We start from the raw sequence: 115,671 nt of genomic DNA, 5'->3' as shown, positions 1-115,671 counted from the left end.
GATTGAGCCGATTTTGGTGTCGTTGAGTTCGTATTTCCGATACGCTCAGTTTGACTATAAGTTCGCTGAAATTAGAGTTCATGTGATCCTGAATTTAATTTTTAAAATTTTCTGCTTGATTTTGCCTCGAGATTCGTGCCTGATCAAGATAATTTTTTGATGATATATCAATATCAATCTTATACACATCAGTTAAGCGAGCAAATTACTAATGCTCAAATGAAAAAAAAAAAAATTAAAATTAAAATTGAGTGCATCATCTTTTTATATAAAAATCTTCATAATTTGATATTTTTAATAGTAATAATATATTTTCAAAATTTTATAAATAAAAAGTAATAAAACATTTTTTCAAAACAAAAGTCAACAAGAAAAAAAATTCATAAATATATATTTGTGTATTAAACATTGAACTGATAATAAATTTTATTGAATGAATAAATTATTATTGTTTATTTAAATATGAATTATTTGCAGGGCACTATGTTTGGTCGCTTGTCTCAGCGTGATTCACATGACCCATCTTCTAATGAACAATAACATGCCACATGTTTCATTCCACGCTGAATGCTTCTCATAAAACCGTACTAAGGAACAGAAAAACTTCCTCTCAATTATATTAAAATTAAAAAAAATATATATTTTGGTTGAGAACATCCCATTTTCATTGAAGATGTTATTACAGTATTACAGTGGAATATATTTGAATAATGGGAGATATCTCCCATGGAGATAATAGGAAGCCTTCAAGTTTTGAAGTTGTCATAAACTATTTTGCCTCATTTTCTATATGCTATTTCATGGTCATTAGGCGTGTCTCCGATATGAATATGATTGACTCGAATCTGATCAAATTTTACAAATGGGCCGAAAACTTAGATCTAAACTCGATCTGACTCGACTCAACTTGTTGACCCGTTAATATTTAGAATAACTAAAATAATCAAATGAAAGCTTAGATTACCTGAAATAACCATCCATGACTTTTAGCCTTTGAGGTTTTAAGTTTTATTGTCATCGCTTGTTGGTTGAGCATGTAATGAGAAAGTAGACTAGGTTTAAGAGAGAAAGAGTTGTTAACAAACTTGCAGGCCAAAGTTGTGGAGCTAGAGCGACTATGAGGGCTGAGGAGTTATGAGTTGTTGGCTAGAGCGCTGAAGGGAGTGCTAGGAGTCGAGGACGAGGGGATTTACGACCCGCAACTTGAAAGCCTTCTGTTTTAGAGATTTATGCTTAACCCTAAACCTCTCTATGTTTTGACAAAATGGACTACCGAAGATGGGTTGCTATCGGGTGGATTTCGGGTTAATGAGTTGACTCGAAATCGACCACGATTCAAACCCGACCCGATAAACCCTACCCATTTTCTAAATGGGTTTATCCGAACCCATAATTCTCGAGTCAAGTTTTCGCATCGTGTCATATTTGGACACCCCTAATGATCATTCATGTGTTGCATCTTAGACCAATTCTGAGTGACCAAAAGAGACTAGAAAGAGTTAGCATCATATACAAATAGGTTTGAACTCATCAAACGACTAAGCATTGCCAAATCCAACCATAAGTAGTCATCATCAATATTGAGAACTCGCCTAATTGACCCAAGGTTTAAATAAGGCACGTACTTGTGTATTTACTAAGTATGGAGACTGACCAAGCAGATTAACCTAGACATCTTAACATTTCCCTTTTGCCAACATTCAACTAACGAAGTCGAAATCAAGTGGCAGCTTCATACGAGCTAACATCATGCATATTCGAAAAACCCTAAATGCATATTTAAGATTCTCAAAAGTCACAGTTGACACCACTTTATTTAATGACAAGACTCATCAAACTAAATTCTACAAATTACATTTTTCCTTTAATATAAACTTCTTATAGAGCCATACCTATAATTAGGGGGTTATAGGGCAAGCTTAGTACACAATTTATTTTCTCAAGTTCTTTGATTCTAGCAAGAAAACTTCTTTATACTCTCTCTCTCTCTCTCTCTCTCTCTCTCTCTCTCTCTCTCTCTCTCTCTCATTTTCAAAGTTACTCTTGCTAGTATGATGGTCATCTCTTAGGAACAAATTGAATTCAATAGTATCAATTTTGTTTGATGGGTTACGAGTCTCAATGTTGATTGATAGTCGATGTCGAATGATGATAGATAGGATTTTAGAATTCTCTATGAATTTTAGATTTGTTGATGTTAAAAACCGTCCTCTAAATTAGGACAAGTATTGCATATTTATAAATTTTAGGAGCAATATGTTTGTCATTTCTACTAGAGTTTGAAGCGCTATATCGAACCGTCTAAGTAAGTTTTCTTCAATCATTTGAAGTACGATAACAAAATCAAAATTATTAGATCTTAAACACTCATATTTTCATCATAAGCACATAAAATTCAAAGGACATTTGATCTGTCTAATGATCTCAACAAATTTTTATTTACACTTTTGACTTCTGAGCAGTTGATTCAAATATAACTCACTCGAATGATAGTATTATTAGTCTCATTTAGCGCGAAACACACTGTCGTTATTAAAAATTGTTAAAAATAAATTCCTAATAATCTTCAAATCATTTTCTAAATTTTAAAATCAAAATTTATTGACTTCTTTTGGTATTAAAAATTACCTCAAAATCGTTAAAATTTTATTTCATGATTTGGGCATTCAATTAAAATGAACTTTAATAAGAACTTTGTCATGGAGTATAGCTTCTCTTGTGGAGTAGTAAAAAAGCCTTACGGCTCTTTGACTTAAATACCTTCTGTAGTTCAAAAGCAAACCAGTAGACGTTTGGTGGAGGACGAAGAACAGACAAAGAACATGTGATCCAAACTCTGACCTTTTAAAAATGATGAGGAAAAAAAAATTATTTTATTCATTTAAAATTAACTTTAAAAAAAAAACTTCTTATATTCACAAAAAAAAATTAAAATAATAAAAAAATTCTCATATTCACACCATTGACCATTTGACTTATGTCGTTCGCTTAGATTTTGTCTGGAATAACTTTCTTATTATTTTTTAAAATAGTTTTTCAGTACAAAAATATCTTGAGTTAAAATTTTTTGTATTAAAAAGTGATTTAAAAAAAAAAAAAAAAAGCTTTCCCAAACTAAGCTCTAACCTTCATTTGGGATGGCTTTCTTACTATTTTATGAAATTATTATAGCGAAAGTATTTTTTTCAAATTGTTGCAAAATGCAACTTTTAGGTGCAAATTTTTTTTGCAAGTAACGAAGAAATAATGAACAAATAAAAATTATAGTTATTGTGTGAAGAGCAAAATGGTAAGAAAGTTATCCCAAATGAAATCTTATTGTTCATTTTTAAATTAATTTTATTTTTTGTATGAGAAGGTATAAAATTTGTTGTAATTTTAAAATGATGAGGGCAAATATGATAATACCAAATGCCTATAATAAAACAGAGAGACAATCTTTCTAACTATTTGAATGTGTTTTAAACTTTAAATATATCCTTTTCTAATATTAAATTATACAACAACAAAAGGCTTTCATCTCACTATATAAATTCCACTACATAAATCTTTTTTTTTAATTATTTTTAAATATTAAATATGAAAACATATTTATATTTACATATCCATTTGTCTTATGTTATAATTTTGTTTAAGAAATAAGGAAGATTTAGGTTTCGTTTGGGATAACTTTCTTATTGTTTCTTAAGCAATTTTTTAGATAAAAAATTAAAAATTTTTAACTGAAAATATGTTTTAAGAAGTAGTAAGAAAGTCGTCCCAAACGAAGCCTTAGGCTTCGTTTGAATTGAAGGAAAGTAAAATGGAAATTTAATAATTTATTATTTCATTTTTAATTTTCTTTTACACAAATTCCAAGCAGTAAAATAAAATCTTACTGGGATCTTAATTACTCAAATATATTGAGAAATCTCAGATAAAATTGATAATTATAAAAACATGATTATTTAGTTGGAATTAGTTGTTTTGTTGGAATGATGATGCCAATTGATTTAATTCATAAAAAAATAATATATATAGTGATTCAATGACACTAACCAATGAATCCAACCTTCAGGTTATCATGCATGGCTTAGGTATTACACAAAAAAAAAAAAGTCAGCCTAGATCTCTCATAGCCTCTATATCTTAGTTTCTTTGTATCATATATCAAATCATAGTCCAAAGGAAAGCATACGATAAACTTTCTAGAGAAGTGCTATGAAGAGTTCTAGAAAATAAAGGGATTAATAATGCTTGTATTCAAGTCATTAAGGATATGCATGCAGGAGCTGCATGTTACATTTGTCCATACACAATGTGGTTTGACGAAGTATTTTCCTATTTTAGTTGGATTACGTCAAGAACCAGCCTTAAGCCAATATCTTTTTGCTTTAGTCATGGATGTTCTCACTAGACATTTGCAAGAGGTTGTACCATGATGTATGCTTTTTGCTGATTATATTATTCTAGTTGATAAGACTAGAGGGGGAGTTAAAGGTAAAGTTGAATTATGGAGGCCAACCTTAAAGTCTAAAAGCTTTCATTTGAGTACATCTAAAACTGAATATATGGAATGTAATTTTAATAATAATAATTCTAGTGGGAGGATTGTGACTTTAGATGATCAAGTCATTAATAAGAGTATACGTTTTAAATATCTTGAGTCTATTATTCAAAGTGATGGTGAAATAGATGGAGATATTATTAGTAGAATTCAAATTGGATGGTTGAAGTGGAGGAATGCATCAGACTTCTTGTGTGATAGAAAAGCCCCCCTCAAAATTAAGAGAAAACTATAATATGGTGGTTAGACCTGCAATATTTTATGGTGCAGAATGTTGGCCATTAAAAGAGAAGCATAATATTATGTGAAGTGTTGAATAGATGAGGATGCTCAAGTGGATGAGTGACTTTACTCTTAAAGATAGGATACAAAATGAGGATAACCGTGAAAAGATTGAAGTAGTTCAGTCTCCATAGATGGGTTGGTCACATAAAACGAAGACCCTTCAATGACCCAATTAAAAAAATAGATGTATTAGATTTGACTTATGTTAACAAAAGTAGAGTTAGACCTAAAAAGATTTGGTTAGAAAATATTAGAAATGACATTTCTTTATTAGACTTAAACAATAATTTAACTTTTAACATAGCATAATGGAGAAAAATAATTCATATAGTGAACCCCACATAGTGTAATAAAGGGATGATGTTAGTAATATAGTATTGAGATCCATATTTGTTTTATGTTTTTTTTTTTTATATAAAATGTATCATTAATAACATTAGTAAAATGGTGACATCATCTTCCATAAATGCTACAGGTTTGGCATGGCAAAAGTGGGCACCATTTGATGGGGTGTAACATCAAGTCCTTGGCAGCATCTATACTTAGAGTAATGCTATAAAGATGATGTGTTAGATATGTATATATATTTTCTATCTCTCTTAGAGATTTTAGCTGAGAAAGTTTTATTACATCTTTGTTTTTCATACCATAATTATTATTTTTTAGGAGCTTTTTTTTTTTGCTATACTCAAGAATTTTTTGTGTCAGTAATGTCACAATCTAATCCGATAATACTCAGACATATTCTATCATATTAGCTTGCAACAAACAAATCCCAAGATCTAAGTTTTAGTAACTATTCAAACTTTTCGTCCAATTTTAACTTTAAAACAAATAAAAAACCACATAGCTACTAATAACGATCAATATACATAAAATAAACTCATCCACAAAATTATATTTTCATTTATAATCAAAATGAATATACAATAATTATACTACAATATTTGACTGGAGACCATAATACAGAATTGAGGAGAAAGATAAATTGCTATGACTTTATCAAAAGTCAAAAAAAAAAAACTATACATAAATAGATCAAATCTTGATAATGATACTCAATTGGCCCTTTCCCTCTAAGAGACCCTAAAAATAGAAGTAGAAATAATTGCAACATTTTTTTTTTTGAGAGTTAGCATTATTTTTAAATAAACTAAAAAAACAAAATCCTTGATATAAAATTTCCAGAAAAATACATGAATGTTTAGTATCTTGATCGCGATAAAATACCAAAAGTTACACTGTCAAAATTTTGCACATAACAATAATCCTTATTTTTGCTAAGAGAATTATAAATTAAATTAGAAATTTTCATAATTTTGAAAACTAAGATAGACAAAATGTCACCTATCTGAATCCAAGCAACTTTCAGAATTGAGCCGTCAACTGAAAATGACATGAAGCAGCCCAAACTAGGCCTTATCTCTTTAGAAAGATTTCTCTCTCTCTCTCTCTCTCTAAAGCCAGCAAACCAAGATTAAAATGAATTGGCATTTTAGTATAAATTGATTTTTTTTTTAAAATTAGGTCGAGCGCTGTGACACGTAGTAGCGCGCCACGACACTCCCTTTGGGAGCCTACAGCGCCACCCCCAGCGCCTTCCTTTTGAAATTTTGTTCTAAAATTCCAAAGAGCTTAGCATCGAAACCCCTCAAACACCAGTGTTGTGGCGCCCTGGGAAAAAACTTAGACTTTTTCAAACATCTAAACAAACCCCCAAAATCCATTTCAAAACATATGACCACATAATATTCTCAAACATATGCAGAAGGATTAAATACATAAATTTAACGGATTACCTTGAATTTGGTCATCTCGAAACAAGTTGAATGGTACACTGACTTTCTAGGTGTTATATATAAGCTTCATTCTACAATAACTTTCAAAAAAATTACTATCCTCACAACAATTTTATAACCGACTTTACAAAAGCTACAAACTATTCCAAGTAGACACTTACTCTCAATTTTTTAGATTTTTTTTTTATTGTGAGGAGGGCTATAATTTTCCTATCTTTTTCATTAGCTTTATAATAATGATTACTAATTAAAATACATTAAAATATTAATTTAATTTCACATTGTATACTGAATACTAAATTGATTTAAAATTATTAATAATTATTTTTCATCTATTGATTCATGCGGCTTACATATCTCCTAGATTTTAATTATTTTCTGATTCAATCCATATTCCCATTAGGTTTTGAAGCTCTCTCTTTCCCTCATGATAAAATTTACTATAAGCTCTCTCTACAATAACTTTCAAAATAACATGTTGCAACCCAAATTAGGCATTATCTCCATAGAAAGATTTCTCTCTATCTCATTAGCCAACAAACCAAGATTAAAATGAATTGACATTTTAGCATAAATTGATTTAAAAAAAAAAAAAAAAGCTAACTGTTTAACATATTTTAAATTAGTATTTTTTCAACTATCCAATGTGAGATTAAGGTTTCGTTTGGATTGGCTTTCTAAAATAACTTTTTAGTTTAAAATTTTGTTGAACTAAAAGTTTTGTATTAAAAAAGCTGCTTCAAAAAACAGTATGAAAACTTGTGTCTAAAACTATAATATTTATTGTATACATAACACCTAAAACTAATATATTTACATACATAATACTTAAACTATAATATTTATTTATCTACCACCGAATTATCACTCTCTTCATCTAAAATACAACTTTATTACCTCCCATTAAAACTCATGTCTCCCTTCGCTCGTGTCACGACCCAACCCGACCGGGACGGATCCCGCTCACATTGGGCCGCGACACAACCATTGTAAATCCAGGATCTAGCTTTGAAATTTGTTTCAGACATTCTTCCAAATATCAAACAGACAAAAACACAGAACTACTATCAACATCCAAATATAGAACAATTCACCTATCTTTTCTTTCATCAAAATAATCATATACAACACAGTCCATGGCTTCAGACAGAAATAAAAGAACAGAACATAAAAGTCATGACTGTACAAAAATCAAAAGTACAAAATACCTCAGATCAGACACAGATAGAACTTCTTGTCCAAGACCTTCTTCCCCTTCCCAGAACCTGAAAACCACGCAGATAACAAGGATGAGCTAACAGCGCGCTCAGCAAAACATCACTCACCAATCAAAATAGTTAGAAATTCACATCAGAAAATACATCAGAAACAGCTGTACAGAAATCAGATAATCGTACAAAGCGAACATAATCTTACAGAACAAACAGAATCGTACATAACAGATTTCAAATCAGATAAAATCACATTTCAACATCAGATCACATATCAGATTTCAGATTCCCGGACCCTGACAGAATCTCAATGAATTCTGGCCCCTTATGCCTCCCTTCCCTGACACATACAGAATCTCAGATTCTGGCCTCTTATGTCTCCCTTTGTGCTTGTAGCACCAGAACATAACAGATATACCGAATTTTCAGAACAAAACTTATTTTCAAATTTCTCAGATTTCCTGGACCCAGACAACGGAATCACAAAGGATTCCGACCCCTTATAACTCCCTTTTGATATCACAGCACATCAAAACATTCAATTTAGAAAATCAAATTTCATCAGAAAATCGTTAGCGGCATAACGACAGTATACGGAATTTACACAAAATTCACAGTTTCAGAAATTTACCAAATTACCACAGAATATACACAACAACATTATAAGACTTTCATTGTACTAATGAAATATTTTTCAACATCCTGATAATTCACAATTCAATTAAAACGCCGCAGAATTCAAAATATATACCAGATAAAAATCTTCCATACAATACTCAAAACGTGCACAATTATCATCTGGAAAACATACCAAAAGTTACGCTGTAAAATCTTTATCAATGCGAAATAAAATCAATTATTCGCTAACAAAAATAAAATTCGGAACAGAAAAATCGTCAAAAACATCTTTTCTGAAAATAGAGAAAGGCGGAATGTGCCTTACCTCGTGCCGGTCAACTTTCTCAACTACAGCAACGGACGAAAACGGACCGGAGTCGCTCAAAAATCCTCTTTTTCGTTCGGTTTTCTTTCTCCTCGGCTTTTCTCTCTCGTCAAAACAATCTCATTTCAATATATATCCATCTAGATCGTCCCAGACGATCGCAAATCGCCCCGGCACGATTTGCCCTCTGGAAAATTTTCGTTCAGACGAAATTAAATAGCGTCCCCAGACGATTTGCTCTCTAGAAAATTTTCGTCCAGACGAACCCAGTTCGTCCTGGGACAAACCTTCCCGCCAGAACTTTTCTTCACAACCTGTACCGATCGTCCCGGGACGATCCACTTCGTCCTGGACGATCCTGGGAGGAAAAACAGTCTTTACAGCTCGAGCAGAGTAGGTCTTCTCGTGCTTTCCACTCCAGTGTTCTTTAGGTTTTATTTTCATTTTCTCCATTTCTTCACTGTTGAGGACTTAAATGCTTCGGATAGAATCACTTGCTCCGAGCTTCTCTGCCTCAGACGATGATGTTGTTGTTGTCGAATAGGAAGTGATCTCACTGATGGTAGATACATAAATAATGTATTTTAGTTGTTAACTATGTAAATAGAATAGTTTAAAGTGTTATGTATATAAAATTTTCTCTAAATTAAATATAGGCATATAGCCAACTTATAATTAAGGCTTCATTTCTTATAATTTTTTTATTGTTTTCTAAAGCAGCTTTTTAGTACAAAAATTTATAATTTAAAAAAAATTTGTGCTAAAACTTTATTTTAGAAAACATTCAAATTAAAGAATGTCCCAAATAAAACTTAAAACTACTTGAACTCAAAATTAGATAATTAACAACCTACCAAAACATCAAAATAGATCTAAAGCTCTCAAACAACCTCCATAGAAAGATTTCTCTCTATCTCATTAGCCAACAAACCAAGATTAAAATGAATTGACATTTTAGCATAAATTGATTTAAAAAAAAAAAAAAAAGAATTCAGGTCGAGCACCGTGACTCGCAACAGCGCCCGCCACGATATTCCCTTTGGGAGCCTATAGCTACACAGCGATACCCCCAGCGTCTTCATGTTGAATTTTTTTCTAAAATTTCTAGATCTTAGCACCAAAACGCCTCCAACACCAGTGTCGTGGCGCCCTTGGGAAAAAATTCAAACTTTTTCAAACTGTAAACAAACCCCCAAAATCCATTTCAGAATATATGCGCACTGAATATTCCCAAACATATGCAGAAGGATTAAATACATAAATTTAACAGATTACCTTGAATCTGGTCATGTCGAAACGGGTTGAATGGTACACTGACTTTCTAGGTGTTATATATAAGCTTCCCTCTACAACAACTTTAAAAAAAGTTACTATCCTCACAACAATTTTATAACCGTTTTTACAAAAAGCTACAACTTACTATTCCGAAGCAGACCCTCTCTCAAAATTTTAGATTTTTTTTTATTTTATTGTGAGGAGTGCCATAGTTTTCCTATCTTCGTCATTAGCTTTATAATAATTATTACTTATTAAAATACATTAAAATATTAATTTAATTTCACATTGTATACTGAAGACTAAATTGATTTAAATTATTAATAATTATTTTTCATCTCTTGATTCATGCGGCTTACACATCTCCTAGATTTTAATTATTTTCTGACTCAATCCATATTCGCATTAGGTTTTGCAGCTCTCTTTCCCTCATGATAAAATTTACTATAAGATTGTGGCCTATTGGTGGGGCAATCTAACATGAAATGCCAATTGAGAGAGAACTAATTAAAATTAGGCCAAATATATCATCGAACAAATTTATTTTAAACCCCAAAACTTAATATTATAACTGAGGGCTAAATGTTTAATATATTTTAAATTAGTTTTTTTTTTTCAACTATCCAATGTAAGATTAAGGCTTCGTTTGGATCGGCTTTCTAAAAAAATTTTTTAGTTTAAAATTTTGTTGAACTAAAAGTTTTGTATTAAAAAAGCTGCTTCAAAAAACAGTATGAAAACTCGTGTCTAAAACTATAATATTTATTGTATACGTAACACCTAAAACTATTATATTTACATACATAATACTTAAACTATAATATTTATTTATCTACCACCTAAATATCATTCTCTTCATCTAAAATACCACTTCATTACCTCCCATTAAAACTCGTGTCTCCCTTCGCTCGAGCAGAGTAGGTCTTTCCACTCCATGTTCTTTAGGTTTTCTTTTCATTTTCTCCATTTCTTCGTTGTTGAGGACTTAAGTGCTTCGGATAGAATCGCTCGCTCCGAGCTTCTCCGCCTCAGACGACGGTGTTGTTGTTGTCGAATAGGAAGTGATCTCACTGGTGGTAGATACATAAATAATGTATATAAAAATTCCTTAAAATTAAATATAGACACCTTATAATTAAGGCTTCATTTCTGATAGTTTTTTTATTGCAATTTGCTTCCCAATGTAAGCATATTACCTACCTAAACCACTTTCTACACAACATTTAATGCTAAAAGCATTAGTTTATAAATGAGAAAGGCAGAACTAAACTAAACAACCAAAGCCATTAAAAGATCTTTAAGGTTCTGATGTTGATTGAAAAGAATCATTGAAGTAAAGAACAGTTTTTTTTTTCAAGAAAATGTCAAATATTGTTGACAATCAAATCATTTATTAAGCTATAAAATATGTTAGCAATGAGCACTAAGTGGGTTTTGATATGTCTTCTTAACAAATTAGGTTGAAATTGAAATTAAAAATAAAATCAAATCGGATGTATATTAGTTGTTTGGCATCTTCAAAATATTCAATCAAAATGATTGAGGCTTCATTTGGGACGATTTTATGACTCCTTAAAGTAGCCTTTTAATATAAAAATTTATTTTTTATAAGAAAGTTGCTTTAATAAGCAATAATGAAGCTGTCCCAAACGAAACCTAAAACTCAGGTTAAATCATTAAAATTGTAACTAAAACACATCAAAATATATTACTTTAATATTTTGGGATTTTTAAAATATATTTTGAAATTAAAAATAAGTTTATTGGATTTAATCACGAAAAGTCGAAAATTGACAAAATAAAGAAAATAGGACCTAATTGGGACAACTTTTTCAACATTTTATTTTTTAGATCACAACTATAGTTCTGTTGGCTATTATTTTCTTACTTTTTTCTGCTATTTTTTAAAAAATTTATTGTGATTAGCTATTTTTTATAATTAAAATTGCTAAAATTAAATAGTTTTTTTTTTCATTAAAATTTTCAAAAAAAAAATATTTTTCTCACAACTTAGTAACTGTCAAATTATTAGGTCCGGACACCTGACATAGCTCTACATCCGGACTCTAATAACATGTCGCCACGTGCTCTTATTTTATACCACGCGGCCCGATGACTCGGACCCAATATTGCTATGTATTGGCTGATTTGTGCAGTCCGGGGTATTGCTAGGTATTGCTCGGTATTGCTCGGCAATAACGAGAAATATCAATTTGTCAAGACCAATACCTAGCAATACCGAGCAATACCTAGAAATACCCCGGTTTTACTAGGTATTGCTCGGTATTGCTATGTATTACTCGGTATTACTAGGTATTGGTCTTGACATAGCGGTATTTCTTGTTTCTGACAAGCAATACCTAACAATACCTAGCAATATCGAGCAATACCTAGCAATATCGAGCAATACCTAGCAATACCCGAACATAGCAATACCGGATTCCGGCCTGGGTCGGTTCGTCGGGCCGCACGATAAAGAGTAAGAGCACGTGGAGACATGTTATTGGCGTTTGGATGTAGAGCTACGTCCGGTGTCCGAACCTAATAATTTTTCTCATGACGCTATAGTTATCTCAAGTGTAGTTTGAGAATATTATTTTAAACAGAAATTATTAAGTAATAGTTATTGTTTAGTTTTATTTCTAGTATTTTTATGGCAATTATTTTTGGATCTTCAGGTAAAGCATTAGAAACCTAGCTTGGGCCTTGAGAAGGGCCGAACGGGCCTATTTAAGATAGTCCACCGCTTTAAGGATAATTAAATTATGTTAGTTGTAAAAGTATTTTTAAAAATAGAATTTGTAAGAGATGGTGTGATTATTATTAAAATTTCAATAAAAGTCTAAGGTAACATATTTATAATAATCATATTCTAATAAATTTAATTATTAAAAATTTCTTGGGTTTTTCTCACAAAAAAAGTATTTCCAAATAAAAAAATGACACTAATTTATAAGATTAAGAAATAAAGTCAACCTAAGTGTGCTACTTACAATAAAGACTGTAAAGTATCTATTAGAGTCAGGAAGATTAAAATGATTAATTACATTTTTAAGATTAAAAAAAGGACGTTGGTGATTTTTTAAAATTAAAAAAAATAAATTATTTTATACTGATGTTGCGTAAAGGATAAATTATTATGTGTAATGATGTAAATGAGTAGAGTCAAGTTCGACTCACTTCCAATTTGAGCTTGAGCTTAACTGATTAATAGAACTTAATTGTGGCTCACGAAGAGATCCATTTATTGTGAAAGAGAGAAGATGATTTTAATTCAAATAAATATTGTAATAGTATTATAAGAAGAATTATAAAATGAGAAGAAAAATAAATAAATTTCCCTTGAGATAAGGAGAGATAAGATTTCTAAATATTTTTATAACTTTATATTTTAACATTTTAAGTGTATTTTATATCAGCATTTTTTAAAATTAGCGTGTTCATGAGTTGACAAATTAAGTTAGAGCCAATTTAAATTTGGATTGCTAGCACGTCAAGCTCGACCCACAAGCCACTTATCCATAAGTGCTAAGGTCTCTTATGAGTCGGCTTTACTTAGTTACACCACTACATGCGTAAGTTGATATATTCGATAGAGAAAATAATGATCAAGATTAGGGTTTAAACTTAAATTATTGTATTGACGATGGAAATTAGCCCTATTTTATGATATTATAACAAAGTTAGCATCAATCATTAGGCTATTTTCTCCAAATCAAATTTCAAATATGTTCCATTGTAATTTGTTATGATACACAATTCCAATTTATGCAAGCACCAAGAAAATCATAATCACTAATAATTTCTATTTATGTTGCATGATTCTACAAGAAAAATCTAAAAAATGAGTGTTTTAAGAATTTTAAAAAACTTACATAGCTAAAATTTAAGACTTCTTATGATAAGTTGTCAAGTTCTCACCAATGCTAATTTGATAAAACTTAAATACCAAAGTTGATGCCCACCAATACTAATAAGATCATTATCTGCCATCGTCAAGAAAGTAGAAGTTAACAGACATATTATCAAACCAGATCAAGTAATCCATAAAATATCAATACCACATATTAATAAAGATTAACAAAAGTATAAATGCAAGATAAATACCTTAGAAACCTAAAAGAGAGAGAGAGAGAGAGAGAGAGAGAGAGAGAGAGAGAGAGAGAGAGCTAATTATCCTCTTAATACATGCTGTCTTTCTTCTGAGGCTGATAAGGAATGCTATCATAAACCCTAGCTTTCCTCTTCTGCAAAAATCTTTGCAAAGATCTCTTCATCGAGAGCCCCGGATTTGCTATCAATGGCTCTGAAAATGATGGAGGTGGCAGCGCAGCTGACCATGATGAACCAGCAAGAGAAGATGAGTCGCTGCTACTCCCCATCATCTCCTTCATCTCTCTTCTAACCATGCATATGATAGCCCTTGCCTGCATTTCTTTCACCAAATCAATATACTTTTACGATCATCTTTAACAAAAGTAAGGTTCATAGCTTCAAGTGAGCTATTTATTGAGAAGCATTAGCTTATATTACATATGAATATTACTATGAAGTAGAATATGAATGATAAAACGGTGTACTAAGATTTTGTTTAGGACAATTTTCTTATAAAACAGCTTTAGTACAATAAAAATTATTGTACTAGAAAAATTATTTTAGAAAATAATTAAGAAATGTCTCAAACGAAATATAAGTTTTGCTTTGAACACCACAGAAAATTCACTCAATACCGACAGAGTTTCCGATGATCAAATCACCGCCGGAAATTGCCGTCGGTAATAATGAGTTTCTTGTAGTTGAATAACTAAGACTTTGATTTGTTATTGTTGTCGTGCGCAATGGTGAGTGTTTGTAATGAATAAAAATGGATGGTATAAAATAAAAAATGGATGAGGACATTCTAATTTATTTAAGAAAAAAAGAATAATGTTGAGAGTTTTTTTAAAGTGATTCTTACTTACCAATACTTGAAAAGGATAAATGCTACTCAGATAAAAAAATATTTCTATTACATGCCAAAATAAAATAACTTTTTAAAATTTTATATTTCGATATAAATATTTATATTACATGCTATAATAAAATAAAAAAAGGATTTAATATTTGTTGAAGAGCAAAAAATTTACTAAATCTTCATTTTTTATATTTTTATACTTTGCTTATTTTAATCCTTCTTTTTTCCTGTTTCAAATTATTATTTTTTTCTTAAAAGAAATAATAAATTATAAATATACGACACAATTTAGTAATTATAATTTTTTAGGAAATATAATTTCAATAATTCTGCTTCACAGTTATTGTTCAGTTTAGTATTTTACTTGTATAAAATGTGCTTCACATTTGTTTTCTTCTAGATAAAAGTGAGTGAATGTTACAGCGGTGATTCCCACGTGCACCCACCCAATAAAGCGCGTAATTGGGTGGGTGGGACTTTGGGTGTTCAGACATTGATTCTATAAGTGGATTATATATTATTTTTTTTAATAATAGAGTATTTTTATTAGCAAAATCTTTTTTATTTGATTTTACAGCTCTTATTTCGTGCTTTTTTAATTAATTTTTTAAGATAACTAAAATAATAAAGCTGTATTTCAATATTTATTTTTTTCACATAAAAATATTCAAAAGTTCTCGATGAACCTTATTTCACAATGATTATATTATTAAGATATCATTTAAAATCCGATCGATCTTATTTTTTTATTAGGATTTTTTAAGTTTTTGTATAATTTTTATTTTTTTATTATTTTTTAAATAACTTTATCATTTTTTCTGATTATTTTTTCCGAGTAATGGTATAAAAAGGGTTGCCTTCAAATATACTCAACTTAATTATTTTATTTTTTTTTTCTTTTTCATTGGAGGGAATGATTGTATTACTTGTTTATTTGATAACTTTTAATAATAAATTTTATAATTCTTATTTTATTTCATTGAAATTAGTATTATTGACCTCACATTTCATATAGAATCTGATTGTGGGCGGCTGATTTGTGAGCTGGTCTAATTCTGGCCATCAGTTCAACAGTTATAAGTCTGTTGTAGCTTGAGTTGGCTTCTTCTAGATCAATCCGCTCGCTCATCTTATTTTGATCATACTCAAATTTTATGAGTCAGCTCAATTATTATTTTTTTTATTGTTCAATATTTAATATATGTTCTATTGATATTTAATATATTCAAGCCCGGCTTGAAATGAGCTCAAAATCAGAACCCAAAAATGTTTGCTTATAGCTTAATCCATTTGGTTTGATTTGAGCTCGACTTAACTAAAAATGGATTCAATCTTTGAACGATCTTTGATGATCTAAAGATTTTGTTTGGGATAACTTTTTTACTACTTCTTAAATCAACTTTTCAATATAAAAATTTTAATTTTATATTGAAAAATTACTTTAAAAAACAACAAATAAGCCGTCCCAAACAAAGCCTTATCTCAGGCCTAGATTCTTGATCTGCAAATTAAAATTTAACTTTCTTGGTTTTTGTCCACAACCTAGTAAATTTGCATCTAATAATTTCTATAGATAGATAGAATCGAGAGAGAGAGAGAAACCTGTATTTCAGTAACATCGCCGACGCAGGCCTGACCTCCATACAACATCGTAATCTCCTGCTGCTGTTCGCCGCCGGCGATGTCTCCGGCGTTGGACCTTCCATCATCAAATTTATTAATTAACGAGGAGATCATATTTCCAATCATTTAGAACTTCATGAAAATTTTTAAAATGAAAACAACAATAAGAACCAGAAAGGGGAGTGAGAGAAATTATACCTTCTTATCAAACCAGTGTTGCTGCTCTGGCGGCCGCCGGGAGTGAGGCAGAGCTCGGTGTCGCAGTCGAAGTTTCCGTGTGCCATTCTTCGATCGTATTCAAATTTCCGAAGCCTGATATAGAATCGTATTCAAATATCCATCTCTTTCATCAGCTCCACGCCGCTTTGGCGCTTTATATCATGGATGACGATTGCTTGATGGTTTTAGAGAGAGAGGGAGGACGGGGGAGGGTACGGAGAGGATGTTTTAGAGAGAGAATGGGATTTGTGATGAGGGCGGTTGGAGAAGAAATACAGAATTCGGGAGCCCACGTTTTATAAACTCCATCACTTACCATCTGTATGGGACAACTTTCTTACTCATTGTTTTTACTTTTTAGTAAGAAAGAACTTTTTAATTTTAATTTTTTTATGAATTACTTATTAAATTTAATTATCATCACTAACTTTTTATTATAAATATATAAGTTGAATCAAAGTTAATTATCAATTAATCTAAATAATTAATTATTAGTTATTTTATATTATATTTGATACGTCATCATGAAATTATCTTGATCGGACACGAATCTCGAGGCAAATCTCAAATCGGAAACTTCAAAAATTAAATTTGGGAGCACGTGAACTCCGATTTAAGCGAGCTTACAGTCGAACTGAGCGTCTCGGAAATGCGAATCCAACGACACCAAATTAGATCCAATCCGAGCCCAAATAGGTCTGAATCATGGACCCGAAGCGCTGTTGGAAGGTTCAAAACGTAATTTGAGTTACCAAACGGTCTCCGATTTTAACGAGCTTACACTCGAATCGAACGGCTTGACGAGACAAATCCAACGAGCCCAAGATCACCGAAATCTCTAAGGCCTTCAAATGTCAAAAGAATGATGCACGATCATATGATTCAACATTGGTCGTCCATTTGACCACTCCCTATTCGTCCATGATCTCACGTCTATTTACGGGCCATGCCACTCCAGAAAATCTATAAATATAGCCCTCTTTCTTCACAGGGGGGGGTCCAATCAAGAAGAGAAGGAGGAAGAGTAGGAAGAAGCTCCTCCTTGACCACCGACTGGACTTCGTCGGACCACCGCCGAAGCCTCGCCGGACCACCACTGAAACTTCGTCGGACTACCGCCTGAGCCTCACCGGACCACCGCCGGAGCTTCACCGGACCACCGCCCGAGGCCATCACCTTCACCCGAGGCCCTCACCTTCTTCAGAGGCCCTCAACTCCTACTATGTAATGCAATCTGTATATGATGTACATTTGCTACATCAATCCAAGGCCTTCTCCCAAGGAAGAGCCTCATTTGTAACGACTACAAATACTAGTGGATTCATTCAAACTGGGCCAGGCCCCGTGGTTTTTCCCCCTTTTCAGGGGTTTTCCACGTAAAAAACTCTGGTGTCTCTTATGAATGTTTCACCCCCTCTCTTATCTGCTTGTGTGCTGGATCTTCGTACAATGCTAAGACGTTAAACCATATATTTCTCTACCGCCGCGAATATTCTAGGACGCAACAATATTCTTAATTAATTTTAATTAAACATAATTATTTTTTTTCCTGTGTTCTACTTTCCTGGTAATGCCTGTTTTGCTCTTGTTTTAACCTTAGGTTTGGTTGGGTTTCTTTTCCTTTTCTCCTATTATATATTCATTGCTCTTCAGCTTCGCCTGCTTCACGTCAGAGGTAGAGTTTCGAAGGAGTCGCTAAATAACCTTTTAGCCTCCTTTGACGACGTTCCTTCAATCTTGGGGTGTTAATATTTGACACGATCTAAAAACTCGATTGTAACTCGATCAAAAAATTATGGATTTGGGTCAATCTGTTTGGAAATCAAGTTAGGTTGGGGTTTCAAATCCTAACTCGAATGAACATTTGTGTTAGGTTCAGGTCAGAACAAAATTTGAAATTAACACAAAAAGTGACTCGTTCATCTTAATGTTTAAGAGTTTAACTTCTTTTACTTTTCAGGGGTTTTATAATCTCCACCTCTTAAGTACTTGTATCCTTGTTATCCCCATCCCAAAATCTTCCACTAGGCAAATAGGAATCTAGAGGTGACCCCTACAAGTTCAAGTGACGACTCCCGCAACGTAGCATTTTGTCCCATACATGATTCAAGAGGTGGCTCCCATAGAGTTGCACTTTATTTTGTATGACACTTAGTTCCCATCTTCCGGCTGATGTATTTCTCTGATACAAATTGTAACAGCATAAAATTTTAACTATCAAGATATTGTCTGTTTTGGCTTAAGGGCCTCATAGTTTTGTCATATTAGTGTAACTTCACATGAGATAACACATCTCAGGATTTCTCCATGATGAGCACACTTAACTACAGAGTTTCTTAAATAAAATTCTAACAATTACAGTAAAAGATGCCTTGATATTTAAGAGTTTAGCTCATTTAACTTAAGGGGTTTCACAACCTCTCTATCGTTGTCTACCCTTCATCTCTCATCCTCAATCTGCTTGTTAGTCCATCGCGGACTCGTGGTCGACCTTGCGCTCACCTCACGCCTGCATGCAGCGCGCAAGCTTGCTTGCTCTTCACGCCCATATGCACTTGCCCACATGCCACCTCACTCGCTCGCGGCTTGTCCGCATGTGGCACGACCCCTCGCCTGCTTCCCTGCACTGACCAGCACTCTCTCGAGCAATTGCCTGTGCTAGCGGGTCGGGTTGAGTCGACTTGGATTAGTGACGGGTTGGGTATGGGTCTTAATTTCTGACCCGTCTATCTAATCAGGTATGGTTCGAGCCGTATCAGTTGAAGGCTGGTCAAGTTTTGGGTTGGATCTGAACTCTAACCCAAAAACCCATTTTGACATCCCTAGTCGGATCCAAAGGCACACCTCCTCGCTATTCTTCTGTTGGATTGGAAGTAATGATAATGACATGAACTTGCTCGTTGAGAAGGTAGCCTTCTTTCTTAAATGACATAAATATACGGTTTTCTATTTAAAATATTAAAAATAAAAATACTTAAATTTACAAAAAAAATAAAATAAATATTATTAAAAAGTGTCAAATATTATATTTTTTAGATTATCATAATAAAATTATATGAACTCCAAAGTTACCTCCGCTCGTTTTAATTTTTAATTATTATTTAAACTATGTTGAAATTTGTTTAACACTTAAAAAAATAAAATCTTCTGACCTGATTTTATTTTTTAATTAATTGGAGAGCGGTGCTCAACGGAGACTCGTCTTTCACGTGAAGAAATAAGTGGAGGGCCCACCTACATTTGACGTCACGTGACGTGGTACAAAAAGGATTAAATGCTATCTATTCATTAGAGCTTAATATACGATAAAATCCGTGATGAGTGCTACCCGTTTAATCTCCACGTGGCTTGCACTTCAACTTCGTTAATTAATTCAGTCCGAGTTTGAGTTGGCTTTTTTTTTTTTTTGGGAAATTTTGGGGCAGAAAGCCCTTCTATTACTTGAAAAGTAAAAAACAAATACAAGTAATCAAAAAATTAACTGAGAAAACAGCCCAACATAAGAAAAAATTAAAAAAAACTTATGCGGGCAAAAAACCACAACTATACCACCATAATTATCAAAATTGAAGTAACAAAATGTGGTAGTAGATGCAACGCATCTAGGACTCAGGCTGCTGCCCATATGGATCATTGCAAATGAAGCAATCGTGCAAGACTTAAATTCATAAATATTAACATTTTTTTTTTCTTAAATTGATTTTATGTTCTCATAAAAAATTTAAAATTCAAAGCTTCTATATTTTTATATTTTACATTTTTTAATACATAAAATCAAATAACCTATAAATACCAAATAGTTGAAAGAAAAGCAATCATCCATGCATGTAAAGCATTCCACACATGCTTAATTAATTTCCTGCTAAAATTAACCGAAAATGATGGAAGAAAGAGACTTTAAATCACTCGCAGACAAAAGGAAAGAATTCAATTTGACAATCGCGTTCCCAGATGGAGTAGAAGAACAAAGATTTTTCGGTTTTATTTGAGACATTTTTTTTATTAATTTTTAAAATAATTTTTAATATAATTTTTTTAAAAATTTATACTAAAATTTTATTTTAAAAAATAACAAAAAAGTGATCCCAAACGAAATCTTAACGTGCAGTTGAGTTCAGTTTGCTTATTATATGTAAATATTTTATTATTTTAAATTTATTTTAAAATAAAATAACACATTTTCATACTTTTTAAAAATTATAAAAAATTCTATAATGTAAAATTTAAATTCATTTTAATTAAAACTAAGTGATGATTTTCTATATTAATTTTTTTTAAAGAACATCTACTTGTCTAATTGTTCTTTGGATGTTTTAATTTTAAATTTTTTTAATAATGAGTTATAAATCATAAAATATGTCTCTTCTCCAATTATGCACAACATATCATTTGTAGCATTATAATTAATCCACCTGTGTAATTATTGAGCACAACCCAATTTCATTAACAAAAAATAATAATTATATCAAAGCGAAAACAAAAATACAACTAAACACTATTTTATACTTTGAAGCCATAAAGCTCCTTAGATGCTCACCCTAAATTAGAAGAAGAGAGAAGTGAACACTTCAAAATAAAAACTCGCAACGCTCAAAAGGTCATATAAAAGTAAGAAATATTTTCAGTATAGGCTGGTCGGTCATCTCCTAGAACTTTTATTTGGTCTGATGAACGGACATAGAGTTACGTTTGGCCGGCACTGAGATCGCGCCACGTAGCAGGCACAAAAATGTGGACCCGACCCGACGAATAGTGGGTATGTTGCAAGTGCGTTTTTTAAATCCATGACAACCCAGTATTGCTAGGTATTGCTCGGTATTGCTAGATATTTGTCGATTTTGCTCGGCAATAACGAGAAATATCATTATGTGAAGACAAATACCTAGCAATACAAGCAATACCGAGTTTTTTTAAGAAAAACTCGGTATTACTCAGTATTGCTCGGTATTGGTCTTCACAGAGAGGTATTTCTCGTTATTGCCAAGCAATACCTAGTAATACAGAGCAATACCGAGTAAATACTGAGTAATATCTAACAATACGCGAACATAGCATTTCCGGGTTCCGGTCCGGGTCAAGTCGTCGAGCCGCGCGGTAAAGAGTAAGAGCACGTGGCGCGATCTCAGTGGTGACTGAACGTAGAGCTACGTCCGGTCACCGGACCTAATAATTATTCTATCTAATTGCCGTGAGGCTACCCAACGGGATAAAAAAGATAATGGCCAGGGTTTGAGTTAACCTATTACCCGCGAACCAGATTTTGAGTAAAAAATGTTCCATTTATTTTTTTCCTATATTCTTTTACTTGTTGATATAATATCTCTATTTTTTATCAATTAATCTAAATTTTATATTTGAATAGTTATAATTCCTTTAATCAAAACAGGTCATCAGGTCATATTCGGATAATTTGATTCATTCCCGAAACCAAACCCTTAACCTATCTATATAATTAATTTAATTATTAGAAATTTGAAAGATTTATTTGTTAATCCTCCTTCAAAAAACAAGCAAATTAATTGGTTCATGAACAATAACATTCAATGAATCATGAATGTCCCTGCAGAGTGCAGACCATCATATCACAACGCCCACATCTAAAGGAACTTTTATTTTATCCAGTGAACGTACGCAGAGGAAGGTTCGGTTTTAGGCAAAAAAGCGCCTGTACTGAGTTTTTTCACTAAATACAGGCGCAAAAAACTCGGTACAGGCGCGAAAAACTCGGTACAGACACTTTTTTGTCTAAAACTGAATATTCCTCTGCATACTAGATAGAATAAAAGTTCCATCTAAAGCAGCATATATATGTCACAATACAAAAAATAAAATGTTGAAAAGGGCGACCACATGCAAGAGAGAAGTTAGGAAATACTAACAGCAACATAATTCCTGTTTTAAAAAACGTGCTCTATTATTTATTTTATCTTTTACAATGTTTTTTTCTTAGATCTTTTTTTAAAGTTATTACGTGTTGAAGAAGGCTACATATATTCATGAAGTTGACGAACTTTGGTAATAAATACTTCGTTGGTTAAAAAAATTGAATCACATTTTAATTATTGTTGGAAAGAAAAACGCACACCAAGAAAAATAAGATTCCGGTTATGGTTGGCTTTTTTACTGATTTTTAAAAAAGATTTTTTTCAATAAATTTTAATTTTTTATTAAAAGTGTTGAAGAAGGCTACATATATTCATGAAGTTGACGAACTTTGGTAATAAATACTTCGTTGGTTAAAAAAATTGAATCACATTTTAATTATTGTTGGAAAGAAAAACGCACACCAAGAAAAATAAGATTCCGGTTATGGTTGGCTTTTTTACTGCTTTTTAAAAAAGATTTTTTTTTTAATAAACTTTAATTTTTTATTAAAAAATTGTTTTAAAAAGCAGTAAAAAAATCGTCCCAAACTAAGCATGAGAAAAAAATAAAACAGCGAAAATAAACCTCATGACATAACATCAAAAAAATTCGAAGCGAGGAAAAAACTAAAGATAGATTTTCTCATGCCTCTTTATTGTCTCTTTTCACTTCTCTCTTCATTCTACATAAATAATATAATAGGAAGAAAGACTCTTTTTAATATATCAAAGTTGCAATCCTTCAAGTGAAATAAAAAAAAAAGTAAGAAATAAAAGCTCAGAAATAAAGCTCAACCTGAATAATATTGTTGTGGCACAGAGGTTTGGAGCGCCGCATCGCTCCACTCTGCCTCCAGTCCAACTTTCAACGTTGTGACGCTTGTTCTGAAGCTATGTAGCACTCCGTTCTTTATTTCCAAGTCAAGATAGGTTCCTAAGATGGTGCAATGCACAAATGTACAACGTTATAGTGTCCTAATTTACAGCACTGCAACACTATATGAAAAAAAAAAAAATTATGAGAACAAGGCCTCTGATCCCCAAACAAGGGAGCAATTATTAGGTCCTTTCACTGGATGTAGAGGAAGGTTCGGTTTTAGGCAAAAATAGGTCAAAAAGTGCAAATACCGAGTTTTTCAAAAAACTCGGTATTTGCACTTTTTTAGGCAAAACCGAACCTTCCTCTAGGTCCTTGCACCGGACCAAATAAAAATCCCAAACAAGGGGAGCACTGCCTGCCCCACCCCATCCCAAAAGTCGTTCGTTGATATTTAGATATGAGACAACAATACAATTTGATTAATCGACAAAATTAGATTCCACATAAAACTAACAATTATCATAAAGCTACCTAGATTTTGTAATAGAAGAAATCACTCAATTTAATAATATAAACATTTTTTAATTTTGTATATTTGATTAAATTTGAAAAAAATTTAAAATGTATCATAAAAAAGAAAAAAAAAAGTGAACATAAATATTATTTAATATATGCATATTAAGAGCTTAGAAAAATATTTATCTAATAATATTTAGTTGTTCATTTGATGATTTATTCTATATTTTTTAATTAAATTTTTACATATTATATATACACTTTGAAAATTATAGTTATTATTAGAGATATAGGCCGAGACATGAAGAAAATGTTAAATCAATAGTTAGATATGTAGATTTAAATCAGATATTAGTAATATTTAAATTTCATCAAATAATTTAAATAATATTGAATAAATTATATTAATTTTGATTAAAATTAAACCTACAAATTTCGGCATGCCTAGCTTTAAGGCCACATTTTTAAAGCAAAATTAAGATCAAATTTAAAATTAGTTAAGTTAAAATAAAATTAAATAATGGTCTGAACTCAGTAAAAATATTAATAAATAATTTTGGACAAAATTTTAAAATTTAGATCATAATCAAAATATTCAAACTGGGCTCGAAATTAATAAAATTAATAAATAAATAAACTTAAACAAAATTATGCAAGGTTGAACTTTGATTGAATAATAGCCATATAGCAAACACAACTAGAGGGGTAAATGAGTCGAGTCAAGTCGAGTATTTGTCTAATCTAGCTAAGTTTGTTTAGCTTTTATTGAGTTCGAGCTCAACTCAAGCTCATTTAGGAAGCTTGAACATGACTCGATTGTTAAGCTCGATTTCTTTTTTTTAAATTAATACGCAAAACCTGTTGGGAAAAAAATTTGAGTGATATAGGATAGAAAGAGACAAGTTCATGGGCAGAAAGCCCAATTTTGATTGAGTTTAGCAACTAATACGAAGTATAAGCGAAGGACTCCAACTAAAAAAGAGCTCCATATCCAGAGCTAATAAAGCTATGTTGAGTTTACTACTATTCTTTGTTATATAGATTAGGAGTGTCAAAAATTTGGTTATGGGTCGAAGTCGGGCCGAACCAGACATCAACCCGCTACCATTTGACCCGACCTAGACCTAACCGAATTTTCAAACGGACTGAATCCTGAAACCCAAACATGACCTTTGCCAAACAGGTTGACCATAACCCGAACTTTTTGGGTCCGGTTAGGGTCGAATTTTTGGGTAGTGTCAAATAGTGATAACCCTAATATAGATGATGAATGAGATAAGAGAGGTGAATGTAAAAAAAAAAAAAAAAGGTGGATGTAAAGAGAGCACAAAAGAACACTTTCAAAACAATAACCAGGAAAGAAACTGAGTAACCAGATGAAAATCAAGAGGAAAAACATGAAAATTTGATCCATGAATAAAGGAAATCTTCCATCTCATCCACCCAATGCTTATACGTTCTCCACTTGACAGCCTTCAGTTTAACTAGGAAAATGATATGTGTAACCATTTACGTGAACTCAACATCAGAGTGGCAATAATCAATAGAGGCACTCACCTCTCAGAAGAGCCCGATCAAGGAGAGATTATTATGTGCGGATACTAGACGGGAGAACCGTCCGGTTTATGTTTAGGTACCGAGGGGTACCGAGCTGCGGTACCGCTCGGTACCAGACGTGGCATATTTTTATTGGGGTATGAACTCTGTACAGAATAATTTTTCCCGAACAAGTCATCTGAATCTAAGGAGCCATATTGAGGGAGGCATTCGCCTTAATGAAGCTTGACTAGGGAAGACACTCTCCCAAGTCAAGAGATACTCGATTAAAGCACAATCACCCCAATGAGAGGAAGATGGACTCAACTAAGAAGAGCTGGCCAAGTTGAGGCACTCGCCTAAAGAGTTCATGACTTTTTTACCATTTATAGAGAATAATAGAATTCAAGAGTCCTCTTCTTATTACTTGACCATCTCTCCTTTCCATTGCTCTAATGTCCTAACTACTCTCACGAGTAGTACTAGGATGTTACGTACACATGAATAAATTTGGATTCAACAATAAGAGAGAACAAATTCTTTGATCAAATATGATTGTTTTGTCAGGGGCGGACCCAACCTTAATGTCGGGGGGTTACCAATTCTAGGGGTGGAACTAACTTTAATTTCCAGGGGGGGGGAACTTATAAGTAATTGTTGGTGTTGCCTCAAATTTGGCTCGACAACCCTTCGTGTCAACATTGACAAAACAATAGAGTCAAAAAGAAAATGATCACTAAAGATAATTAATCATTCAATTTCTATAAAATGCATGTTGAAATGGCCTTGAATTTGATTCGATTCTTATTTGTTCATACCTTGATCGTCGTACGCTTCGCAGATATGTCGGGAAATCAAGGGGGCAGTGCCCTCTGGCGGGATTCGACCTGACAATTACACCTCTATACAATATGTTTAATTATGTTGGGGACAAATTCCTAAAAACCATATATAGTATTTTAAAACTTTTTTTGGGAGGGAGGATGCAATTGCCTAAAAACAGTTGTAATAAAGACTAATAAATAAATTGAGATGAACAAATTACGTAAAAATTCCTATAATAAAAAATTTAAATTTTTTTAGGAGGGGCAATTGCCCCCAGTGAGCATAAGGGGGTCCACCCATCGTTCTTGTGAAGCCTATTATTTCTTTCTCATCAAATATTTAAAATATTGACACTCACAATGAACATGTACAAATTTTGATTCTTATATTTTGTGCGACAAAAGGTACTAGTTGGAGAACTTGCATCAAAGAATTCTCGAAAAGAAAAAAAAAAAATTCATTAGACAAGAGATGCCTGATATTCCATATATATAGAGTTGGGCATTCAGAGAATAAATGATAACTATTTTTAACATCCGCATCACGGCGGAATGCAATTGGTATGACAATCATCAGCACTTTAAAAACCATTGAGACATGTTCTCCCGGTAAAGAAAAAAATCTCAAGGGAATAAATTTTTTTTGGTGTTTCTAGCCCTGGATTTAGTATTGTTGCGTCCTGGAGTATTTACAGCGGTAGAGAAATATGAAGTTTAATGTCTTAGCGTTGTATGAAGATCTAACACACACAAAAATAAGAAAAATAGTGTATCATTCATAAGAGACACCAGAGTTTTTACGTGGAAACCCCTGAAAAAAGGGAGAAAAACCACGGGGTCTGGCCTAGTTTGAATGAATCCACTAATATTTGCAGTCAATTACAAGTGAGGCCCTTCCTTAGGAGAAGGCCTTGGCTTAATATCACAAATATACATCATATAGAGCACATTACATGGTGGGAGTTACATATACATGTTTGTTTGGTCGGCAAGACCATAGTCGATATGATAGAGGTCGGAAAGACCGTAGTAGGTAGGAGACCGGGGTCAGAAAGGCCATTGTATGACAATGTAGGTCGGAAGGACCGTAGTAGGCGACGGAGGTCAGAAAGACCATCGTTGGTAGTAGACAGGGGTTCAAAAGACGGTTGTAGTTGGGAGATACTCTGGTAGAACTCTGGGAGTCAAGTGTTGGCCTGACAGAAACTCAAACCTTAGGTGGAGGTCCGGGCCTCAGATGGTGGTCCGGCGGAAGTCCAGGCCTCAGTGGTGGTTAGGCAGAATTCCGGGCCTCAGGTGTTGACCTGGTGGAGCTCAGGGCCTTAAGTGGTGGTCCGGCGGAAGTCTGGGCCTCAGGTGGTGGCTTGGTGGAGCACAGGGCCTCAAGTGGTGGTCCAACAGAGCAACAACGTCAGGCAGTGGTCCGGCGGAAGTTCGGGCCTCAGGTGGTGGTCCAGCAGAAGTCTGGGTCTCAAGTGGTGGTCCGGAGGAGGTCCGAGCCTCAGATGGCGGCCTGGTGGAGCACAGGGCCTCAAGTTGTGGTCCAGTGGAAGTCCGAATGTCAGGTGGTGGTTCAGCAGAATCCGGGAGTCGGGCGGTGGCCTGGTGGAGCACAAGGCCTCAAGTGATGGTCCGACGGAGGTGCGGGTCTCAAGTGGTGGTCCGACGGAAGTGAGGGCCTCAAGTGGTGGTCCGGCAGAGGTAAGGGCCTCAGGTGGTGGTCCGGCGGAGCAACGACGTCAGGCGGTGGCCCGACGGAACTCAGGCGGTGGTCGAGTATGAGCTTCTTCCTTCTCTTCCTCCTCTTCTCTTCTTGCTTCCATCCCCTCTCAAGAGAAATGATGGATCTATTTATATATTTCTGGAGTGACATGACACGTAAATAGGTGTGAGATCAAGGGCAAATGGGGAGTGGTTGGATAGACGACCGATATTGAATTCCTTGATTGTAGACTGTTAGTCAGACATTTGAAGGTCTTAATGATGTCGGAATTCGACGATCTTGGGCTCGTTGGATTCATCTCATCGAGACGCTTGATTCGACTATAAGCACGTAATGTTTGGAAACCGTTTGGTAATCCAAATTATGGTTCGAACCCTCCAACAATGCTTCGGGTCCTTGATTTTGACTCATTTGGGCTCATATTGAGTCGAATTTGGTGTCGTTAGTTTGTATTTCTGAGACATTCAGTTTGACTGTAAGTTCATTGAAATCGGAGTTCGGATGGTCCCAATTTGATTTTGCATTGAGATTCGTGCCCGATCAAGATAAATTTTTGATGACATATTCAGTTTATAAAAAGACAACTTTGCATTATGATTTAAAATAAATGGCTTCAAGCAAAGAGTTGAGAGCGAGATCACAAACAATAATAACAGTCTCACCGAATCGCTTAAAAACATCCATCCACCAAAGGGTCTCTGATCGATAGTTGCTCGCCATTTTCAACAATGTTTTAAAGTTTGGCTGGTGAAGAAAAGCAGCTATGGCGTTGAGTTTCTTCCTGAAGGGGCTAACAAGAATTCCATCAACATGTCAATAAACTTTTCATTTGCATGCAACATTAAGATCAGTGGAACAATTCAACAAGCCCAATCCACTATAAGCTTCATGTCTAGTAACTAAATTCCAAGAGAGAATTTGTAGTCTGTTATGAGGGTATCGATCTTCTTAATATCAGCTTTTGGAATAAATATAGAATGCTTCATTTGAGACGACTTTCTTCCAACTTCTTAAAGCAACTTTATAATACAAAACTGTTTTAAGAAGCAGAAAGAAAGCCGCCTCAAACAAAGCCTTAAACTGGTAAGAGAGTTACCTAACATAAGAAAGCTCAGATGAGCCGTAGGCGATCGATAAAGATTGAGAGTTTAACTTTCCATACTATAACTTTCGATTATTCAATTTCTAAGATAGTACTTAGTTTTTCATCTTCATTTTCGATTTTAAAAAAGTCATGCAACCTTGTCTTAGATCAGAGATATCAACTAGTAGCTGAGGCTGAAATATTAGCATGGGGAAGTAATTAATAACTTGTACTAGACGCTAAGGTTCAAGGAGAAGTAAATTACATGAACAAAGCAACATCTTCGTCTACCAACCTAACTAAGCAATTCCCAACCTAGCTTTCATTAATTATCATCATCGATTTTTTTTTTTTTTTTTTAAGTTCTATCATCGAATTCCTTGACACATCAGGTTTGGTATACCAACAAATCCGTCATCTAAAAATCTAAATAAGAAATTGCCAACCTAGCTTTCATTATCACCATCATTGAAAGCTGCATAAGGCTTGTTAGGGCTCAGCAAACACGATGCACAGAACTATACCACCCAGTTTAATTAGATGAAGGTGTGAGCTGAGGAATACAACAACAACATCAAGCCTTTACATGAATCATTTTTCTCCATTGTGTCATGTTAAAAGTCAAATTCTCGTTTAAATCTAATAAGGAAAGATCATTTCTAATATTCTCTAACCAAGCCTTTTTAGGTCTGCCTCTACCTTTCTTAACATATGTCAAATCTAATATCTCCACTTTCCTAATTGGGTCATCGACAGACAGCCATTTTATGTGATCAAACCATCTAAGGCGACTCTCTCTAATCTTATCTTCCAACCTTTTCATGAAAATAAGTTTTCAGTCTATTCTAATCCGACTTGATTGCCACATATGAGTCGAAGTTAGGCGGTGCAAGTGAAGATATCAAATAATTGCTTATTGCATTTATGATATGTTCAGTCCAATTGAATAAGCACAATTTAAATGAAGCCTCCCTCAACTTATATATGGTTAAGAACCTTTCATAAGCTCCTATATCCGTCTAATTGGCATAGCCGAGCAACAACTTATTCCCTGCAATGAGCTCCTAGAAGGATGCCCGTTTCAGGAATTAGATCAAACGGTTGGCAGGTGAATGCAACAACGGCCATTTTGAACCAAGGATGTGGATCTTTGGTTCACAGTTATGCTTCCTGCACGTCGAATCCGAATCCTGAGCCGGTTGTTCTCCCCCCTCCAAAAACCAAAAACAGAGGTAGAAGTCTTAGCCGGAACCCTAGACCCCAAATTCGTGCTCCGGTGAAGCCAACTCCTCCGGAAAAGGTAATTTCGGCTCCGGCGAAGCCCACTAATCCGGAAAAGGTAATTTTGGAAAGCAATAACATGAACGTTCGTTAATAACTTTCCAAAATTAACTCCGGCGTCCGAAAAAGAAATTTCTCCCCTAATCCCTAATAATTGCATTGGCAAAGATGCAATTATTCCTAATCTGAATGCTCCTGTTAAAAAAAAAAAAAGATAAATTCTGTTTGATTTAAATGACTCTAGGCTTTTGGTTTAAAAAAGGAAAGCACAACAAAACAAGTATGAAAACTACATAACTTTCATAAATGTTAAATCCTTGCAGTCTAAAATTGGTTTTGGATACATGCTCTTCAATCAAGAGCTCATTAAAATATCTTCTGCTATTAATTACACATAAAGTATAATTAATTACATTAGGTATTGCGGGGAAAAAAATATCTCCATCTTTAGCATCTTTATATTTTTTGAATTTGCATCGTAAAATCGCATTATCTTACTTTGAAGATCATGGAGACAGTTGTGAGCGTCGATGCTCCCGACGCTGTGATTCAAGACACCTTAGAAGCCCAAGCGATTCTATGGGATAATACCTTTTGTTTCATAAAATCCATGTCCCTAAAAAGCGCCGCAGAACTCCGCATCCCCGACGCCATCCTGCGCCACGGCATGCCGACCACCATCTCCGACCTCATTTCCTCTCTCTCCATCCCCGAAGCTAAATCCCGCCACCTCCGCACACTCATGCCCATCTTGTCCCAAGAAGGCATATTTAAATTCCACATCACCCTCTCCGGCGAAGAAACCTTCGACCTCACTCATGTTTCCCGCCTCCTCACCACCACCTCCATCGCCCAACGCCGTCTCAATTACACCCCCTTCATCCTCTTTCAGGTCGAACAACACATCATATATCCGTACCATCAGCTCTCCCACTGGTTCCATAGGCCAGACGTAATCATAACGCCGTTAGAGATGACACACGGTAAAACGTTTTGGGAGCTCGCAGGGACGCTGCCAGAGTTCAACGATTCTTTTAATAAGGGGATGGCTTGCGACTCCGCGTTTGTCGCAGATGTACAGAATATCGGCGGGGATGTGTTTCGAGGGATTGGGACGTTGGTGGACGTCGGAGGTAGGACCGGCGTGATGGTAGCTGCGTTTGTGGAGGCTTTTCCGGGGTTGTAGTGCACTGTTTTTGATATTACACTTGTCATCGACACGGCAGAGAAGACAGAGGGGATTCAGTTCGCCGCCGGTGACATGTTCGTGGAGATTCCGGCTGCTCATGCTGCTCTGCTTAAGGTTAGGAATTAATATGGATTATTTTTTTATATATACATATTTAACAAAGGGTGCAACACTAGGACTTCCCAAGCACGCTTAACTGCGGAGTTCTGATGGGATCCGGTGCACTAGTGCTGGTGTGGTCGAACCCATTAATATGGGAACAATTATTACGTCCTCCGACCGGATGCAGAGAAACATTCGGTCGCAGGCAAAATCCCGCTATACTGAGGAAAAACTCGGTACACCTCGGTACAACGAGATTTTGCCTGCGACCGAATGTTTCTCTCATTTGGTCGACCGGACCAAATAAAACTTCTTAATATGGATTATATATAGCCTACTTATTAGAAATAAAAGAGGTCATTTTAATATTATTCTTATTATTATTGGTTGAAGTTACAAATCATATGTAAATATTTCTAATATAGAAAATTTTTAATATTTAAAAAATATTTAGTTGATCTGCACATGATGACTTTAGTACTAGGAAAGGAAAGAGATGAAGCTGAATGGAGCAAGCTATTTATTGCTGCAGGTTTCAGTGGCTATAAGATAACTCCCTCCATTGGTTTAAGATCTATTATTGAAGTTTATCCTTAATTAATTAACATTTCATCCCAAACATTATTATTATTGTGACTCTTGCTATGATCGTTTGGATTTTTCATTTCTCTTGATTTTAGTTTGGAGCTAATAATGTTGGTAATGTCAACATAGGGTTATGGTTAAAATTATATATTTTTTTTCTTTTGTGTGTGCGCGTGTGATGTAAGCAAGCAAGTCTTGTACTTTCTTGCACACGTGGCACCTATCTTGCCACATCAGCTTAGTTATCCTTTTGTATCTTCTCCTATATATATAGATGTTATTACAATGGAATAAGATATACAAGACTACTATTATGTCTTTTACCTTTCTATGTTCTACTGCTTGCTACGTCTACATTTGAGAGAGAGAGAGAGAATGTACTGTATGAGGGTTATAATGACCTGAATGTCCTCACAAATTTATTATAATTTCAAATATTTTGAGCCACAATGATTTATGTAATATATATATATATATATATATATATAAGATATACAATATTACTATTCTATCGTTTACCTTTCTCTATTCTATTGCTTGCTACGTCATCTACATGGTATCAGAGAAGTGGTGATCCTTCTTCCCGCCCTTCCCTCCCATCTTCTTCTTCATTGTTTCGTTCTTTCCTTATGGACAACTCCTCGGCAACATCATCTTTGAATCAATCGGACAACGTCGCCTCCGCTCTGTTCAACCCACTGTCTTCGATCCCTTCCTCACTAAAATTTGAAATTTCTCGTACCTTGAGTTTCAGCGTCCTCTTCAGTCCCCTCTTGTTGAGTTTTATTCTCTTTCTTAATTGTTGTTACTGAAATATCTTTCTTGTTCATTCGCACGACCTCGTCATCGTCCGTCCACGATCTCTTCCATGGTAGCTTTTATTATCGCTTTTGAAGCTTTCTTCTTTATTGGCTGATTTGAAATCTAGCTTCAAGAGTTGTTCGGTAATCCCTTCATTCATCTTCTTTCTTTCTTCATAAACTTGCAATGAACCCAAGAGTTCCTCTATTGTCATCTCCTGTAGATCTTTTGTCTCATCGATGATAGTAGTGAAACCATCAAATCTTAATTCTTGTTGCGTCCAGGAATATTCGCGACGATAGATAAAAATAAAGTTTAGCGTCTTAGCATTGTACGAAGATCCAGCACGCAAGCAGAAAGAGAGATTAAGACACCCGATTTTTTTACGTGGAAAACCCGAAGAGGGAAAAATCACGGGGCCTCGCTCAGGTGAAAAGATTCCACTAAAATTGAGTGAATTACAAGGGTTGACCCATCCCTCGATTTAGAGGTGGTCAGATTACAGTAATTTGAAGAGATAGTCAAAGGATCGATGACGGTCGGATGAAAATCCGACGGGTTTTGTGCAGAAGTTTGGCTGACAATGAACGATTCGATAAAGGTCTGATGGTGAATGGCGGCCGGGAAGTGGCCCGGCGATGGCCGGGGTGAAGTCCAACGGCGGTCGACGGCCGCACGGTGGTTCGGCGATGGACGGCGGTCGGGCGGGTCGTACGGATGTCCGGCAGGTGGCGGCCGGGCGGTAGTCCGACGAAGGTTGGGCTGAAGTCTGGTAGGCGGCGACCGGGCGATGGTCTAGCGACGGGCGGCAGCCGAGCGGTAGTCGGTGGTCCGGCAGCGGTCGGCAGCTGGGCGGTGGTCCAACGAAGGTCAGGTTGAAGTCCGGCGGCAGTAGGCGGCCAGGCTGAAGTCCGGCGACAGCCTGCGACAAGAGGTACTAGTTGGAGAACTTGCATCAAAGAATTCTAGAAAAAAAAAACATTTCATCAGATGAGAGGGATTCCTGACATTCCATGTAGAGTTACGTTGGGGCAGTCAGAGAATAAATGATAAATATTTTTAACATCCGCATCACGGAGGAAGGCAATTGCCAATAGGTATGACAATTATAATCACTTTAAAAACCATTGAGACATGTTCTCCAAGTAAAGATAAAAATCTCAAGGGAATAAAAATTTGTTGGTGCTTCTAGCGCTGGATCTAGCATATAAAAAGACAACTTTGCATTATGATTTAAAATAATGGCTTCAAGCAAAGAGTTGACAGGGAGATCACAAACAATAATAACAGTCTCACCAAATCTCGCTAATTAAAAACATCCATCCACCAAAGGGTCACAGAGAAGTGATCGATAGTTGCTCTCCATTTTCAACAATGTTTTCAAGTTTGGCTGGAGAAGAAAGCAGCTATGGTGTTGAGTTTCTTCTAGTATGGGTAACAAGAATTCCATCAACATGTCAATAAACTTTTTATTTGAATGCAACATTAAGATCAGTGGCACAATTCTAGGGGTGTCAATATTGGACACGAGAAAACCCGACGCGAAAATTTCGGGCTGGGGTCAACCCGAACCCAAAACGGGTCGGTTTCGGGTCTTGATTTTTGACCCATTTCAAATTTCGGGTCTGGTTCAGGTTGACCTGGAAACCAGAGAATGACCCGGTTTTGACCCGGGTCGGCGTATTTACAGGATTTGGGCGAAAAAGAAGCGCACGAAATGGAGAAAATTCTTCATAGCGAGCGAACTCCCATCGTTGCTTCCGATCAAAATGTTGTAACTTCCAATTCGATTGGAAGGGAACGTTGTCCAAGTAGAGAAGTCGAACAACAACCAGCCATCGACCTTTGGTTCTTCACAGCGAGCGAACTATTGTCGTTGCTTCCGATCAAAATGTTGTAACTTCCGATTCGATTGGAAGGGAAGGTCGTCCAATCCAAGGAGAGAAGTCCAACATCAACCGAGCAATGAGCCAACGACCTTCGGTCCTTCACGGCGAGCGAACTACCATCGTTGTTTCCTATAAAAATGTTGCAACTTCCGATCCGATTGCAAGGGAACTTCGTTGTCGTTCAAGGAGAGAAGTTCCGATCGGACCGATCTTCGGTCGTTCCTTTGGTCCTTCACAGCGAGCCCGTCGTTGCTTCCGATCAAAATGTTGTAGCTTTCGAACGTCGTCCAAGGAGCGAAGTCGAATGGCTACAAAGACGGAAGAACGCACGAAACGGAGAAAGTTACCTTCCAGATACTATGTGGGTAGGGTTCGGATTAACCCGAACCAAAAGCGGGTTGAGTTTGGGTCTGAAAATTTGACCCGTTTGAAAAAATGGGTCGGATTGACCCGAATACAGCCGGATCAGTGTCGGCTTCGACCTGAACCCGACTCATGATCCAAAATTGACACCTCTACACAATTCAAGCCCAATCCACTATAAGCTTCATGTCTAGTAACTAAATTCCAAGAGAGGATTTGTAGTCTGTTATGTGACTATCGATCTTCTTAATATCAACTGGTAAGATAGTTGCTTAACATAAGAAAGCTCATATGAGTTGTAGGCGATCGATAAAGGATGAGAGTTTAACTTTCCATACTATAACTTCTGATCATTTAGGCTTCGTTTGGGATAGCTTTTTATTGCATCTTAAAGCAGTTTTTTAGAACAAAAATAAAAAATTATGTACTTAAAGCTGCTTTAAGAAGCTGTAAAAAAGCCGTCCCAAACGAAACCTTAATTTATAAAATAGTACTTCACAGCCTTTCATCTTCATTTTCGATTTAAAAAAAAGTCTTGCAACATTGTCTTAGATCAGAGATATCCACTAGAGGCTGACGTTGAAATATTAGCATGGGGAAGAAATTAATAACTTGTACTGGACGCTAAGGCTCATGGAGAAGTAGATTTCATAAACAAAGCAACATCTTCTACCAACCTAACTAAGCAATTGCCAACCTAGCTTTCATTAATCATCAACATCACCAAATCAGTTCTATCATCGAATTCCTTAACGCATCAGGCTTGGTATGCCAACAAATCCGTCATCTAACAATCTGAATAAGAAATTGCCAACCTAGCTTTCATTATCACCATCATTGAAAGCTGCATAAGGCTTGTTAGGGCTCAGCAAGACAGAGGCACAGAACTATACCACCCAGTTTGATTAGATGAAGTTGTGAGTTGAGGAATACTACAACAACAACAACATCCAGCCTTAGTCCCACTACGTGAGGTCGGGTACCTGAATCATTTTTCTCCATCTAAATCTAATAAGGAAAGATCATTTCTAATATGATTTTAACCAAGTCTTTTTAGGTCTACCGCTATCTTAACATATGTCAAATCTAATAAATCTACTTTCTAACTGGGTCATCGGCAGATCGCTGTTTTATGTGACCAAACTATCTAAGGCTACTTTCTCTAATCTTATCTTCCTCTAGAGCTACTCCAACCGTTTCACGAAAATAAGTTATCAGCCTAATCGAATCCGACTTGATTGTCACATATGAGTCGAAGTTAGGCGCAAGTGAATATATCAAATAATTGCTTATTGCATTTACGATATGTTCAGTCCAATTGAATAAGCACAGCTTAAATGAAGCCTCCCTCAACTTATATATGGTTAAGAACCTTTCACAAGCTCCTATATCTGTCTAATTGAGATAGCCGAGCAACATATTATTCCTTGCAATGAGCTCCTAGAACTATGCCTGTTTCAGGAATTTGATCAAACGGCTGGCAGGTGAATGCAACAACGGCCATTTTGGAGCCCATAGATGATAACTTTTGTTTGATATCTATGACTCTAGGCTGTTAGTTTAAAGAAGGAAAGCCCAACAAAACCAGTAATGAAAACTACTTAACTTTCATAAATGTTAAATCCTTGCAGTCTAAAATTGGTTTTAGATACCTGCTCTCCAATCATGAGCTCATTCAAATATCTTCTGCTATTTGTTACACATAAAATATAATTAATTACATTAGGTAATGCGAGAAAAATATCTCAATCTTTAGCATCTTTATATTTGAATTTGAATTTGCATCGTAAAATCGCATTATCTTACTCTGACGATCATGGAGACAGTTGTGAGCATCGATGCTCCCGACGCTGTGATTCCAGACACCTTAGAAGCCCAAGCGATTCTATGGAATAAAACCTTTAGTTTCGTAAAATCCATGTCCCTAAAATGCGCCGCCGAACTCCGCATCCCCGACGCCATCCTGTGCCATGGCACGCCGACAACCATCTCAGACCTCATTTCCTCTCTCTCCATCCCCGAAGCAAAATCCCGCCACCTCCGCACATTGATGCGCATCCTGTCCCAAGACGGCATATTCAAATCCCAAATCACCCTATCCGGCGAAGAAACCTTCGACCTCACTCCTGTTTCACGCCTCCTCACCACCACCTCCGTCTCCCAACGACGTCTCAATTACACCCCCTTCATCCTCACGCAGGTCGAAAACCACATCATAAATTCGTACCATCAACTCTCCCACTGGTTCCATAGGCCGGACGTAACCATAACGCCGTTCGAGATGGCACACGGTAAAACGTTATGGGAGCTCGCGGGGAAGCTGCCAGAGTTCAACGATTCTTTTAATAAGGGGATGGCTTGCGACTCCGCGTTTGTTGCAGATGTTATAAAGAATATCGGCGGGGAAGTTTTTCGTGGGATTGGGACGTTGGTGGACGTCGGAGGTGGAACCGGCTTGATGGCAGCTGCGTTGGTGGAGGCTTTTCCGGGGTTGCAGTGCACTGTTTTTGATCTTCCACATGTCATCGACACGGCAGAGAAGACAGAGGGGATTCAGTTCGCCGCCGGTGACATGTTCGTGGAGATCCCAGCTGCTCATGCTGCTCTGCTTAAGGTTAGGAGGAATTAATATGGATTATATATAGCCTACTTATTAGAAATCAAAGAGGTCATTATTAATATTATTCTTATTATTATTGGTTGAAGTTACAAATCATATCTAAATATTTCTAATATAGAAAATTTTCAATATTTAAAAAATATTTAGTTTTTAAATAACACTACAGAAAAATCCGTCATTACCAGCGGCTTTTTCTAGGAAAATCGGGCAAATTTCCTGCTGTGTGATTCGAAGTGAGTATGCTTCAAAGCCCCAAACAGTTTGCTCTAAGGGCAAAAGTATTATAAGTGTCATATTTTTTATTTTAAAAAAAAGCAGCCGAAAAGGCAAGGGCGTCGGAAACGCCGCCAGAAAACCTGTAAAAAAAAAAAAGCCAGTCATATTTCCTCATAAACAGCAGAAAAGCCACAGAAAAAATCTAGTATTGTCCGATATTTCTGTAGTGTAATTTTACTTATGGATGCATATAATTTGATCAAGTGATGAGGTTTTTGATATCTATATAGTGGATATTGCATGATTGGAATGATGAAGCGTGCATCAAGATACTCGAACGTTGCAAGGAAGCGATTCCATCCAAAGAAAATGGTGGAAAAGTGATTATAATCGATATGGTAGTTGGTGTGGGCGTCAACGCTCAAATTGCACTGGAGACGCAGCTTTTACTTGATTTACACATGATGACTTTATTTGGTGGAAAGGAAAGAAATGAAACTGAATGGAGCAAGCTATTTATTGCTGCAGGTTTCAGTGGCTATAAGATAACAGCCTCCATTGTTTTAAGATCTATTATTGAAGTTTATCCTTAATTAATTAGCATTTGATCCCAAGCATTATTATTATTGTGACTCTTGCTACGATTGTTTGGATTTTTCATTTCTCTTGATTTTAGTTTGGAGCTAATAATGTTGGTAATGTCAACATGAAGTTATGGTTAAAATTATAATTTTTTTCTTTTGTGTGTGTGTGTGCGCATGATGTAAGCAAGCAAGTCTCGTACTTTATTGCACACGTGGCACCTATCTTGCCACATCAGCTTAGTTATCCTTTTGTATCTTCTCCTATATATAGATGTTATTACAATGGAATAAGATATACAAGACTACTATTATGTCTTTTACCTTTCTCTGTTCTACTACTTGCTACGTCTACATTTGAGAGAGAGAGAGAGAGAGAGAGAGAGAGAGAGAGAATGTATTGTATGAGGGTTATAATGAACTGAATGTCCTCACAAATTTATTATAATTTCAAATATTTTGAGCCACAATGATTTATGTAATCAACAGATCGAGTCCTACATGGGGTCCTGGTTGGGTACTCATTGGGTACCCACGCTCTAAGCTGGCGGGCTTTGCCCACCCACGCCCACCTATGGTGACTTTCGGGATGTCATACCCACCCACACCCACCCATTTTCCACACTTCTTGAATGCAGTTTGTCACGGATTAATGGCCTTGAGGTTTTTATCCCTTTTCTCTAACTGCAAACTTTCAAGCCACATAAAAATTTATCATGGTCAAGACGCGGTTTAGTGTTGCGCACTACATAGTAAGGATTACTGTAATATACTGCATGCATATGATGATTAGTAATGTAAATCGGTTTGTCCTCTGATGTTGAGTACCCACCCATTGGCCACAACATGCATATGTTTGATTACCATCGGTATGGGTGGGTACGTGGGTGGACGTGGATATAGATACGCAATGCAGGGCTCTGGTAATCAAACAAAAATCAGGTAAAATTAATAAATGTATGCTTTTCAAACAATCTAACATAAATGCTTCAAAATAGTAACACGTAATTTAGAAGTGTTTCCCAAATTTTTCTCGTTCGAGCATCTTTCCAGCCCACCAGTCGATTGTCGGATACCCTTATATGCACATAGGTAGCTTACTATAAGGCCCTCGCTCGGCTCGCACTTGTCTATGATTTCCAGCTAGTGATGTTCATCTCATTCGCAACATCACTCGCACATTCTTACTCATCCTCCGTTCCTTTGATTCCTAAGATCGTGTGGATGGGTTGCTCGAGCCCTCACATCAACGATAGTAAGTAATATTGTGCGCTTCACGAGCAAGTTTTCCTCATCTTTGCTGTGTGAGGTGGTACTCCTACATTATCCCAATCTCATGCCTTGTCTGGTCAGTCGACCCTCTCGAGTGGTGTGGTGATAAGCTCAAAATTATAATAATATATAGAGGTGTTAATATTTGACACGACTCGAAAATTTCGGATTCAAGTCGACTCGTTCAAAAATGGGCCGGGTTCGGATCAACTTGAAAGCAACCCAGGTCCCCATCCCGCACTGACATGAAAGCCCCAGGCGGACCGCCCCCACCCCTGCGCCCCGCACTCGCACCCTGCTCGTACCTGATGGTTAGGACAGGTCAGGTCCCGGTCTGAATTTCTAACCCGTTTATCTAATTGCGTCGAGTTCGGTTCAGAGCAATTAAAGGCCGGTCAATTTTGAATTGGACTCGAACCCGAGCTGCAAACCCAATTTGACGGCAAATTATTGGGTCAGGTGACCGGAGGCGAAATATAAGTTCGGACATCCAATAAAAATTTGCCGCGTCACCTTGCGCTTTTTGACTTGCGCTTTAGTTGCGCTTTGGTTGCGCTTTAGTTCCGATTTTTGACTTGCGCTTTAGTTGCACTTTACCTACGCTTTAGTTGCACTTTAGTTGCGCTTTACTTGCGCTAATTTTAAAATAATATTTTATTAATATCCGGACATATCTCTGCGTTCGATCACCTGACCCAATAATTTGCCCAATTTTACACCCCTAATATTATACAAGCCCATGATTTTACAAATAATCTCAAAATGATTAATTAAAAATATAAACATCTTATCAACTTATCTTCGATATCATTTGAGATAATTTACCTACAAAATAAAAAATTTGCAAAAATTATTGAAACCCCTTCAACAACTAGTTTCTAAAAAATTCTGGAGCATATGTTCTTTTTCTTTAAATTCTGCTTGGGATTTATTCCAATCTAAAATTTATCACCATTGATATACATTAATTCTCTCTCTATAATTTTTCTCTGCTTACTTTATCTTTATCTCTCTCATGTTCCTTGATAAAGTGTGGCGCATCAACATTTCCCCTTCATATCTCTCTTGCATTTACTATGTAATACAATATGATTTACTTTCCTATCATCACAATTAACTTGCTCTTTTCATTTCACTCTGATATAGCTCTTACAAACTCAAAAAATATTAATAACAACATTGATGAAAACAATTGAAAACAAGCTCAGGAATGACACATCTAATATGGCAGTTCCGACGAATGTGTTCGACCTGAGCCCAATTTTTAAAGCAAAACAATGCAGCTGATGTCCTACCATAGAGTCTGGGATCATTCAGCAAGACATGATAACAAAACAAAAAGTAAATATGTTAGACCTTACATCCCTCCTCTTCATTCAACGAAATTATTACGTGTGGTAACTAGATGCCGTTCGGAGGCCAATCAGGACACGCCACATCACCAATATATTATGTACCATCATAGTGTACCATTGTGCATCCGATGACGTGGTGCATCCTGATTGACCTCCGAACTATCCGGTAACCGCACATAATAACTTCTCCTTCATTTGAGAGAAGAGCAACGGTCTCTTCGATGGAGGCTGGTCTCCCTGTGGCCCTTAATCTAGAGAACGATGCCTGTTCAGGAATATGATCAAACAGCTGGAAAGCAAATGCTAGATTGCTAGATTTGAAGAAGGTAATGGCTCTAGGAGCAAGTTACCGATTTTGGAGCCCATGGATGATGACTTGGGATTGGATTTGGAAGAGCAAAACCAATAAGTTTACATTTGTGGAGGAGAGATAAGGGCCTCCTTTCTATCACTCTGTGCTGTTGGTTTAAGAAGGAAAGCCTGCTTATTTTATGGTCCAAATTCTAGTTGTCAGGAAAGAGATGAATCTATATGATAAGCAAAGTCATCCAACATTTACCAAGACAAACATTGAGGCTGATTATGAAGAAATCTGCCAAGCCAAGCTGAGGCTTTTATATCAAAAGAATTTAAGGTAGGACATCTGTGGCTAAGCTCCAGCTAATACAACTGCAACTAAAGAAGATGCTTCTTCCAGTGACATCATGAATCCTCCCAATCTGTGAAACCATGAACATCAACATCAGATTCTAGGCCTGAGCTAATCTGGAAGAGGGAAATTTCAAGAAAAGTAAGGATATAGTTATGAATGGATTTATAGTATACTAGATGGCATAACAACATTTGGATAGCATATAGAGTCACTCGATCAATGAGAACTAAGAAATCGAGAAACCACTGGTCTATTTATGGCACTGATAGGACTTGATGATAAAAAAAACACAATAATATAAATAAACAACTTACTCCCAATAGATCCATAAATAACAAAAAGAGACCTGTTTTTACTAATTTACAAACAAAGCAAGACAAGATACAAGTTGACTCATTATTCGAGAGGTGAATCGTCTCTCCCACAATACCTAACAGTTACTGGGAACCCAAACACCTCCAAAAACTTCTGTATAAATTCTCCAAAACATAACATAAAAAATCCTAACCCTTCATAATCTCCCTCCTTAAACAACTCAAAATCCCCTAATAAATGCCTCTTAAATCTAATAAATATCCCTTACATCTTTTCCAAAGAGTCCTCCCCTTTCCCAAAAAGTTTTCTCCCAAAACCTCTTCTCCTATAGGTGATAAAAGAGATCCTAGACCTCACCTGTGAGGCTGGACTGCTGCTACCAGCTGCATCAGGCACCCATGCATGTGCAAGCTCCTAAAAGTTAAGAATACTGGGCATATATAATACTCTTCTAGGTGATATAGGTTCGAGCTCTCCTTATAAAGAAAACTTCAATAATTCATATAAGTGAATATATGCAATTAAATACATGCATATGTCAATAAGAGCTTATGAGTTTCTTACAGCCAAGCCACAGATCCATTCAAAGGCACTTTTCATTGAGATTTTTTATTTTAAGCTGATTAGCATTTCTATTGTGTTAAGAGCCTGTTACTTCGGTTCTAGAGAACTTAGCTACATGTTGAATTAATAGGTAGCAATGACACATAACTAAGCGATCAAAAGCCTGTGATCCCAAAACAAAAGTATACAGAAGGACCAGAGTTGCAAATGCTAGAAAGATGAGGGTAGATATAAACAATTATGCAAATATATGATAAAAATATTACAAAATGAATTAGTTTAAAACACTCTACAAGACCAAAATCATATATCACTAATGGATAACATAGATGATCAATACTACAAAATCACTTACTTCAAAACAACTAATTTCTCTTTGTCCACTGAACAATCTATAGATAAATCATCTTATACTTGATAATTTACATCTGGATTTTTAGAAAATTCAGATTATTTCATTTTTAAAATCTTATAATTTAGAAGTCCGGAGTTTAGTAGAGAATGGATTTTCTCCTTCTTTTGTTTAAAAAATATTTCTTTTGTTAAACCTTCTGATTTGTAGTCTAATAAAAATTGAGTTAGATCTATTAAATGCAAAATTCTTATATAATTTTACTGTGTTTTTAGTCCAGAAGAGTTTAATCTCACTGCTAATTTGAAAACCAGTAAAGATATTTGAAATCTATCACTTCTATGTTTCGAGAAATAAGAAAGACAGGAGTGAAAATCAATAATGAAGCAATCCTAAGGAAGATGTCATTAAGTTTCATAAGATTTAATCTCAATGACACCTAAGAATGAGAATAGAAAGAAGAATAAAACAAGAAAGGAAAAACAGAACAACAATTCACGCCTAGCCTTAGCAGTCCAAGTAGAAGAAAATGAAGTACTCTGATAATGATGATGAGATAAATGATTTATTATATGTAGAGTTGTCTAACTCCATTTGATAAATATAATATGGTTTACTTTCATCGCCCTTAACTTTCTCTTTTTTTTTCCAATCTGCATCTAAAGTAATCTCAACAACTCAACCAGGCTCCAACAAAATTAATAACAATGATGAATATGAAGATGACAATGATGCCAAGGAGGGTAAAGATTAATATTTTGCTACTCTTGAAATATAAGGTAGAGTTCTTTTGCCAAACTATTAATGATTCCAAAAGCAGAGAAATAGTTGTCAAACTTATGAAGATTCCAAAATGAAAATAGTGGCCACCTTCTCGTCCTGACTTCACAAAGTTCACTTCACAAAGTTCATCGAGTTCTGATTCAACTATAACAACCCTTGAAACATCCATCAAACTCTCTAAAATCTCATAAATATCCTTTGATCTTGCATGCTTTGCATCTGAAGAACAGAACTCAACCACCTCCATGTTCACCTCAACAAGGCTACAACCCGGCAACTTTCCAACACCCATTGTTCTCAACACCTTATGCAACCTGCCAAAATCTTTCCATCTTCCAGCATTGCCATAAATATTTGATAGCACAACATAATTGGAAACATCCTCAGGCACGAGCCTCACGAGCCGGCTCATCGCAACCTCGGCCAAATAAACATGGTTCCACGCTCGACAAGCCCCAAGAAAAGCACTCCAAATAACATCATCAGGCTCCATTGGCATCTCCATCACAAATCCAATGGCCTCATAAAGCAAGCCAGCTCGACCAAGGAGGTCCATCATGCAGCCATAGTGCTCAATCCATGGATCAATAGAGTAAATCTGTTTCATGGACTTGAAACATTCAAATCCTCTCTCAACAAGACCCATGTGGACACAAGCACTCAGGACTCCAACAAATGTTATCCCATCAGGCTCCTCTGTAGCCTCCAACATATGATCAAACAACTCCAATGCCTCCAATCCCATTCCATGCATTGCCAAACCGTTGATCATTGAATTCCAAGTAATGACATCTCTCTTTTCCATTATAGTGAACACATTGATTGCACTATGTATGCAGCCACATTTAGCATACATGTCGATCAGCCCATTTCCAATGTAGACGTTCCCTCTGAATCCATTGTTCTCAGAATACAAATGGATCCATCTCCCCCAATTGAGAGCACCAAGCTTCGCGCATGATGATAACACAACCATAAGCATAGCATCATTGGGCTTAATATTTGTTGAAATGAGCATACGGCGGAAAACATTCAAGACATCGGAGAACTTACCATGTCGAGCATACCCTCTTATCAGCCCATTCCATGAGAACACATTCCTATCAGGCATGATTGCAAAGAACCTCTCACAGGCTCCAATATCTGCCCAAATGGCATAGCCAAGTAAGATAGTATTCCAAGATTTGACATCCCGTATTGGCATCCTAGAGAAGAGCCCCTTAGCAGTAGCCATATCTCCAAGTTCAATATATGCTGAAATCATGATGTCCCATAGGATCACATCATGTTCTTCTAACTGATTAAAAAGTTGAAAAGCATTTCTCATATCACCATTAGCAATATAAGCTTTTATTATTGCAGTCCACACCACAATATTTCTTTCAGGCAAATCCTCAAATATCTTATATGCTAACCCTGCATCTAACTTGCTTGCATACATATCAATTAAGGCAGTTCCAACAAATAGGTTCGACTTGAGCCCATTTTTTAAAGCAAAACTGTGCACCTGATCTACCACCATAAGGGCAGGGATCATTGAGCAAGACTTGATAACAAAAGGAAAAGTAAAAAGGTTAGGCCTTACATCCCTCTTCTTCATTTGAGAGAACAGCCGCAGCGTCTCTTTGTGGAGACCGGCCTCTGTGTAGCCCTTGAGCATGACGTTCCAGAGAACGGTACCTGGTTGAAGAATTTGATCGAACAGTTGGCGGGCAGATGCTAGATTGCCGGTTTCGAAATAGGCAATGGCGGCTTTGGGAGCAAGTTGGCGATTTTGGAGGAGGCCATGGATGATGACCTGGCATTGGATTTGGAAGAGTTGATCGATAAGCCTACATTTGTGGAGGAGACAGAAAAGCCTCTCTTCTACGACTCCATATTGATGTTTTAAAGAAGGAAGCATGCCTATTTTACTGTTGGAACTTGGTTGTAAGAGAAGAAAGGAAGAATTTTTTGAACAAAATCTGTATAATACTGTAAGTAATAACTCAGTAGATTCTAAACATGAAGAAAAACTCTGCGATGCAGAGCTTAATTGTTAAATTTATTTTTATATTTGTAAAATTTATCTTATTTGCTAAACCCATTCTTTAATTAATATAATAAATGCTTTGTATATACTATTCATTTATCATCATAAAATAGTCAAGCATTTGACATTTATTTGACTTTATTTTAAAATTTTATTCATTTTAAAGAAGAAAACAAGAGATGCAAGAATAGGACTTATGACACAACAAAATTTATGAAACTTGGGTTTCAAAGCATCTGTATAATACTGTAAGTAATAACTCAGTAGATTCTAAACATGAAGAAAAACTCTGCGATGCAGAGCTTAATTGTTAAATTTATTTTTATATTTGTAAAATTTATCTTATTTGCTAAACCCATTCTTTAATTAATATAATAAATGCTTTGTATATACTATTCATTTATCATCATAAAATAGTCAAGCATTTGACATTTATTTGACTTTATTTTAAAATTTTATTCATTTTAAAGAAGAAAACAAGAGATGCAAGATTAGGACTTATGACACAAAACAAAATTTATGAAACTTGAGTTTCAAAGCTCAAAATTTGCTTGATAATTATTTGAATTTCAATTGATTAAAAAATTAAAATTAATATGATATGACTTAAAATAGAAATTTAATTCAAAGAATTACTCTTTAAAAGTTTGCAAATCCACAAATTAATGAAATAAAGTTTAACATTTTTGTTGAGTTTAAGTTGAGCTCAAATTTAAATAATCAAATAAGTTGATTTAGACTTCATTTTATACATCTTTCTTACTGCTTTATTTTTTAGATCATAATCATAGTTTCTTTTTGCCCACTAATTTTTTCATTATTTATAAAATTTTTTTGTACTAGGTAACTTAGAATAACAGGATTCAAATCCTCAAATTCTTTTTTAAGATCTACATCATTTGTTCAATATTAGGGCTATCATCCACCCAACCCTCTCTTTAACATAAAATGTCTGAACACATCACAGAAAAATTATTTTGTGCGGAAGCATAATCCCGTCCGGATGCCTAAGCCCGCAGCTCGGTACCGCTGTACCAAGCGTCAGTGCCGCTCGGTACCATGGCTCGATATGACTAACATAGCTCATTCTAATTGGTATCCGGATACAGAGCTGAGTTCGACATCCGCACATAATAATCTATCCAGATCACAATATATGGATGAATATCAGGATGAAGGAGCCATATCACAACACATGGATGAATATCAAGATTGAACCGAATAAATTTGAGTCAAACTTGAGCCGAGGTAGGATCAGCAAGAGATCAGATCTTTCAGTCCTCAGCTAAAGCACTTCAATAAAGATAGATGTCTACAGATGAACAAACAACCAAATCAAACATAAAAAGCATACCAGATTTCCTTTCATAGTAATGGCTGAATATACAAAACAACTCCATTTATTTACTAAAACCATTCTTGCTAACAAACACCAGATCCAACATAACCCCAAAACAAAAACAAAAAAACTTTCCAAGTTCTCAGGAGAAAGTTATAAAAAAAAAGCTTCATTCTGAAACAATGGGGGTGAAGATTTAGCAGAACTCGAAAAGGTCATCATAGCTCATATCAGAGTATCCATCATAATGATAATAACTAGAGTCATCAAAATAAAAATCATACTCTGTATCAGATAGCGTAGGATCAAAATCCGTATCAAATGCCTCATGGCTGACAATAAGGTCGTTGAACTCATAATCAGCAGTAGAATCCTGAGGAAGTCTCGACTCCTTTATCTTTGCACATTTTTCCTTCAAACTTTCATCAACATTTACATTAAAACATGCACGAATGTCAAGGTACTGAAGATTGGGGCAACTGTTGAGTATGGCGATCAAACCAGTATTGGTAAGACTGTTTCCAATAAGCTGAAGACGCTGCAGCTTTTGCATGTGCGTTGCAATAGCAAAAGCCTCTGCATCAAAATTCTCATGTGAATCGCCATAATAGTCGTATCGATCCTTGTATGATTCTGCATTAAGTCTGAAGCTCTTCAATTGTGGACAAGCTAGGCCTACTAATTCAATTACTTCAGCAGAAAAGGAACAAAATGAGATCTCAAAATCCTCCAACAGAGAAAATTTTCTGACTGCTTGAGCCAATTCCATTTCAGACATACTATTGATTGATATTAAGCGCAGGCGTCGCAACTTGGTTGCTCTGCAAGAGTGTGAGAGATTCAGAATAGTCATTTAGAATTACAGAAGAAGAGCCATAGGTGCATATGATCCACTGGTTTCTCAATCATAATTGTTGATTATATTTATTTTACCAATAAAATTGTAGAGGACAATTTTGAAATTGGCATATGAGTATTTTAGAATAAATGGAGGGATAGAAGTGATATGTAAAATAGCTTTATGTTGCCATGAAACAAATGACCACAACAAAATAAAAATAATAATAATAATAATAATAATAATAATAATAATAATAACCTTGAGAATGCAAAAGATGAAAATCCTGAAGGTGGAATTGAAGTGCTAAATGAAAAAATCTACAGAGAAAGCACGCCATGCACATGAAGAATAAGGAGCTAGTTTTCACAAAGTGTAGTTTATCCTGAAGCCTTCATCTTGTACTAAATAAACCAAGAAAGAAGAAAAATGACAGACAATCCTAAGAAGCCTTTGGGATCAATTTTTTAATATATTTTTTATTTAGTTTAATTTATATTTTGGCATGAAATAAAATATATTTAATATCTTAAATATAATGCTCTTATCTTTATTAAATATCAAATAATTTGATTTATACACTAGTGGTAGCTGTCATTGGCGAGATAGCTATGGAGCCCAATAGGATGACAACAACGGTAGTGGCGGCAACTAGTTGTGATAGGTGTTTTTTAATATTAAAAACAGCTCAAACTTGAATGTTTTTTTGTTTTTAAACAACTTGATATTTTTAACAACAAAATCAAGCACTTATCCCACAACATGGGGTCAGCTGCATGAATCATTTTTTTCCATTGTATCATGTTAAGAGTCAAATTCTCATTTAAATCTAATAAAAATGATTATTTCTAATATTTTTGAACCAAATATTTTTAGGTTTGCGTCTACCTTTCTTAATATAGGTCAAATCCAATACATCTACTCTCCCAACCGGGTTATGCCGAAATTTTATGTGACAAAACCATCTAAGGCGACGTTCTCTAAAATCTTATCTGCCACTGAAGCTACTCTAACTTTTTCATGTAAATACTCATTTCGAAACTTAACTTAATTTTATGCTTCTCTTTTAATGGCCAACATTCTGCACCAAAAAGCATTGCAAGCCCGATGCATTCCTCCACTTCAACCATTGTGGGCTCCGAAAATTCGGCCCCGGCCTCCGCCCGACTGGTTGCTTTTTCTTTTCGGGGGGTTTAACGGATTAAAGTTCCGGGGTAAATTTTGGGAAGGCATATGGGTTTGTAGATAAGACACTACCTAAAGATTTCGCCCTCATTTTGCGAGGACTTTATGATCTGAGTTTTGGTTTCCTATAGGCCAAGCCCCTAAAGTTAATTACCCCTCTCGATAACGAGAGAGAACTTTCGATTAAGGCTAGTCGTCAATCAGATACATTATATCCGTAGATACGTAGTATCAGACGTATAGTAGTAGCATGGGCATAAAATTGAAAATGGAAAGATTTTATATTTAAATTTAAAAATTTCACCATCTTGCCTTAAAGTGGATGGTGGAATGGATAATGGACCCGATCAAAATCCCATGGTTTTGTCGTCCCGGGCCATCGTGGTCCGTGGTCTACTTAGTTAGAGGAGGTAGTCGACCCAACCTGACAAAAGGATCCTTGTCGGCAGCCAAGGGTTGCTTCATCCAAGGGGAACTTGTAGACCTGGGGTGAATGTTTGTCTAAGGGGATAAATTTGAATCCACCTTAGCTAATAGAGGGCTTTGTGCCCTATCGATCATATTCTATTGATTCATATCTCAATAATTTGATATAACTAAGGAGCGTATTGGCTCTAGCCATAACCGGTATTTTATGATGCCATTTGGCGGCAAAACCTAATGAGGACATCGACAGACGCTACTGACAGGTTTATCGACAGTGGAATCGCAGATCGAAAGCCACGATTCAGCACCTCTACTTTTGATTCAGATGCCATGATGCATTATTTAGTATTTACTATTTTTTTTTTCGTTTTTACCCCTTTGGGGAGTTACTTTGTTATTGTAGCTCAAAGGGCAGTGTTGTACTTTTCTTTTTCATGAGTTGAGACCTATATATAGTGGTCTCATATGTTGTATTGGAGTTAATGAATATTTGAATGAAAAATTGTGTTTTGTTTCTACTTCTTCTTGCATGAGAGCTTGAGAAGGGAGAGAGCTCAAGGGGAGCAAATCGCAAGGCCCACCAGTCGTTGGAAGAGTCCGCTGCTCGTGGTTAAGTTATTCTATCTTCTCGTTTGTGTTTTCCTCCAACCACTTCCCCCACCACCACAAGAAAAGCCATACAAAATCCTTGTTGCCGCCGCCTCCTTGGAAGCCCGCCGCCGGCCACTCCCACGGCACCGGCAGGCCACCTTGCCGGCAACTTCCCCCCACCCGTCCAACCCATTTCTCCGCAAGTTTAAAATTTGAAATTTGACTTTCAAATTTCAAATTCTTTCCTAATTTGGAATTCCAATTTAGAAAAGTTTTCATGACGAATTCCAATTTCAATTTAATTTAAATTGGAATCTTTTAAAATATTTCCACATCATCACTCCAAATTGGAAACCATCTTTCCACTAATCTCCCTCTCCCCCTCTCAACATGCCACCGGCCCCCCTTGATGGAGTCTCCCCATTGTTTGCTCATTTAATGCCGCACCCGATTTGAAATTAAAATTTGATTTCAAAGATTTTTTCCCTCCCAACTTACTTAATCCTGAAATTAATTTCAGTTTTAAGTTTTAAACCTCCTCCCTCTCTCTCTATAAGCCGCCGGCCCCTCATTGGCTCCCCCTCTTAACCCCCATTCAATGCCTTAATTTCTAGATTTGAAATTTAAAATCAAATCAAATTTCCCTCCAAACTTAATCAAATCTGAAATTAAATTCAGATTTTGATTAAATCTCTAAAGTAATCCACCCAAACCTAATTTCCCCTAACTCTAGCCTTCTCCCCCTTGAACCCGCCGGCCCCCTCCCTTTTCCCCTTGGAGATCCCGCCGCCCCTCCCTTCTCCCCCCTCCTTCTTCGCCACCTACAAGTGCTCTCCCTCACCACTACATATTTCTTCCCTTCTCATTGAAATATTCTCCCACGTCAAGCATGCATGAGGAGATTCAGACATATATGTCAAGTCAGACAACGAGTGGGGAGACAAAAATGATGTCGAGAGTCGAGCATCAATGTTGTGGAATAGAAATTGAGCATTGATGTTGAGACAATGTCGACCTCCGACGTCAATACAATGTCGAACAAAGATGTTGAGATGACGTTGGATAAAGATGAGATGTCGAGAAAGCGCAGGGGTTTTGATTGTAAGGGAACCTATATTCCAAATTTCTATCCTAATTTTAGTTTGATAGATTAGCTTATTTGTCCACATTCGTCCATGATGTGGGAACATTTGCTTATTTAATACTACACCCGATGCTGGTGCAACAACCCTTGAACACTTCTTATTGTATTAATGCCACATAGTGTGTCGCTTCTAGAGAACATCCTAGCATTAATATAATGGATTAAAGGAATCACGTCTTGATTATTTGATAAGTTTTATGCTGGATGTCGAGTACCTAACGCAACCCTGCCTTTTCTTATCTAGGGTTGGGACCAAAAAACATGTTTCATAGGGAAAAAAATGAAAAAAAAAAAAGTTATTACAAATAAGACAAGCCTTTTTTGGAAAAAAAAATATTGTTGATATAATATATCCCGTAAAAAATAAGTCATTGTTACACCCACTAAATGAACAATTTGTAATGTAAATATGTTGTCCAGGTTATTAAGCCATGAAGAAGAAAAACGTGCAGTATAATGTTTTCATCGCATGTTTACTCAAATCAGAATAGTGAAATTAAGGCTCCTATTGAGCAAAGCATCTAAAAGCATAAGTGACCTATTTGAGCAAAGCATCTAAATAGTCAGAATAACTATTTGAGCTCATAAGGAAAATAAATCCATTGAGATAGGCAGCTAGCCAAACCATATCTACTGCACACCAAGTGTTACGGTTATGATGTTTAAACAAGATGTAAAGTAGAATAGCAGACAAATCAACAAGGACTAACTGAAATGCTCTAGAGGTAATGGAAGAATAGATTGGATTAATTATAAATTTAATAGAGCATGGGATAGAAAAGAACAGGGATAATCATAAGATTATGCAAGCAAGAACGAGAAAGATTACTGCCTAAACAGATTCTATCACAGTGAAATCCATATATTACTACAAGCGCTGTTAAAAAAACTAAAGCAGATCAAAGGACCAATAAAATCAGACGTGTTTATTTATGTAAATACAAAACTGTAAACACTTTTTTATACAAAAAGGAACAATCACGGTAGCTGATAATGGTATTTGACATCTCATTAGCAATCATCTCGCTTAGCTAGCCTAAAACATAATGACATAAATCTCCCTGAAATAAGGTAAAAGCTGTACTATAAAATCAGTTAAAACTAAATCAATAGCTCATAAAGATAACACAAAGAGGACATGTCTCCTTTCCGATCATCATTGTAATTGCAACCATGCAATTATTTTATCTCAACCATCCATTTAACTTTGAAGGATTGGAATTGAATCCACCAATATTAGAGTGATTGAAAATCATGATGGTTTCATTCTCAGCAACACAAAGAAGAGTAGATGGCTGAAATAGAGTAATTGCACGGTAGAAATACCATGGGAAAGGAGAGGATCCTCATCCAACATGAAGAACAACCTTAGAAATGATGTCTTAGCGTATAGATTTAAGAGGATACATAAATGTATACCCATTCTTTCATATTACTGGAATGATTGCGGATTGCTAACTATGTGTCAAAAGCCATAATTTTTCGTATCCTAAACCCTACACGGATTTTAACTATTGAATTGGAGAAAAGCAAATAATCAACAAGGTGAATGTGAAGCATATAATTTTAATCTAAGAAAAAACATAAATTATTGTATAAAATAAATATGAACCTGTCAGAGATATAGCTCAAGAGTTCATCGCCCTCGCCCCCAAAGCACTCCACATAAAACTCCTCCATATAAAACTCCTCCATGCATCCTTTACTCCTGTCCACAGCGATCAGTACCATGGATTTCGCGACATTCATGTCCAGGTCCTCACCCGGCACTTTTATTTGGATGCACCTCCAAAGGTCTGGTTCATGCGATAGATGTCGCCACATCCTACACACAAACTGCGCCGACCTTATGATCTCCAACGCCGCAATCTTCTTGAATATTACAAAAAGAACATCACAGGGAAGCTCTGCCCAGTTCCTCTCCTCCGCCCCCCTTGGGAATTCTTTATCTTCATCGTTTATTTCATCATCATCTTCTTCTTCTTCTTCAGAGTCGCTGTTTTCCGAAAACTGGTCTGATAAAGTTCGTATGCCCTCCTTCAATAAATCGAACGGCAAAACCATTGGCAATGAGTGGGGCGAGATTGAATCCAGATTTGAGGGTTTCAAGAGGTTAGGTCTTGGGGAAGAGGGCTCTACCCGCGTAGCTGGGCAATCCCTGGCGAGATGCCCCATCACCCCACAGGTATAACAAGGCCCAAGCCTACCGCAGTCCATCGCCATATGACCTATCTCGCCACAACGGTAGCAAGCACCACCGAAATACCTCCTACCCTTGATGTAGGCACCGCCGGGGCCAGTGACGCTGACGGCCCTTTTGCGGCCATCATCACCCACGGATACGACAAATTCGACGGCATTGCCCACAACAAGCGAGCGGTAACCCATCGCCTTAATGGAGGAATTGTGAACAAACAGATTCTCACCGCCGTCCTCCGGCGTGATGAAACCGAATCCCCTCCTGACGTCGAACCACGCCACAGTCCCTTTACATGTTTCGATTGAAGAAGCCATCAGCCTAAGATCAACTCGAAAATAAGAAACCCTAACCCTAGATCCAACTGCCCTTTTGCAGTCTCCAATTACTGGCGAAATGCACCGTCGGCCATTAGCGAGGTACTTAGGCCATCTCAACGAAAAATTTCAATTTTCGCTCCGAAATTTAATACTATTAAAAATATATATAGTAATTCGTCTCCGCTTAAATTTTATTTTCTAACATTAAAAAAAAATCTATATATTTATTTCTCATATTTTATTTAACCTGATTTTTTTATTTAAAAAAATAGCGTGCGAACAATATGAGATGTTCACCCTCACGTGAATGACTTTATTTTTTCCGATCGGCTAGATTGAATGACAGACGTCAAATGAGTGTTAGACGTTCGGCTAGAAATAATCTTACATCAGCCATTACAGAGCTACATTTGGATTCACAATAAAAACACAATGCGTCATTTACTCAATCATATCATTCAATTCTTTACGACAGTCCATCAATTATAATAGTAGTATCAATATCAATACTTTGTAAAAGTAACAGAAATTAGTGTCTCAGTATTAGCATTCGTACAATTTTAATATACAATAATCAATATCTATATTCAGTAATTATTATCAATGTTCAGTAATCATTATCAATATCACTACAGGAATCGATATCTATGAATTAGATATTTAATTAAAAGTATCTTGATCTTGTTTCTGCCCTTATGACTCTCGATCAGTTGTCCCTTATGACTCTCAATCAGTATACTCCTTAGGACTTCCCTTAAATCACGTGGATCAGTCACGTCGATTCTTTCTAACTCTCGATCATTTTCTAGCTTCTTATGACTCTCATCCATGAATCAGTGAATCTTAATGTTTTCACGTCGATGTTATCATTTCATACATCTAATAAATAAATAAAATTGGGGTGATAACACTTGGGGGGAAGAAAGCCTTAGAAATATATCACATGAGTGAAGTTTTTTTTATGAATTATATGAAGAATATGTTGTGCAGTTTGATTCAGATGTTGAAGCTTCCAAGGAGATCATAGGAAATAGCTCAAAAGGCACAAGTAGTTCCACCATACCTATAAGTTGAGGCAAGGAATCGAAGAACTATAGTGGATGGCATGAGTTCACCTCTTATGTAACAACAAAAACAAATAAAAGGCCTATAAAATTATATTTAGACAAATGTTTCGAAGATGGCTTATAAATAGAAAATGACGGTCAAACATTCGATGTCATTTCTTGGTGGAAAAGCAATCAAATAAAATATCACATACTATCAAGAACGACAGTTCATATACTTTCAATTTCAATCATTACGATTGCTTCAGAGTCCACATTTAGTGCTCGCGAAAGAGTTGTTCATACATATCACTCTAAATTTGGAGTTGAAATAGTTCAAGCACTCATTTGTGGATCTAATGAGGTTCGGTGCCATTATGGATTGAAGGGAAGAATCAAGATAAATATATTATATATCATAAATAATTTCTTACCTTTGTCATTGAATTCATTTATATGAATATCAAACATCGAAATAAGATTTAAGATTGTCCTTTATTTTTGTAGGAAGAAGATGGCGATGAAGAGATGAAGATTTCTTTGCCTATTACCTGAGTCATTAAAAGGTAGAAAAAAAACACACATTTATTTAGTAATAGTCATGAAAGGGGACCCAAGCATGAAGAGAAGGAGGAGAAGGAAGAAGACAAACTTGAGTTCTCTTGTCACCACACTCCTCCTCAAGCACCACCAAACTTACACCCTATAGCCGACCGACATCAAACTTCTGCCTGACTACAGACCAACGTTGGAGTTCTTCATGGCTGCTGAATGATGTTGGACTTCTACCCGACTGCTGACTAACATCGGACTTTTGCCAGATAGTCAATTGAAGCCCAATTTCAGCCCAACCACTAAACGTCGTCGAATTTTCAATCTCCGTTTGTAAGTATATTTCATCCCGATGATTGATTATTGTAATCTGATCGTCCTCAATTTCAAAGATGAGTTAGTCACTTGTAATATAATTGAATACTAGTGGAATCATTTCGATTGAACATGGCCCTATGCTTTTCCCTTTTCCACGATTTTTCACGTAAAAATTCTAGTGTTTTGTTTTTCTTTTGTTTATGTGCTGGATATCCGTACAACGCTAAGATGAAAATTTATAACTCTATCGCTGCATGTATTCTAGCTTACAACAAACCCGAATGAATAAATACCATTATAAGGTCTGAATATAGGCATTGCTAATTTGTAAGTGCTCAAAATAAATGCATAGTTAAATAATGATGAAAAATAAATGCCTAATAATCATATTCTTATGAATATCCATAACAGGATTTGAATTCTTGCCAATGGTGTCATATCCGACTTAAAATTCAAATTTATGGAAAATCAAGCTCAATATTTGAGCCAAGTTCGAGCTTCTTAAACGAGCTCGCTAAACAAAGCTCGAGCAATCGAGCCAAGTTCAAGCTCAAATAATTTTAAACAAATTGAGCTCGAGTTCAAGCTCAATGAGGGAACGAGCTCAACTCAATCATATAGATACTCGACTCGACTCGTTTACACCTCTAGTTGACATATTATAATAGAAATTAAAATCTCTTGAATTTAAAGCTTCTATATGTAAAACTTAGGCTTCGTTTGGGACGGTTTTCTTCATGCTTCTTAAATTAACTTTTTAGTAAAAAATTAATAATTTTTTATTAAAAATTTATTTTAAGAAGTAATAAAAAACCGTCCCAAACTAAAACTTAGACTCATGCAAAAATGACAAAGGACAAAAAGATCCCTACTTTGTTAAGTAAATAGTGGGTGTACGTTTGGGTTTGCTTAAAATAGGTGAGCAGAAAACGTCTAACGCGGCGACATAACGGACGAGTTCATCGGTTTCTTTCGTTTCCCTTCCCTCTTTTTCTTCAACCCTTCGCCCTTTTATACACATTACATCTTTCCCTCTCTGTCTCTCTCTCGCTCGCTCGCTGATCTCCGGGATTTGAAGGAGCTTTATCGTCGATCATGTCAGAGGTGAGCTTCGCTCCTTTTCTTAACTACACGCTGAATCGTTCATATTTCCCCTCTACGAATCGACTAAGATTTTTTAAATTTTTCCATATGTATTTTGTAATGTGACCTGGGAATAAGAGGATTGATTCTCTCTTTGTTCATTTTTCATGTACAATGCGAACGGTTTGTAATCGAGGGTTTGATTTCTTATGCTTTAATTGATTACTGTATTCAGTGGATCCATTCCTTTACTTGAATGGTTATGTTATTTTTTCCTACCCAGATAGAAAATGCAGAGATTTTAGGAATTAATGTGTAGGTTTATGGATTTTGAGCTGAAAGATCTGTATCTTGTGATTGCTTGGATTGGATGAAGCTTGTGAGATAGAAAATTCAGTTGCTTGGTTTTGAGTTGTGCATGAATTGATACTGCCAATCTTGTAGATCTTAAAATGCCGGATTCAGATTATCTCCAATTTCCAAGGTAAGTGCACGAGCTTGGATGACTGGGATTAATTCGAGCTTATTTTATGAAAACCGCTCTTGATTTGAAAATTTTAATCCCAACCATCCAATTTGGATTGGAAGTCTTGGATTGGTAACTGCAACCTGGTAATTGGAGAGGATCCAAATTCAAGACAGAAAATTTATGTATTAAGAACTCCTGATTAATTTTTTATCCGAATGGATCTCAGAGTCGTTGGATTTACTTTGAGATGGATGCAACATATCATGGAGAATCAATCAAAATTTATATTCTGTTCATCTCAAAGCAATCTAACAGCTTTTGAGATCCATCCTTACCAAAAATTTGGTGAAGATATTCTGAGCCAATTTTGTACCCATCCAAATCATTGCTAGTCTTTCATTCATTTCGCTCTATTTTAACCCATAGGTATAATGAAACGCAAACTCATTATAGTGCCGCTAGTTCTGTTACTTATCATGTGTAAGTAGGCAATTTCATTCACTGAGGGGAGAACTCGTAATGGAAAGAAGAAAGGAAGTATTAGGAAAGGAATAGATTAAAGGTGTCTTTAATATGTGTTGAGCCTTTTTGGGTAATATCATTTGGAAATATTGTATTTATTTTCGGCAATTGACATTGACATTTTTCATAAAGTAGTTGTCGTTTAATCATTATTCATGCAACTTTATATCATTTCAAATTCATAGAATCCAAAGAATGCATTCTATTAAGTGTAGGGCAGTAAGTTTGGCACCAGATTAGTACAAAAGAGTAAAAAGACTTTTTATGTGAGATGCTCTTTGCTTTCATGGCTGAGTTCAATAATTAGAGGGCCAAATCTTCAAATAGATGCCATTTAGTATGACCTAATGCAAAATACTAGTAATTTACATTGATGGATATGCAGTCATCAACTTCAAAGATTTAGGTTTCATTTGGAATAGCTTTCATATTGTTTTTTAAAATGGTTTTTTATACAAAAATTTCAAATTCAAAAAATTTTTGTACTGAAAAAGTGCTTTAGAAAGCAAGAAGAAAGCCGTCCAAAACGAAACCTTATTAACCATGAGGCATATTTATGAATGTTCCGTAAGTCTCATGATGTTGCAAATTCAGGTTTTATTTTCAGCACTTCTTTCACTCTAGTTTTTTTTTTTTCTTTTCCTCTCTTTTGCTTGATATTTACTCTCAAAGATTATAGATTTTTACAATGAAGCTTATATATAAATATAGTGAGATAGTCACAATCTAAAGCTTGCTTTATTGCTCTTCTTTTATCCCTCAACTGTTGTTATTCTGTACATCATATAAGCTAGCAGGTTCTTTTGTCAATTGATTTTAAGATCAACATTATGACTGTTTATATTATCCAACACCATCATATGCTGATAGCTTCTCCTCTTTAACAAAGCTCCCAACTGTTACAAATCTTGAAGATTGGAGAAATTAATAGCGCAGCCCCCTGACTAACAGCTATCTTTCATCATTTCCTCTGTTGAAGTTCTTCCGACTTTCTAATATTAACTCATCCATCACTTTTTATTTTGAATTTGTGTGTCAGCCTTACGTTAGCCTAAGGCGTCTATCTCAGAAAAAAGTAACATAAAGGGCCGCATTTACTTCACAGAAACTAATAGATATGCTACCATCTCAAAGAATGAGAGAGCTTAGTATTTATAGACAATCTAATTTATATAAGGATTAATTTGATTTTCAAATAAAATAAAGAATATAACATTATAAAAAAGACATTTTAATCAAATTTGATTGTACAGGTATATTTCAATTGAATCTTTCAACAGTAAAAGCTTCTTATTAGTCATTTATTCTTCACAAATCATTTATTCACTTATTGCTATTTTACTTAACGATAGTAAATAAGTTTGATATGTGTGCCCTTCATTTATTTTTAAATACTAAACGTTGATGGCATGTCTGACACGTGGCAAACGTATGTCATATTCGATTTATAAGTACAACACTACCCACCGAGGCTTAGGGTTGTTGTTGGACAGGCACGATTGGGAACCCCCCAGATTCGAATCATCTCTACTACAACCTCGCCTCTTCAGTGGGGCAAAGCAACTATGCTAGGTTCCGCTGAGGGATTAGTTACACCGCCAAGTAATCCCTTTGGAGTGGCAATGGGTAAAAATGTACAACACTGCATATTTTGATGTTATAAAATATCTGCACATCATAAATTTCAACCTGCAAATTTTTTCAATTTTGGCGAAACTGTGATCATCAATTTAGGATGGGAACAGGACAAGGGACAGCCATTGCCCAAATTTGGTGAGTGGGATGTGAACAATCCTGCATCAGCTGAAGGATTCACTGTTATTTTTAACAAAGCTCGGGATGAGAGGAAGGGAAATGCTAATCCAGGTGCAGTGCCAGCGCCACCAAGGAACAATATAGGAGGCTACAAACTTGAAGACGACAATGATCTCCCAAGGAAGAATGTATGTTTTATTTTACTCTCTTCATTCCAAAAAAACCTTTTTTTTTTATTATTTTTTTTATTTTTATGAACGTGGTTGCAGAGTAAATGGTTTTGCTGTGCTTAAGACATGGATGTATGGCCTTGAAAGATTTGGTGATTCTGTATCCACAGGGTTTAATGGGATTATAAAAGATGTTACTGTATTAAAGCTGTCCAAGTTGTGCTTTACCCATATCCCATGATGTGTTATATAAATTATGTAGAGAAATGATGAGATGAATGGAAGTTTTCTTTCTTCTTCTTCTTGAAATTTGCCTATTTGTTGGTGGTCAGGAGACCATAATTATTTAAGCTTATTAACTTATAATGTATTGACTATTGAGAGAGAGGAGGAATTATTTTGTGCGGTTACCGAATGTCATTTAGAGCCCAATAAAAATGCGCCACATCACCTCCTACTCGGTACCACGGCTCTATATTGCTCGGTATCGAGCTCGGTATTGGATGACATGGCTGCACCTGATTCGCCTCTGGACAGTAAGTTGTGTCTGGTGTCCGCATAAAATAATCTCTCTTTTGTTTAGCACTCCAATTCAATCAAAATCTGGCCACGGCTGGCTTACCTTTTGTTAAGCAAAATGGCCCTTGATGTTTAGTTAGGCTTCCCCTTTAATTTATAAAGGTATTCTTTCAGGACATGGTACGATATAAGATCCTTATGTTTCGAATTATGATATGCATATATATTTTAAGATATTATTTCTTAAAAAATTAATTTTTTATTAGCCATTATTTATAAAAAAAAAATTAGGAATTTAGATGTTTCACATTAGAAAAATTAAAATACATCAAAATATAAACTTGATAAAATATAATTATATATGATATTCATGTAAAAAGTACTCCAATTCAATCAAAATCTAACATTTGTAAAAAGTCTTTATTACTTTATTATGGATTTACTCATTAAATTTTCATTTAAGATTATTTGTTTTACTACTTTTTAAAATAATTTTTTATTATAAAAAATTATTCAATTAAAAACTTGTGCTAAACAAAAACTACCGAATGAAATATAGCAGGTTGGGTTCACAATAATTTGATTGTATTTCACATGAAATTCCAACCAATCAAATATGTATGTAAATCCCAAAAACAAAAACTGCAAGCATAAATCACCTACCGAATGAAATGCCCATTCATCTTCCGTATAATTTCCCAAAAATAAACCAGCAATTTGTAAAATACAATTACTCACAATTATAGTGCCAATACAGTTAGTCACAATTATAATGGCAAAAAAAAAAAAAAAAGTTTTAACTCTAACTATGTCAAGGAACTCATTACATTCCATCAAAAAGCGACTGAAAAATACAAATTGAAAATTCCGGCCAATAAAGTTCAGCAGGAGCAACATCAAAAGGATGTTCTGTTAGATCTTCTTGAAGATTAAAAACCATACCAGTCCTCGCAATCTACAAGATCTGCACCATTAGCTCCATCTCACAACTGAACACAGTTCCTTGGCTCCAATAAGTATATTCAAGATCAATTATCTTCCTTTTTCTTTAAGTTTCTCCTCCTGTTCAGGAAGTTATGACTGGCTAGCTAATGGAATCACATTGCGATCAGATACAGGTGACATTATAGTAGCCAGTTTTTTCGAACCAGGTGAACTTTCTAGTTCCTGATTCTGTGTCTCGATCTCATCTGTAGTATTATCTTTCAATTCAATCTCTACTTTAAGCGCATTGGTAATTGTCACAGTTGACTCCCTCCATTCAATCCATTCAGGTGGTTTTGCACTTTCAATTGGTGGATTCGAGTTTGCAAGATCATCTTTCATCAAGGAGCCATTACTGAGGCCTGCGGCTCCAGTATCCTGGAAATCACTACTTGATGCAGACCTGTCAGCAGGATCTTCACTCTCACCACCAACTATTTTGCCGGTGCCGTCCGGATTTTGCGAAGGTGAAGCGAGGGAGACAGGCGAAAGATCATTAACAGCACGGTTACCTTCGAAAGCAAACCAGTTTGAGTTTGTGAACAGAGAGCTGCAGAGAGAGCACAAGAAAGCAAACATATTAGATAATGCAGGAAGCAGATCAGAACCATTTGGTATGGATTCCATAGAAGAAGATAATAGCAGATTAGGAAGCGCGTTTATTGTACCTATCGTGATCATCACCCAAACGCAGGGCTGAAATTACAACTTCTGCAGATTCATCATCAAAGTGAACATCCTGCATCATATACTAGTTCAACTATAAAAGATTCCTAGAAAAGAAAATTATCCGAGAGTTATCTGATAATTTTTTTATTAGAATGGATCTCATAGCTATTGGATTTGTTTTGAGATAAGTGAAATACAGATTTTAATTAATTTTTTTTAGTATTGTATAAATCTTAAAGTACATCAAATAATTTTGAGACATATCATGACCCACATTTGGCGATAATATCCTTGACTCAAAAATTTCGTATGATTCCTTGTGGAAGGCAAAAATGAATTAAAGGACATAAAAGTTTAAAATTCATCAAACCTCCAATATATATATATATATATATATATATAGGTATGTGCGTACCTCTTTATCATGCTCAAGTGATCCCTGAGCCTATATAAATTAAAAAAAAACATAATTAATCAACCGTCAATGAGGCATTTAGAAAAACATAGTTAAAAAGAATTTGATATTTAGAAACTAAGGTAGATGATTTAAAAAAAAAAAATGTAATAAGATGCTAATATAAGAGCCTCAATAACTAGTGTTTTGGCCTCAATGGAACCAGTAACACAGCATGGTACTACACTTACACTAACTTCTGAGGGGACTGCACATAGTATCAAAAGCATTATAAGTTATTCTAAGCATTAAAGAAGTAATAAATAAATAAACTGTTTAATAAATTGCGACCAAAACCTAATGAGGAAGGCAACTGGAAGCTCAAATATGCCCAGGTGAGCAAAGATTCAAAGCTTCAAGGAAAAAAGTTGGCGAAAAATTGGATATTAAATCAAGAAAATTTCCTTGCTTATAAAACTATGGCAACCACACCATGAACCGAAGTTAAGGAACTTTGCATTCCATTTTGAAAATAAAGTACTATTCACAACTATATAATCCAATCAGCAGTAGAGCGGAGCATGGCCACATCTACAGTTCATGGTAATTAACAAAATGAGTTGAGCCAAACAAAAGATCTTTTAACTGTTCGTAGGTGAATGTACTGGAGATTTAAGGTCCAAGTCCAGTTTCCAAGCTCACCTTAACAAACTCTGCAATCCAGTTCTTAGAGAATTCTGCAAGCTCTTCATATAAGAATTAAGTAAGCTTTCCCCGTGCTTATGCGTTAGTTTGAAAAAGTCATTCTCCTTATCTTTCAAAAATATAATATGAACTTCAACATTGTACTTTAATTGAATAGAAAAAAAGTTTATCTCCGTATTTTTTCTTCCATTGCAGGTAGTGTGATCCCTTAGTCTAAGCTTAGCTTGTAAAACTATCAGTCCCTTCTCAAAATCCTCACATCCTGTCCTAGTGGCGCTCCAGCTACACTTGTCACTACGCCCAATCGTGCATGCAGCTTGCGTTGGTATGCTCACTAGGCGCTTTACATACATCACCTTGGCTTGATCAACTGTCATCCTCATTCTCATAGTCATTCTCAAGGGCTATTTGCACGTGTTATATTGCCGTGCTCTAAAGTCCCACTTCCCTTTACGCTCACGACCTCACATCAATGAGTTCAACTTCAACCCATCTAAGGGCATCCCCACTTTGAGGAGAAATTATTACATGCAGACGTCAGACGTAGAGCTACGTTTGGACTCCAATAAAAATATGATGTGTGGATTAGTGTATTACTATGTATTACAATGTAATATTGTGTATTTAACAATGTATTTATGTGTATTTTTATGAACTAATACACAGCAACACAACCAATACACAACAATATTGTTGTGTATTAAATGTGTATTGCTATATATTAGCTAATACGCAAGTAAATAAACAGTGATACAAAATAATACATAGTGATACTGGAGGCGAGCACAAAGGGGGGCGGAAATAGGAAGGTATGGCAGCACATAAGTGGGGCCCAAGCATTGATGGGATTAGGGGGGAAAATTCAAATGTGGAGGGTTGTTTAGGGATTATGCATTAAATATTTGTATTGTGCTTTAAGCATTCTCCTTTTAGCTAGGGTTATATTGAATTTGAGCTGAAATTTGAGATCTCTTGTGTTTGCTTTTGGGGCTCTAAGCTTGAGCTAGAGTTTGGAGAGTGGAATCTTCCTCTTGAATTGAAGATTCATTGTACCGGAGTGTTTCTTTTCAACTATTAGTGATTCTTGTTGTTTTTCTCAGAATTTCTATAGGTTTTTCTTATTTTGGTGGTTGTTTTCTATCAAATAAGTATCAGAGCACAACGATCTAAAGGGAATCAATGGCCGGAAGGAAAGTGGAAGTTTTGGAGAGAGAACTTGGGCAACTCAAATCATATTTTGAGGAGAAAATTTCCGATTTTCAAAATCAGATCGTGTCCGTCAAGGAAAGAAAGGAAGGAAAGTTCACCGTGGTGGAAGAGATGTTGAAGAAATTGCTTGAAGCCAAAACAAATCCGACAACATTGGAAGCAAAGGAAACCATCGATGGCCATGGGAGAGGTGGAAGCCCTAATCCTTTTAGGGTTAGGGAAAGTTCAGAAGTAAAAATTCTGGAGGGAGAAGATGGGATGCCTCCGCTAAAGCCATTTTCTAGGGAGGAGAGAAGCGTGGGTACGAATGAAGAGGTGCTGATTTTGCAAGGTGAAGGGAGGGTTATGATCACCGGGCTGCTGATTTTGAAAGGAGGAGAGGGCATTTTGAAGAAGGTTTTGGGTATGAGCGTCAAAGGGAAGAGCGTGACAATTTGGGAGCACCAACTTTTCGAAGAACGGGGGGATACGAAGGATTCAAGGGAAACGGGGGTGACCCAAGGATAAGGAAGTTGAATATGCCCATCTTTGAAGGCAAAGATGCCCATGGGTAGATATACAAGGTAGAGTGATCCTTTATGATAAATGGGCTTACGGAGGAAGAGAAATTGATAGCAGTTGGATTGTGCTTGGAAGGAAAAGGGCTGGCATGGTATCATTGGAGGGATATGAGGCGACCCATCCGGAGTTAGAGAGTTCAAGGATTGATTACTAGAACATTTCTGAACCAGTAGGGGAGGAAACTTCTACGAACAGTTCTTCGCCCTAATGCAGGAGAGGACTGTGGCAAAGTAGCATGATCGGTTTGAGTACCTAGCTAGCAGGCTAAATCAGCTTTCTGAGACCGTATTAAAGGGGAACTTCATAAAGGGACTCAAACCAGAGATCAAAGCAGCTGTGAGAGTAATGAGACAGCATGAATTGGGGGAAGCCATGGAGTCGGCACAGTTGGTCGAGAACCAAAAGCCTATGGAGAGGGGGGCTAGAGGCAGTAGCTCTGGGGGATCATACAGGATGACTACCACTTTTTTAGCTCCCAAAGGAGCTACACCGAGAGGTTTGCGTGAAGTATCAAAGGAGAAGTCTGGAGGGGAATTTAGGGGAAATTTCAAGAAGTTTACTGAGTTGCAGGAGAAGCAATTAAGGGGGTTGTGCTTCAAATGTGATGAGCAGTACATGCCAGGGCATAGGTGTAAAGACTGAACTCTTCAGGTTCTCACCATCTGTGATGAAAAGGAAACTGAAGAGGGAGGAGAGAGCGGAAAATGGTAGAGGAAGAGAAGAAGTTGCATTTGGATGAGGCGAAAGTCTCTCTAAACTCAGTGGTGGGATTCACCCCGAATCACACCATAAAAGTGAAGGGAGAAATAGCTGACCATGAGATGGAAATGCTGATCGACAGTGGGGCAACCCACAATTTCATCTCTAATCAGATTGTGGATATGTTAGGAGTGAAATTAGTGGATACTGGGGGCTACGAGGTGATGATGAGAACATGAAAGGTGGAGATGGCTAGATGAGTATGTAGGGGAGTAGTGTTGACTATTCATGGGATCCAGGTGAGGGAGGACTTCCTCCCATTGGAGTTGGGAAGCGCGGATGTCATCTTGTAGATGAAGTGGCTATAGACCTTGCGGGATACCAAGGTCAATTGAGGAGCACTGTAGCTGGAGCTGGTGGTAGGGGAAAGAGGATGGTGATTCAAGGCGACGCCAAGTTGTCTAAGGCGGGGGTATCTCTCAAATCTCTAATCAGGACCATACAGGAGGTGTGAGGAGGATTTTTGGTGGAATTACAGTGCTTGGAAGTGGTTAGACTGGAGGATGTGGAAGGTATTCCTACAATAGTTCAACCGCTCATAGAGCAATTCAATGAGGTCTTTCAATCCCCCTAGGACCTACCACCACAGAGGGAGCTAGAGCATGTCATTACCTTGAAGGGATGGGTGTCACCGATTAGTATTCGACCGTACCTGATGTAGGCAAGGGAGGGGTCAAAACAAGTTGGGTTTTAAATTTTGTGAGTTTCTTTATCTCTACTAAAAAATCAGCTCATTAATGAGTTTCTTCTTCTTTTTCGGCTCATTAATATCTAGTAGAGAGCCTTTTAAGCTCATAAATTGAAGATTAATTAGATTCATCCCCTCCTTGTGGCTCTTAGGTTTCTTCCCTTGCCTTTATTTATGACTTTTGGATTTTTTCTTATGTCTCTTTGATTTCTCCACTAGTACCTCTTCTACTTCCCCTTGTCTATTCATTTCCTGCGCCGGCTGGTTGTTTTTCGTGCCTTTGTCCCTTGGATTCCCATGGCTAGCTTGAGGTTTTCTGTGCTGGAAGCTTTCCCGTGCCATGGCCCCTTGGTTCCCACGATTTGCTTTTGGTTTCCTGTGCTGGCTGGTTGTTTCCCGTGCCTTTTCCCCTTGTTTCCTGCGGCTTTGCTGCTTGGTTCCCAATGCTTTTCTTCTCTGTTTGCTGTGCCATTTGGGAACTAGTGTTATGTGGTTGTTGGCCTTCCATTTGCTGCAGTTTTTGGACTGTTTTTGGGGACTGATTTGGTGGTTGTTTGGGGGGGAATTCCAAGAGTTTTCCCTGTTTTCTATGCAGTTTTTCTACTGCAGTTTTTATGGGATTTTGTACTGTTTTAGTGGTTGTTTGTATTCCTTCTCATGCCTATATATAGAAGATGTTTGTGGGTGTTTTAGGAGGTGAAAAAATGTTATTTTTGGAGTAAGAAAACCTGAGGGTTTTTTGGAAAAGCTTGAGAGCTTTGTCCACTTCTTCTTCTCTTCTTCTAGGAAGGCTTGCGAGCTTCTCCACCCTTCGTCTTGGCTTCTAACCTCTTTCTTCTCGCCGCAAGTGACCACCCCATCTGTATCCTTCTTCTCAAAGAAATGCAACTTTAGGTGTTTGTCTTTATTGCGTCGTTTGTAAGAGTCAAAAGTTTGTAAGTTATCTTTTATTATAAAAAGTGTCTTTTGAGTATTTTTCAGTATTTTTATGTCTTTTATATTATCAAGAGAAGTGTCTATGGATTTAATAGATGACCTACCACGATCGGAGGGATTCATATTCCTTATGGTAGTGGTGAACAAGCTGAGTAAGTATGCATATTTCATCCACTTACGACACCGCTACACCGCAGTGACAGTGGCAACAACATTTATCTGGGAGGTGGTTAGACTGCATGGGATTCTTGAATCGATAGTTTCTGATTGAGACAAGGTGTTTCTCAGCCAGTTTTGAAAGGAGTTGTATAGGATACATGGAACAGTTCTCAAGATAAGCACTGCTTACCACCCGCAGATGAAAGGACAAACAGAGGTTGCCAACAAAGAGCCTAGAGACTTACTTGAGGTGCTTTTCTTCAGAAACACCACGGATGTAGACCAAATGGTTAGCCTGGGCCGAATATTAGTACAATACCTCATAATACTCAGCGTCTCAGATGACCCCTTTCAAAGTCCTGTATGGAAGAGAGACCCCACACTTAGTACAATTTGGGAAATGAAGCATATCAGTTTCCTCAGTATAGCAGTACTTGGAGGAAAGGGATAGGGTGTTGGAGGATTTAAAGAAACATCTGTTGAGGGCATAGCATATCATGAAGAAGCAGGCATATACACATAGGAGAGACATCCAGTTTGAAGTGGGGAAGAATGTGTTCTTAAAACTGCGGCCTTAAAGACAGAAGACAGTGGCCAATAGAAGAAATGAGACATTCTCCCCGAAGTAATTTGGCCCCTACGAGATATTGGATAAGATTGGAACAGTGGCATACCATTTGAAATTACCCCCATCTGCCACCATACATCCAGTCTTTCATGTGTCATAGTTGAGGAGAGCTCTTAGGGAGCATGCAGTTAGTGTAGATTTACCAGCAACTTTGACAAAGGAATTGGAAGTGATCCATGAACCACTGGAGCTAAAAGGGGTGCGGTTTGATAAAGAGGGGAACAAAGAAGTTATTATTAAATGAAGGGCATTCCTAACTTTGACGCTACTTGGGAACCATATGAGAGGGTGAAGCATCAATTTCTCTCATTTCACCTTGAGGACAAGGTGAGTCTTTGGGAGAAGAATAATGTTAGGGCTCAACCTGAACCGGTCCCTCCTGGACCAGTTTGCTATGGGAGGCGAGCCCTAGGGGAAGGGAGGGAAACGCATGGGTGGAGCCCAAGCATTAATAGGAGCTTGGGTTTATAAGGGAAAATTCAAATGTGGAGAGCTATTTAGGGATTATGGATTAAATAATTGTATTGTGCTTTAAGTATTCTCCTTTTGACTAGGGTTAGGGTTATCTTGAATTTGAGCTGAAATTTGAGATCTCTTGTGTTTGATTTTGGGGCTCTAAGCTTGAGCTAGAGTTTGGAGAGTGGAATCTTCCTCTTGAATTGAAGATTCATTGTATCGGAGTGTTTCTTTTCAATTATTAGTGAATTTCAAGTGTTGTTTGTGGAATTTCCCTACAGCTTTTCATCAAAATCTGCTCATTCTTGCTATTTTTCTATGAATTTTTGCATGTTTTCCTTATTTTGGTGGCTACTTTCTATCAGTAGGCTAATGAACATACAAGAGGGGTAAATTTTAAGCTCAGAGATATGGTTTACCTAAAATTGAAGCCCTAAAGGCAAAAAATACTAGCTAGGAGGAATGAAAAGTTATCCCCACGATACTTTAGACCTTATGAGAGCTTGGAGCGCATTGGAGCAGTAGCCTATCGCTTAATACTACCACCCTTGTCAGCTTTCCACCCAGTATTTCATGTCTCACAGTTAAGGAAAGCGATAGGAGAGCAACTACCGTCACGGTAATTCCAACTTTGACTAAGGACATGGAGGTTATTTTGGAATCTCTGGAAGTAACGGGGGTGCGCAGAGGAGAGAATGGGGCACGAGAGGTGCTAATCAAGTGGAAGGATGTGCCCCAGCATGACGCCGCATGGGAGCTATACGAGACAATTAGAAGACAGTTTTTTACCTTCCCACCTTGAGGACGAGGTAGATTTTGAGGAGGGGAATATTGTTACATGGGAAAATGCAGCAGGTTCAGCCCCCCTTGTGGGGCCCAACAAAGATTTAGTTAAATATGCTATGAAAGGAAATAAGGAGGGAAATAAGAAAGGAAAGAGTTCTAATTTTGAAATAGAGAAAGAGAGGGAAATTAATTAAGGGGACTATTTTTGGGGGGAATTAGGGAGCTTATTTAGGGTTGATTCTAGGGTTTATTTTTCATGTTTTGTTTGAAGAGTTTGTAGTAGTTTTTTTTTTTTAGTTTTCTTGAAGGCTTCCTATCGGCGTCTAGGTCAAGTGGGAGAGACGATCTACCCTTCTAATAGTAGATAATTGTATCTTATTTTGGTGTTGAAGTTTTATTACAAAAATTAGCCATCGTTTCTCAATTTATGTTGTTTTACTATCTTTTTTTTGTTGATTTTGTCTTCAAGGCGTATCATATGCTTGATATTCTTTGGATATCTTTAACCTGCTCAATATGCAGAAATTTTTATACATGCAATTATAATAGGTTAAGGAAATCGTAACATGTGCAAACTTTAGTCCTATGAACCATTCAGCTATTATATTATTAGTTTAGTATAGCAACGGTATAATAAAATCCTCCTAGAGATGGATTTCCTTATTTTTCTTTAACAGAAGCCTAGATCTTTCATAAACAACATAAAAATAAAGATTTCATTGACTTATAATGCTTTCCAATTCAATAATTTGATTTAACATAAGTTGAACTTAAATAATCTTTTATCTCAAAATGCTTTCCCTCAACAAACATTTTAATTCCCATAACACGAACCACAATTGATTCGTAAAAAAATGTCCAAAAATTCTTTACCTTGACTTTTTCTTTCTTCCTCCTTTTTCTTTCCCTAGCCCTTTCTCTATTTTTCTCCAGCTGCTTTCTCTATTTTTCTCCAGCTGCCATAATACCCGAACAGAATTTCCCAATTCTCTGTTCGGCCACCCAGCTCCAGTCCACCTCCTTCTTCCCCATATATATTTACTTAATTAAATTCCCCCTTAAGTCCACCGCCATCCAAAAGCTCCTCAGCTGCTGCCGCCTTAGAGAAAATTCAGGAGAAGTTTGATAGCTATAATATAGTAAGCTTTACTACACTATTTTTAATTAAAAACTTATAAATTTTAATTGAAATGATAGATAATTATATAATCAATTGCCGTTGTATTGTTTATATATAATTATATACATCTACATATCAAAATGATCGGATTGAAGTATATAATGTAAGAAAAATAATTTCAACAAAATTCAAAACATGCAAAAAAAATGAAATATAACTTACGGGAGAAGTTTCCTCTCATTTTATTGAAAAAGTGGGTGTCACCACGATTCTCAAATGAATGCAGCATCAACGGGGCCTTATGGTAATCTCTTGGCTAAGTTATAGAAGTAAGTGGAAGAAATGAAAAAAGAACAAATTGAAGAGAAACAGAGGACAGCTGAGAACAAAACGGAAAGAGGAAGAATGAACCTTAGCTAGGGAGAAAAAGAGCAAGAGTGGATGCGGGGAGCACAGTAGAAAAAGATATTGAGAAAGAGGAGATATAAAATGGGGGAGGGAAGACCCATCTCTGGCACAAGGGAGAAGGGGAAACCATCCATGGAAAGATTCAATTCCAATTACTTGATCAATATCAATCATCATTTGTATCACCAAGACACCGTCTTTGTAAAACAGTGTTCTAATTAGCAAATGTCTATAACACTAATGAGAATACTAATAATGCTCAGTGACACTAGAACTAACAAGACTAGTTACAACCAAGATAAGAAAGATAAAACAAATCTACTAAAATAATGATACAGCCATCGATCTAGGACAAAGTCCAGCAAATCTACTCATGGCTCGCCATAACAGGCCATCTCATGCCCATGTATTTTGCCAAAAAAAGACATGTTTTCCATGGTTAATACTTAATAGAAAGGTAATCACACTTAAGCTAGAAAATAAATCAGAAAAATTTTAAACAAAAAGAGGAAACCCCTAGTAAAATAAACTAGTTCACTGTTTCTTGCACATTAAGATTGCATATAATAACTAAAAACCCATAACAAATTAAAAGATAATAGCTATTAAAAAGAACATAGACACCAAAATGGCAAAATAATTAGCTAACTAATATTGATTATTTGAATTTAAACTGCAACAAAAAAAGATGAACCACTTCAAGCAAACTACCCTGCAGAATTTGTCTATTATGATGTTCATGTCAAACAAAAAAAAGTGTTTAGGGCAATTTAAAGAATAAAGCAAATACAAAAACTGAACCATTGCCACCGCAAAAAGATGAGTTAAATAAATAAGTGTATGAAAGTTGGCTTCAATGAATGCCGTTTGAACAACTTATGCGTACCTCTTCAATGACATCATTGTCATATATATTGTACCGAAATGCCTGGCTCAAGTTACTAGCCAATGTTGCCACATCATAGTCATCTCTATCTCTCAAGTCTTCATCATCACTATCCCTTACTCGATCATGCAAAGAACTTGGACGCCTTCAAAAACGGTTTAATAAATCAGATTTAATATCTAATGATGGGCATAAGAGAAAAAACTGAGCCGGTAAATAGATGAAAGGATGAGACCCAGGATAAAAGCGGCACTAACCACACAGAAAGCCGCAAGGACCAGGAAAAGTATAAAAAAATGCAAGTTCAAGAAACCAAAGTCATATTTACGAAAACATGAAATTTTCTAGACAAACTTATCAAAAAGGCTAAGCCGACCCTGGTATATTTTGATATAAATGGCAATCACGCAGATATTCTAGGTAGAATGTACAAGCATATGTAGTACCAAATAATATATATAGCCGTAAGAAAAAGCAGATGGTATCAACTAATCTATAAAAAGCAAGTGTGACATGTGAATATAGATAAGTTCTAAAAAAATTAATGATGCTAAAACTAGCACTTAGCATCAACGATATATCAATTATTTCAGGGAAAAGTCAATGGCCCCAATCAGATGTGCCGGCATAAATATAAATAGGTTCATATTTAGCTCCATCTATGTCCAAAATAAATGCCTCCTACCCTAATGGAAATTTTACAGCTTTAGAGTATATTGAATTTTAAAAAGAACACAAACATTTCTTAAAAAGGTAATTAACATTATGATTGTGGGCTCCGAAAATTCGGCCCCGGCCTCCGCCAGCTATTGCTTTTTTTCGGGGGGAGTTTTAACGGATTAAGTTCCGGGGTAAATTTTGGAAGGCATATGGATTTATAGATAAGACACTACCCAGAGATTTCGCCCATATTTTGCGAGGACTTTATGATCTGAGTTCTAGTTCCTTATAGGCGCAAGCCCCTATAGTTAATTACCCCTCCCGATCACGAGAGAGAACTTTCGATTAAGGCTAGTCGTCAATCAGAAACGTAGAAATACATAGTATCTGGCATATAGTAACAGCATGAGCATATGATAATGGAAAATTGGATGTTGGAGGTTCAAGGTTTGATATTTAAAATAGAAATTTTCACCATCTTGCACTTAAAACGGATGGTGTGGGAATTGATGATGGACCCGATCAAGATCCCATGGTTTTGTCGTCCCGGGCCATCGTGATCCCTGGTCTACTTAGTCAGAGGAGGTAGTCGACCCAACCTGACAGAATCGCAGCCATGGGTTGCTTCGTCCAAGGGGACCTTATAGACCTGAGGTGTGTTTGTCTAAGGGGACAAATTTAATCCACCTTAGCTAAAAAGGGGCTTTATGCCCTATCGATTACATATTGATTCATATCTCAAGGATTTGATGCCACTAAGGAGCGTATTGGCTCTGGCTATAACTGGTATTTCATGGTGCCATTTGGCGGTAAAATCACTCGGTTCAGAGGGCCCCAAGTCATAACCGTTTATCCTGCGATGTCATTTGGCGGCAAAACCGCCGGTTAGAGGACACATACCACGTCCTTACTGGCAGGTGATTGTTTGAGAATGGATCCTAGTAATATTTTCGACTAGGCATTAGCTCTTTGTGAGCTGAAGTAGTTTTTAATTTGTTCACCCCGGTAAATTATTGCGGAGTGTGGATGGATTTTGCTTTAAGTGTTCGATGGATTATTTTAATTTTAAATATTTTTGGAATTTGAGATTTGGATGATCTTTGGATTTCAGAACTTGTGGAGTTTTGGATTTTCGGGCAATTGGATGGAATTTGAAAATATTTGTGAATCCCTCCTATTGAGATTTGCATTCAACACGGCCATCATCGAGATATTTGGGGTCATTTCCATTTGTAGCTTGAACCTTATCGACCCTATCAACTTGCCGATAGTGGATCGAGATTCATAGCTTTATGTTTTTATTAGTGAATTCATATTATTATAGGCCTTGAAGGCCTAATATAAATGTATTAAGACAAATATATAGGTCGCCGCAACCGTATATTTATTTGATGATTCAAACCATGTCGACTCCTATTGATCCGCATAGAAGGATCGGGTTCGAACTTGAATTCACTTATTGACCTGTGAAGCATCTCTAGACGTCACGTGTGTGCCCATAACACGCTCATCGGGGCCCATGCGGGTGTTTTGGCGGCATTTTATAGTTATTTGTTGAACATTGTCGACTCCTATTTACATGTTTAGGAAGATCATGTTCAAATTTATTGACCCGTGGAACATCCCTAGACGTCACGTGTATGAATACATCACGCTCGTCGGGGCCCATGCGGGTGTTTGTAATTGTACTTACCCCTTATGTACCTATGTGTATACAAACTACGGTGCACGTGTGAGGGTATTTTGCAATATTTTTAAACGTCTACTGTCATCTTGTATGAATGTTGCAGATCCAGTGGCGTGTTGTAGCAGCTTATGGATTGAGTTATTTGTTGCTTTATACAGGTAAACTGTCGTGCACTTTTTGCATGATTTAGCAGGTAAATTGTAGTGCACTAATTAATCTCCTGCTTCTGGATATAGGTGAATCATAGCGTTGTCACCTGAATTTCACGAGATATTTTATTGTTCTGATACAGACTCCCTTTTCTCATTCACCGGGAGGTCTTTCTAGACTTTGAAATCAGTGACCACTGCCTTGAAAAGAACTCTTTTCAAGATCTTTAATATAGTAGACTTGTTATTTTCGGTGTTTGTAGATGCAAGAATTGTTTTCTTCCTAAGTACAAGACCAAGAAGAAATTTTGGAACACTAGGAAGTTTAGTTCGAATTTGCTCAAACATCTCTTCAATTCTTCCAGAAGGTGTCCTTTTTCGTACATCGAGTTGTCTTCATACCCGACATACTTTGCAGCATTTTAATCACCGCTGTTGATGGTGATATCTGCACTTGTGTCCACAATGGTTCGTTGTACTTATGATTACCCACTGTTGTTATCCACAAGCAGCTCGTGTGTATTTACGGGGGCCCGCTGTATTCACAGCGACTTCCTGGAGGTGTTCAGAGGAGCCATTGTTCCTGCATCATATCCACCTTTCACCAATCTCAGCCTCTCAGGTGGGCGATGATGATTGCACTTGTTTGTAGGGACAGGTCTTCCACTATCGAGTGGTAGTATTGCCATCTCAATCTACAGGCAATGTTACTTGTGTTGGAGATCTCAATAGCGTGTATAGGACACACATGCATTCTACAACCATTTGTTGTTCTTGCAGGTATGATGCACCTGATCTTATAGAGACTGTTGTAGGAGTCCACTACATTCTTTGCTTATACGCATCGAAGTCTCGTAGTGTGCCTGCTTGTACTTCGATGTTGGTTATGAGGATGTTGCAATATCCTTTGTACAATAACTCACTGGTGTTTGTACTTGACGCATCTTAACCACATTCATTTGAGTTCTTTGTATTGATTTACTTTATTCAAGTTCAATTTCACTAAAGTCTTGTATGTTGTTATGAATTCAGCTCTTTGTACTCCATTCAAATTCAAGTCCCTTGAGTCCCTTGTTATTCTTGAAAGCTAAGGATCTTTATTGTTCATATCAAGTTTGAATTTAGTTTGAGTTTAATATGCAAGTTCACTTGCAAGTCCAGTGCGTATGTGCCACGCCACATCAAAGTTCTTGTTCTTTACATCTTGTTCCAGTTTTGTGTTCAGAGTACATGTTCAAGTGCTTGTTCAAAGTATTCTAAAGTCTTTGCAGGTTCAATTTCATGTTCAAATTAATTTGAATTTGGCTTCAGTTTGAACTTATTTTATTTGGGTTTGACATTTTATTCATCATTTAAATTTTGCTCAAGTTCAGGTCCATAACTCCACTGCTCATGCTCATTTAAGTCAAAATCCTTGTTATTTGGAGTTCAAATCAGGTCCAAATGCAGTCTTACATTTACCAGAAATTTCGGCAACCTCCCGACGTCACCCCTGTTTAGGGAAAAACTACGGAAAATTGTACCTCCCGTCACGCTAGAGAAAAACATGTACGATAGGTGCCCTCATACGAGGACACCGCGGCCGTAAAATATGTCCCCAGCACGTTAAGAAAAGCGTGTATGAGTCTTCTACAGGTATCTGTTACAAGAGAAAAGCAGTTGTTTCCCCGCATGTACAGAGTCGTGTACGGGTACTTAAGAGTTGTCCTAGTCATGCTAAGAAAAGCGTACACCAGGCTTACCTGCCTCGTCGTATGAGTCGCACCGGATTCCCTCCTACCACGCTAAGAAAATCGTGTATAGGTGGTTAGCCGGCTCGTCACACACGCCGAGGGCAGGATTTTGGGGCCGAGGGGTCGCTCACCTACCTCGTCGTAGGTGTCGCACTGGGTTCCCTTCCCACCACGCTAGAAAAAAGCGTGTATGGGCGGTTTGCCGTTGCTTCCGATCAATATGTTGTGACTTCCGGTCCACAGGAAGGGACGCCGTCGGAGGGGGCATAGTCGAACAGCCAAGGGGGAGCCGGAGAAGCGTGCTCCCGTTCTTGCTTCCGATCAAAATGTCGGGATTTCCGACCCAACAAGAAAGGGAAAGTCCTTGGAGAGCGAAGCCGAACGTCTACGAAGGAGTCAGAGAAGCAATTGAAAGGGAGAAAGTTGCCATCACAGCCGCGAGCTCCCGTAGTCGCCTGCTATCAAATGTCCTGACTTCCGATCCGATCGGAAGGGGAAGTCGTCGAAGGGACGACGTCGGGCGACCGCGAAGGAGCGGAGTGGAACATCTACGAAGAACCGAAGTAGCGACCCCGGCAATCTCTACACCTCCTGTGAAGCCACAAAGCCGAACAACAACGGAGAAGCGCGCGAGAGGAAGAAACGAGTGCGAGAGAGAGGGCCGAGACCGAAGGCCTCGTTCTGTTGCCTTTTTATCGACGTGAGCTGGTCGTGCGAAGAAGCGACATCGGCATGGCCTCTTCGTGCGAACGTGTGACATGCGGGATGGCTTCGGCAGAGGGCAGATAAGCGATTTTGTTTTTTTTTTTTTTTTTATCTTGCAGGTCAACAATGATCTTGAACAAAAATAAAGCAAAGCCGTATAATGACGAGCAGGATATATAAATCTTAAGATTTGACTTCGGAAAAATTATAATTATTGGCACTATGAGTGTCAGAAAGCAATAGAAAAAAATGAATTTACAGAAAATTACAATAATTTGAAAATCTGAGAAGGCATTATCCTATTTATACTTCACCTTTTAAATGATAATTCTGCAAAATCAATCTAGAGCCTGTCATTGGAGCCAACTAAATTTTTTCCATGATGGAAATAATGATCAATAACCTAAGAAGAAAGGCGAGGAGCATGACAATAGACGAGTTTTAGAAAGTAGCCCCATCAAAAAAGGTCTCATTTCACTAGGAAAAACATACAAAATCAACATTTCAGAGTTTAATGAAAAAATAAACGGTCATTGGTATTTATCAAACATAAGCAAACCTAAAATGCACAAGGTTTCTGTCAACTGCATGTGAAGGGGTTTATGCTTACTTAATGAAAGTTTATTTCATACTGAATTATATATGGATGTCAGGTATAAAACAGCATCAATGACTGCATACTGATAATAAGCTGGGTTGGGCAAAAATATTAGATGCCATGAGGCGTCAGTTTACACTTAAGGCTTATGCATAACAAAAACCATGCTTACATGAGGTTAATCCCTAGGTTATAAAACAGCATCACATTATTTTTATTAATCTTAAGAAAAGATATAACCAAGTATCAGTCGAACTAAGTTTGTGTGTATTGAGTTAAAAAAAATGTGAGTTGAAATTATGATGAAACAATTAAAGATATGTGCAAGCGTGATGGAGCATTGAAAAGTATAAAAAATCAATGTGGGTGTAACCAAGAGTTTCCAATTATAAAAGGATTACATTAATATCAGTTTTAAGAGCATATATTGGTTTAAATTCACACAATTAGAGGCCCGAACCAACGGTTGACCCGACGCAATTTAAAAAAAAACGAGGCATAGACCTCACTTGGGGTGAGGTGCACTTTAATGAACTCTTCAATGCAATTTTGAAGAAACATCAAAAATTAAGATTTAAGTAAATTTAAATTTCTAATATATATATATATATATATAAGCCAATTTATTATAAATAAAACAAATTCAACTTAAGAAAAATCGCACGACCTCAAGCTTATCACTGCATGCAGCAAGACCCTCATGTCTGCATGAGATCCTGTCGCAACGCCATAGCTTCTCCTCCAACGCCTATCCTCTTGTTGTTTGAAAACCATTTTTTATTTTTAATATGAGATAGGAGAAAAAAAATTAACTATAATAATGATTGTAGTGAAAACCCTCCAAGTGAAGAGAGTGTGAGGGAGTTTTAAATTTATAGATTATGACCTTAAACTACTTATTTATGTTGATCTAAAAGTGGAAGAGATTATTTATTCAATATTATTTATAATCTTGAGCAATTTTTAATAATCTTACTTGGACTTCTTATGATTTTACCTTAACATCTTCCTTAAATATTAGTATGTTACTTATTATTTCATATCTTTTCTTAATTTAATAATTTAAGTATGAGGCTTAAACCTCTTTTTATGAAAGATAACACCACAAAACCCAATGGTGCAATTTTAAACCTTTATATATTTTTTATATTACTTATGGTGGTGTGACTTAATGTGATTGCTAATATTAATAAAAATACTATTAGAAAATTAAGTTATGCTTTGATTTGACAGTTAGAGAATCTTTGAACTACTAGGCAAAAGAATGCTCATAAGAAAATATATTATTTCAAGAGTTAAGATTTGGCGATGAAAATGATGAATTGCTTTTAAAAGTCATATGTTTTAATAGAAGATTATGAAGATTAAAAGTTAAATTTTATAAAACTCCAAATAAATCAACTGTGCCAAATAAATTTTAAATGTTGGTCGATAAAGAAGCAACTAATAGTCAAAAGAAGAGTTAAGATGCACATGTGGGAAACAAGCAGCTTAATAAATGATTATATAAAAGGGGCACATGGATTAGAATTTATTGGAAGTGAAAAATGGATGTTCGAGCATTTGGGCACGTACATGTACTGTTAAAGGGTTGTTACCGCTTCACTAAAATGGATAGGTGTAACACCGTGTAGCTCTCAAAATAGTAAAGATGGTTCAATTTTGCAAGAAGAAGAATTAAAAAAAATGAAGGAATAGGTTGAACACCATGTGCAGCCCTCATCAAACAAATAAAGAAGGAGAATTCATAAAGCTAAACCTACATCGTTCGGATAAGGATAATGACAATCATCAATAACAGTATTGAAATGACTCGATTAAGTGAAAAAAATGTGCACATGTTTCTAAACTAATGGATACATGAAATCCTTTCAATTTCTTCAAAATGCTTTCCTAAATGTTTTCATGCAAAATAATAATTAAGCAGGCACTTTAAGCAATTATCTCTAACAAATCTTCACGAAAAAGACTATAACAAGAAAATTAAAAATTCAAGAGCTAAAAATTGAAAATTGCAATACAAGAAAATCATGTAGCCTACCCACAAGCCCAATTGCAAACATTCTCCACTGAGTTTCGTTTAACAAGGACCTTCGCATGCCAATCAACCCATTCACTGTTTTCCTGTTAAAAACAAAACTACGTCATTTTTTCAACACAAGGACAACACAGTTCGCGTACAATCAGAATCTAGAAATGCACACTCCAATATGAAAAAGATCATAATGATAAAAGATCTATATGACAAAAAAAAAGGTTGTAATTCTTTAGGAAATGCCACAATCATAAATTATGCTTATAACTTAATATACTACTAGTTTATAATGGAAAAACGGGTATATGAGGAATGTAATAGAAAGCGGGGCAACATTATGATCTAAATCACAGAGAAATTGTGGAGAGATCTGGTTAAGATACCCAAAAACCCCCTAAATAGAAAGAGTACATAACACGACCTAGTTTGACTTTATATAGCAAAATATGCTGATCAAAACCAAACAAGGAAAGGTGTAGGATAATGTTTTGTACTGAACTCCAATAAATATAGAAAATGGCTGGCATCGATGATATATATATAGTGCAATAGTTACCGAACAAAAGCATTCTCATGTACAACAAGCAGCTCATAAATCGCCATGAAAATAAAAGATGCTGTGACAAGGATTTTACTTAATATGCTGATTAACCTGCAGATGTTTCTGTATTATTCCATAATTGTTTGCTTCCTGAACAAGTTTGTTAGCTATGCGTGTCAGATGTCCAATATTCCCAATCCTTGGAGGTGATCTTCCTTGTGCCAATACTGTTGGCTACGTGTAAAGAGTTGTGACCACACGAAATATTAATTAGTACAAGTTTTCATTCATCTTTTCTATTGGGATACTAAAAAGATGCAATTATTAAAGAAAAGCTACCTTGTTGCAATCTATTTGTAGTGCAGGCTGCTTTTCAACTTGAAGAATTTTACCAACAATGTCACACTCATGCAGAACATGCTCCACAAGTGAAGCTTTTTTACTTTCTAAACAGGAAACTATGATACTCTCCACTTTGTGATGTAAAAAGTTATTAAAAGGGTACCTACATGCCATGAAATGTTAAAAACAGAGAAAATAAGGGAAATCATACAGAAATGTGATTCTGTGGGGTGATTAGTTGTGCTGTCGCACAAGAGGAGCAACAGGTAGGATATTAAAGCCACTTACTCAAAAAATAAGTCTAGAGCATGTCTCAAAGCTCCTAGACGAATAAGTTCCTTCTCAGCATCTTTGCTTCCTAATGTGAACAAAATAGAAATGAACTCCACAATCTGAAAGACACAAGAAATTTTAAGCTGAAGTAGACTGGACAAAAAAAAAACGTTTGATGAGGTATGACTAGATACAAGAAATTTCAGATTAATTGACCACCCAATCTTACAAAGACTCAACAATCAAAACTATTCTAAAAAATAATTAACTCTTGAGCAAAAAACATTATAATTACTAAAAATCATACATTTGTAGACTTTTTTCTCATGAGATCATAATTATGGGCATCACACAATAGAGTAATTAGCAGAATACATGTTCAAGTACATACTAAAACACCAACCCAAGTGACACAGACAACAAGCTACACAGAGAGCTACATATAGCCATATTATTAACACTCAAGAGCAATTCAAGATAGATGAATACAAGAAACTAGACGTAAATAAATCTGCACCACTACAGCACAAAGCTAATTATTAAGTAGGTTTCTAGCCCAACAGTATGTGAAAATTTGAACGCAACTCAGAAAAATGCTTTTTTTTGTTGGCATGGTAAACAGAATTAAATTCTTTCTTGAATACTCCAACAGTATATCCCCAAAGTCAAGCGGTACGTGAACAAACCAAGTTGTACTGTAAAAGTTTTTATTTTTACAGGCACTACTCTGGGAATATCTAAACACATTTAAACGAGCAGTTAAAACTAATATTATAAACTAAAACGTATAGAGCATTTTAAATTGTAAACCTAAATGGGTCGAATGGAGATATTTCCAGCTCTAGACATGCAGTTAAGAAAACCATAAGGTCATGCGTGAGATAAACTCAGTAAAGATTCTCATTTTCCTTAGAATATAAATCATATACACTCAAAAGGAATAAAGTATTGAATAACATCCACTACCAGGATTTCAAACTTATATTTACAGTGAAAATAGAACAGCTACAGACATTGACTTCTATTATGGTACCTTCAAACGATGTTTCCCAAGGGGAGGCTTCAAGCAACCAAATGTGGAGGGCAAGTTGTCATCTGAAGTGGTAACATCCAACAGCTTCAACAAATATCCTTCATGAATAAGATTATTAGCAACGGCAAAGAAAGTTTTATAAGAAATTGCAAAAAAACTGAAGGAACCAAAAGCACAACATGCATCCCATGCAGCAAGCTATTAGAACACATCAGTCATGACAACATTGAACACTTGAAAAAAAAAACATTGAACACTTGAAATTTGAAACGTGAAATCTGCCCAAATAATTCTAGAAAAAAAAAGGAAGGAGAGCTTTATGGTATTTAAACTTGCCAAAAGATTTTCTAGAATCTTAAATCATAATGAGTTGATGGACACAAATGATCAAATATTCTTGGAAAAAGAAGATCTATTTTTACAATCAAGGTACAAAATAATAGAGCTAAAAAAACACCTGAATCCAAAATCCTAGTAATAAAGGGTGTTCATTTTCATCAACAATATCAACTTTTATTTAGAAGCCAACAACAAGGCAAAACATTGAATGGTCACTAAGCAAATAAGATAATAAATCGACCGTCTCCAGTTAAAGTAAGCAACCTTTTCTTCAGTTACCATCACCTCTAATCCTGATAAGAAATCCTCAATCTATCATGGCTAAACAATAGCCAGGTCCATGATCATAAGAAATTTAAGGTATCAATCATCTATATCGCGCAAAAGAAGAAGTGGCTAGGAAAGAGTGGCTTTCGTTATTATCCCAATAGGCATTATAGACAAAACTACTAAAAGAATGAAAGGAAACAACTAATTACAATAGCCAAAAAATACAAAAATAATCCCTAATAGTGCTTGTCCGCCCCATGGCTGTTGTCTAACCCCTACATGCCTACCGTTACATTCAATTATCCTTGCCAATTGATTGCAAGGGAGCAATCCAAGGCCTCGCGTTGTCTTTCTTTTGTGTATTAATTCATGGGAGGGATATTTACTGGTAAACAATGGATCAACGGACCCTTTCTTTCCTTTCCTAGCACTTGAAAAATCCTCCTCTTGTTTAGTCTGCCTTTCAACACTCCCACTCAATTTGGATGGCAGAGATTTACCATTCCAATTTTGCTTAAAATATTTTTTTAAGCCAATGTTGCAAAATCCTCTGATAAAAAAGTTAGCAAGTTGTCTTCCTGTTAAGACATATGAAGTGCAATCACGCCACTTTCTAACTTTCTTTTATGAAATATCCATCCACTTGCACATGTTTGGCACGACCATATTGTACAAAATTGTCAACAATGTTGATAGCAATTTTCTTATCATAATATATCTTCATAAGTTCTTCTCATTTAATTTTTAAATATTCTAAAATGATTTCAATCCGTAGCAATTCACAAATACCTTGCGCAATTACTCTAAATTTAGATTACACGCTAGATCTAAAAACTAAAAGTGGTTTATTGCTTCTCCATATCATTTAAGATTTTATCCTATAGGTGTATGATATCCTGAAGTGGATCTAGTATCAACTGATGACCCTCCATAGTCAGCATCAATATAACCTACAAGTTGTAAAGTGCCCTAATTTTTGTAGATAATCCATTTTTTGGGGCTTGATTTGAGGTACTTGAGAATCCTACAAGCAGCTCCAAAACAAATTCTTTTGGTTTATTTATGAATTTAACTTATGAGACTTATGGAAAAGGCCATGTAAAGACAAGTGCGTGAGATTTGCTTCCCAACTAACATTTGCTATTGTACATTGTCCACATTCATTGTTTCTTCATATATGTATAATTTATGGCTTAGTTTTGTTAGAGTTTCATATGACTCTCAATCAATCATTTTTGCTTCTTTTAATAGATCCGTAACATATTTTTGTTGAGAAAAAAAAATGATTGAAGAAACTTTACTTTTCATAAAAGATAACATCTTTTGAAGTGAATACTTTTTTAGTGGTAGAATAATAACAATTGTATCCTTTTAAACAGAGGAATACTCTTCAAAGACACATTGACAGCTCTAAGATTAAATTTATCCTGGTATTGTTTATAAATGCAGACATAAGCAATACACCCAAATATTTTTGGAGGAATTTATTAAGAGAATTGTTTAAACGAAAGAATTCCACAAGGTAGTTCAATAAACTTTTGAAACCAATTATTCTTAATAGCATTCGATTGAACAAGCATGTGGTGTTTAATTCTGCTTCTCCACAATATGTTTTTGGACATTGATTTAGAAAAAATAAATCTTAGCGATTTCCAGGAAGTAACAATTTTCTTCTCTGCCACCATTTTGTTGGGAGAATAGGAAGATTGGTGAATAATACCTTTTTTATTGAAGAAGAAGATAAAATCAAATTAAAATAATCACAAACATTATCTATGCAAAATATATTCATGTCAACACTAGAGAGATTTATCATAGGAATTAAGGTAGCAAGAATAGAGCTGTCATCATATGTTGGTTTAACAAAATATATCCATATCATCCGAGTGCAATCATAGTGATAAATCCTATGCTCCATAAATATTAAATATTTTTAAGGTCCCCAAATATCAAAATAAATTAACATAAAAGGAGTAGAGAATCTAAAATTATTTTTAGAAAACACGATGATGCTTTACGATTTCCCAAGCATCACAATGAAAGCCTTCAATGTTAACAAAAAGAGAAGGAAATATACATTATAAGATTTTGAAAGATGGATACCCTAACATATAATACTTTTCCCAAATGATTTTTGTATGTAGAGTGGATATGAAAGAATATTAAAAGTGATTTTCAAGAAGATATATAATATCCCTTACTCTAAATTGTTCAATCATCTTCCCCACAGTGAAACGCTAAAATACACAATGATTAGTACAGAAGATAACCATGTAGTTGTTCCGATTTTATGAATTGTTAGAAATTTTACTGCAATGTGAGAAAAATATAGTACATTGTTGAGAGAAATATGAATATTCCCTTGACTTGCAATAGTTGTTAGGCTACTTTTATTTACCTATTACTAAGGCAAAATTTGTGGATTGAAAAAGGTTGGCAAGATTTTTCATGTGATCAGCGGCTCTTAAATCTAGGATACATGTGTGAGGGAAACTATTTAAAGCATTAAAAACAAAATTAAAATGTGTGTCATTTCGAGTCAAAAAACATAACTAGATGCTTTTTCTAAGAACTGGGAAAGTTCTTGAGTTTATCGATTTCTTATAAGCTAACCACTTTTGATTCTATAAGTCAAGCCTGCCCTTTTGAGTGATCTTCATTGTTTCAACCTTGGGGCTTTCCATGAAGTTTTCCAATATTTTTCTTTAATGTGCCCATTTTCTTACAACAGTTGCACAATATATCGCCTTTGGAAGAAGATTTGTGTCATTATTTTAGCGAAGAATCATTGGCAGTAAGTCCTTTACCTTGAGTTTCGATGGTTGTCCTAATAGATGTTTTATAGATAAGGTCATTAAGCAATGCCATCCTTCTGATTTAGAAAACTTCATTTACAGATGATAGGTTGTCTGATTAAGATATGAACATGAACTTAGTCTAATTCATTGAATCCTTCAAGAAACTCAAAAACTCTTTCTATTTCTACAAAATATTTTAGAACCACGGCATCATCGCTACACTTCATCTTGAAATCTTAGTAATAGTCTAGTTCAAGCCAAAAAACCTTCATTATAATAAGATATTCAATGATAAGGAGGTATCCTATTTGTACGTCACAAATCTTAATTTAGATATCATAGATGAGACCTGCATTCTCTAAGTTTTGAGTATGTTTGTTTTACAGCATCCCAAATGTATTTTGTGATTGTTAAAAACATATATACCCACCAATTTCAGGCATCATGGTGTTCCAAAACCATGTCATGATCATAGAATATGCTTCATCCCAAAGAACAAACTTTGCATCTTTTGGTTCTAGAAGAGAATGAACAACATAATAGAATTTTCTCTTTCCTTTTCAGAAAATGCCTTCACAATTAGAGATCACTTCAAGTAGTTTCTTTTATTCAAACGATATGAGGCATGTAGCCCCTAGAGCTCTCCTTTAATATGATTTTCATGATTGACTCCTTGGAAGGGAAGACAAAGAAATCGAACATAATGAAAAGAAGTATAAAAAAAAGGAAAAACAAGAGTTAGAAAAGGAAAACCCTAAACTTGCTCTAATATCACGTAGAAAAGAAGTGGCTAGGAAAGGGTGGCTTGTTTATTATTCCAGTAGGTAGGGGTGCCAATTTAGGGTCACGGGTTGGGTTCGGGTCGAACCCGAAACTGACCCGGCGTTATTCGGGTCAACCCGAACACCCGTTTTGACAAACGAGTCAATTTTTCGGACACAAATCTAACCCACTTCGGGTCCGGGTCAACCCGACATGCCCGAATGACCCGGGACCTATGATGCATCGACACTTCTCCTCAAAGAGGCATGCAGTGTCCGACACCGTATCCGACACGATGCTCGCCCAACACTCCTCAGGCACATGTCGGACACGCCGAAAATGTGTCCGATTAAAAAATATTTAATACAAATTGGACACGCGTGTCCGAAACGCATATCTTAAATATTTTATGAATTTTTTTTAAATATAATTTCTTGTATTTGGCGAGATTTAAAATAAATTTATATTTCTTATCCACAACACCAAATCAACGTCCGCACTTAATATCCAATCATCAAATATTCTCATTTTTTATTTCTTTTTGGCATTAAAGGTATTTTCATCTCCTCTCTCGGTGACTGATAAACGGCATCGGCGTCTGACTCTCGACAACTTAATACTAATCATTTTAAGCACAAATTCTAGTTAAATGACTCATTATTTTAAATTATTTTTTAAAATTAAACTTATTTAATTTTTATACACTATTTTTTAAATATAAAACTATAATACCGTGTCCAATCCGTATCCGTGTCCTATATTTTCAATAAATGACGTGTCCTGTGTCCGTGTCGTGTCATATCCATGTCGCCGTGTCTGTGTATGTGCATCATAGCCCGGGACGAACCAAAAATTGCAAGTTTTCGAGTCAAAAAATGAGAATCTTTTCGGGTCAAAAATTGGTCAATTTTGGGTTACTGGGTCAACCCAAACCCGACCCGATTTTTGAAACGGGTCGATTTGCTGAACCTGAACCCAACCCGTTTCGGGTCCGGGTTGACCCGAACCCGGAATTTTCGGGTCGAGTTCAAGTCGAGTTTTCGGGTCGTGTCAAATATTGACACCCCTACCAGTAGCTATTCATGTACAAAACTACTCTAATAATAAAAGAAAATAACTAATTAACAACAAATAAAACAAATAACAAATCCTAACAGAGCTCTAATATCGAAGGTTCTTTTTTGTATGAAGAAGAATAAAATAGTTTAGTAGATGCATTAAATAAAAATATATCTCAGAAACATGGCAAATCCTTAAATAAGAGGAAAAAAATAACTTCAAAGAGTGCAAAATACATCAAGATGGTGTGGAGGTTCTCTGTGACAATGACATTAATGTCAACAAAGTGGATCGAGGATGATGCATGGCATCAGCAACTGAAGTTAAGAAGAGGGTGTGAATATTGACAATGACAAGCATGAAGAGCGATTGAAGAATAAGGAGAGAAAAAAGGGTAGAGGCAACAAACGGCTTACAAAGGATTCAGCGTTATAATTGTTATGTGTGGAATATGATTGTGTTGATCAATCTGGTCATTTTATTGTCTCAGGTCTCAAATTTTGTCGTTTATACTGAGGGGTGCGGGGGTTTACCCCTGCTTGGGTTCGGGTGCAATTGTGACGCCCCAAGATCTAACTTGGAAGAATTATTCTTTTAATCCATTAAACCATCAACTAGCAGAGCTATCTATAGTCATCAATAAGTATTAAACAGTCTAACAAAAATTCTACCCACCTCTTAATCAAATCCTACAGCTCTGATAATAATCAATTCTTCCAATAACACTGCTCTGATACCACTAAATTTGTGACGCCCCAAGATCTAACTTGGAAGAATTATTCTTTTAGACGCCACTTTTGGATTGTAAATATGAAATGTCGTAATGTGAATTATAGTATTTTGATGTATTTGTTTTCTTTAATGCAATTATCATTTCTAGATGTCTGTATTAATCTGTGCGAGAAGAAAGAATAAGAAGAAAAGTATGTCGATGAATCCTTTCACTATAGATGTCTGGGCCGTCACAGCAATGCCCCGACGCTGTGTACCTGAGCACCCCAACACTATGTTCCTGAGTGCCCTGACATTGAACGACAGAGAGCAAAACGCCATAGCAGTATAGATACAACGCTGCAACGGTGCAAGACAGAGACTTGAGCGCAGCAGCGCCCCAAACTAGCACTGCAGTGTTGCGAGACTGTTTTCGTTCTCATTTTCTAAAAAGTTGTGTCCCTTGGAGTTAGTCTTTATCTTGTATTTTCAGTTAGAGTAAGAGTAAGAACGGTGCCTGTGAGAAGAGAAGCAAGGCGAGAGTGAGAGAGAAGAGAGATCTATACTTTATTTATCCCAATTTTTAAAGTGGATTTCTAGGTGTGGTGTGGCTCCGTGATTTTTTCCCTGTTTTGAGTTTTTTCCACGTTAAATCCTGGTGTCCTCTACTTTTACGCTACTTTTACATTCTTGCTTGTTTCGTCATTGTGGTGTTTACTCCTCATCTTCTCCTTTAACCAGGATCCATCTATTGACCATTTGTTGGACTCAAAAGGCAGTTAAAACTGGCAGTATTATAATTTTTTAGCAAATTCAAATGCACATGAAAATTATAGATTGTTCAAGCAATCTAATGGTATGATGGAAATTCTTACTAAAAAGTAGCAAGTACTTGAGTTAGACTTCATGGAAATTTGTAATGACAAATTAGACCATACATTAACACAAATGGGTAGTGATTATTATTAACAAGTTGTATGTAGGAACTTGTGAAACTATGAGCTAAACCCCAAGAAAAACATAAAGAACCAAAAATGGGATGTAAAATAAAAGGACTAATAATCATTAGCACAAGAACTTGGATGAGCATCAGCTCTCGGTATTATGCCAAATAGAGCCTATATTTGGATTGATAATGCACTCCCTCAATCACATGCATCAACCTAGCGAAACGTATGCAACAGCTGATTCGAGCTTTCAACAAAAATCATAATAATAAAAATAACAAATGGTCTGTTTTTACATACTGTGCAACATTCATTCGCTTTAGGATTGGCAATTTGCGTTGATTGTAGATAACCTAAATCTTTTTTATTAAACTCCATAAAACATCTCCCAAACATCCGCAATCATATGCTAGTTTACCCGTTACCACTATTCTCCTATCAATTTGGCGCATGCTCAAACCATCTCAGAATAAGCTACATCAATTTATCTTCCATTGCCGTTGTTCACATACATAAATTTATAGTTAATAGATGCTTTCTCTATCTTGATTAGCCGTGTAACAATCTTTAAATCTACAATTTGGCAGCATATATTTATGTTTCCCTAGTTACCACAACAGTCGCATCAACACGGTAAAGCAGCTCTTAATGCTCTGTTCCATGGCTTTTATGATGAATCACTACAATTTTCTATATCTAAAAGGCAACCAAAGCCCCTCTCCATTTAGGTCATTCTGTGCTCCTTCTATTCAGTCAATATTTATTCGAGACACCGAGTAGAACATAATAAATAGAGTATACAAAAGCATCTCATGTAGTAACTGATTTCAGGAATTCAAAAAAATAAAATAAAATCTGCAAAAAAATAAGTGTCATATAACCACCACTCAATGAGATAATTAAAGTAGCTATCTCGTTAAAAAACAATTTACCTAGTCTCTCTAGCATGAGGTAAACAGTCTCTGGATCAGCAATTACAACTGTTCCATGGCTTAATTGGCTTCTAAATGATTGGTAAGAAGATTGTAGTAATCTCTTAGGATCTAAAAGACAAATGCACACTGACAATGACTGAATCAGAACAGATTTTGGCCTTGAATCTTCCAGTGCATTTTGAAATAATCTTCCCACAAAACTGTAGTTTACAGTAAAAATGAGGGTGAGCCAACGATCAAAGAAAAAAAAGAACCATCCTCTCGAAGGATTAAAACATTGAATCAGCTACCTTGGGCTGCAAACCTTCGCTGCAAGTCCGGGAGGAGAATATCTAGTTATTGCACAGAGGACTTCTGCTGCATTAGCATGAACTTCAGCTGAATCCTGTGCAGATCAACGCAAAATAAAAGTTAAGCAGTAAGGCCAGCCTAGTAATTAGAGAAGTTGTGCTTTCTTTATAAAATTTCAGTCTCCACAAAAGTGACACTATTCAACTCGCATAAGTATAGAAATGAAGAGCTCCGTACAGCCATAAGCAGCATATTTTACCAAAGCTTCAACATCATTCAAAAAAATCATTAACATGTGGGACTATGAGCAATATAAGTTACCAAAGCATCTACATCATTCAGCAATATCATTAACCTGATCAAAACTGTTTAGGTCAGCTATATCAATCATCCTCCACCATTCATTCATTCATTTTGAATATTACATGAGTTGGATCTAATTTGCACAAGCGTTTTCAAAAACTTGAAGCAAAAATATTTGTCGGCCTACCCCTTCCGCTAAAATAATCATTTATTAATGTTTTTTTTTTCTAATTTTGCCACACATTCATTTTAATATTCTCATTTCCAAAATATTCAACTTAATAGTCAACAATTTTTTTACTACTAAAAGTCAAATCCATATAACACCAACCTAATTATAATTTTATAAAATTTATTTTCAAATCTTTATGATATCTTCCTACCACGTAGCACTTCTGTTCACATCTCTCGAGTAGAAGCGCAGCGCGTCAACATAAATGAATCCGCTTCGCATCCATAGGATTTCACTCTCCTTGAGGCAGATTGAATTTTAAATTAACCAGATCTCCACTAAGGGTAGTGTCAAGTTTTATTTAGATCTAGGTCTTTACATCCTATGAGCGCAAGTCCTCATAGTTAATTATCCCTTTTAGCATGTGGAAGTAGCCTGGACAATAGGTCTTATAGCTTCCATTGGAAGTAGCCCATAAGTTTAGGTTAAGGGTAGTTCACTGAGAAGCTCCCCTAATATGCAGGTCTTACTGCTTCTCTTGGAAGTAGCCCGGACAACGGGTCTTACAGCTTTCTTTGGAAGTAGCCCATATAACGGGTCTTACAGCCTTCCTTAGAAGTAGCCAACATAGCAGGTCTTACGACTTCCCTTGGAAATAGCCTGAACAACGGGTCTTACGGTTTCCATTGAAAGTAGCCCATAAGTTTGAGAAGTTGGGTTTTATTGCTTTCATTGAAAGTAGCCCATATAGTAGGTCTTATGGCCTCTATTAGAGGTGGCCAAGGCTATCAGGGATGTGTTTTTTATTCTGGGAAAGTTTTCTCTAACACCCTAATTAAAGTAGGACTTGCGGCCTCTATTAGAGGTGGCCTGAGTTATCAATGATTTAGGATTAGGTTATTTTTACCTAGAGATTTTCCCTAAAGTTGGACTAGGTTTAACTTAGGTTAGTTGGGTTTTGGTAGCATACATATAATTTTGCATTTAAGTGAGTCTTATTGTTTCTATTAGAAGTAGCCCGTATAGCGGGTCTTACGGCTCTATTAGAAGTGGTCCATAGTATAGATTTAGATTGGGTCTTACGACTTTGTTTAGGAGTCGCTCGTAGTTTGGATCTGTTGCTCCCCTTAAGAGGCTGTGTGCATTAATTTAATTGGGATTTAACATGCTTTATCTAGTAGTTGTCTATTAGGCTAGCTTTAGAGCAGTTACACGTCCTACCACCCAATATCAGTGCTTTCTACCCTAGCTTTCAGTATTTAATATTATTTTGCTCGTAATAGTGCTCGTAACTTTCCTACTTCAGTAGCCAATCTTTTCCTTTAGTATCATTGTTTGTTCAGTACCGCTTTTTTCTTTCAGTACCAGTTCTACATTAGTACTTGTTTGTTTTACAAGTACTAATTTGTTTTAGTGCACTGAGCTGATATTTTGTTTGTTTACTTGCAGGTATGTTATACTTGCTACAGTTTAGACTTTGGAGGGCTTGGAGAGCTCACAGATAGCTGCAACTGAATCTACTACTGAAAGTCTAAGAATGCTTTGAGAGTTCGTTTGGAGAGTTTTATTTGGATAGCTTTGTTTGGAGAGTTTTGTTGTTTATCTTGTACTTAGGTTGGTTAGTGAAAAAACATGATTTATGTTCTTTTTTAATCAAAGTTTTAATTTTAGCTTGAATAAATTAATTAAAATGAGATTCAATTAATTATTTAATCTTTTAATTTTATTTTAAAGTGCTCAGTTAATTAATTAATGAAATATTTAAATTAATTAATTTTTTATGAAAATTAATTTAAGTTAAATGCTCAGCTAATTTAACTGAAATTGTATCTGAAATTGATTATTTAATTATTTAATTAAAGAAATCTTGAATTGGTTATTTTAAATTCACTTTTAAATTGATTATTTGTTCAATTAATGAACTTTTATTTTTATTTTTAATTTGACTAATTATTAAATAGATTTAATTTTATTTTGTTTAAATAAATTATTTTAATATTAGTTTAAATAAAATCATTTCATTAAATGAATTATTAAATATTTAAAAACTCAAATTACTCTCCAATATCTCCACAGAAAAATTTGGCAATCTCTCAACGGACTTTTAGCAACTTTATTAGGCCATTTCATCAACCTTACGGTTAGGGAGGACACTTTCCCTTTCAATCCGCCCAGCAGAATTAAGTTGAGAATCGAGGGCTTCAGGGGAGCGAATCGACACCGGATTTAGTCTTCGAGCACATGTTTGCAATTCGGTGTTTTCTCGGATATTCGTCAGCCTTTTGATGCAACCTCCTCACAAAGGGAGGTTGGGGAGGCACTTGCCCTTTTAGATCCACTCAGCCTTAATAAATTAATAGCCGAGGGCTTCGGGGGAAGAATCGAACACAGCATGTCTTTGACTCCTCTAATTCGGCGATCGTGACGCCTTTCCTTTTTTCTTATTATTATAATAATAGCAATTATTATTATTAATATATTCAAGTAATTTCTTCTCCTCACTCACACACTAACTGCTTTATAGAGGCGGACTTGTAGTTTAGGAGAAGGCACTGTCGAACATGGAGCGAACAAAGTGATTTGGGTCTGGTATGCAAATGGGAGAAGCCACAGGATCGTCCTATTCGTGTGCAGTCAGCTGAACCGGAGGCATGCGCAGAGAATGCGTCGGGTCTGGACACGGGTCGTGACCTAATCGCGGTTAGGAGGTGCAGTAAGAGGCGCAGTCGCACTCAGGAGCGGACAGAGGATCAGAGTCGGATGGAGGTGAGAGGAAGAGGCGGAATTATAGCCGATTGGTTCGATCGTGTGAGAAGCAGGTGTCGCACAACAGGTTTGGTACTTATGGTGATGTGCGGCCATTTCAACCGTGCAGAACAAAGTCGGTGAGTGCGACAGGATTGTGGGTCACAACTTGGTCACAATTCGATAGAGAGAGGAAGAGGATTCGCAAGGGGTGTCGCGGATGGAAGGTAAGAGCAGAGAGCTCCGGCTTCTGTCCATGCATTCCAATAAACCGACTGAGGTATCTTTCGTTGCTTCTATCCTTATGAGGGAATTACGTGGAGAGAAGTGAGGTTGTGGGTTAGTGGGATCGTGGGTTGTGCCATTGTGGTTAGTTAGAGGTCAACAAATTGACTCCCTACTAATTTATTGTGTGATTTTCACACAATAAATCCGTTGTAATGTCCACATGTATTTTGAAATTTTGGTCTCAGTATTTTAGATTGCTCAAGTAGCACGACACTTAGATTTATGAGCATGAAATTTGGAGGCCCGGTCTTTAGACTTATTGAACCTGTATTTTGACTTTTAGCCTCGATCACTTAGATTGATTACATGAGCTCAAACTTAGGTTTGTGAGCATAAAAGATTAATTATCATGTGTAGATCATTTCGTTAATGAATAATTTCATATATAATTGCCTTTTGTTTCGCAGGAGCATATATATGATAGTTTCATCTTGCAATGCAATATTATATAAAAATTTGTCACCTGATTTATTACAGGGATAGATGAAAAATGCCTCCTATTTTGCAAGAGGATATGTGGATTGTCTCCTTTGTTGCAAGAATATATATATATATATATATTTGCCTCCTATTTTAGAGAAGTAATTTAAAGTTATTTCATGTCTTGCAGAAAATATATGAAAGTCGCTTCTTAGTTTATAGGACTATGCATGAATCATCTCATAAATTATGGGAGAGTATGAAAATTGGCTCCTGCATTGCAGGAGAATGTATGGATGACGTCCTGCTTTGCAAGAGAATATGTACTTTCTGCCTTGCAATAGAATATTAAAATTTTCTCTTGCATTGCAAGAAAGTGTATAATATTGCCTCATATCTTGCAGAAGAATGTATAAAATGGCATTCTTCCTTGCAGGAGAATGTATAAAGATGTCTCCTGCCTTACAGGAGAATATGAAAATTGACTCCGCATTGTAGAAGAATGTATTGACGACATCCTACTTTGCAGGGGAATGTATAGAATTGCTTATTGTATTGCAGGAATATATTAATTGACTCTTGTGCTACAAGAGAATAGAGCAGAGATCTCATGCCTTGCAGGGACATATATAAAATTGACTCTTGCATTGCAGAAGTATATGACTAATGCCTCCTACCTTGCAGAAGAATATAATCTTTTTTTCTGCCTTGCAAGAGGATATATAAATTGTCTCATATTTTTCAGAAGTATATAAAATTGCATTCTACCTTGCATGAGAGGATAGAGATTAAATCCTGCTTTACAAGGATATATAAAAAAAAATTACCTCTTATTTGATAGGAGTATATATGGACTATCTCCTGTATTGCAGAAGAATATAAATTTTAATTCCTGTATAGGGGTGTCAATTATTGACTCGACCCGAAAAATCAGGGTTCGGGTCGACCCGTTTAACAAACGGGTCGGGTTCAGGTTGCAGTTCTTGACCCGTTTAAAAAATCAGGTCGGGTCCGGGTCAACCCGCGAACCCCTTTGACCCGATTTGACCTGAAATATGAAAAACTGTCTTTGTCTGTCGGGTCAACCCGCACACCCCATTCACAAACTTCGCTAAGTTCGCTCGTGCTCCCACTCATTTCCCTACATCGCTACATGCATCTTCCTGCACACAGCTAACGGAATATTGGATCTCCCTCCTAACCCCTACAGCCACAGCCTGCACCATCTCTCCTCTTCATTTGCTTACCAAAGGCAGTCACTAAAGGCCACTACCAGATCTCCCTCTTCGTTTGCTCGCTAACGGTCGTCGCCACGGAAGCCCTCGGCACCAACGTGTACACCCTGCTGCCGCCAACGCGAAGGCCAGAGAGCTAATTGTTTCTCCTCCCCGCTGCCGCCAAGCCCTTTCACGTCGCCACTCACCAACGACGATAAGTTTTGTGAAGCAAGCGGCTTGCTAAAGGCCATCGTCGTCAACGCCCTATGTTGTTCACTGGGTTACAACGCGTGGTGACAGGGACGACTGGACGAGAGGCACTGGCCTTGCCTCATGCAGTTGGAGTTCGGAATCAGCGCGACAGAACTCACGAGGTCGCGATCGCGGTCGGGTTTGTAATCCTCACCTGCATCACGGGTCACGAGTCGGGTCGGGTCAACCCGATGACCCGCACGGGTCGGTCCGGGTTGAAAAACCTGACCCGTTTTTAAAACTTGGTCGGGTTCGGGTTGACCCGTTTAGACTCGGGTCAACTCAGGTTCGACCCGAACCCGACCCGTTGACCCAAATTGACACCCCTATAATCCTATATTGTATGAGTATGTGGCAAATATTTTGTTTTTTATAAGAATAAATAAATTGCCCCATTCCTTACAGGACTATATGGCAATTGTCCCCTGCCTTGCAGGGGTATATAAATAATCTCCTGCCTTGCAGAGGAATATAGCAAAAGTCTCCAGCCTTGCAGGAGTATATGAATTGCCTCCTAGCTTACAGAAGAATATATAAATTGTCTCATATTTTACAAAGAATATGACAAATATCTCCTATATTGTAGAGGCATATAAAGATTGCCTTTTGCCTTACATAAGTATATAAAAATTGTCTCATGTATTAGGAAGATTGTGATAAATGCCTTCTGCATTATAGGGATATAAATAAATTGCCTCCTGTATTATAGGAGAATATGACAAATGTCTCTTTCATTGCAGGGATATATATAAATTGCCCCATGTATTACAGGGAGATATGACAAATGCCTCTTGCATTGCAGAAGTATATAAAATTGCCTCCTTCCTTGCAGGAGGGTATGGCATGTCTCCTTCCTTGCAAGAGAACATATAAAATTACCTCTTACATTACAGAGGAATATATAAATTACCTCTTGTATTACAAGAGTATGAAAATTGCCTTCTGCATTACAAGAGAACGTATAAATTAACTCTTGTAATTCAAGAGTACGTAGAATTTATCTCTTGTCTTGCAGGGGAATGTATACATCGTCTCTTGTTTTACGGGGGATATATACATTGTCTCCTGCATTACAAGGAGATATATATAATATCTCATGCATTTCATGTAATAAATAAAATTGACTCCTGTCTTACAGAAGTATGGAATTTACCTTCTGCTTTGTAGGAGAATAAATTGTCTCCTGTATAACAAAAGCGTGTAGAATTTGTCTCGTACTTTGCAGGAATAAATTATCTCTTGTATTGCAGGGGAATTAAAAAGTTACATCTTGTCTTGTAAGAATATGTATAAATTGTTTCCTGTATCACAGGAGAATTCAAAAGTTACATCCTGCCTTGCAGGAATATATATCAAATGGCCTCTTGTATTACTGAAAGATATATATATTGCCTCCTATCTTATAGGAGAATATATAAAAAATTGCCTCCTGTCATGTAAGAGTTGATTAGAATTGTCTCCTATCTTGCTAGAGTTTATAGAAATTATTTCCTGCCTTGCAGTAAGAGCTTGCCATATCTTACAATGATTTATTGCATCATAAAGGAGTTTTGTAGTCAACCTCTTCCTGTTATAGAGGTTCTCTACTCATACGTGTTGTCTGTTCTTAGATACTCCACATATGTTCTCCATTTTGTGGATTCGAGGTTGCATTTCTACAAATATATACCATCGGGTTACCCTCAAATATATAGATTTTTAATAAGAATGGCGGGGCCTCAGCTTATCATGCTTCTTGACATAGTCTTCTTGTGAAGACTATTGTAGGATTTTTCAAGATGCCTTTCCTCAAAATATGGTCATTGTCCAGCATTCAAGCTCTTCAAATTACGATAACGAGGAAGACTTTTATCACTCCCTCTATATGGTTTCTTTAAAACCTTTTCCTTCTAGAAATTTTATGAAGTCAGGACAACATTTTTATCCACCGACTTCTTCCAACTTCTTTGGAATCTTCTATTCTTCACAGCTTTCAGTAATTTATGCAAGTGAGAAGAAACTAACTCTTCCCTCTTTTGTGACTGTGGTGAGTGACGGGAAGCCTCCCAAAAAACTTCTCTATTTCGCCTTTGGCGTTGTTTCTTTTCACCTATCTTAATGGTTAAAAACCATTGTTGGTGGATACATTTGCCTCCAGCTAAGGCAATGGCTCTTGAATTATAGAGGGTATCTCTGGGCCTTTGGCTCGACGACTAGCATTAACCTTTCCTATGGCCTTTCTATAGATTTTAACACCAGATGTAGAAGCTTCAGCATTGTTCCTTCTAGGAACAAAAACAATCTTCTTGGGAGCTGTGTCCCCATCCAGATTTCGTTCGGTCAAACCCACTACAACCTACTTCAACTTGGGCTCAGATTCCCTTTTTTATTCAGTGCTCAAATTTGCAGATGATACCTTTGAGAATCGTAAAAATACAGCGACTCTTTTGGGAATCCATGCATTGGTGGGAGCAGCGAGCTTCTTACCAGATGAGTGCTTCTTTAGCACCTTCGGGACTACATTTTAGTCAACGGTGGTCTTCTCGTTCAACACAACTCCCTCCTTATCGTCTAGTATGAACTTCTGATAGTTTGGAGAAATTGGACTCTTGATCCCTCCCCCAACTTTATAAACATTATAGTTTTGGCCAGCGGCATCTTCAGCAACTCCTTTCAGAGCTTACAAAGAATTAGAGTCAACCTGACTTCTGTTGTGCGAGAAAATATAAAGTTGTAACAAATAAACATCTATATTTTTTAGATGTCTAAGACTATATATTTCATCCAAAGATGTAGAGAGAAGTAGCCCCTAGCGAAGCCGCCAGAAATTTGTTCACATCTCTTAAGTAAAAGCGCGGCAATTCGGCACAAATGAATCCCGCTTCGGAGCCATAGGATTCCACTCTCTTTGAGGCAGATTGTTGCATTAAGAACCCCATATTCTACAAAGCCTTGTATCATATTTGATCTTAAAGTTTAAGATAAAGTCAACATGCCAACTAAAAGTGGGCTTAACATAGACTATCAATTAGCAAATCATCAAAATGTGGTTTTGATAACTTCGCAAAACCAATTGGTATAATTACTAAAGCAAAATCAAATGAACAGTAATATAAATCAAGGTAAAGAGCAAATTAACACCTTGAAAACTAGTCATTTTCACCCACATGAACCAAAAAATGAAACTAAACAAAATGATGAATCTATTCAGCATTCATTTAAATGCTGCACTATTAGGACGCAAGAAATTCAATGTGGAAGGAATAATAATGATGCCTTATAAGATCTAATTTTTTTGCTAAAGCTTGATTTAAATGTCATTGAACGGGTTACTTTGAGATTAAATATCCTCACAGAAATTTGTAAATTGAGGGGGAAAAAAGGGACAATAAAACTAATGAGGGGACGAATTTGATGCTAAAATTAGTATTCTAAAAAAAATACTTCTATTGCAAATACTTTGCATCATTACGACACCTAAAGCTAAATCTGTTTTTTTTTTTTTTTTTTTAAGTTTATAATCTTTATATATATCTAAAGCATGATGATAAACTTTGCAAACTCATAATTGATAGTGGGATCTCATAAATTTGAAACTTGAAGTAGCTTAAGAAAATAAAACTGCAATTTCAATGGCACAGCAATGCTTCGTATTCATTCCACTTGACATACATTGTGATAAAATCCAGAATAACGTTTTTCATATGGATACCGCGTGTATCATTTTGGGTCGACTTTATATGACCTCGGCTTCACCTATCAGTTGCTTTTGACATAGGCGATATTGTAAACAGTAATTATAAACATCTTAGAAAGCATTCAAAGAAATGTTTTGAATAAAAATCTGCTTGTAGATGAAAAGAAACTAAATAATGCTGCAAAAACATACCGATGAACTGAATTTATCAACAATCAAGTCGAGCACTTCAGTGGCATCTACCCACTGCAATGCGTCCGTATGACTGGAATACATATTTTCATCAGCTCCAATTAAACGAATCAATACCTGTTTCAATATTCATCCGTATATAGAGACTACATATTATTAAGGTCGTGTTCTATGAAGGGTTTTCTGAAATAATGTGCCATTTATTGATCTGATATTCTCGGAAAAATGGTACAGTTTTAAATGCTGACCTCCATCATAGACGTGATGCCAATCAGGTCAACGAGTTGACGGAAAATTTCAGGGTGGCCCTATTTAGTAAAAGATAACAAAGAGTTGCATCAAAATACATAACTATTAATAAGCAGAAAAACAACAGTAACAAATGCTCTCTTTTTTACTAAATTATTTAAAATGACACAGTTGCATTGATGGCTAGAAGATACATTGATATTTGAAGGGATAGTAAAAGAAGGTCACGAGTATAACTACATGTAATTGCTAAAAAAACAGAAAGAAATAAATCTAAAATGAACAATACAACACAAAATCAACCTCCGCTCCACCTAATCAAAAAATTGACTAACCTGAACATAACTCATGAGTTGGGCTGTCCTCCGTGCCATCAAGCATAACACAACCTTTAAGAAAACAACGGTAAATTTCTACTATTTAACTAACAAAATCATTATTTAAAGAACACGGCACAAGTTTGCACAAGGGTAGAATAGATGGAAACCTTGCTGAAGCAACCCGCCAAAAATGTACTATGTGGGTGATCAGGTTTCAAGAAAGAGAACAACAGATTCAACAGCTGTAGAGAAAAAAAATAGTAAACAAGAAGTAAAACGAGGATTTATCCAATCTTGTTTAGCTAATAAAACAGGCATATGTCAATTCAAAGGTTATCTAATAGGCATTATGAAGTCTCCTCTAACCTTCTCATCCTCTACCAAACTCTGTAATATTATATCAACATCACATGTAAAAATTTCGCAAGAAACATAAGGATGCCTGCAATGGTGGAAAACACAGATGGATCTCCATTAAAGAACCATGTACATGAGATTTCATCAAAGAATCAACAAAAATCAGAGCAAAATTTACTTGAAAGTTCGTTTTTTATCTGCTTCATCCGGAGCTGTTTCAATAATATAACGAAGCAGCTGTTCAACTTGAGTCCTCCCACAAAGACTAAAACAGGAAAGGAGAAAATTACAGTAAGATAAGACGTACATAATATAAAACAAACATCAACAAAATAGAATCAATATCGGCTTCACCAAATTAATGTTCCAAACTGTCGCATAATACAATTCTTACTTGCCTTCAGCAATTTGCATCCAGCTTAGAGATATGAATAAATGAATGATCCATTGTGTTTATTCAATTAAATCAAATGTGGCTAAAAATTTATACAAATATAAAAAAGAGACGGTCACATTAATTCTATTTTGTTGTTTTCCTTATTTAGCCATGCAGAGGCTGAGGATAATGATTGCAAACGATAATCACAGCCACCACAAAAGTCAAGAAAGAGTCCAATAACAAAAATGGATTATTCCTCCATGCACAAGAAACTACTACAGCCTTTGAGATCAAATTGTCATGCTATCATGACACTACAAAGAAATCTAAAATACCTGAGTCTGCTAACATTCCAATCTTAGGCCAATCTGATCCTGCTCCAAAAAACCACTAAATCAGATCTAAATTCAACCCAGACCTCACTCAGTATTTTTAATTTCAAAAAAACTAAATTTAATTTTTGATATATTTTGCATTCTAAAACAAATGTTAGGACAATATCTATCAATCAACATTTATAGATTATAAACACCGGGCCACAAAACATACATACAAGCCTGACTACATAAAAAACATAGAATAATTTAAAAAGAATACATGCATTCAAACATCCAATGATCTAAATATATATCCAATATGATTTCAAATTACCTCGTATTGATCCAAGACAGGCTCAGTTCAAGTTCAATTCTAGCCAATCATGGCTCATTAATTTCAATTGAGCTCGATTACCATGTAATCTTCAATGGTTAGCTCAAATTAACAGCCTTATAAAACTCAGAAAAGGGCTAAAAAGGAAAAGAAAACCATGTCAATTGCTGGTATCAAAATTAAAACAATATGTGTGACAACATTCGATGCTTCTCAAGACATCTGGAACATGAAAAAACAGACACATAAGCAAAACCTTCAAAAAAGACATCACATAACAATAATGATCTGCAATAACTCTAGGAAGCCTAACCTTGCTACAACATAAAAGGAATGTTAGCAATTAGCATAAGCAACACAAACACAACGAGGAATACAATTATAGCTCGAAATGACTAACAAGACAGACATGGCAATTTACATGATCCAAAACCTTCAAAAACATTAAGTTAGGTTTGAAGTGGCAATAAAATTCATGATATTCTTCGTAAAGCTTGAGCATACTCATTAATAGTATGGTTCTGTTAACAAGATATTTACAACATTTCACTTGGTAGGCAATACAGCATTTAGTTCGTCCTTGTTCTCTCCATGATACTAAGTTTCGGTGGCTTTGATATAATTTTGAATTGGTTTAGTTGAAATGGATCCGAAAGTTGTTAATATGTTCTGTTTCAAATGGTGTTGGCAGTTTTGGTAAAAACTCAAGAGTTTCAACAGAGTTTTCGGCCAATTTTAAGAGTTTCACTTGAAAATCATAAATTTTGAATGAAATTGCGCTAAAACTCTCAAAAAAGTCATCAAAATTATATTAGAATTCTATCACTAAATTCTTATTAATTTTCATGTGTACTATAAAATAAACATAAATAGATAATCCTCATGATTCACTTACTATCGGGGCCAGCTTGTTCTTCAATTGCAAAATTCACTAGGCTTGTTGATGCGACTAGGTTAGAAATCATTTATGACACTTATACACTTTGCTTCTGTTATTGCAATCCTTCATTCATTGGCAAGCCCTCTTTTTTCTTTCAACGTCAAAATTTATTTTGAAAAAAATTTATGTATCAGTATTACTACCGTTTTAATGGCATCTTTTTCTTTTATAATCGTTGTTGTTCATCCAAAGATGGATGAGAAAATTTTCAATTGACAGCTAGTCTAAAACTCCATTAAAATTCTAATAAAATAAATCCAATTTTAAGATGTCTAAGTACTGGGGAATTCCTTCGAAGCAACACTCCATAACCTAGCCCAACTATGGTAAGAAGCAAGTGAATGCGAGGACATACTTTAAGTGGCACACTACAATTTCTGATTGTGATGAAATATAGAAAATGGTGAGTTAGGAAATCACCTTTAAGTGATGCGCTACGACTTAGGATGATTGCAGTAAAAAGGAAGGGTTTAATTAGAACTAAATTTGAAACTAAATTTTTTGCATAAAAGTTGAGGATTTTGAATCAAAAAATAAGGGAATTTGTGGTCACAAATGATTATTAGAAGAAGAATAAATATAATTTGTTAATAACAACTAATGAAAGGAAGACATATCTAAAAATATTGAGAATGTTATATGTTATTATATATCGGGGTTAACAAAAGGAATGAGAATGAATAATGGTTGCCTAAAAAGTTTAAATAAAAAAATTGTTAAGGTGAATAGGAATAGCAACAGAGTGATTATTACTAAGATAATTATCGGCGAAAACTTATTAATGTGATTGGGGTGTATGCCCCTTAAGTTGGATTATAAAATAGTTTAAAACATTTAATATTACTAAGACATGGATTAAGTACTATAACACATAACTTCAGAAAAACAATTTTTGTTAGAAGTGATCTAAATGGAATATACGTTCTAGTACAATGTGTCATGAGAGGATTCATGGTGGTTATGGAATACGGGATAAATATGCAATGGGTTAAACAATATTTAATTTCATATTAACCATGATCGTGTAATAACACATGCATAATTTAAGAAATGAAAATATCATAAAGTTGCATAAAAGAGTGGATCCACCAAATCACAAATAGACCTTTTCTTTTTGAGATTTTTTTTTTTTTTTTTTATAAGGTGATTCAGGAAAGAGTTTGACTACATGTCATATAATAGTATCCATCGATGTATATCTTAAGAGTATAAAAAAAATTTATTGGCCTTGAATAACAAGACTTGGTTATGGAGTCAAATATGCTTGGTTCCATTAAGAGGTTGTCATAGAAATTTTAGAATAATCTAGAAATACATCACATCGAAAAGAAGACTTGTCAATCTAGTGAGATGTGCAATGGATTATTTAAAAAATAAATGTGCATTTAAACGGTCACAAAAATATATAATTATGACACTTGTAATGATTGAAGAAGAAATGGAAGTCTTAAGAATGCATGAGCTTTGCAAAATAGATATTATGATTTTGATGACTTATATGATATGCATGGTGCGGAAGAAGATGAAAAAATAATCATATATAAAAAGGCTAAAGAAATAGATAAGAGATTTTGATCAAATGAGGAACATTAGAAATGTAGATAATAGGATATTGGTTAAAGATGAAGACATCAAAAAAAATATAAAAATACTACTTTGAGAAGTTTTTAAATTGAACTTCAAATAGGAAATTATTTTGGAAGAACATAATCAATAATATAATGAAATATTATTGATTGATCAAAAAAATTAAGTCAAGCTAGCTCCAAAGAAGATGCATGTACCTAATGCTTTAAACTCATATGAAATACTAGCTCAAAATTGGAGAGTTATGGGATAACACAATGATTTGACAATCAAATATTTTCTATTAAATTTTAAAGACTAAATGGATGTCAAATAATTGGAGAAAAAGAACTTTGGTAATATTTAAAACCGAAGACAATGTTCAAGATCATGTTAATTACATGGGAAACAATTAACATTATGAGTCGTATAACACGAAGCTACGGGAGAAAGTAATAGAAATATAAGCTTAGAAAATTTATGTCAATATTGGAGGAAAAAATAAGTTTCATGTTGCGTAGATATACTATGGAAGTGATTTCTAAGTTAAGGCAACTAATGGGGAAAAGAGAATAAAGAAATGATCGTCATAAGATTTTTAATGATCTTGAAAATGCACAAGAATTGATTTAATTTGAAGTAATGCAAAAATGTGTGTCTCCAAGGTATGTTAATGGTATTAAAGATATTTAAGATATGGAAATGACTAGTATTAAAAATAGTTTTGAAATGATCTACGAGTTTCTAATTATGGTAGGTTTACATCAATAATGAATATCAAATACACATCTTTTTTTTCTTGGTTATATATTTACAAGAGATGTCCAAAGTAAAATGGATGGGTGTATGCTTTTTGCATGCGCATACAACTATAATTGTTGGGACATCCATTAAAATAAGTAGAAAATCAGAATATTAGTGAAATTTTTCAGAAGATATATGACTTACAATTAGTAAAACAATTATTGAGTATATGATATCCAAATTCTGTGGTATGAAAATCAATTAAAATTATTAGAATATAAAGTGATAAATATATGTGTTAGGTAAGTACTTTGGATCTATTATACAAAATAATTATAATCTAGATGAGTATATAACTTACAACAACAACATCAAGCCTTTGTCCCATTACGTGGGGTCGGCTACATGAATCCTTTTTCTCCGTTGTGTTATATTAAAAGTCAAATTCTCATTTGAATCTAATAAAGAAAGATCATTTCTAATATTTTCAAACCAAGTTTTTTTAGGTCTACCTCTACCTCTCTTAATATAGGTCAAATCTAATACCTCTACTTTCCTAATCGGGTCATCGGAAGGTCATCGTTTTATGTGACCAAACCATCTAAAGAGGCTCTCTCTAATCTTATCTTCCACTGGAGCTACTCCAACCTTTTCACTTATATGATCATTTCATAACATGTCTCTAAGGATAAAGTCACTCATCCACCTGAGCATCCTAATCTCTGCAACACTTAATTTAGTAATATGATTCTCTTTTAATGGCCAACATTTTGCACCATAGAGCATTGTAGGTCTCACCACCGTCTTATAGAATTTTCCCTTAAGTTTGAGGGAGACTTTTCTATCACACAAAAAGCCCGATGCATTCTGATGAGTATATAACTTCTAAAGTTAAAAGTCAATAGTTAAAATGGAGAAGTTTCATGAGATTTGAGTGATAGAAGGATAACTTAGAGACTTAAAAGGAAGCTTTGTAAAACCACAGTTGAGTCGACAATTTTGCACAAATGAACATTAGGCAGTAAAAAAGTCATTTATATAAGTTGAGAGTGTCAAACAATGAGAATGCTAAGCTAAATGTGTAGCAAAACTCTAAAGGATTAAGAAATAATTATATTAGACGAACGATTGCGGTGAATTGATGATAAAGATTAAATATTGAAATATGTAGTTTGTACATATACAACAAATGATAGAAAATACACCGAATTTAGAGTAGATAAACTTAGTGTCAAATGAATAGGAATGATGGAAGAGGTTAAATGGAGATATGTTGCTCAAAATGATCCACAAAGAATAAGTTTAACACTTCAGATAAATCTCAATATAACAAATGAAAATTATGATTCATAAGCCAACCCCAAACAACTGATGCATACTGCCAACCCCAAATAATAGCAATAAGGTGGCTAATGATAATGACAATAATGAATATTTTATAAATTCAAACTGAATCCTGAAATTGATGAAACTATCTACAGCCAACCACAAATTATTGTGATAAAATTAATGATAATTATGCTAATGAATATTTTATGATAAAAGTAAATTGAAACCACGTCTAAATCTAAATCCTAAAACCAATGAAACAATCTAAAATAACGATTAAAATTTTTATTATGCAACCAAAATGGATATTGAGCTTTAAAACCTTGGGTCTCTCTATGTTCCTTTGGAAAAGAGTGACTTTTTCGTTAATTAGGCAGCACTATGGCATGAAATAAGGTCCAAAATCACATATGCCAAATAGAAAAGCATAAGATAACAGCTAAATCAGACATTACAAATTAATTAGACGGCTATTCATTGCTTTGCATTCTTGAATTATTTCATCCTCATCTAGCAGCTCTTCCAATGTACAATTCTCCTTGTCCAAGATAGTATCCACCTGAAATTTGCAAACAAAAACTAAATTAGTCAAACAAAAAAGAAATGTATCCATTAGAAATATATACCAAGGTAATGAGACTAATAAAAGGGTCCTGAGCAATATAAACCAATGATCCAAACGTAATATTAAAGAAAGTCATGGCGCCGTTGCAAATTTTCAATTATGGAAGAACTTTTATGCCATCTACTAATCAATCCCAAAAGATTATAGGCTTTTTACAACTGTCGAAACAAGACTTAAAGCGAGACGGGGCGAAAGGATATGTTCCATCCACCGGCAATGGAACAAATCAGAATCACTCATGATAATACATCTATGCATTAGATCATCTTTCAATAAACCAAGCCGGGGACCTAGGAGATAAAGAACAATAGAAACCTATAAAAACAAAAATCCATCAACACAGGACACGCGGTTACCATGTAGGCAGTAGCACGCAACAAATTCAACAGACAAACAACAAACCAGCTAAAACACGCACCGCCTGTCTGAAAGGAAGCTACACTCATAAACAAAAAACCTAACACCGAGGATTACCACGGCAAAACGACTTCAAAACCCACTCCACTAAAACCATGTACGTTTAAAACCCCAAAAAATAATAAAATTCAAACTGCAGCGTTCCCCGCATTCAACAACCAACATATCAACATCACCGTAAGAGAGATCAAAAGGGTAAATTCAAAGAACATATATACAGATAGAACCTTATCCAATAGCTTAGAGACTTACAGGCGATGCCAGGGGCGCCCCAGTCATACGCCAGAACATCTTGACTAAACCAAATCGAAAGATCCCAAAAGCTCACGAGCCTCCGATCTATATTTCAATCATGCGCAACACGCGCTAATGATCCGTCCGGCGCCTGCAACAGCCGTGAAAAACCTAGATTCCGGTTCTTCCAATGCCACCCTCGCCCTCCAATACCATTGGGCTAATCGAAGCCAGGAACCAAAGGAAGATCCCTCCCGAATAAAATGAGAATCAGATCGAGGAATTCGACTAAAAAAGATTGGCGAGACGGCCTATGCGGCGATACCTAAAATCGTGGAATGGAGTTCTAAAGATTAAAATTTTGGACTTCTCTCGGGGTAATTCAAGCATAAATCCACTGCTGAGGAATGAACGCGGTTAAATAGGCCGGTTTGTTGCCGCTAGAATTTAGAACAAAATTTAGCCATGATGCCGGCAAAAAAAAATTGGAACTTTGACTGTATATGCACAAATATGAAATATCTGTCTCCTATCTAATTATTTGGATAAATATATTCGAAAATTCTTCCAAATAAATTTTTTAACAAGGAATGAACGCGGTTAAATAGGCCGGTTTGTTGCCGCTAGAATTTAGAACAAAATTTAGCCATGATGCCGGCAAAAAAAAATTGGAACTTTGACTGTATATGCACAAATATGAAATATCTGTCTCCTATCTAATTATTTGGATAAATATATTCGAAAATTCTTCCAAATAAATATATTATTTAAAAATATGTTAATCATTTATTTGGAGATTTTCGATATATTATCCAAATATAGTGGAGACAATTTTCATATTTGTGCATATACATACAAGTTCCAATTTTTTTTGCCGGCTCATGGCTATTTTGTTCTTTCTAGCGCAACAAACGCGATTTTAACCGCGTTCATCTCACAGTGGATTTATGCTTTGAATTACGAAGAAGTCAAATTTAATCTTTAAATTCCATTCCCGATTTTATTCGACGGCATAGGCCGTCTCGCAATCTTTTTTAGTCGAATCTCGATCTAGTTCATTTTATTCGGAGGGATTCCTTTGGTTCTGGCTTCGATTAGCCAATGGTATTGGAGGGCGAGGGTGGCATTGGAAACGGAATCTAGGTTTTTTCACGGCTGTTGCATGGCGCGGAGGATCATTAGCGCGTGTTGCGCATGATTGAAATATAGATCGGAGGCTCGTGAGCTTTTGGATCTTTCGATTTGGTTTAGTCAAGATGTTCTGCGTATGACTGGGCGCCCTGGCATCGCTGTAAGTCTCTAACTATGGATAAGGTTCTATCTGTATATATGTTCTCTTGATTTTACCCTTTTGATCTCTCTTACGGTGAGTGATATGTTGGTTGTTGAATGCGGGACGCTGCAGTTTGAATTTTAATTTTTTGGGTTTATAACGTAACATGGTTTAGGTGGAGTGGGTTTATGAATTCGTTTGCTACGTATCTCTCGGTGTTAGGTTTTTGTTTATGAGTGTCTTCCTTTCAGACAGGCGGTGCGTGTTTAGCTGGTTTGTTGTTTGTCTGTTGTAATTTGGTTGCGTGCTACTGCCTACATGGTAACCGCGTGTCCTGTGTTGATGGTTTTTGTTTTTATAGGTTTCTATTGTTCTTTATCTCTAGGTCCCCGGCTTGTGATCTATGAAGATGATCTAGTCATGTCTTTCATGGATGATTCTGTTGTTCATTGCCGGGATGGAAAATATCTTTCCCCCGTTCCTTTAGTTGTTCGACAGTTGTAAAAGCATATCTTTTGGGATTGATTAGTAGATGGCATAAAAGTTCTTCATAATTGAAAATTTGCAACGGCGCCATGACTTTCTTTAATATTAGTTTGGATCATGTTTTATATTGCTCAGCCTTTTATTAGTCTATTACCTTGGTAATATTTCTAGATACATTTCTTTTTTGTTTGACTATTTAGTTTTTGTTTGCAAATTTCAGGTGGATACTATCTTGGAAGGGAATTGTACTGGAAGAGCTGTAGATGAGGATGAAATAATTCAGATCAAAGCAATGAATACCGTCTAATAATTTGTAATGCTGATTTAGCTGTTATCTTGATGCTTTTCTTTTGGCATATGTTTTGGACCTTAATTTCATGCCTAGTGCTGGCCAATTACGAAAAGTCACTCTTTTCCAAAGGAACATAGAGGACCCAAGGTTTTAAGTCTAATATCCTTTTGGTTGCATATAATTTTAATCGTAATTTTAGATTGTTTCATTGGTTTTAGGATTTAGATTTAAGTGGTTTCATTTTTTATCATAAATATTATTGCATATTTCATATTTTATCAACATTATTTGTGGTTGGCTGTAGTATAGTTTCATCATTTCAGGATCAGTCTTGAATTTATAAATATTCATTTGTCATTATCATTAGCACCTTATTGCTATTATTTGGGTTGCATGATGCATCAGTTGTTTGTTGCTTATGATCATAATTTTCATTTGTTATTGAGATTTACTGACGAAGTGTTAAACTTATTTTTGTGGATATTTTGAGCAACATATCTCCATTTAACCCTCATCATTCCTATTCATTTGCACTAAGTTTGACTCTCTAAATTCGCTGTTTTTCTATAATTTTATTGTATATGTCAAACTACATATTTCATATTTAATCTTTATCATCAATTCACCGCAATCGTTCGTCTAATATAATTATTTCTTAATCCTTAGAGTTTTGCTACACATTTATGCTTAGCATTCTTCATTGTTGACTCTCATTATCATAAAGACTTTTTTACTGCCAAATGTTCATTTGTGCAAATTGTGACCTAACTGTGGTTTTCAAAGCTTCCTTTTAAGCTCTAAGTTTCCTTCTATCACTCAATCCTCATGAAACTTCTCCATTTAACTATTGCTTTTAACTTTAGAAGTTATATATCATCGATGCATCGGGCTTTTGTGTATAGAAAGCTCCTCACTTAAGGGAAAATTCTATACGGTCGTGTGAGACCTACAATGCTCTATGGTGCAAATTGTTGGCCATTAAAAAGAATATATTACAAAGGTGTTGCAGAGATTAGGATGCTCGGTGGATAATGAGTCTTTACCTTAGAGACACTGTTATGAAATGATCTCATAAGTGAAAAGGTTGGAGTAGCTCAGTGGAAATAAGATTAGAGGAGCCTTTAGATGGTTTGGTCACATAAAACGATGACCTTCGATGACTTTAGGAAAGTAGAGTATTTAGATTGACCTATATGAGAGGTAGAGGTGACTAAAAACTTGTTTGAAATTTAGAAATGATCTTTCTTTATTAGTTCAAATGAGAATTTGACTTTTAATTAAACACGGAGAAAAGAGTTCATGTAGCCGACCCACGTAATGGGACAAGGCTGATGTTGTTGTTGTAAGTTATATACTCATCTAGATTATAATTATTTTGTATAATAGATCCAAAGTATTACTAACACATATATTTATCACTTTATTTTAATAATTTTAATTGATTTTCATACACAGATTTTGATATCATATACTCATAATTGTTTTTACTAATTGTAAGTCATATATCCTAAAAATTTCACTAATATTCTGATTTTCTACTTTTTTATGGATTCCCAACATTTAAGTTGTATGCGCATGCAAAAGATACACCTCCTTTATCTTTGGACATCTCTTGTAAATATACCAAGAAAAAAAGATGTGTATTTGATATTCATTATTGATGTAACCTACTTAATTACGAAACTCGTAGATCATTTCAAAACTATTTTTAATACTAGCATTTCATATCTTAAATATCTTTAATACCATTACATACCTTGGAGCACACATTTTTGCATTACTTCAATTAATCATTCTTGTGCATTTTCAAGATCATTAAAATTTATGCAGATAATTTTTTATTCTCTTTTCCCTTAGTTGCCTTAATTAGAATTCACTTTCAGTAGATCTACGCAACAGAACTATTTTTTTCCTCATATGACATGAATTTTCTAGTTTAATTTCTATTACTTTTCCCGTAGCTTCGTGTTATACGATCTATGTTATTGTTCCCATGTAATTAAATGATCCTTGACCATTGTCTTCGTTTTAAATATTACAAAGTTTTTTTCTCAATTATTTGACGCGCATTTAGTCTTTAAATAATAGAAAATATTTGATTGTCAAATCATTGTGTTATCCCAATCTCCAATTTGAGCTAGTATTTAATATGAGTTTAAAGCATTAGGTCATGCATCTTCTTTGGAGCTAGCTTGACTTAATTTTTTGATCAATCTAATTATTCATTATATTATTGATTATGTCTTCCAAATAATTTCCTATTTGAAGTCAATTTAAAAACTTCTCAACGTCAGTATTTTTATATTTTTTTGATGTCTCATCTTTAACCATATCAATTTCTTTACATTTCTAATGTTCTTTGATCAAATCCTCTATCTATTTCTTTAGTTTTTATATATGATTATTTTTTCATCTTCTTCCGCACCGATGCATATAATCATAATCAAATTATTTGAATAGCTAGTTTTTGCAAACGCTCCAATCTTCTTAGATCATCTCTCAATCATAACAAGATGTATTAATTATAATTTTTGTGTCCGTTAAATGCTACATTAATTTTTTCGAATATCCTGTCACATATCCTAGATTACATGTCTTCTTTCGAATGGTATGTGATTTCTAGATTATTCTAGATTTTTTGACACTCTCTTATGTGATAAAGGCAATTGACTCCATAACCAAGTCTTGTTATTCAGTCGAGGCCAATATTATTTTTTTTACTCTTATAAAGTATTGTAACATCGTGATCTATTATATGACATGTAGTCAACTCTTAAATCACCTTATAAAAAAAAAAAAAAAATCTCTAAGAAAGGTCTCATTTGTGAGTTTGGTGGATCCATCTTTATGCACTTTCATGATAGTTTCATTTCTGAAATTATGATCGTGTTTACAGTATGGTACTACTGAAATTATATTGTTACCATTGCTATTTATCCCCTTCCAACCACCTGAATCCTCTCATGACACATTGTACTGAACGTATTCCATTTAGAATCCTTGTACAAATTGTTTTTTGATTATGTTTATATACTTAATCCATGTCTTTTATTAAATGTTTTAAACATTTTAATATCCAACTTAAGGATAACCCCATCACTTAATAAGTTTTCGCGATATTATTTAGTTATACTCTGTTGCTATTCTATCACCTTAACCTATTTTTTATTTAAACTTTTAGGCACCTATTCATTCTCTTCTTTTGTTAACCCCATATTAATAACATAACATTCCAATTTTTAGATATGTCCTTCCTTTCATTATTGTTATTACAATTATAATTTTTTCTTTTAATCATTTGTGCCCAATCCCTATTTTTTGATTCACCCATTCAACTTTTATGCAAAAAATATGTTTCAAATTTAGTTCATAAACCTTCCTTTTTATGCAATATCCTAATCGTAGGCGCATCACTCTAAGGTGATTTCCTAACTCACTCATTTCTCTATATTTCGATCAGAATCAGAATTGTAGTGTTGGCAACTTAAAGTTGTCCTCGCATTCATTGCTGTTCTTACATTAGTTTGGGCATAAGGGTTTGGCAAGTCTGTGTCTTCGAGGATTCCCAGCTTAAATCTTAAAATTGGATTTATTTTATTTAGGAATTTTAATAGTAGTTTTAACTAGCTGTCCAATTGAAATTTATTCATCCATCTTTGAAGTGCAACAACACGATTATAAAGAAAAATGCTCTTAACTGGTAGTGTAATATGATACATAAATTTGTTTTCAAAAATCTTTGACGTTGAACAGAAAGAAGAGGGTTGCGCATGAATGAAGGATGTTGATAACAGAGCAGTGTATATGTCATAAGATGATTTCTTAACCTATCGCGAATTCCACAAGCCAGTGAATATTTTGCATTGAGAGAGACAAAGTGGCCCGGGATAGTAAAGTGTCATGGTGATTAGTTATTTATGTTATTTTTATAGTACACATGAAATTAATAAGATTTAGTATAGAATTCTAATAACTTTGGATGACTTTTTTGACAGTTTTTAGCGCAATTTTCTTCAAAATTTATGATTTTTCAGTGAAACCTTTAATTGGGCGAACAACTTGTTTGAACTCTTGAGTTTTTACCAAAATGCCACAACCATGTTGAAAGAACATTATACAACTTTGATCCATTTCAACTAAACCAATTCAATTATTCAAACCACGACTCTAGGCTTCAAATGGAGGACAAAGGAGGAAGCTAAACCTGTTATGCCTACCAAGCTGAAATGTATGTAATCTTGTTAACAGAACCATCTTTCATGAGTTGCTCAGCTTTAGAGATATATCATGATTTTATCTGCACTTCAAACCTAATTAGTTTTTGATGGTTTTGATCTATTAAGATTGCCATGTCTGTGTTGTTAGTCATGTTCGAGCTATAATTGTATTCCATCTTAGTGTTTGTGTTGCTATTATGCTTATTGCTACTTCCCTTACTATGGTTGTACGGCAGATTAGGCTTCTAGAGTTATTGCAGATCATTATTGTTATTGATGTCCTTTTTTGAGGTTTTTGCTATAGTGTCTGTTATGATCTTAGTGCAATAAGGTGTCCATTAAGATGTCATGGATTGTCAGTGAGGCATATGTTCATTCGTCACGCACTAGATTGGCATGTTTCCTTTTCCTTTTTACCCTTATTACGGTCTTAGGTTGATTGAATGAGCCTTTACGCAGGATCAGCGGTAATCATGAGGTTAGCTCAAAATTGGGAATAATGGAGCCATGATGGCTGATATTGACTGTGAAACGGAGCCGTGTCTTGGAACCTCGATACGAGTAATTTATAATTGGATATTATAGTTGTATTCGTTGATGTTTGAACTGCATGTAATGTTTAAAATTATTCAATGTTTTTTTTAGTCTGATATGCATGATTTTGTGCGCCCAAGGTGTTTATCAGTCATGCCAAATTATTGATTGATATATTGAGTCTACGGTACATTTTCATGAGATGCAGATCATCACTACGTTACTCTTTAAAAGTCTTATTTTTTTGAAATTGATATGAGTGAGGTCTGGGTTGAATTTAGATCTGATTTAGTGTTTTTTTGGCGTAGATTCAGTGCTCTAATTTGAGGATGTTGAGACGTCAGGTATTTATTTCTCTTGTTGTGTGATGATAGTTGACCATTTGATCCAGGCTGTTGTGTTCTTTGATTGCAGGCCGATAATCATTGTTTTGGACTTTTCTGACTTTGTTCGGCGCGTGTTCCCTCGTGTTTGTGTGCATCTTGTATCTCAGCCTCACATGTATGGACAACTAAATGTATTAATGTGACCGTCTTTTTCTACTTTGTTATTTTTATCTTTGATTTAATTGTTGAAATGGTCGTTACTTCATTATCTATCTCTAGTGATCGATTTCTGAAGGCAAAGTAGATTGTATTATGCGATCAGTTTGGATACTTTTTGGTGAAGCGATATTGATTCTATTTTTGTCGATGTTTGTGTTACTGGGTAGAATTCTGTACGTTATCTTACTGAGTAATTTTCTCTTTTGTTTGTTTGTGCGAACCGACATCAGCTTCCAGCTGCTTCTCTGTATTGTTGAACAGTATACACGGATAAGAGTAAAAAATAACTTATATAGTAAATTTTTGGCTCTGATTTTTGTTATTCTTTTTAGAATCTTCAATGTACATGGTTCTTATATGAGATCATCTGTTTTTTCCCATTGCAGGCATCCTATTTTATTTGCGATTATTGTACTTTGATGTTTGATATTATTTAGGTTTGGAGATAGACGGTGGCAGGTTGAGGATAGCTTCTGATGACTTTATTATTACCTTTGATTAGAATAGCTGTTTTTAGCTAAACAGATTGGATAAATCACTGTTTTTTTGTTTCTATTAATTATTTAAAGCTGTTTGAATTGTGTTTCTTCTGAAACTGATCACCATTCGTAATTTTTGGCGGGTTCGCTTCAGCAAGTCTTCGATTGTCTAACGCTTGTGCATGTGCATGTTCTTGTAAAATTAGCAGTTTTGTTTGAGTTAATAGTGATAGGAAATTTACCGTGTTTTCTTAGAGATTGTGTTTTATGCTGATGGCACGTAGCGACGCCCACTCATGAAGTTTACTTTCAGAGGTTAGTCAATTTTTTGATATAGTTGGAGCGAGGTTGATTTTGTTTGTATTAGTTATTTAATTTATTCTTATAGTTTTTTGTCATGTTTATACTCGTGATCTTCTTCTTACTATTCCTTTCACATGATCAATGTATTTTGTGAGCTTCAATGCCAACTGTTCATTTAAAGTAGTTATAGTAAAACAGGATACAGTTCATTGGCTGCATGTTGCTCTTTTTTGTTATTATGTTATGTATTTTACTGCAACGTTTGCTTCTTTTCTTAAATAGGGCCACCTCATAAATTTTTTCCGTCACGACTCTGTTGACATATGATTAGAAATCGCATCAGTCTATGATGGAAAAGAATCCGCATTACGTAAGAACTGCTACAGTTTGTTTCATATCAGATCATACTTATGCAATTATTTTCACTAAAATGCCCTATAACCGACCTTGATAAAGTGTCTCTTATTCTGCGGGCGACGGACAATTCGAGACCATGAATTATTGAACAGGTAATGATTAGTTTCAATTGGAGCTAGATTGTAGCAAATGTACAGTCTACGGCGGGATGCAGTGGGTACGAATGCACTGGGTCTCTCTTGGTT

General features: G+C 35.6%; 6 protein-coding genes and 1 pseudogene across 14 annotated transcripts; 3 read left to right on the top strand and 4 right to left on the bottom strand.

The window, feature by feature from the left end:
• Positions 1-14,094: 14,094 nt before the first annotated feature.
• On the bottom strand, positions 14,095-17,132 carry LOC110104985 (protein TIFY 5A). Its single transcript, XM_020834313.2, has 3 exons — positions 16,835-17,132; positions 16,616-16,712; positions 14,095-14,486 (listed from the first exon to the last, which is right to left on the bottom strand). Exons 1-3 carry the CDS (start codon positions 16,918-16,920, stop codon positions 14,241-14,243), a joined length of 429 nt encoding a protein of 142 aa, XP_020689972.1. The 5' UTR covers positions 16,921-17,132; the 3' UTR covers positions 14,095-14,240.
• Positions 17,133-30,792: 13,660 nt separating this feature from the next.
• Positions 30,793-32,665, top strand: LOC110104963 (annotated as a pseudogene).
• A 4,366-nt stretch (positions 32,666-37,031) lies between these two features.
• LOC110104986 (trans-resveratrol di-O-methyltransferase-like) lies at positions 37,032-38,964 on the top strand. The gene is made up of 2 exons (XM_020834314.2): positions 37,032-38,046; positions 38,559-38,964. Exons 1-2 carry the CDS (start codon positions 37,249-37,251, stop codon positions 38,859-38,861), a joined length of 1,101 nt encoding a protein of 366 aa, XP_020689973.2. The 5' UTR covers positions 37,032-37,248; the 3' UTR covers positions 38,862-38,964.
• Positions 38,965-41,228: 2,264 nt separating this feature from the next.
• Positions 41,229-46,157, bottom strand: LOC110104969 (pentatricopeptide repeat-containing protein At3g29230-like). Of its 8 annotated transcripts, XR_003700422.1 has the most exons (4): positions 44,230-46,156; positions 42,036-42,195; positions 41,827-41,934; positions 41,229-41,741 (listed from the first exon to the last, which is right to left on the bottom strand). XR_003700422.1 is itself a non-coding variant. In XM_028693976.1 (2 exons), the coding sequence occupies exons 1-2, from the start codon at positions 46,043-46,045 to the stop codon at positions 42,237-42,239; spliced, it is 1,821 nt and encodes a 606-aa protein (XP_028549809.1). In that variant the 5' UTR covers positions 46,046-46,157; the 3' UTR covers positions 41,229-42,236. The 8 variants fall into 8 exon arrangements, 4 of the variants coding, with proteins under 4 accessions (XP_028549809.1, XP_020689943.1, XP_028549807.1 ...); XR_003700420.1 differs by having other exon boundaries at positions 41,827-42,195; XR_002304095.2 differs by having other exon boundaries at positions 41,229-41,956.
• Positions 46,158-47,509: 1,352 nt separating this feature from the next.
• On the bottom strand, positions 47,510-54,343 carry LOC110104979 (F-box protein SKIP19-like). Its single transcript, XM_020834305.2, has 2 exons — positions 53,310-54,343; positions 47,510-48,334 (listed from the first exon to the last, which is right to left on the bottom strand). The coding sequence occupies exons 1-2, from the start codon at positions 54,209-54,211 to the stop codon at positions 47,710-47,712; spliced, it is 1,527 nt and encodes a 508-aa protein (XP_020689964.1). The 5' UTR covers positions 54,212-54,343; the 3' UTR covers positions 47,510-47,709.
• A 2,770-nt stretch (positions 54,344-57,113) lies between these two features.
• LOC110104978 (protein NOI4) lies at positions 57,114-60,429 on the top strand. The gene is made up of 3 exons (XM_020834303.2): positions 57,114-57,234; positions 59,950-60,147; positions 60,229-60,429. The coding sequence occupies exons 1-3, from the start codon at positions 57,226-57,228 to the stop codon at positions 60,250-60,252; spliced, it is 231 nt and encodes a 76-aa protein (XP_020689962.1). The 5' UTR covers positions 57,114-57,225; the 3' UTR covers positions 60,253-60,429.
• Positions 60,430-61,315: 886 nt separating this feature from the next.
• On the bottom strand, positions 61,316-107,403 carry LOC110104976 (serine/threonine-protein phosphatase 6 regulatory subunit 3-like). Of its 2 annotated transcripts, XM_028693973.1 has the most exons (20): positions 106,959-106,974; positions 106,120-106,223; positions 100,770-100,808; positions 100,234-100,320; positions 100,065-100,140; positions 99,866-99,940; positions 99,714-99,767; positions 99,378-99,437; positions 99,130-99,246; positions 89,864-89,958; positions 89,571-89,773; positions 81,753-81,850; positions 80,735-80,838; positions 80,444-80,609; positions 80,216-80,338; positions 79,570-79,652; positions 71,997-72,141; positions 62,717-62,746; positions 62,301-62,371; positions 61,316-62,182 (listed from the first exon to the last, which is right to left on the bottom strand). In XM_028693973.1, the coding sequence occupies exons 7-20, from the start codon at positions 99,750-99,752 to the stop codon at positions 61,723-61,725; spliced, it is 1,794 nt and encodes a 597-aa protein (XP_028549806.1). In that variant the 5' UTR covers positions 99,753-99,767; positions 99,866-99,940; positions 100,065-100,140; positions 100,234-100,320; positions 100,770-100,808; positions 106,120-106,223; positions 106,959-106,974; the 3' UTR covers positions 61,316-61,722. The 2 variants fall into 2 exon arrangements, with proteins under 2 accessions (XP_028549806.1, XP_020689959.1); XM_020834300.2 differs by lacking the exon at positions 100,770-100,808 and having other exon boundaries at positions 106,959-107,403.
• Positions 107,404-115,671: the final 8,268 nt, after the last annotated feature.

Source organism: Dendrobium catenatum, unplaced genomic scaffold (assembly GCF_001605985.2).
Source record: "Dendrobium catenatum unplaced genomic scaffold, ASM160598v2 fragScaff_scaffold_390, whole genome shotgun sequence".
Lineage (NCBI taxonomy): Eukaryota > Viridiplantae > Streptophyta > Magnoliopsida > Asparagales > Orchidaceae > Dendrobium > Dendrobium catenatum.
This window is presented reverse-complemented; position numbering and strand designations above follow the sequence as displayed.

Bases quoted from the DNA above. Each gene is read 5' to 3' on its own strand.
- LOC110104985 (XM_020834313.2), bottom strand. From the start codon at position 16,920: ATGGCACACGGAAACTTCGACTGCGACACCGAGCTCTGCCTCACTCCC. The intron at 16,713-16,834 runs GTATAATTTCTC...TGATGATGGAAG, and splicing joins AACACTGGTTTGATAAGAAG to GTCCAACGCCGGAGACATCG. The intron at 14,487-16,615 runs GTTTCTCTCTCT...AAAGAAATGCAG, and splicing joins GCGATGTTACTGAAATACAG to GCAAGGGCTATCATATGCAT.
- LOC110104986 (XM_020834314.2), top strand. From the start codon at position 37,249: ATGGAGACAGTTGTGAGCATCGATGCTCCCGACGCTGTGATTCCAGAC. The intron at 38,047-38,558 runs GTTAGGAGGAAT...ATATCTATATAG, and splicing joins CTCATGCTGCTCTGCTTAAG to TGGATATTGCATGATTGGAA.
- LOC110104969 (XM_028693974.1), bottom strand. From the start codon at position 46,045: ATGCTTCCTTCTTTAAAACATCAATATGGAGTCGTAGAAGAGAGGCTT. The intron at 45,650-45,727 runs GTAAGGCCTAAC...GTGGTAGATCAG, and splicing joins CTCAAATGAAGAAGAGGGAT to GTGCACAGTTTTGCTTTAAA.
- LOC110104979 (XM_020834305.2), bottom strand. From the start codon at position 54,211: ATGGCTTCTTCAATCGAAACATGTAAAGGGACTGTGGCGTGGTTCGAC. The intron at 48,335-53,309 runs GTTCATATTTAT...ACACTCTTGCAG, and splicing joins TTGAGCTATATCTCTGACAG to AGCAACCAAGTTGCGACGCC.
- LOC110104978 (XM_020834303.2), top strand. The intron at 60,148-60,228 runs GTATGTTTTATT...ACGTGGTTGCAG, and splicing joins ATGATCTCCCAAGGAAGAAT to AGTAAATGGTTTTGCTGTGC.
- LOC110104976 (XM_020834300.2), bottom strand. From the start codon at position 106,997: ATGTTCTGGCGTATGACTGGGGCGCCCCTGGCATCGCCT. The intron at 106,224-106,958 runs GTAAGTCTCTAA...TGCAAATTTCAG, and splicing joins GGGCGCCCCTGGCATCGCCT to GTGGATACTATCTTGGACAA. The intron at 80,839-81,752 runs GTACCATAATAG...TGTGTCTTTCAG, and splicing joins TTGGGAAACATCGTTTGAAG to ATTGTGGAGTTCATTTCTAT.